We start from the raw sequence: 144,179 nt of genomic DNA, 5'->3' as shown, positions 1-144,179 counted from the left end.
CATGTTCCCATGTCTGAGCTTAATTAAGCACAGATTCTGTGAAAGTGAGAAAAAACACCAGTTGTGTACAGTTGCCAGCAGTGGAAAAACCCTGGAAGTTAACCAATAGAGATAGAAGACCAGCTGGCCAACCTTGTAGCTAAAAATTGTCTGTGAACTAGGAGCAGAGACCTTGAGAGGAGGATGTGTATATGAGCAGGGGAAATCACCGAAATGCACCTGGAATGTACCCAATGCTGTATATGCCAACCAATCACTACGGGAAGCTGTGTGTACGTGGCAGTTTGACACTATATGTACCCATTATTTTAGCACAATAAACGGATCACTTTTATCAATCATATTGATTGTGCTGGTGTTCCCTCCGTGCGCGACGACATATTGGCGCCCTGAACAGGGACCAACAGAGGAACCCGGGTACCCGTAGTGGCTGGGAGAATTGCGCACGGAGCGGGAAAGCACCGGAGAAGCAGCATCCGGGGGGCTGAAAGAAGAAAAAAAAAATGCTCGGTTTTGCTGGTCGAAGATGCCGGGCAGAGAACGAGCAGTGAAAGAAGAAAAAAGAGGCCAATCCTGAAAGAGAAGAGGAGCCTATGATAAAAAAAAAAGAATCGGACTACTAAGTAGTCCTAAGGTAAAGCCCGGAGAAGAGACAGAGGTCAATCCTGAAAGAGAATAGGAGCCTCTAAGCCTGGAGGACGAAGAGGAGCCTCCGCCGCCCGCTAAGTTGGCCTGCTTGCTGGTGAGCTGCATTGGTACCAAAACTTAAAAAAAGAGAGAGTAGTGAAAAATGGAAAGACAAGCGGCCTTTGATTTATTTAAGTGCTTCTTAGAGAAGCGGGATCTAGGAAAAGGGCTTACTGCCCTCTTTGATTATGGAAGGAGACGTGGGGTGCTATCGAGAAAGTTGTCTCCAGGAGAGGAGCGGCTGCGGGACACCGAGGCGCTGCGAGTGGAGGAGCCGCGGGTGCAGACCTTTGCGCGGGAGCTGTGGAGGAAGGTGCCCCGGGAGGCGCGGCCGGAGTCCCCGGGCCGCGCGGCCGAGAGGGCAGCCCTGGAGCTGCAGCGAGACTGCCAGAAACCGCGGCAACGGGAACAGCAACGGCAACAGCAACAACGGCAGCAGCAGGAAAACGCGAAGTGGAGTCCTGGTAACACTCCCCTTTGTGCGACAGGGCGAGGGACAGGGGGGTTCCCCACAATGAGTGACAGCAACCCTCAAAGCCTACCCTGGGGGAATCCTCCCTGCTGACGACAAATTGGCCCCTACAGAAAAGAAAAAAAAAAAAAAAAAAAAAAAAAGAAAAAGTACCCTTTTATATATAAAAATATATATAAAATAGCCTTTTGAATATGTTATATGAGTAATGTGGCAGGCTGGGGACTTGAAACCCCATATACAACTCATTTGATAGTCTCTTTGTTATCCACATGTATTAGAAGTTGGGAAATATATATCCATGTATATTTGTGTTTCTATTAGCCCTCGGAGATTTTTTAAGGATATTGCTGACCACTTCTTCCCATGTAGGCTGGCCACCTGCATCGGAATGAGTGTGCATTTTGGTCAGTGTAAAAGCCCAAGGCTCATGCGATGTGGGGAGGCAGAGCCTCTGCGGGGATGCCAGCTAAAGTTGAGCCTGCAACCTCACACTGCGATGATGCTGCTTGGAGCTGATTTTTGATTGTCTTCACAGGGTCCTTACTCCACGTTCCGTATGAGGGACTGTGTAGTGGAAATAATGATTGGGCTTTGTGTTTTGAATATTGTATGGAGTGTGCTTGTGGGATCCCATGTGTCTGTGTGTGCGTGTGTGTGTGCTGAAGGTGGACAGTGCTCTATGTATTTTTTGTTGTTGGGTTTGTGTAAAAGTTTTAATGGGTAACAGATTAACATTTTGGACAAGAAAGGGTTAATGCAAAAGTGTGGTTGCTAGCAGGTATTTATGGCTGCTGCTAAGCAGGCAGGCAGCTGTAGCTTCACATTCCTTTCCCATCAGAATGCTTTTGAATTACTCTAACCCAGCTCCTTCTCAGGAGCTGAGAGGGGGTATGTTTGTATCCTCCTACCTACAGATCCATGGTGGCTACCTGCAAAGTTTGTTAACCCTTACCATAAGCTGGACAGACAAGTGGAGAAACCTGATACCTCAGCTATAGGAGCTGACAGTAAATACCCCGAGCAGAATGAGATAGAGGAAGAGAAAAATAAATGATTGCAGGACATCAGTTGGGGGTAACTAAAAAAGTAATAACTTGAATATGTGTGCTTGTAATGTAGCTATTATTAGAGGCTGTGATTTTGTGTATAAAACCACCTGTATTTACTAGCCAGTTACTAATGAGAAACTATACCTTGTACTGTGTGGATTTGTTACTTGTAAGAGATGTTAGAGCATGCAAATTTGCAGCAGCTACTAGAAAATGCTAAGACAAAAACTAGAAAGATTGTAATACAATGGTAGTGTAGAGGGTGAAAAAAAAAAAAAAAAAAAAAAAAAAAGCCGTCTTCAACATGCTGCACAAGAAGCTGCACCAGTAGACCTGGACGAGAGCCTGAACATTTGGACTCTTATCAACCGTAAACCTTGAAAGGAGAGCCTGAACATTTGGACTCTTACCAACCACAAACCTTGAAAGAAGTGAAAGGGACAAGTTGGGAAGAACCGGAGAAAGAACATCGGGTGGAACCGAAGAGAGAACAGCAAGATAATTTCTGAGGACTGTAAATTTGGAAACAGGAGGATGCCTAAGACATGATAAAGAATGTGTAGTCAAGGGGAAGTGAAAGTTTCGATATAATGAGTAGTGATGGCAAAGAACTATGTTTAGAAATAATTGGTCAAGCAAAAGTGCATGGACAGTAATGTGATTAGCTGAGAAAGTGCATGATCAATAAGATTGTTTCGTGATGGAAAAGTACCAAAGGAACTAACCTACTACTAACCGCTAGGCAGAATACTATAAAAGCCTGTAAGCTCACTCAATAAGGGATTTTGTTTGTAGCCAGAAATGGAGTCTGTGCTTTAGTTGCCACAGGATCGGGCCTGGCAGGGGGTGCCGTCCCATATAAAGTCCCATATAATTGCCCATGTACAGTAGGTATCTTAGGCATGTTTATCCCTAATAGCACTATGATAATATACAAAAGAGGATTGTGTTCTTGAAGGTCAAAGCATGTTTTTTATTTGAGCTGTGATGACAAAGTAAATTTTTGGAACCTGGGTGAAATAATAGCTGCCTCATTTTTAGCTCCCAAAGTAGCTAGAGCTCAAGCTTTAGCAACATTAAATAAACTAGGTTGTTGGCTTGCAAGACAGACAAATGCTACTTCACTTGTTATAAGTGGACTTTTAACTGGTGTCGATAGTATTCGTCATGCCACCTTACAGAATAGAGCAGCAATAGATTTTTTGTTGTTGGCACAAGGACATGGTTGCGCAGAGTTTGAAGGGATGTGCTGTATGAACTTGTCAGATCATTCGGAGTCAATTTATAAAAGTATACAACAATTAAGAGAAGGGGTCAAACGATTAATGAAGGATGATGGTTTGGATTGGTTGACAAAACACTTTAAAGGATGGGGAATTTCTGGATGGCTTAAAGATTTGCTTATACAAGGTGTAACGATACTATGTGCAGTAGTCTTATTTGTGTTAATAGCAAGTTGTATACTGCGATGTGTGATATCAATGCTTAAGAAAAGTGTAGCGTCCATCTAACTTGCTCAAAAAGAAAAAGGGGGAATTGTGGAGGCATGGTTAGCAAGCAAAGGTCATGTTCCCATGTCTGAGCTTAATTAAGCACAGATTCTGTGAAAGTGAGAAAAAACACCAGTTGTGTACAGTTGCCAGCAGTGGAAAAACCCTGGAAGTTAACCAATAGAGATAGAAGACCAGCTGGCCAACCTTGTAGCTAAAAATTGTCTGTGAACTAGGAGCAGAGACCTTGAGAGGAGGATGTGCATATGAGCAGGGGAAAATCACCGAAATGCACCTGGAATGTACCCAATGCTGTATATGCCAACCAATCACTACGGGAAGCTGTGTGTACGTGGCAGTTTGACACTATATATACCCATTATTTGAGCACAAGAAACGGATCACTTTTATCAATCATATTGATTGTGCATGTGTTCCCTCCGTGCGCGACGACAGGACACCACTCGTTACCGGTCTCCAGCCGGACATCGAGCCATTGACCACAACTCTTTGTGTGTGGCCATCCAGCCAGTTCTTTATCCACCCAGTGGTCCACCCATCAAATTGATGTCTCTCCAATTTAGAGACAAGGATGTCATGTGGGACAGTGTCAAAGGCTTTGCACAAGTCCAGGTAGATGACATCAACTGCTCTGCCCCTGTCCATCTGTTTCGTAGCCCCATCATAGGAGGCCACCAACTTGGTCAGGCAGGATTTCCCTTTAGTGAAGCTATGCTGGCTGTCACCAACCACCTCCTTGTTTTTCATGTGCCTTAGCATGCCTTCCAGGAGGATCTGCTCCAAGAGTTTGCCAGGCACAGAGGTGAGACTGACGGGTGATACTAACCGGCTATTTGAAGAATTATGGCATAGACTTACATCTTGGCTACTAAATTAGATACAGTTAAAAAACTAGTTTGTGATCATTATAGTAATAATCTGTGTCTCTATTCTTGCCAGACCCATGATTCAATTATCTAATTGCTGGTCACTATGGTGTACTAGAATCAAATATGGGTAAAGGGTATATAATGAGACTTACAGGATATATGTATATCCAATAAGTCTCCAAGGGGGGAAATGTAACCTTAATCCTTAAAATTAACAATATTATGTGTGCCTTTAACATAGTAGAATAGACCAAACTGTTCTAAAATTAACAATATTATGTGTGCCTTTAACATAGTAGAATAGACCAAACTGTTCTAACTTACTAACACATAGAGAGAAAGAAATATTTGGCTGATGGGGAAAGGACCATCATGGGACTTATAACAACTGAGGAGATAGTAAATAAGACCAAGGATGCAAGCCTTCAAGATAGCAGAGCAGCACCCAGTGTGGAGCAGGATTGGAAGACAAGAAGCAAGAACATACCAACTGCTGACTTGGCACTAAGACCTTGCACGTGTGCACAAGCACTCAGGTCATTCAGCAGTGAGGAAGACTATCGACAACCACCAAAAACCCCTATCCAGAAAGAAAGCACATGCACAATTAGGATGCAAATATTATAATTAGTTCCTAGAAAAGCTATGAATATGCTTAAGTATGCTAAATATATAGCCGCTGACGACAAGTATTGGGTGTGCTCACCTTTCTAAAACAATTCGCGTATGTGCCCAGTGCTCCAATAAAGAATGTCTGTTTTCTAAAACTCCAAACTGAGTCTTAGAGAGTTTCTCCGACCAAATTTTACAGTAACAACAGCACATCATGCCCAGTATAAAAACTGGGGGGAGTTACCCAGAAGACCAGATTGCTGCTTGGATCGAGCTGGGTATTGGTCAGCAGGTGGTGAGCAACTGTATTGTGCATCACTAGCGTTTATTGTTTTCTTTTCCTTTTATCCTGTTAGTTTTGTATTCTCTCTCCTTGTTATTTCTCTGTACTGGGTTCAGCAGTAGCAGTCCTTTTTCTCCTTAGTAGCTGGTGCGGTGCTGTGTTTTTGACTTTCAGCCTGGGAAAAACACCGATAACACTGATGTTTTTAGTTTTTGCTAAGTAATGTTTACTCTGACCAAGGACTTTCTGAGTCATGCTCTGCCAGGGAGGAGGTGAAGTCAGGAGGAAGCAGAGACAGGACGCCTCACCCAAATTAACCAAAGGGGTATTCCATGCCACAGCACCTCATGCTCAGTATATAAATTGGGGGCAGCTACCCGGAAGGGCTAGATCACTGCTTGGGTTGGGCTGGGTATTGGCTGGCGGGTGGTGAGTGGTTGTATTCTCTTCCCTTGTTATTTCCCTTATCATTATTATTATTGGGGGCAGCAGTAGTGGTTTTGTGTTATACCTTAGTTACCGGACTGCTCTTGTCTCAGCCCATGTGAGTTACCTTCTTTCAATTCTCCTCCCCATCCCTCTGGGAGTGGAGGGGGAGTTAGCGGCTGCGTGGTTGTTGCCTGCTGAGCTTAAACCATGACATTCCCTTATCATTATTATTATTGATGGTGGTAGTAGTAGTTTTGAAATGTACCTTAGTTACTGGACTGTTCTTATCTCAACCCGTGCGAGTCACATTCTTTCAATTCTCTTCCCCATCCCTGCAGGAGCAGGTGGGGAAGAGGGAAGAAGGGAGAGAGTGAGTGAGCGGCTGCATGGTTCTGAATTACCGGCTGGGCTTAAACCACGACGTTGGGAGATATGATAAATTTTGCCACAAAAATGCAGCTTATAGGAGAGAAAAACATTATGTCCTGGCTTTTTGCACAGTGGAATAACAGTGGTACTAGTAGAAGCTTGACTGACTTAAGGCAGCAAGTTGTCCCAATAGCTCAAGCAAAATATCCTAATTTCTAGACTGAATTCCTCCTATTTAGGTTCCAAATACTGTATGCTGCTACATATGATTTCTTGGTCCATCAGAAAATTAGCTATTATCAATCTTACCCAATGTAATAAAGCGTACATGTTAATCAGCCTGTCAGACTTCCCACTGCCTTGTGCTTCTTTGTGATTCTAATCTTGAAAACCAAATTGCAGACTATGTAGGAGCAAAATAGTCCATCCTTCTTGAGCACCCTGGTAGTGACATGTAACAAATGGCTGGTATAGTTATGTAGCTAAGCGTTCTGAAAATTAAGACACTTCACTGAACTAGCTGGATTTTTCATGTTGCAGATCTGTGGGTGCTTTAAGCATAACTTAAGAACAGCTTGCTGTTGCCTACAGAACAGCCTGTTTTCTTACCTTTATTCCACGTGATCATTTTAAAAATATGCCTTGTTACTCAAATATTTTTGGATGCAGACTAGCAGAAATTATTAATTTGGTGAAGAACAGAAGAATCTTTGCTTATTGTACAAAGTATGAAACTATATCACAGCGAGACTTAAGCACCTTATTCGAAATAAGGAAATTTGTGCTACAGTTGTGAAACAGATTTAGATGCCTTTAGGTCACCAGCAACTGGCCCTGACTTCCCCCTCAGCCATCATTCCAACATTGAACCCATCACTCTGGGTGAAGTCCCTCATGTGCTGCTGTGTCTGAGCATGTGGAGTCACTGTAGCACAGAAAAAGTGCCAAGAACTACACTGAGAGCAATGGGTGGTGGGACTTTCAAACACTGGGATACACATTTACCAAAAGTCACCTGGTTGGCCAACACCAGAGGATTTGCCAACAGGGCTAGCCCAGCCCAGTCAGAACTTTTATATACTGTAGAAAGGGATAGAGTTCCTGTGGTGCACATAAAGAATTTGCGGGGGAAGACAGTCTGGGTTATTCCTGCTTCAGGTAAAGACAAACCCACTCGTGGGATTGTCTAAAATCTTAAAAACTGAAAATTTTATATTTTTTTTAGATCTGTTATCAGCAACTAGTATTTTTGGAACAATCTGCCCAGAGAACTTACGGCTACCCCATCCCTGGAATTGTTCAAGGCAGGGTTGGAACTAGAGGGTCTTAAAGTCCCCTCCACCCCAAACCATTCTATGATACTGGAGCATTTTTCAGAAATCAAAAGTTAACAAATTTGGATAACATATCCCATTATGTATTCCACTTTTTTACAAAGCATTTTTTTCCTAGTCCTAGTCATTCTAGTGGAAACAGGTACCTCTCACAAACAGTGAACATAGTACCAAAGATTTGCACTTCCTCCTATTGCACAAACTCCTCCACATGTGGAAAAGAAAGAGTCATGAAAGCCCATCTTATGAAACCAAAATAAAAATCATGTTTGTAGCATGGTCAGAGAACATGCATGCAAGCTATGGCATGAGAAACTAGCAGTGTATGTCAGGGCTAAGAAACTCCATGAAATTTATGTTTCAGACCATGATCCTGCTTAGACATCTGGAGGTGATTTGGGTTTGTTTCACCCTTTATACAGAAAGATTTGTGCCATTCTTGCTGGAACCCAAACCCAACCTTGGCTCACTGAAAGAAAACGAAGAGGATAAAGAGAAACTATCTTCCCTCAGGCAGACTACCTTTGTTTCATGCACTCAAACCTGGCCCACTTCTCATAAAGTATAGGAAGTACAGCATACCTTCTCTACACAGAAGGACTGCTTATTCACAAGGAATGGGGTAGTAGCAGAGTTCCCCAGGGCAGTAGGAAGCTAACATTCAAACATCCGAGCTCTTTGCAGTACCAAATTCTCTCCCCATAATCCTAGCTACAGTGTATCAATGCACCCAATATAGGATCAGAGTTCAGCACTGTAATTCTCTTTTTTGAGTCAGTATTTACAGAAAGACTTATCTGTCAAGTGGAACTCAGAGGGGGGGGAAAAATAGTACCATGGAAGCAACTGACTTAAGTTGTATATATTGATGGTTGAAGTAGCCTTCTGGGGTTTTTTTCCTGATACTTGATTGTCTAGTTTGTAGGTTCTCTAGGATGATATTACTCCTGGGGAGATTCTAACAGGACACAAGAGGAAAATTGTTCACAATGAGAACAATCAGCCATTGGAATACTCTCCCCAGGGAAGTGGTGTACTCCCCTGGGAGTGGTGGACTCTACTAAAGATTCATCTGGACAGGGTGCTGGGACATCTAGTCTAGGTCATGCTTTGCCTAGAAAGGTTGGACCAGATGATTCTTGAGGTACTTTCCAACTTTGTATTCTATGATTTTAAGAGTCTGATCCTAAAGAAATCATTGCTGTTGATAAGCATCGGTGTGCTGCATGCTCATACAGCAGTGGCTTTTCCTCTGGCAAAGAAATTGCATGCGTGTATGTAGTGAAGCTACATACACACAAGTGAACTATCACCTTACACGTCCCCACTCCCTCCAAAAACATGAAACCCATGTGGACCAGTAGATTCAGCACCCTTCAGGCACTCTCTGAAGACAAACAGGGTTGTGTGGGTGCTGATTGCGTTCCTACAGCTGCCTGCAAATCTGCTGGCAAGCTTTTCATCACCTGCCGCTTTTATAGCGGGCCTTCCCCTTCAGCGACTTGCAAGGGCAGCAGCACTGCTAAAGGTGTCTGATCCCACAAGGCTGACTCTCATCCCTACCAATGCATAGCCAACCGCCATTCTGAACCCGCTAGGCACTATATGAACTTGCTACTTTCAGGACAGCTGCTGTGCTCAGCAGGGCTAGGGATCATCGTGCCAGTTCGTTCAGCAGCCGCCCGCTGGGAGGCCTGCCGCTCAGCACGGCGGCGGTGCAGGCACCTCCACCCAGCCACCGCCTGCTGGGGCACAGGCCACGGCTCCCGCTGGGGAGCCACTCACTGCCCACCACAAGGCGCCTTTCCCAGAGCTGGGAGGTCCCTCGGGGACCGCCATCCCCCTCACACAACCATTTCTCCTCAGAGCGCGGCACGACCCCCACGGAAGGCAAGGGGGAGTCCGCGCCCATGACTGCTGACAACCGTTCCCCGGCCACAGAGTTTCCCGGTGCTGCCAGGTTCCACCGACCACGGCCCCAAGCCCCGTCCCCCTGCCACCGGCGCTCGGCACCGGCCCGGCCCGGCCCGGCCCGACCCCACCGCCGCAGCCAGGGCACCCCGCCTCTCCGTGACGTTGGCCACCTCACCCCGCAGCGCGCTGCCTGCCGGGAGGTTAATTGGGCCCTAGCGCGCCCCTTTCCCAGCGTGCCCCGCGGCCGCCGGCGTTACAACCGAGGCTGGCCAAGCTTTCTTTGAGGTGGTGGTCTGTTCGCTCCGCGACCCTTAGAGCCGCCGAGCGAGAGGCAGCATTGCCCTGCCAGCCGTTCCGCCATGCCCCCCAAGAAGCAGCAGCAGCCGGCGGGGGGCAGCAAGAAGGCGGACCAGAAGAAGAAGGAGAAGATAATTGAGGTAAAGCGAACAGGGCCGCGTCGGCCCATACCGGGCGGGGCGCTGTCTTGCCGCGGCCCTCTCCATGGCTGCCGGGACCTGCCGCTTCTTGGTGTTCCCCTTCGGGCGCGGGCAGCTTTTCCCCTCAGTCCTCCGCCGCTCCCTGTAGCGGTGGCGCGGGCGGTGTTGCCGGCCGCTGCCGCCCTCCCTAAAAGCTCGCCACTGGTGCTCGAGTCCAGCCCCGAAGGGTCTGTGGGGGAGGCAGGTTCCCTTGGTGGCCCCAGCGCCGCCCGCATCTGTCACAGCGACCGTCGCTGCGCTTCTTGGATTGGGGTTTGGGTTTCCTGCCTGGGCATCTGCTGGCATGAAAGATAATAGCTGCTTTGCTGTTTGGGCAGAATATCCGTTTAATGCAAGTGTTCTTTTAAATCTAGCACTGTGGATTATTGTTTCTATGTTATTTGAGAATATTAGGGTGGCTGTTCTTGCTCTCTGTTGTCTTCAGATTTTCTGATGTTCTTGCTGAATTCAGCTACATACAAAAACATGCAGCTGAAAGAAGAAAGATCTGCATTGATTAGTAACAAATATTACACAATTAAAATACACAGTGATTATATAGTCTGTGTTTCATTTGCACAGAAATGAAGTGTGTGAGCAATGTCTTTTCTAGATAGTTATTTTACGAATTACAGGCTTTTCAAATTAGCATAAAGTAACAGAGGACTAATTGCTGTTAATAGGTCATACATCTGAAAACAGAGTGACTCTGGAAAGTTGGAACTGTTTATTCTATCATTCTTTTATAATATATTTTTGGACTGTTAGAGCTTCCAAGAGTATGTATGAACAGAGGTCTTATAACTGGGTGATCATCTATTACTTTTTCCTTGAAGGAAAAAAGAGTCAGTATCAAGTTAATAGCATGGATAGGTATGTAATGTAGGCATTTCAGTTGCAGGAAATAATTTCTGGTTCAAATACTCATGTGTTAGTGGGCTATTTTTTTTCTTACAGATAGGTCGTGTAAAAACTTCTCTGACAGTAAAAATGGAGATGCAAAGGAAAAATTGTTTCAGGCAGCAAATGGAAAGTTCTTGCAGTGGAGTTTAGGAAGGACAAACATCTGTCTGGACTTGCCATAGGGGGAGGCCTTATCTTCAAGTTAATTAGAAAATGAAAAGTGTGAAATAATTGAAATTAAAAAGTATAATATGTTACATGTGGCAATACTCACCTGTATAACAAATATGTAACATTTATATATTAATACTCGAAGATAGAAGTAATAAGCTATTTCAGGTACATAGGAAAATGTAAGGCATATTTACCGTTACTCAGTCTTCATACTTTCCTCAGTTATTACTTGGGTGGCAGGGTTTAGTAGGGTCTTTTGAAAAGAAAATTTTAAAAAATTGTGTGAGAGGTCTGAATATTGTCCATACTGCTGCTTGGATTGCTTGTAGTGTTAGAGTCTGTTTAACTGAAAACTTGAGAGGAGTGTCAAGTCTTTTCCTTTTGTAACAAAGTTGTTTCAGTCAATGTGGCTGTGTCTCTTGATTTAGGACAGAACATTTGGCCTAAAGAATAAAAAAGGTGCAAAACAACAGAAATTCATCAAGGCTGTGACTCACCAGGTTAAATTTGGTCAGCAAAATCCACGTCAGGTAAGCATTTATTCTGTAATGTTTTCCCACTGCAGAGTCGAATAGTCTTTCACTAGACATCTAGATCGACATCTAATCTTGAAGTAGAAAACAGTTGAGATGTAACTTACCTAATGTGTTGTGACTGGCACAAATTTCACAAATAGTCCTCTTGCAAAACTTGTCTAGATGGGAAGGATGTACCTGTGTAAAGGTAGTACAGAGTACAGGAATTTGGTTTGTTTGGTTTTTAAAAAAACAACCCACAACAAGGGTGGGTTTTTTGTTTACATTGTGTTTTGATAGTAACATAATTAAGATGTATTATCTCAAATGAAACTGTAGAAACTGGCTATCAGCAAAGTACAGTTGTAAGTTCGTTCTCTTTTTTTCCTGTAACTCCCACCTAATCTAAGAAATGGTCAACAGTTAAAAATACGAATAGCTGTTAGTAATAATAAAACTCAAATTGGGGGAAGATTAGAAAAAGTATAAGCCTGTATGTGCTTGTTCTGCTTATGGAAGTATTTATTATTAATTAAAGTGGAAACAAGTCTGTATCTATTTGGTGAAATTGTCAAAAAACCTGAAATTCTCAGCCACTGTCTGAGAGAGCCACTGCTGTTCTGTGATGAATTAAAATGTGATGTGGCTGAGATACACTTAGATACTTAATGAGAAAGCACAGGTTTCATGAAAACAATATTATTAGGGAAGCAGGCCAGGTCTCTTACTCCTGTAGTGCTAGGGGGAGCTAGTTGCTAAGCATTTACACAGCTTCCTGCCTTATGAACAAGCTTGTGGAATATTTGCATTGGCTAAATTAATGATGTCATAATTTATGGTAAATTCCTTACATAACATAAAGGTGAAATAACATGTCAAGTGCAGGTTTAAAGTTGATATTTGGGTCATTAGATCTAATAATTTCTTGTTGTGGAGAAGAGGACTGCTTTGATGTCACTTCAGAAACATTGGTGTTACTCAAATGTTCGTTCTGAAATTTCTGTACGAAATCCCTGAATCTGTAGCATGTATAGGAATACCACTATGTAAAGTACCTCAGTAATCTTGTTTTCAAATGTTCATAGCTATTGACTGATGGAATCTAATTTTTAGACTGCATCATACTTTCTTACCTTATAAAATAGTTCTCTGTTAGGGTTGTCCCTTAGAAAAAAGAAAAAAAAATTAAAGCAATTTTTCTTGAGTTCCAAGATACAAATGGAATTGCTGTTAATGTTTTGTTGAGTTTTAATTGTGGGTTGGGGTTTTTTTGTTGGTGTTGGTTGGTTGGTTTGTTTGTGTGTTGGGTGGTTTTGTGTTTGGGGGGGTTTTTGGGTGGTGGTGTTTTGGTTTTTGGTTTTGTTTGGGGTTTTTTGTGGGTTGTTTTTTTTTCCCTCTTCTCATTTGTTTGGGGTTTTTAAAAGTCAGCCTCATGCTTTTTGAACTGCTGTAGAGTGAAACAAAAGCAATTCTTAAAGTACTCTTTTTTTTGTAGTTGACATATATGGGTCTGCATGTTACATAAAATAGGACCTTTCAGTATGGGGCACCTCCCACTAGACCAGGTTGCTCCAAGGCCCGTCCAGCCTGGCCTTGAACACTGCCAAGGATGGGGCAGCCACGGTGTCTCTGGGCAGCCTGTGCCAGGGCCTCAACAACCTCACAATAAAGAATTTCTTCCTCATATCTCATCTCAGTCTCCCCTCTGTCAGTTCAAAGCTGTTCCCCCTTGTCCTGCCCTACAGGCCCTTGTAAAAAGTCCCTCTCCAGGTTTCTTGAGGCACTGGAAGCTGTTCTAAGGTCTTCCTGAAGCCTTTTCTTCTCCAGGATGAACAAGCCCAGCTCTCTCAGCCTGTCTCCATAGCAGAAGTGCTCCATCACTCAAAGCATCTTTGTGGCTTCCTCTGGACTCATTCCAACAGGTTCACATCCCTCTTGTGTTGGAGCCCCAGAGCTGAACACAGTACAGCAGGTGGGAGTCTCATGTGAGCAGAGTACAGGGGTAGAATCACGTCCTTTAACCTGCTGGTCACGCTCCTTTTGATGCAGCCCAGCACACAGTTGGCTTTCTGGGCTGCAGGTGCATGCTGACAGCTCATAGTGAGCATGTCAACCAACCCCCTAACTGCTTCTCCTCAGTGCTGCTCTCATTGCAGTCTCTGCGTAGCCTGTATTTGTGCTTTGGATTGCCCTGATCTAGGTACAGGACCTTGCAGTTCACCTTGTTGAACTTCATAAGATTGGTCCACCTCTCAAGTGTGTCAAAGTCCCTCTCTTTGGCATCCCTTCCCTCCAGCATGTTGATTTTGCCACACAGCTTGGCATCATCAGCAAACTTGCTGAGGGTGCGCTCAATCCCACTGTCCATGTCACTGGCAACAGTGTTGAACAGGATCAGTCCCAGCAGTGACCCCCAAGGGTCACTGTCACCAGTCTCCACTTGGACATTGACCCATTGAACACAACTCTGAGTGTGACCATCTAGCCAATTTCTTATCCACTGAGTGGTCCATCTGTTAAATCTATGACTCTTCCATTTAGAGACAAGGGTATTGTGAGGGACAGTGTCAAACACCTTGCACAAGTTCAGGTATGTGATTTCAGTTGCTCTTTCCTCATCCACCAATTCAGGGGACCCATCGTAGAAGGCCACCAAATGTCAGGCACGATTTGTCCTTAGTGAAGCCATATTGGCTGTTACCTATCAGCCCCTTATTGTCCATGTGCCTTAGTATATTTTCCAAGAGGATCTGCAGCTTGATCTTGCCAGGCACCAAGATAAAACTGACCAGCTTGTAGTTCCCCAAAATCTAATTATGTTTGTCCCATGTCCTCTTTCATCTGCCTTCATCCCTCTCTGCGGCCCTGGTATAGATACAGGCCTTTTCTGGCTTATCCAAAAAGAGTAAGGCAGAGTCAAGTTTTTTTAATTTGACACAAATATTTCCTTTCCTAGGTGAACTTGTTTTTCAGTCCTTGGCTCCTAGCACCTGTAAAATAAATGTTATTGTCTTACAAACCACTGGTTTTCAATGAAGCATTGATATGTTGAATTTATACCTGTTCAGACAAATAGTGTTCTAAAAGCAGTTTCCAACTTCTGCAGAAGTTTCCTGGAATTATACTGTACATGAAAAGAAAGAGCAAAACAGCATGTAAAGGCGCTACAGATAGGCTTTTTGCACAGATCTGGAAGTAACCACGTTGGATAGTTGCATTGTTCTTTTGTGATACATTAACAACTCATTTTCCTCTCCTACTCTCAGTATCTTTCACTTGATTTCCTAGGCTGTAAAGGTGCAATAAAGATAACTTGAGTGATTTAATGGCACCTGCCAGCATTTCACATGTCTGACAAATTACCTTTGTAGTATCTTCTGTTTGAAAGGTCAGTACCACTAGATGGCACTGGCTGTTCGTGCAAGGGTATGAATTCTGAGAAACTTAGAAATCACAGGTTTTTCCCTCTTTCCTTATAAACCAATTCAGAATTATTTGCTATTTTAGTGTACAGTTCAGGTGAAGTGAGTAATGGTATTCTAATTTCATATTAATAACTTCAAATTTGGGTTCATTATAGGCTGCTCAATCAGAAAGTGAGAAGAAACTAAAAAAGGAAGATAAGAAAAAAGAATTACAAGAATTAAATGAACTCTTCAAGCCTGTGGTTGCTGCACAGAAAATTAGCAAAGGTAGGGGTAACTAAATTCTCTTCAACTATGTTCTCTTACTCATATATCTACTTCAGGTAAAAGAATCCTTTAAAAATGTCAGTTCATTTTTTTTAATGAAGTAGATATGGCTGTCTCATGTACCAAGTACTTGTTTGGTTTTTGTTTGTTTGGTTTTTGTGTGGGGTTGTTTTTTGTTGTTGTTGTTGGGTTTTTTTATTTTTTGGGGTTTTTTTAAGATCATCAAATATCAAAAGCTATGTTGATATTGACAGGACAGCTGTAGTTACTTTGCTGTATTCAGATTTATTAATTAGATTCTTCTGGATGAGTGGCATGGGTTTTTTTGTGTGTAATGGTATTTGTTTAAAGCAGCCTGTCTCTGCAGGGAAATGTGAACATCTAGATATTACAAGGAGTTTAATATAATTGTCTTCATATAAAAGTCATGTGCAAATCAGAACACTAAGTTTTCCAATTACTTCTGTCCTGCCTCATAATTAACAGTAGGACTTGATTTCAGAAGTGTGGTCTTGAACTTGGTTATTGAACAAACTCGTTTTGTGATGAAAAGTTAAGTGTTTGATAACTGAGCAACTCTACAGTTGGCTGCCATGTGGGAGGCAAAAAGTCAATACTTTTTAGGAATTAACTAAATGTTATCAAATCTTTGCTTTATTAATCTTCTGGAACTAATTATGGACAGTAATTTTTGACTAGATAGGTGTGACTTCCATGTGTGTCTTTAAAGCAAACCTGGTATTTGCTCATTGTGGCACATAGCAGCAGCAAAGGCCAGTTTTCAGTTTATGATCTGCAGTGGTCAGTCTTCTCCAAATAAAGTAGCTCTTGGTTTACAGTTATTTCAGAGGACTAGTACTGTTTTAATTAAAGCTTTGACTTTCTATTGAGATTGCAAGCAAACTTTCTTATGGATCCACTCATGTTTAAAAACTAGATTACTTTAGCTGAGAATTTAACTAGGTATTGCAATACATATTCTAACCACTAGTGACTTGCACGCAGTGTAAAAACAGCAAGTGAAAAACTCGAACTTAAAATCTTACGTAAGTATTCAATGAATATTACAAATAAAGTATTTCTGATTTAATCGTGTCTCATAAATACATTTCTACCTGCTCTCATTTCTTCTCTCGCCTCCTAATGGTCAAATCATTCCTTTAGTGGCATGATAGTTAATTAAACTGTGATTAGGTTGATTGAATAGTTCATACTGTATGAGCAGCCATTTTTTTCTATTTTTAAAGAAAGTGAATGAGTGCTGCTTAGATTATTAGAATTTGTTCTACTGTGGTGTTGATCCGTTAAGGAAAGGCTGAAATCAGGAGATGCTTTACTGTGTATTAGCAGAGAATTACCTTATTGTATAGGAAGGAAGTTGCCCAGAGTGGGATCTTGTATGTATTACATTATATGAATAAATAATTTGCTCAGGCAAACTGCTGTCCATATTTCTTTAAATAGTGCAGTGCCAGCTTTGATACTTAATGCAAGTATCATGCTATACAAACTAAATAAGACATTTTCAGAGCATGAAGTATTTACTTGTGATGAACTTCATATTAAAAAAGCTTCAGTTTTTAAAAACAGATCCTAAAGATTGTGTTCTCAGAACTTTAAATATACAGCTTTTGCTTAAAAATAATATTAAAATATATATAAAAAAAATCATTCTTCCCTCAGGTGCCGACCCCAAATCTGTAGTTTGTGCTTTCTTCAAGCAAGGACAGTGCACTAAAGGAGACAAGTGCAAGTTTTCTCATGATTTGTCTCTGGAGCGGAAGGGTGAAAAACGAAGCGTCTATATTGATGCAAGAGATGAGGATCTTGAAAAAGGTATACAACTTACACAAAATTACTAGTAAATTATTCTGATTCTGAAACTGGACTTTCAAGAGTCTTGTGTTGTGGTTGTGATCCTGAAGAGCCTGCTCAGTGACCAAAGCAACCCACACCACTATGTTCAAAATGATGAGCAACAGTGAAGCTCATTTAAAGAATACTTGTGAACATGCTTCTTAATAACTTATTCAGAAAAAAACTGACCTAGTGACACTGGATGGTATTTTTTCAATTTTGCTGTATAGCACTTTACATCATACAGGTAGCAAGTTGCATAGTGTTTGATCTTTCTGGTAGTTGCTAGTGTCTTCTGAGTTCTATAGAATGGAAGTGCAAAAGGAGGAAGTGTAAAGGGTAACCAGAGTTGCCTTGCAGAATTATTACTAGTGTTTGCCCAAATGTGCACATTTGCAGAATTTGGGATACTCTTCGGAGTTTTTTTGTCTGACTTGTCTCCTTTCCCCAAATCATTTGTTTGCTTCGTGCTCTGGATTTTCTTTTACTTAGCAGGAGTTAGAGATTTTATAGTCAAAATAATTTCTTTTGGTTTTCCTCAATTCGTGATGTCTCGGTCTTCATTTGAATTTTAGCCTGTGTCATCCTAAATAAATGTGATAGGCTCCCACAGATTCACTACTACTGTTGCCATAGGTGATCTTGCTTCTTTTGATGGAACCTTCTTTTAACTTTTAACACATGAAATTTAATATTACCTATTTCAGTCTTCAAGTTCTATTACCTGTATTTTTGGTCAATAGACTTCAACCTTTTCTTTTACTCAGTCATAACCTTTTTCTTCTCCCTTGTCTGTGCTTGCTAATGTACAGATGGGATGATGCAATTTTTTAGTCTTTCAGTGAAACACAATTTATGCCTGTCAAAATACGAATTTCTGAGGCTTTTGAGGAAACAGTCTTGTGAGCAGCATAGGAGAGTTTGAAAACTTCATTATAAAAGCTTGAATTTATTTTCCATTCGATAAACTAAAACGTAAAAATTGCATATTAAAACTGTTACTAGGGAGCAAAACGACAGCAGTGTTTAGTATTTGAAACTTTTGTGTCTATTGGAATTTTCCGTTGTCTTTTTCTAGATACAATGGATAACTGGGATGAGAAGAAGCTGGAAGAAGTGGTGAACAAGAAGCATGGTGAGGCGGAAAAGAAAAAACCCAAAACTCAAATAGTATGTCTCTTTTTTCTTTTTCCTTTTTTTTTTTTTTCCTCTGAACTGTAGTAGAGAGAATTAACTGCAGACTGGTATTAAAACTACAGTGGTGTTGGTGAGCAGGAAGAGAGAGACTGTCAGCATGCTTCATGGGTGCTGCTGACTTTAAAGCAGTATACATTTGCCAGTCTTCTGAGTCATCCAGGCTTTCTAAATTGGGATTATGATAAAGGAGAAAAGCTCTTTAGCTACATGAGTTTTACATAAGTAGTTGCACTTCTTTTGTCTACTTTTTTAGTAGCAATGCATTTCACATGTTTCTTCTATTTTGAGCACAACTGGCTTTGAGTTACTGTACTTCTGACATGTAGTAGCTATAAACTTAGTGTAAATTGCTAGGAATGAAAAAAGAATGTGGTGCTAACAACTCTTGTTTTAAACAGGTCTGCAAATATTTCCTTGATGCTATTGAAAACAACAAATATGGATGGTTTTGGGTGTGTCCGGGCGGAGGAGACAACTGCATGTATCGCCATGCTCTTCCTCCAGGTTTTGTATTAAAAAAAGATAAAAAGAAGGAGGAAAAGCAAGATGAAATTTCTTTAGAAGATCTAATAGAAAAAGAGGTAAAGTTGTCATTCAGGTACCTTTTGGTAGTATTTATTTTTATTACTTTGAAGATACAGGTGTAAATAACTTCCTAATTAATAATTTCAAAGTATAAAATGTTCCTATAGCTGTGTGAGCTAGGGTGAAGGATGTGTAGTATCTGATTCATGTTTTTGTTTAGAAACTACTACCCAGTAAATAGATTAAACTATGACTGCATACTTAGTGCAGGTGTTGCTAATCCTTTGTCTGTTACAACTGCTTCTATGGGCCTTTGTTATTCCCAGCTCGTTGACACCGTAGTTTTTGTATAACTCTGTAACAAGGAAGCAATGCCAGGAGAATGGGGCCTTCTGAAGTTTTTACGTGCTGCCCTGCTTATTTCTGTCAATATTCCCTGGCAATGTTGCTCTGAGGAGAACCTGAGCAATTATTATTGGCTTTTTTCCTCCTGCATTTTCATGTTAATTTTCATGTCTGTTCATCTCACTAAAAGGAAATCTGTGTGTTGAGTCAAACTGAGCGGATGGTGTGTGTTTAACAGTGGTGAGAGTGAAGATGGAATTAAAAAGAAATGGTTTTAATTAGTTTCTGGAAAAGAGTAATTAAATCTCTAATAGTTACAGCCTTTGGAAATAATTTCTAGCATTAATTAGTCTCTTTACTTGACAGCGTGCTGCCTTAGGACCAAATGTTACCAAAATTACTCTAGAGTGTTTTATTGCATGGAAGAGAAGAAAAAGACAAGAAAAAATTGATAAGGCTGAGCAAGATATGGAGAGGAGGAAAGCAGATTTTAAAGCTGGCAAAGCCTTAGTGGTATGTTCTCCAGTCCAATTCTTAACATAAGAAGAAAAGTTTAAGTTCTTGTAATAAGGTAGCTGGCCTGGAATTGCCTTTTCCTTTTCTTGCCCCCATACCCTCTACACCCCTCTTTTTTTTTTGTTTGTTTGTTTGTTTTGGTGTTTTGTTTGGTTTTTTTTTGGGGGGGGGGGTGTTTGGTTGGTTTTGGGTGTTTTTGTGTATAGCAGTACAAATTCTAAATTCTCTGAAGTCCTAAATTAAGAGGGGTTTTTTTTTGTTTGTTTTTTTTTTTTTTCCTGTAAATAGATCTGTGGACGTGAAGTATTTGAATTCCGCCCAGAGCTGGTTGATGCAGATGATGAAGAGGCAGATGACACCCATTATATTCAAGGAACAGGAGAAGATGATGAGGTAAAGAACTGTATTAACTTGAGTAATATTTCAAGTTGCACTCAAGTGTGAAAACTTTTTAATTTGAGAGCTCTTACGGTGCAATTAGTAAGCTTGGTTCGTAATGTAACGCCACTGCAGAGTAGATTTTTTTGTCAAATTTGTGTCAAAAGGAAGATTAAAGAATTTTGTATAAATCCTTTAGGAATGAGAATTTCTGTAGAGAAGTAAATCACACAGAGCATCTTGGTTTGTTTTTCAGATGGAAGACCCTGTGTGTATAAATGATGTAGATTTGAACCTGTATGTCCCAAAGGCTGTAGACGAGACTGGTATTACTGTGGCTAGTCCTGAGCGATTCAGCACATACAGTTCAATAGAAAAAGACGGTAAGTTCATTTATTTAGGCATCAGTAATACAAGATTATTAATATAAAGGCTTCCCAAAAGACAGATAGAAATGAATTCTTGATCTGCTTAAAAAGGGCAGGGAAGTGAAACTGTTATCAATAATACATGCAGTTATTAAAGAAAAAGCTTCTAGAAAATGCTATGTGCTTTATATATATACTATATGAACAAAAAATCTAAGGTTTTCTTTTTATTTTCTACCTAGCTTACGTTAGCTTGTAATTTCTTAGAGCAAAGTCTTGATCTTTGTGTGCTTGCAGAATGCATATGCTGATCTTAAAGATCCTGAGCCTTCTAAGTGCAGACATTCAGTAGGAGCAGCTTATTAAACTTGACTTAGTTACAAAAGTAGGAGTTTGAGGAGTTGGGTGCACCAAGGTTTGGGGGTTTTAAGCTGTTATAATAATTTGTGATCTAAACCTGCATATTAATTGGGTACATGCAATTTAACTGATATAAGTCTACATAAATTCAAATAAAGTGACTTCTTTATGGTTTCAAAACTTTAAAGCCTGTTTAGTAGGATTGTTAATTAGTGATTAAGAAACATGTGATACTGAAATGTGTAAGAATTATTTTTAATTACAGATAATAAATTAAGTGAAGCTTCTGGTGGTGATATAAACAGCAGTGAGCAAAACGACTTGGAGGAAGATAATGATGGAGATGAGGAGTTGGAAAATGGAGTAATTGATGCAGTTCCAGTTGATGAAAATCTTTTCACTGGAGAGGACTTGGATGAACTAGAAGAAGAACTAAACACTCTTGACTTGGAAGAATGAATTAAAAAGCTCAAGTGAGGAATTAAATCTATGTGACAAAATGAAAACTGACTACATTATTTTTTACTCCTTTTTGAATAGAGTTCTTAAACAGGATGTTTATGGTTACCCAGCTGATTCTGATGGGCCCATCTTACACGAAGAATATTTTCCTTCAGTCTCATCTATTCCAGTCTTGACTATGCTCACAGTAAAATATTCAGAGTAGTTGAGAATTACCTGACAAGTTGAAGTTGCAGAAAACAAGATTATAACTTTCAACTAAAAGTAGGAAGTGTAACTTCTTTGCCAGTATGAAAATGTAAGTGGGCAATTTGATACGAGGTACAGTATAAAGCATTCTTCACCAGAACTGCATTTTTATTAGTGATTGTGATGATTCAGAAACTGCCTGAAGTGTTCTTTAGTCAGCATACTCTAATGAAGCTGATGCAGATTATGCTTCAAGTGGTGATTAGCTTTATTTGATCAGCTGGATATTGAAGATTGTGAACTCATACATCATACAATACAATATGGTGCCCTTTGTTTAAAATGTTTTAAAATTTCCCACTGCCTTTTGCCAACAAAACTGTAAATAAAAACTATCAACTTTAAAATATGTGTATGGATTTTTCTCTGTTTAAGTTAGGTTATCATACCAAACTGTTAATACCTTCATTTTCTAATACAGCGATAAACACTTCTCTCTCCAGTTCTGATGCAGAAGTGATAATGGCTTCTGTTAAATTACAGTTAACTGCAATTATTTTTTTACACTTAATGCAGCATAAAATTCAGCTGCTGATTTTTTTTCTTCTTTTTTTCCCCCTGCTCTTCTCTCCTACCCATCCATTAATTGATTTAATACATGTTATACATCACTCACTGTTATTTGAGTCTCATTCTTTCCTTGCTGTGTTTTGTGTATTAGCAGAGACTTCAAGCTCTGTAGAGCAGGGATATTGCAGTCTAAAAAATGTCTTTCATATTTTTGGTGTTCTATAAATAACACCAAGTTCTGCAGTACTAAGTCGCCTCAAAGTGGAGCAGTGTTGTACTCTGCATTGTGTACCATGTAGGCAGCACTTACTGTCAGGATTAAATGGAGTCAATGTGTCCTCCAAAAATCTATTGAATCCCTGCCATAAAGATTTCTCAGTAGTGGGGCTTTTTCAAGGGTTATGCCTCCTTGCCACACAAACAGTATCTGCAATAGTATTGCTGAGGTAGTGCTATCATTTGTATAATCTTTTTTTTTTTTCCTAAAGCCTTCAAATTGCTACTTAAAAGGTCATTAAGATTTGTAGCATTGTTAGTGACCTTTCTCAAACTGCTTTTGGGTGGTAATATTAGCTTTATTGGTTATTTATGACACTACTAAATTGACTCTTGAATCTTGAATGCTGTTTTTAAAATAGCTGACTTAATTATTTTGCCCTTTTGGGGGTCTGTGGCATTTGTTTTTCCCTATAGGAACAAGGAGCAGTGTTTGGGAGAAGGAAGCCTACTGAAATTGACTTATAAATGTAAGTGTTTAAGGAAAAGCTGAAATATCAGATGTAAATATTTATTTATTGAAAGAAGAATCTATAGATTCTTCATAGAAGAATCTCTGTAAACAGCACTGACAGATTATTGTATTATACTGGCCAGCGGTAGGATACTTAGATATCAGGACACTTAAGAATGCAAGCCATTGGAATGTATGATGCATAATTTTCTGAAGTTGTATATTTGAAATGGGAATAAAAGTAATCATTATCAAGAATGAAAATGGCTTTCTATATTTTGTGTCTTAGAGGCTGGTATGTTGTATATAATGCTGATCTGTTTCACTGATCTAAACAGGTTAAATCTTTGGCCCAGTCAGTGTTGTTAATTATTTGCATTTCACAGTGGAGGAATGACAGGGTAACTCATTTCAGATAATAAAACACAAAGGTAGATGAGCAGAGAAAGGAGTGTGTGTGTGTGTGTGTTCTTTTGAGTGAGGCACTGGAATGGGTTGCCCAAGGAAGTTGTGAATGCTCCATCCCTGGCGGTGTTCAAGTCCAGGTTGGACAGAGCCTTGGGTGACATGGTTTAGTGTGAGGGGTTGGAACTTGAAGATCTTAAGGTCCTTTCCAACCCTATTCTATGATTAAAGAAACCTAAATTTGCAGCTGATTAGGCATTTCAGTCAGTTAATGCTCAATTAAAAATGAATGTCAAGGCCTGAGTTAGGCTAGGTGATGGATTAATATATTAGAAATGAAAGCTGTGATAGAATTGAGTCTACCTCAGTGTGACTTGCCACCAAGTTATTGCTGTTGATGCAAGTTTCTTGAAATTAGTCTGATATAAAAGTGAGTCATGGAAAAATGAGAGAGAATCTGAATTCTAAAATAGCAGTATCTTCACTTCAGTGGCCATCCAGTTTGTATTGGTCAAAAATAGTGTTTCACAGTTAAGCAGCAGGAAAGCTTGGTGTGAGACACTCACTGGATCAAGGTCAGACTGGAAAGGATCATAAGCCAGGGGAAGAACACCTCTGCAATACCTTTTCCTTGCAGCCTTCACCATTGCTTGCATTGTCTAGTTTTATACCTATCTTAAAAGATCACTATGTGAGAGGTATAGTAAAACTATGGCTTTAACATTCACTGAGGCAATGCACTAGTTTAGCACTTAGCTTTCACAGTACCCTTGTTACTAGACAAAAGAAATATAAAAAACATGGCAGAAAACCCATGCCTTTCATTCCTGGTGTTTGCTATTGTGGGAATAAAGTATTTGTTGGCTTTGAATTTTGCTGTATGTTAAAATTCCATTTCTGTAGCACACTTGAACTGCTTAAACTGGTTAGCTTTAAATTCTCATAGGTTGGTTTTTTGGTTTTGTTTCTTTTTGAGACCTGTGTGATTGAATTCTATGCTTGCCACTACTTTATTACTCAGAGCTCCCTGAGTTTTATAATAAACACTGCTGTTAAAGGCCTGGAAAAAATTTGAACTAGATGATCTTAAGGTCCTTTCGAACCCTAACTGTTCTATGATTCTATGAAATATCGCATTATCTATTAGTTGTTGTAACGGAAATGTTGTCATTTCTTAATGGACAATGCTTCCCAACTGCTTTTTTTTTTTTATTAAGGGGAGGTTTTGCTGTTGATAAGCTTTGGAACCACTGGTACTTTTTTTGCAATTCAACAGTCATAATAAATGATGTGTATTTAGCAGATAGGTTGTACATAAAGAAGTGACACATGCAAATTAGTATTTTTTAAAGTATTAGATTTTCTTCTACAGCTCCTTCATCAGATGTGTAGAATAACAAGTGTCAAAACAGTATGTGTCAGGCATTCTGAATCCTGAGTTCTATTTATTTTGTAATTTGTATGCCTCTTTTTAAAAATGACCTCAGCATAATAAGCAACACAGGCTTAAATATTTTATAAGCTTATATCTTGCAAATAACATACTTAGAAGTTTCATAAACAGTGTTTGTTATTCTTGTGCTATGTGGAGTGGTTTTAGTAACTTACTGAAACTGTAGCATGATGGAGTGACTAAACTGAAAATATTAACAAGGCTAGATCTCTGTCTTCCTCACAGTGAAATTATTACAGTCCTAAACTGAGAGAACAAGATTGCTTTCATACCCAAACATTTCTCATGTATATTTACCTGAAGTATCTCAGCAGAAATACTCCCTGAATAACGTAAAAAAGAATAGGACAAGAATTGGAAAAATGAGCTATGGAAAGGCCAGAGGAACTGCAAACACCCCTATAACAGCAGCTGCACTGCATCTGACCAAGAGACCATTTATCACACTCCAAAAGTCAGACACATGGGGAAGCAAAAGGTAAGAAAAGCACAAGCCTGTGCACATCTCGGAGCTTGTTGTACATTGCTTCAAACAATTCTTAAGATTTACTCTAGTAGATGTAGCCTGTGATGGCTTCCTCTTCTGAGTGTGTTCCCTGTTTCTCCCTTGAATCCTTCTGCATTTTTAGCATCCTTTGGAAAAACAACGATTCCACAGCTCTGGTACATCTTGTTTTGAATGTAACTCCTCCTACCTTGTATTATTGGACCCCTAGGGAAAAATACTTGAAGAAGTGATACCCTGTGCCTTCCTTAGCTTTGACTTGATGCCAAGTAGAGAAAATGGATATAAAAAAAGGAGCTGACGTATTTTACATGTGAAGAACACAATCCCTTGATGTACTTCAGTGCTAGAAAACTTTTTTGCAGAATTAGAAATTTTAATTAAAAATAATTTAGTTAAAAATTCTCTCTTAAGGTGCTTGATTCATTGCTGTGAATGGGACTTAATCAGTGAAATCTTTAATGAAGCAAATAGTAATTTTTCCCTCTGGTTATGTACCAGACATATTTTATGTAGCTATGAACACCTCTAAGTGCTTTTACAGCGATATCTGCAAACCACTCTTCTCTCTTTCTCTCACACTACCATTAGAGGCATAGAAGTGACCTTGGCTTAGTCTGTCACTTTCAGTTCTTGCATTTCAAGAGATTCTCTGTCTTTTTACAGAGAGTGGCTGTTGCTGCTATTGGCAATAAGGTCATTTTATTCATCTATGATGTTATACCCCTCATATGTGAGCACAGTAGGCTCTTTCATAGCACATTATTGAAATGAATGGCAAAAGTAATCACATCTTTCAATCATAAAATAGCAGCATTTCCTTTCTGTTTAGCGAGAGATCTCAGAGGGAATCTCTTTATTTTAATTTGTGATTGAAAATGGTTACAGAGTGTTGTAATACATTTAGACCTTAATTCAAGCAAGTCTGGTTTAAAACTGAAGAGAAGTTCCTGAAGTATATCTGAGATGTACCCAAAGTATACCTAATCAGACTAAGATGGACTCCTAAGTTAAAAGGAAAATAAAATGGAAAAGAAAGCATCACAGCTTTCCCTTCCAAAATAATAATAATAAAAAAGGCATGAAAAGAAGCAGAAGCAAATTATTATAGAAGGTTCACAAGGCAGAAGAGCATAATTTGTACAGTCCGACACCAGGGAAATGTGTCCTATGGATGCTGCATCCTTGGATCTGTGTTGAAATAAATCTGCCTTGTCAGTATATAACTTGGGTGTAGCACATCTTCCATAGTTGTACTAAATAGGCTTAAACCTTACATTTCTCAGGCCTCTAATATATGTTAACAGACCAGCTATTCTAGGAGATCTTTGGTCCTGTTCATGTTTCATCTCCATTCCTGATTTATTCCTTAGTTTACCTTCTGTTGCTGAGGCTGTCAGTCTTGTGCTCTAAATACTGCATGTAAAGATTGCATCGAAGACATCATGGTAGTTTGGTCTTCATAGAATAATACAAATCCATCACAAGCTTTCAGTCAGTGTTTTCTACCAGTCTTAGTAATGTCTGACATCAAGTAGTTTAGTTGTCATGACTTGGGAACAGTAGACTACTTAAGAAAAAGATTAATGGCTCTCCACTTTGAAAATCCTAAAGGAGCAACTTAATGCTTCCTTAAAAATCAGGTAACAGCAAAGCTTCTAGTCAAGTAACGTTTAATCCTTACTCTTCATTGCTTTCTTTTGGTTGTTTCTTTCTGTCTTCCAGGTGTAAACACTACCTAAGGGAGGATTTTCTGACTGACCTCTCTAATCCATATCAGCTAGTGTAGTAATGATTGTATAAAGCAGCTGGCTGCATTCTCCCTTTGGGCTACCTCCCCAGACACAGAGCAAAGCACAGCATTGCCTGGCAGTGCATGCTCTTACTATGGGCCTAAACACTCATGGGTTCTATTTATAAAATGGAGAGAAGGATTAGGAAAGCTGGTCAGAAAGGATGAAGCAAAGATCTGTCTAAAAAAGTCAAAATAAGAGGGGATAAACTACAAGGGATCAAAAGGAATGTCTTTCACTGCTGTTGTTTCACCTTTGGGAACTTTTTCACTGGATGAGAAGCTAGTAGGAACCAGAACTACACTTCATCTTGGTAGTGTTAGCCTTTTACCACAAGCTATTCAGTCTCTTACTTACCAGTACAAAATGTCTGTATTCTGTAAATAGTCATGCTAGATCTTGTCCCACACAGGGTCTTCCACAAAAATACCAAATTACAATTCTACAGAACACTTGCTTATACATAAATAACTGCCTGTTCTCTGGATGTGTGGGGAGGTAGGGAGAAGTGGAATGAGGAATTGTTGCCCAAGGCAGCAAAAAGGAAAAAGCTTTTAAATATTTTCTTTATTCAAAGCAGAAGCGTCTGCTATTTCTGACACTGATGAGTGTTGTCAGCATTAACTGGCAGACTTCTTTTTGATAGATGCAAAGAAAAGTTCTTTCACCAGCAGTACCCATGTTTAGACCCAGGAGTTTATGGGAGCAACCTCCTGGCAATTGCAGGCTAATGTGTTGGGAGCAAACAATAAAAAAGACCTCTAAGACAAAACAAACCCACAACAAACACACACCCTCCTGGCCAGACCCTCTGTTAGAAGGGTTAAAGACCTGATTCTGTAATGATCCATTTGTTTTAGTTTTATTCCCTGACATAAACATTTATTCTTTAACCCCACAAAGACACTAGTATAATGTTTTGTAGATAACAAGATGCTTTGGTTTTATATTAATTCCAGACAGGACAGTATTCTTTGGATACAGAGGATCAAAATATAATAGCTTTCGAAGTGAGGGTGAGTTGGGGTTCTTTGTTTTTGGAGAAAGGCGATGTCCTCATGGGGAAGAGAAAGGAAGCTTGTTCTGCAAGATGTCCTCTGAAGCCTAGAGCTGACAGCTGAGCTGCTTTACCAAGGCCATGGGGCTAAACACCTGAAGCACTCTTTTTGCGACAGAAAGGGAGGGAAATACCTTTCTCCATGTCAATCTGCCTTATTGCAATCTTTTAGTGCTTCTGTATTTGAGTGTAAAAGAATATTCACAGTGTCAGATGGAAAGGAGCTTGGCTCTACTTGACTCCATTGACTTTCAATCCTACTTGCTCTGCATCTTACTATTTTTCAACACATTTAAAGTCTGAATTCATTACTAAGCACAGTGCAGTCTGAAGAATTTATTTTCCTTAGTGTTAACCAGAGAATTCTTTGTAAGTTTTAAACTTGGTTTTGTTTCCTGGAGCAGGAATGTGGAAGTGTTATTGTGATACAGGAGCACTAGAGTACAGATGCTTCAAGGCAGAATGTTGCATTATGTTTCTGGAATAGTAAATTGTTAAAGCAATCATGACTGCTCTATAAGACTGAGCTTTATTTGAGTATTTAGAAAATGCATGATCAAAAAAACTAGGAAAAATCAGTGAAAAGTTCTCAAAAACGAGGGAAGAGAAAATGAATCATACATAAGCAGCCACGCTTTTACTAAATCAAAGATCATTTGCACTAAAGGCAGAATGGTAATAGCTGTATAACAGGATGCAGTGATCTCCAGTATTCCTGTATAACCAGAAGCAGGCAAGAATGGAAGAAAACTAGAAAATGCCTCTTGTCTCCTAAAATTCTCCATAAATGGAAACCTACTGGAAAGTGACCCATGTCCTCTGTGCCTATAGATCCTGGAAGTGTTCTGTTTCTCTTTGCTCCAGGCAGAATGCTGGTTTATGAGTATTTTTGCCAGGTGTTGTCACTTCCACTTTCTAAATAAAGACTGTGCGTGTGTTCTAGGAACCTGTTCTGTATGCACTTGCTATGGCTGATGGTCTCATCAGAAAATACAGAACTGTATGAAAGCAGTGACAAGCAAAAGAAAGGAAAGGTTCTCAGGAAAGAAATTTAGATGCAACTAAGAATCGGCATTAAGGCATTGGGCAAATAATGGTGTCTTTCTCAGCTTTGGGGACCTGCATAAAAGCAGTGTGCTCACGAGGACCTTTTGTGAAAGTAAAAAGTTAAATTCATGGCATACAGCAAGCGATTTACCTTCTCTCAAAAGGTAGAAAAAGGTGGAGGAGAGAGCCATGAAGAGATGGTAAGGATGGTTCTTTACTTAACCAAGCACAGTATTAGCACTTTTGTGTTGATTGTGCCTGCTGTGTATTTACTGGCTCTGCAGGATAAAAGCAGAAGGGTAGATTAGGATGTGGCAAAAGGTCTAAGCATGGTTCTGTCTGATGGTATCAGTCTTTAAAGGAGCTGGTACTGCAGTAGTAACTCAGAGGGAGCTGGAGCATTTTCATCTAGTGAGTTACATAGATGCTATGCAAAGTTAGCCATTTCGGTAGGGTAGGAGAAACAGAAATAAAGCAACACTTCTGTATACAACACGCATACTCTATGTGAGATGGAAAAGCAAAGAAAGCCTACGATGTCAATGTTTCATTTGTTTTCCTACTCTAGAGGCAGAAAGCCAACTCTATTATATTCTCTAGATTAGCAAATTCTCCCTATCCCATTCTAGACAGCTCTGCCAAGACCTTTCCCACTGGAAGACATGAGAGCCCAGGTTCTCCCTGCCTGTCTCCTGAAAACTCCTTTACCATGGTTCGGGAGGTAGGTGTGGTGACTTCCCAGGCTTTCCCCTCTGGGCTGGTGTGTTCCCACAATGGAACGGGGTGGTATTTAGCTTTTTGTGACTCTGTTGCATCTTGTATATGCATTTTTACTGAGATTTTGCAGAGAATATTGCAGAGGTCGGGATTTTTTTTTTCTGATGTTTCTTCTTTTATGGTATTTCCTGTTGATTCTTTTCTCTAGAGTAAGATGTTTAAAAATATTCAGATCTCTGGGGGTGTTACTCAGCAACATCTCGATATATTTACTAGATCTGCAGAAGTGCTCTGTGAAGCAAAACCTGACACATACACATATGATTTATAGTGACTCACCTTTTCAGCCTAGAGAAATATGAATCCTTTTGTAAATCAAGACGAGTTGTCCCTGTATTTGATGCTCTAAAGATGTAGTGTATATAAAAAAAAAAAAAAAGGACTGGTGAGTAACAAGCATTCTATAAAACACAAAAAAGAGCTTGTGGAAAGACACTGACTAAGACTGAAGTAATACAGCTATTGGTGCTGAAAAAATCAGGAAAAATCCTGATACGGTTCACTTGCTTTTGAACTGGAAGATTTCAAACACCACTGAAAGTTGCTCACCAGCTAGAACCTGATTTTAAAGGTTAGTCATTGTCCTAAAGAAAACATAGCCCTATAGCCCTGGGCTAAAGTCAGCTTTTGCAAAAAAAATGAATGAGATTTTGTTGATGTGGTGAATTGCTCATAGGGGCAATAAGGCAAATCAAGCTTACGACATTGCTGTAGTGGTTTCTTTGTGATTCTCACCCAATAATGCTTCCATATTTTTTAGATTTAATATTATAAAGAAAATTAGTATAAAAGATTAATATTAAAATAAAAAGCATCAACTAACCAAACCAAAATAGCCCGTAAAGTCTATCTTTTTGTACAGGTTAGGCTTGTTTTCTATGACCTTGTTAGAAACCAAGTCAGTTCTTGAAAAGTTTGGGGCAGCTAAGCCTCCTTAAAAGTTCAAGTGTCTGGATGTCACAAGAGCAAAATATGTACTAAAACTTTCATGTTTATAAAGGCTTTTCTGGGAGACTAATAGCAGCATTGATTAACAAATCAGTGGTAATCCTTTATTTGCTTCAGATACTAACACTACTGGTACTGTAAAGCACTGGATCCCCTAAGAGGCTGATGCTTATTGCCCATATGCTGGATGTCTCGCTGCGCCTTTGTAAGTAGGACCATGGTGGCTTGTGCATCTGCAATATCTACCAAATTATAGGATTTTGTCCATTTCTTGCTGATGAGTGTAATGTTAAAAGGAGACATAATTGTAAAGGAAAATATTCTGAAATACTACATCCATGTTACAGGCCAGAGATTTAGGAACAGCAAAAAACCTGAGTACCTGTCTACCAGAAGTGCTTTGCATCTTGCAAAGTTTTATTTGGCTGTGTTACTAACTACCTGTATGAGTAAAAACTAACAACTAACAACTTGTAAAAGGAAACTAGTTTTATCTATTGAATAGTGGAAAGCAGTTTTTTAGGCTTTAAGGAATTCCAAAATAATTTTATTCAATTATAAATGCAAAGAAAAAATTTGGTGCCTTGTTAAAAGTGCCTGCTGCCCGTTTCTTAGTGGTTAATTTTCACCACTGGATATGTTAATCAGTAGCCTGTAAATCGAAAACTTGAGATAATGGGAGAGTATTTCTAGATTTTAGAAACATACAGTTCATATGTTTACATTCTGTAATATGATCTCAGTAGCTGTTTATCTATTTTAGTCATTCTGAGAACTAAACAAGCTAGTAAAGAAAAATCATATCTTCACTGGGTGTTTCCTGCTTCACGTTAACTGCAAAGTCTGGTTTAGGCTTTCATTTCTCCATCCGTGATTCTGCTGGACATAGTAGTTCAATGCAAGCAATGGAATCAATCATTTGAACTCTTTTGCAGCAGAAAATCCTTTCCTTCTTTTACAGCAAGATTTGCTTTGGTTAGAAGTGTAATCCCAAGCTGGTGCACTTCATTGCCCCCCACCCCCATGAAAGCTGGGGAGGTATGATACCATATAGGGTATGCTATAGGGTGCCTATGCTTCCTGCTGCCTAGACTGACTCTGTGTTCTGCATTAAGGCTAGGCAGCAGCAACGGCACTGCTTCCGCTTGCGACTGATGACTAAAATCAGTGGGAATGTGGAGTAGAGTGCTGAGTCAGGAAAAAACAGGCAGCTTCACCTTGGGCTAAATGATGGAGAGAACAGATATGCACAAAACAGCTGTTGAAAAAGCAGTTATCTTCTTGAAGAGAGGAAATGGTTTGAAGATAGACTTCCCTGGGGATGAGTAACCCGACTGTATAAAATCGGTATTATTCCTCTGGCCTGTTATTTAGCAACTGCTGACAACAAGCAGTAGTGCTGCACACAGCCAATCCTTAGAAAGCCAGAAGTTATCATTTGGTAATGCAATTCTGATACCTTAAAAATTATGTATCCCTCACTGTTTGTGTAATGTTGTGAAGTTGTGCAATCAAGAAAAAAATCCTCTTTTTCCCTAAACTACTGACTTACTAATCAAAGTACCTATAAACCATTTTTTAGTTTATTGTCCTACTTGCTAGAATTTAGTAAGTTACTAACTCATCTACAGTTTCGCATTGATTGGGTCTGTAGTACAACAGTTGCAAGAAAAGTCAGTAAATAACAATAAAAATTCACCTTAATGATTTATTTATTTATTTATTTTAATCTATGAACAGGTGGCCAAGTTAGGAAAATTAGCAACAAGTATCAAATCTAGGTATAAGAACTCCTCCTTTTCTCGATAGAATAAGAACCCTTAAGATGGCTTCTTTAAGGAATTACTATTATTGCTTGATATCAAGAACAAGTGACTGGAGCACAGAATCTGGTGGTTCTTTCTGGCTCTGCCACAGATTTACTTGAACGAACCACTGTGTGCTGCTATTTGTCAAGCTCTGATACGCTTTACTGAGGACAGAGAAATTATGAGAATGAGTAAGTGGAAACATATGGGGGTTCTCCCTTTGTGTTAACCATGAGATTGCTGAAAAACCTACGTTTAAAATGTACTTTTTTTAAGCATAAATGTGAAAAATATTACTGCTTACAGTGGAGCAGCAGCACTGCAGGGTTGTGCAAGTTTTGAGGTGATGTGTGTATTTCTAGATGGGAAGAAACAATTAAGAACTAAAGCATTTTAAACATAAAAACTGAACTTGCAGTCACTTTTCAGTGAGAATAATTTATTGTGAATTCCCCTCTCTCTCTTTCCATCCTTGTTTTCTTTTTTTCCCTTGTACGGGTAATCTTTCCAAATGAACTTGTAAAAAAAAACCAAGCCTTTTAACAGTAGGTAAGTGGCTGTAGGCTTGTCAAGAATCCATGGTGTACAACCTAGTTTACATATTTTACATCTGGCTTTTAAAATATTGCCATCACTCATCCTCTTTATTATATTTTCTGTTGACTTCAAGGCTACTTAATTTATCTTGCCTGTTAACATAAAATCTGGCTGTATTAAGAAATGTGTTGAAGTTATTTTTAATTTAAGGAAACTTCCTGTATGTATTTAGAGAGAAATTGAAATAATCACCCAGTATTAATGTTCAGTTCTTCCTCTTAGGATGAATTATACATGACACATTTGTTCTTGTAAGCCTAAATACCGCGGTATCAGTGAATGTAGGCTGATCGGACATTATTAAACCAAACCCAACAGGGACTGTCGCGTCAGCCCCGGCGGAGAGCGGTACAGCCTCCCGCTGGCTGGGCAGCGCCGCTCCCTCAGCGAGACCGGGCCGCGGCTGCAGCAGGCAGTGGGGAAGGGCGGGAGGGAGCGGCGCAGGGCCGGTCCCGCCTCCGGCACCACATGATGCCGCTTCTCCTTCCTGCCGCTCCTGTCCCGCGCAGAAAAGGGAACTGGGCGTAGGGCGGGAGGAAGTGATTTCTCTCTCCGCGCCGCCGCCGACCGCGGGAAACGCGGGGCCCCTCCATATCCCCCATCACTTCGCTTCGTTCCGGCCGGGCCGGGCCGGGCCATGGCGGGGCCGTGGTTGCGGCTGCTAGCGCTGCTGGGCGGTGCGCTGGCCCCGGGCGGCGCCTTCAACCTGGACGTGGAGCGCCCGGCCGTGTACTCGGGTCCCCAGGGCAGCTACTTCGGCTTCGCCGTGGACTTCTTCGCTCCCGACCAGTCCTCGTAAGTGCCCGCTCTCTTCTGCCCACCGACGAGCTACCGGCCGGCGTCTGTCGGGGCTGCCGCTCCCTAGGAGAAGGGGGGCCTGGCCCGGCCCGGCGACTCCTTTCCTTCCTTTCCTTTCCTCTGTTCTCTCCTCTGGCGGGATGCGGGCGAGGCTGCTGTTGTCCCGACGAGGTGTGGGAGGGCGATGCGAGACCGGGAGAGCAGCCCCCGTGTCAGCGGCCGGGCTGCTCCCTTGTAGCTCACATGGCAAGAGCTGACGCCTGGGCAGTTCTCGGAAGAGATTCGGAGCGATTCGTTGATGGGAGACGTTCGGTCGGGCCCGGTGCCGAACGCAGCTGATCAGCGGGCCGGAGCACCTCTGCTATGGAGACAGGCTGAGAGAGCTGGGCTTGTTTGGCCTGGAGAAGGGAAGGCTTCGGAGAGACCTTAGAGCAGCTCCCAGTGCCTGAAGGGGCCAACAAGAAGCCCGGAGAGGGGCTTTTTACAGGGGCATGTAGTGACAGGAAAAGGGAGAATGATTTTAAATTGACAGAGAGGAGACTTAGATGATATGTGAGGTAGAAGTTCTTTCCTGTGAGGATGCTGAGGCGCTGCACAGGGTGCCCACAGAAGCTTTGGCTGCTCTGTCTTTGGCAGTGTTCAAGGCCAAGTTGGACGAGGCTTGGAGCAAGCTGGTCTAGTGGGAGGTGTCCCTGCCCATAGCAGAGGGTTGGAAGTGGATGAGCTTTAAGGTCCCTTCCAACTCAAACCCTTCTGTGATTTCATGATACAGTTGTGATGATTTCATGAACGAGCTATGCTGAGCTGTGCCTGTCCCCTCTGGGCTAGCAGCTCCAGTGGCCGTGGTGGCGCACACAAAATGGGGTCTCTGTGGCAGGATCCTGGCACTGTGTGTTGTGCACAGCCACTGGCACAGCGGGGCAGAGCCACGCCACCCCCAGCTCAGCTCCGTCTGCTCCCGATCCAGAGTGGCTCTGCCTGCTGAGGCCCTCTCACTGGGAAGCAGGCTCCCAAACGTGGCACAAACTGCACTGCTAGGTTTTCTGAATAGCCTTATCAGTCCGTGGCTTATGCAGCTAGCGGTGGTGATAAATAGAGTGTAGAAAGATGAAAGTATGGCATTTTGCTTCATTATATCTCATGGGCTTTGTCCCATTGAAATCTCAGAATTTCCACCGTTCTCTTTATTGGCTGCTCTTTGCAGAAGTGCCTCGTATGGGTTGCATTGTGTCTGTGCGGGTCACAAAGCTGTTGCTGACCCTGGAAAAGAAGTTCCATGTAAACACTCTCTGCATCTGCTTCCTGAATAGGTTCCCATTTCATATTACACGACAACTAAGCAGAGGCTGATGTATTTCAGACTTTTGAATAGTCGTGGCACTAACTTCGAAGTCATGGTGTTGCATAGTCTGCATTTCTCAAGTGTGGGCTACATTAAGATCCAGCTTTTGTCACTTTTCCCCCTCCTTTCCTATCTTAAGAAATGGCTGTAAAGCTGAAAAGGCTGCTGGCTTCTGTCATGCTGTGGGGATTTCTCTAACTCATAAAACCTTATGAACAAATTTTATAGCTATTGAGCAAGCCTTTTTGCAATGTATCAGCCTAGCTTTATTTGCATTTCTTTATTGCCTACAATATTAGAAGTCATCCTGTCTTGACTTGCATGTGTTGCAACATCTTTCTGTGCTATCTTAATCCTGTTTAAGTCTTGGTACTTAAGAAAAATATTCTATTTGTGTTGCTCCCTTTATTTTTAAGTTGGAATGTGTGGCTGCAAAAAGTTATCAGGAGACTGGTAAATGTGGGTGGTAAACTTTCTTCCTTGCTTTCTGATAAGGACCTATGTAAACTAACTGTCATTGGAATCACTGTTTGGAATCTTTCAATTATTTTTGTAATAGCTAGTGATCTCAAAGTGCGTGGCTGTAAAAGAAAACACTGATGGCTTTTTTCTTTTAGTAACTTGGAACACTAGTGGTTTTCAGGCAGCATGGAAGACTCCTTTATATCTTTACAGGAATGTTTTTCTCTTTTTTTTTTTTTTGGGTAATTAGAAGTTACTGTGTATCTGCTAAGTGAAATCCTGGTGTTGCACCCCCTGGTGCTTAAATTTAAGCTCATAATTGGAACAAAGTAGCTATGCAAATTTTACAGGAACAGGCTCTAATGGTATTAGGTTACTTTGGTGAAATTGTATTTGTCGCCTTTTCTCCATATGGGTACTAGAGATTGGGTGAATTTAGTTGAGCTAAAGCTACTTGGATTGACTAGCTTGATAGCAAAGGAGAGTTATTAGTTCCTGAATGCTCAAGCAGCTGTTTCATAGTGTATTTTGACCTGCTGGATACCAAAATAAAGCATATTTAGGAGTCCAGTATTAAAGCCCTGTTCCAGTAATCTTGTATCAGGGTGGTATGTGATGCCTGGTAGAGGGCATATAATACACAGTTGCTGAACATAACCTTATAAAAACTAGAAAAGGTTTCTCATACATGCCATGGTTTAAAAGAATTGCATTTGACAGTCTGCCTTCGAGTTTATAAGTACATGGAAATACCAGTTTCTCTTTATTGGCCCATGGCAAAGTACTGGTGAGTGGTTATTGCTGTAAGCACACTGACCAAAGCTGTCAATGCACTCGAGTTTCATCTGCAGCATTGTGCTGCATCATGTGGAGGTGGGCAGTATCAAATCATAGCTGGTGTATTCCTATGGAAAAACCAATTTTTCCGTCTGTTGCCCCTTTCACAAAGTATGTGGACTAGAGGCTTCTCTGTCTCTAATTTGTATGTTATTATAAGACCTACCACAATCTGCTCTTTTGTTCTGTGATGAGAAAAATGCTTGATTTTTTTTGCTTTGGGAGAAACAGTGTCTAAACCTTTGTGGAGTTACATAATGATTTATTTTTTGGTAACCTTTTTAATAAACCTTATAACAAAGATTATTGTAAAAAAGTGTTAAAATACATGATTAGAATAGGAATGATTTTTTTTTTTTTAACAAGTATTTAGTGTGGGGGGGCTTATCAAAAGCTAGTGACGTAAGAGTAAAGCGGAAGGCAAGCTACCACTTGTTTAATAGATTGTAATTATGACTGTGTTTTTTTCCTTGGCATTAGATGCTTATTTTTAAGCATTTCTGTTATGCCCAGAGAGAACATTTTAAGTTGATTGGTGCATTTCAGATTCTTCTTGAAATCTTGAATGGCAACTAAGGAAGACAAATGGATTGCCAGCTAGCCTGGATTTTCTCTTCAGGTTCACACCAAGAAATTTTTAAGCTTCTGAAAAATTGCATGGTTGAGAACTAGGGCTTCTGTTGGTCTGCAGATGAATTGAGCTTTGATGAGATACCACCTGTTTATACCTGGTATTTACATGTTAAGAAATATGAACTTAGCTCTGTGCTAAAGTGAAGTCTGGGAGATGACTGAAAACCAGAGCAAGGCTGGTAAGCCTGGATCTGCCTACCTGTAAACATTCTCCTCAACCAGTCTTGCAGCTTGTTCAGCGTTCAGCAGTTTCAAAACTAACTAACCATAGTGCCTCATTGTAAGACTTGTGCTTACAGGCTAGTTTCCCTCTTAAACAGTCTAAATGGAAGCAACAGAGCAGATGCTGATGAAGTGTTTAGTTTTATATCTTCTCTATGTCTTTGTACTTCAAATTTACTACCCTCAGGAAAGTGCTGATGAGTCCAGTATATTTTGGAGGTGTCACAGTCCCTAGAAGATGTTAATAGCCTGTTGGAAGATGCTAAGAACCTTGTTTGGTATGAGTTCTTTTTTCGATCTGTTGCTTACTTGGCAACTTGTGAATTTTACCACCTCACAGGCATGATCTCTTTAACAGTTTCTGCTCGAAGTGCATGTAACATATTAATATAAGCAGAGATTTATAAAAGCACAACAGATTTTAGTAAGAGGTGATTAGTGTGTACTGAATTTCAGTAAAGATGCATCATTAATGTACAAACCTGGGCTTGACCATCACTTGGGTACTTGGAGATTATTTTAAAAAGTGTTTGCCTAGTACTAGGCTGACTCACCAGTTTGTAGCTTCTGAGCTCAGACGCACTGCTGTTTTGTTTATACGTTGTTTCCATTTTTTACCAGCTTCCTTGAATTACTCTTATGCACAAAATTAACCAGAAATGATGCCAGCCAATTACTTTTTTTACATTACAGAAATACATGATTTCCTGTTCCGCTGCATACATATGTATATTTGAAAAGGAAAAAAAGAAAAACCCCAATTATAGAAGTGTTTATCTTGTTTTTAAATGTCATTTTAAGTAGGACAGAATAATTTAATTTTCTCTTGTTTTGGTAAATGTTGGTGGGGTTTGTTTTTTTGCCAGCTTTTGCTTACAGAAATAAAGGGACCCAAGTCCTGAAGCCTAATAAGAATTTCTCTGAAACTCAAAGTTGTTCTTGCCAGATTTAAATTTGAATGGGCAAGGCTTTTGATTTATTAACTCTTCAGATGTTTTAAAGTAACAACGTGTATGCCTTGGGTGCCGAAACTTTTGTTTTATTTCTTTTTACTGCAGGGTATTTCTTCTGGTGGGAGCTCCAAAAGCAAACACTACCCAGCACAACATTGTAGAAGGAGGCCAGGTGCTCAAATGTAACTGGAATTCCAACAGAAACTGCCAGCCGATTGTATTTGACTCCACAGGTAACATGTAGCTTGTTGTGAGGGGAGATGGGCTGTCTCTGCTCTATTCCTAGTGTGAGGGAGCACAAGAGATTCAGAATCACATGGGATTTCTTTGTAGTTGATGTGAATGCAGCCCTTCTTAGACTAGCAACCCATCAAGGTTTGGTGTTTGTTTTTCTTTTTCCTTTTTTCTCTCCTCTGTTTTAGAATTCTCTTGTTACGTGCTGAAAGCTTGAGTGAGCATATGTTATTTTTCTTTTGTTTTAACCTATTTGTATTTCTCCTCTGTACTTTCCAGCAGTCCTAAAACATTTAGCAGCCTAATTCAGAACAAACCCTAAGGGTGTTATTACCTATTAAGAACATGTCATGTGAGGAAAGATATTATTTAATATCAGCAAAGATGGTATAGGCAGAAGTACTCGGAAGTTTAATCTGAAACTGGGGGTATAAACTTCAAACTGGAATTTTTTTTTTTTGTTATTTTTCTCCTCATACAGCTTCATGTGATTTGTGATAGCAGCAGTCAAGGTACCTCCGGTCAGAGGCATTACTTACCGATTTCTGAAGTATACTATAGCTGATCAGCAGCAATGCAGACTTTAAACATTTCACTCGGTCTTCATGCCCTTGTACACACAGTATTTTCCACAGACTGTGGCAAGTTATATGAGAATGCATTGCATGTACTTTTCTGCTCAAGCCACTCAGTGTTGAATCCTGTTTTCCACAGCATGTGGAAGGAAAAACCTTTCTGTGTCATGGGATTGGGTTAGCAAGACCTATGTGGCAGGGCAGAGGAAACACTTGTGCTTTTAAGGTCTAGCTGGTTATAGTTCATTGTTGCCTCCATTGGAATTTTGACTTAGCAGTCTAAAGGCTGTTAGATTTATGTGACCTTCTTAAATTGTGTACAATACAGTGGAGAAGCTCTTCTTTCAATTCCATTGTCAAAATATACCGAAAAATGTTGTGATTAGATTTCTGAAATCTGCATATATTTTTCTAAAACATGTTACAGTTCTCTTGCAAAATAAAAATAGTAGTATCTAATGGTAGTACATATAGAGGCTGATAAGTCATTATCAGTCTCTGTACGTCACTCTAGAGGAATGTTTCTGCTAGATACTTAAGATCTCTAGTAAGCTGTGTCTCTGATTAATAATCACCACTAATGTAATTAATAGCCAAAAAACTTCTGGTAGGGAAAGACAAACCACATGGGTAGGTTCTAGATGCATCTTCATGTGGGAATTACAGTGCATTTGTCTGCTTATACTATATATATATATATATATATATGAACATTTACATTCCATATGCCAGGCAGAGTAAATAGATGCAGGGGACAGGCTGCTTTGCTGTTCATCTGTGCTTAGATTATATGGTACAGTGAATAACAGACTTGTTAGCTGCTTGAAATTTAACAGTAAAACCAGCAGGTCATAATGGCCTAAGAGGATTTTTCAGGCACGTTTTAACTCATTCTAGCTTTGTGGCAATGAATTGGGAAATAATGCATTTGTCAATTATTCTCTGGGTAAAAAGCGCATTGTGTTTCAGTATAATAAAATAATAAATGCACGAAGACAAAAGAAAATGTCTTTCTCTTTGTGCATAATAGAATGGTTGATTCCCTGTGTTATGATGACAGTGTCTTACTGCCAGCCCAGTGTAAACCCTCACCCCGGCCTGCCTCTACCTCATAAGGAAACAGGGGTTAGGGACAACTTGTGATTCATGTTGCAGGAAATGCAAAGCAGATTTGACTACTGATTTTTGGTGCTAATGCGAAGGTGCTTTTGGTAGATGATTAGGCACAGCCTCTAAAAGAATTCAGGTTCATCCATCACTAGTTCAACATTTGTGCAATATGATGTGGTACCTCCAGAGGTATTGCTTATCTTTGCAGTACAAGGCAGATTTTTATATCATCCCTCACTCCTTCCCTCCGATTATTTAACTGTTTTATTAATGAAAAAAGCAGCACAGGTTCTGCGCAATTAATTAGAGGGATTCTTCAGAGTTCTTTTCTAACTGTGTACAGCTAATGAGAAATCTGACCTGGGAAAATGAGGACATTTGTACCTGTGGCTTTTCTCTGTTTACCTGTTGATGCCAAACTCCCTATGTGGAGTTGCAAACTTGTAACTACTAGAAGGCATGCCCCTGTTCCTCCTCCTGCTTCCCCATGTCAGAGCATAGCTGCCAGCTCTCAGATGAGGCCAAGCCACTGCACCTTCCACACCGTGTCTGAGAGTGAGGAAAAGGCCATATTTCTGTGTGGTGAACACAACACAGTGTTCTGGCTCTGTGAGGTTGTGTTTGCTTGTCTCATGATTGTATCACAAAATAAATGCAAGAGTAGGGTTTTACAGAGGTCCATCAAGCAAGATTTTTTCTTCTTTCACAATTATTTTTTCTTCTTAAACATTACTTGTTTTTTTTTTTCAGTTAAGCTTTCCTCCAGCTTTACGGGTCATTTTCTCTTCCCCATCTGTACAAAGGCCGTGCTAAGCTCAGCTGCACGGTAGTGGCTGCACGGAATTGGGTCTTATTTTCAAACACTTGCTTTTGGCTTCAGTATCATATTAGCACAAATGCATGGTCATATATGTGAGACAAATGCAACAGCTATTATGTAGCCAAGGAGAAAAGGTACTAGCTGCTTTGTATTAATCTTTGGAAGAGTTGTTCAAGCCCTTACCTTATACCAGCATTGCTTGTTACTTGCATTTACTCTCACCTCAGCTCCTCTGGAGGAAAGCAATATTAAGCTGATAGTTCTTGTAGTACCAAATTTACTACTTTGTTTATTCTTTCCTGTGCATAACAACTCGGCTCTTTCAGGAAAGAAGCCGGGCAATAGAGGTCCATTCATGGAACTTGCAGCTTTCATGCTGGAAGTATGTATTGCCCTTCTCACCCGCCTGTAACACAAAAAAAACCCCTTGCAAGACCATATATTACAATTCTTAAACTGCTGGCTGAAAGTGTTCTTTTACTGTTCCTACACAACATATTTTCTCAATTAAAACAGCAGTATATTTGTGAAGGGGAAGAGGGATCTCCCCTTGTCCTACATCTCCCAGCACACTGGTTACGCTCATGTAAAAATACACTAGAGAATAATCTGTAGATATGTCTGTGTGCGTGTGTTTCTGTGCACATTATACTAATTGCTTTTGATATTCTAGTATGCATGGTGGCTTTGGAAGGCAAAATGTTTATATTGCACATTAACACTTCCCAACTGTAAAGATGCTTCGCTGTGGGGCTTCTGAGCATTTTAGCATTGACATCAGTTGGATTTGATTTAACACAGTTATGACTATGTGAAAATTGCCAAACAAACGTGTGATAGAAAATGCCCTCAAATTCAGGGGTGCATATAGCTGTACTAGATGTGCTTGTATGGCTATGGCCAGAAAGTTAGAATAAAAATATATTTTTTAAAGGCTTTCAGGTGTCAGTAGGCATGTATTTCAGGCTAGCTTTTGCACTTAGAAGCACATAAACTTAAAAAGGAATCAACTGCAGAGCAAGCTTGCTCACATGCACGCTTTTGTTGATCCTGTTGCAAAACTGAAATATGAAGCAGTCCTTTTATCTGTTACTGTAATGGGTTATCCTGCAACTGTAGATAGAAGTAGAGCTGAATTAAAAATGTTATGTGAGCACTGAACTCTTTTTTTTCTTATTTCTGTTTATCTTGTTAATTCAATAGCTGAACATGCCACTGTAACAAAACTAAAAGTTCTGGTATTTGACTTCTTACTACAATTGCCACAGCATCACCACAATTCCAATGGAATTGTCATGTAAAATACTTTGGATTTTTTTCCCTCTAAGTTAACTGTCAGAGTTTCAGAATGTGCAGGAGGCTTTATTTTTTTTCAGGACAAGCATGGGGAAGAATTTTTTATTCATAAGATAGTATATTCTTCAAGATTGTCATAAGCATAAACAAGATCAGTAATCCTTTCCTTTGCAAGATGTTTTACTTTTCATATTCAAACTACCAAAACCCACGAGTTATATAGGTCAAGGTGGGTAAGTATTTGTATTCACTCGTCTCCGTTCTTCACAGCAGATAATTTTGTGACTGAAAATTTACTTTTTGCTTTGTTTGTTTCTTCTTTATAAGATTCACAACATTCCCCTATTGCTATGGATTAAAACAACCTGGGAAAGCAAATGGTGGAAAAACTGCTCTTACAGCTTGCTGAGCCCTAGTACTGCTCTGTCTATGCAACTGACTGGAGAGGTGGTTCCTCCTTTTGAAAGCCTAACAGTTGGCTTCATCTGCCAGGTGCCTAGCAGCTTTTTCCAGGAAAAAGATATTTCTTGTGGGAAAAACTGTAAAAGGAATGCTTTGAATATAGCAGAATATTTTCTGTTTCTGGTCAGTTTTGAGACAAAGGTCCAAACCCATTTGTTTTAAAGACACATCTATTCTCTCTCCCTCTTCTCCTTCCACAGCCTTCACAGACTAGCACAGCAAAGCTTGCATAGATAGTACCAAATATTATTGAAAGTATTTCCCCAATCTTGCTCAGGGAATAGATTATTGAAGAGTTAAAGGTTGTTTTACGAGTTATATTTATTTTGCATAGTTGTCCATTTTTTGTATATAAAATTAAATGTGTCTTTATGTACAAGAGAAGGATCAAAAGCTCACTGAGCTAGACAAGAAAACCTGTGAGCAGAGCAGTTGTCAAATGTGCTTTTTAGGAAAATCAACAAGTCGTCGTTATGGTTTTATGTATTTTATAGTTTGGCATACATGGAATAGCAGCTAATTGTAAGACATACAGATAAATACCTTCATTATTTGGCCATGGAATTTTAGAGAGCAGGATCACTGTGAATTTTCATTCTGACAAAAACCCAAAAAATTCTTCAGAGACCTATTTAATCAGTTGGAGTTAATCAAGTGTACATATGTGAGCAATATGTAGCAAATTAATATAAACCAACTGAATTTTCTGTGTGCTTGTTTTCCAAAAGGAAACAATCTTTATCATTATTCATACTATTTTACTTTTCATCTTTGGGGTCCTAGCTCTTTATCGGTCAAGAAAAGTGGGAATTGTGTTGGTAGACATAGCATATCTTCATGCTCCCATGGCTTTTCATAAAAATGTAACAAAACCAGTTTTGTGATGATGAAGTTTCTCTTGCAAAAACCTGCCAGTTTTCCAAAGAAAACTTTGATCTAAAACCGTACCTGCTCCAGCATAGAATGCTCGAAAGCATAGCTCTTTGTTAGCATCCAAAAATGTGGTACTGAGAGTGTTTGAAGAGCTCCTGCACTTAGAATACTCTGATGAAATACTCAGCCCTATGAACTGTTACAAAGGAAAAGATGCTCATAAAACAACTTTGAATTTCTATGCTAATGAGTTGCAGATTTTGGGTTTAGCACAGGAAGATCTGCTTGGTCAGGCAATGTATTGTTTTACTCTTCTGAGACATGTAGTAAAATCAATTGATGCATTGCTCTATTATCAGTACTGCTTTTGGAAACAGCTTTCCCTACTGCTTTCATTCTCTGTTTCAGGTATCAAAATTCAGGACTGGGGAAACTTACAGAAGCTGTTGAATACTAAACACTAAAAGCATCTCAAATGTTTTCAACTCTGTGGTGTGTTTTTATTGCATTGGAAAAGAATTCGGTGTAGCCCCTTGTTGTAGAAGGTTTTATCACTTTGATAGTTGTGCTGTCCTTCCTCTCGCCACTCCATATGTTTTGAGGTACCAGAGTAATTTAAGAGAACTGTTTTGTTCTTAAATATTTTTAGATGAAATTCTAAGACTGGTTATTTTGACCTGTGCTAAAAAAAGAGAAAGAAGCTTTGAAAAGGACAATATTTGTAAAAAACTCTCCTGATTCCTCCTTATGCTTTCCCTTATGGGGGGGGTTTGTCTCCCCACCCATCCCGAAGTGGGTGGTTCTAGACAATAGGAGGCTTTGTCTGGAAGCTTAAACCACCAGTTTGGTATGGCTGTATCTATCTGTGACCTATGTAGTTTGAAGTGGGTGTTTTAACAGTCTTGCGCAGCTTTGTGCTGTAGCATTGTGCAGCATAAGGTTTGCCAATGTTGGAGATGTTATGACTGGAGTGGGTGTCACAGGCTTATATTTGTCTCCTGAAGATTTTCATCATTTATGCAAATGAGGCAGTTACTCTATCCTTTCCACTTATGGAATAAGGAGATGGATAAGGAAGTGTGGCATAGGTTGGTATTTTGTGCAAATACGCTGCTTTATTTTTAGATGATTGTTTTATTGGTATTAGGGTGCAATCTGTATGAGGATTTCAATCTCAAAGTCTATTGATTTAGTCAACAAGAAGGCAATAAATCTTGTAACGACCATTTATTCATTTGTAGTAAGATGGTTTGATATTTATCTTGCTAAATCTATCATTACCTCAGTCTCACTGTAGTTTGGTTGTTTATCATGTGTGCTGGTATAACTGAAGTCTGCTTTGGACTCTGCCTATGGCTCTGAATAAAAAAGAGGGCAGCGGAATGTATGAAACCTCCTCTGCATGTTGTTATAGCTGACAGTGGAAAAATGCTCATGCTTTTGTGATTAGGTATCCTCCTGCATGGATACTCTTGGCTCTGTGTGTATGTGTGGCTGGATCTCAACTATATGACTAGTTGGAAAAAAAATGTCTTACCTTATATTAGGCAAAAGGAAAAGATGCTTTTGTTCCAGCACCCCTCAGGGAAAAAAGCAGGATTCATACCTCCAAAGAGGGAAGGGGAATAGTGAGAAGTTCTGTATTTCTGTCCCCCTGAGTCATTAACAAAACACTGTGGCTAAACCAAGATTGCTCAACAGCATTGGGAGTTTCAAGTAAAGATAAGCTTGTACTCACTCCCTCTTGCCCCGTTAACTAAAGCTGAGATTTTGGATAGGAGATACCTTCATACCATGTAAATTTTTCATATTATGAAAACAGGGCTCTTGTATTATGTTTTTCTTTTGGCTAGCTGCATGAAGTTTTCATTTACCTAGAAGGGTCTTTTGAATTGGCAAAGTTACAGAGAGGTTTATTTTAATGGAAATTCCATGACTGTTTAAATTTTACAACCTCCTAAGTATTCACAGCATGATGACACTGAACCAGGCTTCATCAGCCTCATGACTCATGTTTATCTCAGTTAAGTGATAATAAGGCACTCAAGATTAGGGGCAAATGTTCAGGTGTTTCATTACAATGGAAACAGGCAGGAAGTTACAACTTATTCAACTGCAGTAATTTCGTAACAACACCATTGTTTCTGTGATAACATTTACATTGAAAAAAAACCCAACTGTTCAAAGCCGACAGACAAAAAAACCTAGCACTGAAAGAACTTTTGGATCTTTTTATTATACTTGGAAGATGTCTTAAACTATTTTTTCCCTTTTCTGCAATTTATCCCCAGCATCTCTCCACATTAGTTTCAATTTATAAATTTAAGTTCTTTGTAACACAGTAAAGTGATAATGTTTGTTTTTTTTTTGTCCAACAGCAACAACGCACCTATGTAATGGCTTTTTAAAGCAATTTCTGCCTTGACAACCCCATTACCCCACCTGGAAAGTACTTGGTGTGAGACAAAGCACTGTTGACTTGGCATGTCAGCCTTTTGTCCCTGATGTAAGAATTATATAAAATCATCATGTGATGTCTACTACAGTGAGAAAGAGCAAAAGAAAAACCATGGCATTAGCTGTCTTTTCAGATGTAAAATAACACCCTGTGGTCAAATGACATAATCCTGGAATTAATGATTCATCAAGTACAAGGCCCTGTAGTAGCTGCATTTTAGTCCAACACATAGCACTGTGTAAAAATTCAGAAAATTTTCTTGAATAAATATAGTCAGAACATAGTTTGTATTGCCTAGTTATATTTGTTAAAATGCCTTTTAAAAATAATAGAATCATAAAATGGTTTTTACTGTATGTAAAACATTATTTTACCAATGAAGTATCCCACATACTTGTATAGCAGTGTTAGTCTCATTAGCTTCCCTTAAGGATAAGAGTCAAGTAGTCGTAGAATCATAGAATGGTTTGTGTTGGAAGGGACTTCAAAGCTCACCTAGTTCCAGCCCTCTGCCATGGGCAAGGGCACCTCCCACTAGACCAGGTTGCTCCAAGGCCCGTCCAGCCTGGCCTTGAGCACTGCCAAGGATGGGGCAGCCACGGTGTCTCTGGGCAGCCTGTGCCAGGGTCTCAACAACCTCACAATAAAGAATTTCTTCCTCATATCTCATCTCAGTCTCCCCTCTGTCAGTTCAAAGCTGTTCCCCCTTGTCCTGCCCTACAGGCCCTTGTAAAAAGTCCCTCTCCAGGTTTCTTGAGGCACTGGAAGCTGTTCTAAGGTCTTCCTGAAGCCTTTTCTTCTCCAGGATGAACAAGCCCAGCTCTCTCAGCCTGTCTCCATAGCAGAAGTGCTCCATCACTCAAAGCATCTTTGTGGCTTCCTCTGGACTCATTCCAACAGGTTCACATCCCTCTTGTGTTGGAGCCCCAGAGCTGAACACAGTACAGCAGGTGGGAGTCTCATGTTGTCAGCGTCAGGACAAACACATAACCATTGGAATGGTTATATGAGGTGCTTTATTAAGGCGCCGAGAACCAGGGGTACGCACCCAAATCTGGTTCTAACCCCGTCACATCGCGTTCGCAATTTATACATTAGAAGTTTCGCAATAGGTATCAGGGATTGCTTCATCAGTCCTTTACGGCATCAGCCTCTCCTGCGCTTGCGCGGCCCCCTCTGGTGGTCGTCTGGTGGTCGTCCTGATGAAGTAAGGAGTCTTCCTCACTCTGTCCTCTTTTTACCTTGTTCTTTGGACAAATCCCAACCATTATGTGGATACAGCATTCTTTTATCTTCCCTTGGTATGTGGTTCAGGCTTACTTAATCTTAGGTTCTGCTAAGTTGGAGTTTCTCAGTACATTCTTTTCTACATTCCCTTTACTTTACAAGGTTATATTTGTTTCTATTCTTAAAGTCACCATTGTAGCGTTTAGTTATAAAGTAGCTAGGATACAAACCAGCACATTTGCAGTATTCAGTGTACGAAGCTTCTCTATTGATTTATGATTTCTAGACACAATCGCCTACTGGAACAGTATCTAAAATACAGAACAGCAAAGTTACAAAATTTTAACATATGTACAAAGGCTTTCTTTGCAAACTGCAAACTTTTCAAATATAATCACTACTAGAATGGTTTCAGAAATTTTCACCCTCCTGTAACAATGTGAGCAGAGTACAGGTGTAGAATCGTGTCCTTTAACCTGCTGGTCACGCTCCTTTCGATGCAGCCCAGCACAGTTGGCTTTCTGGGCTGCAGGTGCACACTTGCAGCTCATAGTGAGCTTCTTGTCAACCAACCCCCTAAGTCCTACTCCTCAGGGCTGCATCCATCATTGCTTTAAAGACGCTTCTAAGGTATTCTTGAGACACTGAAAGAATTTTAGAAATACAAGAAAACCAGCAGTGGCTGTTAGAACTGTTATAATAGCAAGGCTTACATATAATACATCAAAACATTGCTCTGCATTTATAAATCCCTATATGTTTGAATACTACCTGCATTACCGTTTGCTTCGTTTAATGTAGGTACTGTTTTTAAAGGGTAGGGGTAACATGCTTTATTTTTTTAACTACCAATGAAAAGTTATACCATGCTAAAATAATAAGTTAGGCCCTTTACTTACACTAAAACACAGATGCTGAAGTCAGTCTTGTTATCTTCATGTGACAGATCTAAAAAATAGCTAAAACGTGTTATTTAACACTAATTTGCTTCAATGAGGGCTTGCATTTAAGTGTTCTTTAAGTTTGTTTTCACCAGTCAGGAACAGAAAGCCAAATGGTTTCTCACTTAATGCAAGGGGATATTTGATGGCAAGGTGCTTTCCAGATTTCCCCATAAAATTAGTTTTTCTCCTAGATCTGGGAAAGGCTTATAGTCCATTTACACACTGTTTTCCTGGGAAGAATTTTGAATGAGTGTCAGTAAATAAAGGTTGCTTTTTTAAGAAAGAGCATTGGGTTTGGCCTGTGTTTAGCGTTTGCAATTTTTTATCCAAAAAGCCTGTTTCCAATGTATGTACTTTCTATTTTATCTAGTTTTTGTGTCTTCATGCATTTTCCTGTGCTACAACAGTTTGAAGCTGGTCAGCAACCCCCTAACTAATTTCCTTAACATCTGTGGTAAAATCAGATTGCTTATAATGTCAGACGGCTGCTTACCTGTTATTGTAGCAAAACTATTCCTTCCACTTGCTGGCTATTGTTTAAACTTGCATGGGAAGTTTACATCCTAGACATTTTTAGTGTACCTAGCACAATAGGATTCTGCTTTACGCTATAAAACCGCTATATTACCTTTCAATTTAGTCATAAATATATAGCATTGTATAAGTATCCAATAGTAGAGAAAGGTGTAAAATGCCATGCCATAACTATTATCAGGTTTTATGTTATTTAAGGGCTTTTTTGGCAAGTAAAACTGAGAGATTTCTTTATATTTGAGAGTAGCTAAACAAACAGAGGGTGTAAGCCAAATCTGTCTTTCTAGGCTGCATAACCTTGGATGTGGTTACTAGCAGAATAAACCAATTTTAAGTCCCAGATGCTGCCAAAAAAAGATACTGCTCCCACCCATATGTTTCTGTCTTCTCCCCAGGAGGTTACAGCACTACTTCCCTCCCTAGTTATCTAGGTTGGTCTCTGATTCAGCTGATTTTTGGTGGTTTTTTTTGGTTTTTTTTTTAATTGGGTTCGTTATTAGGTGGTTCATGTTGGACTATGCGAATAGAAGGCAGTAGTGCCCATACAAAGACTGCCTGCAGGAACCTATGGACAGGAGCAAATGGGAACTGCTGCCCTTTTTGGTGGCAGCTTCATCTGAAACTCAGTCATGTAACTGCATTCTTTGAGCAATACTGTCCTTCAGTGGATTTTCATGAATTAAAGGTGAGGAAGGGAAAAGATATTGATAAACCAGGCATTTTAGAAGTTTGCTAAAGACAAATCCCTATTTGGAATATATCTTGATCTGGTTTTGGTTTTCTGTATCATGAGAAGGTGACATGCAGGTCTCCAGACTACATTTCTGTCTGTGCAAGGGTGATAGTACAAATGTTCAAGCGTACATAAATCTGTGCAGATGTGCTAATCATCAGGCCTTTGTATTTAGCAGTTGTTGAATAAGAGAGTGGGGGAGGAGGGTGTGTGACAGTAGGAAGTGGGTTTTTTAATTACCTTTAATAAAATTATAAAAAAATGTGGTAGTTCTCTGTGATGCTATGCACTTGGCATTCATTTCCACATTCTAATCTAAGAGCAAAAAATAGTCTATATACTTGCTTGTCTGTCTCTACAGATTAGAATCACTTTTGTTGTCTTTTTCATGGGATTTTCCTTATGGAAGTAACATTCTTTACAGAGTGTAAGACAAGCAAGGAAGTTTTGATTCAAGTGGTCACAGGTCTGACTCACAGGGTTTGGGGATTCTCCACAGCAGTCTGTGGAAGTGATGTATGGGTGTTGGCTTCATTGACTCCTTTATCTTTAGGCACCATAAACCAGCCATTTAGGTGACTTCTTTTAAAAGAGATGTTTTCCAGAGTGTTCCATCCATTTTCTTATTCTCTCAGCTGGCAAAGTTTCCAGTGTTGGTCCAGTGGAAGTACATAAGAGACATTAAATAATTTAAAGACTTAACATTCACACTTGCAGGAATGCCACTCATTAAGTTGTTTCTACTAACCTTGATCACTAAACAGTTCACGTAAAAACATCAGGGCAAATTATCCCTTATTTAACTTATTCTACTGTATAGAAAACTCTCGAACCTTTTTGTTACTGAATACTCTTTCACTTTACTGGTAGTTTTTAAGAATGCTGGTTGCTGTTCGTTGTACACTGCAGTGACATTCAGAATAGAAGTTAACGCTTGGTAGAATAATAGAAGAATTTCTGTTCTGGTCCTAGCCCAAGGTAAACTTACATAATTATTCAGGGCAATATTTCTTCCAGAATCCTTAGTCCTAATTTAGCTCTGGCACTGATTCTTGAACAGTGCTGTAATCTGACTTGAAAGTCAAATATCTCCAGTATGAGGTATTTACTGTGTCATTGTCAAAGATGCTATAAGCTTGGCGTTCTCACAACAAATCAGTAATGTGCTACTGCTTCATATGTAAAAAGAGCTGCATTTGGCCCAAGATGTAAAAATGAGTAATAGACATTTTTAAAGCCTATTTCCATGAAAGGGTGTTTCTCCAATGTTACTGTTTTCCACTTTTCTCTGTGTGCGTCAAAACCAATGATTTAGGGTTTTTGTTTTTTTTGAGGTTGTTCTTACTGTACAGTTTCCTGTGAAATCATTCTTCTGTTTTTTTTTTTTTTTTTCTTTTTTTTTCTTTGTAGGCAACAGAGATTTTGCTCCTGATGATCCACTAGAATTTAAGTCTCATCAGTGGTTTGGAGCCTCTGTGAGATCCAAAACTGATAAAATTCTGGTAGGTTGATGCCCCTGAAATGCCCCAGTACTGTAATACTGTAGTGGAAAAAAATGTGAGAAGATCCAGATAACTCGGAATGTAACTAAAATCCCACTAATCAGCATGACTTGTCTTTTTCAGAATTTATTGGCTAGCCTTTTCTGAACGTTTTATAAACGAAGATTGTAGCAATTTTGTCTGGTTTTGAGGAAAGCAGTAGAATTAGTTTGCTGATGTTAGAATATGTTATAAATTCTTCATGAACTCTTTCCAGCTGTTGCTTTAAGAATATATTATTTCTGAAAGTCTTGTGATATATCAGCTATTTCTAAAGATACAAACTGGTGATGCTTCTGCCCCAGCGCTATTGGATGTTAGTCTGTACCCCTAGCATTTTGAAGAGGAGTTTTTCTTCACTGCCGTGTGTTCTTCCTTAGGCCTGTGCTCCACTGTACCACTGGAGAACTGAAACAAAACAAGAGAGAGAGCCCGTAGGAACTTGTTACCTGCTTGCTGGATCTAAATCTGTGGAATATGCACCTTGCAGGTCAAGTAAGTGTAGACAACTTCTGTTGCTTTTGTGTTCGAAATTTCTCTTGTCTTATATCTTGTGTGCATTTGAAGTGGGATGTTTTACAGGTATTTCCCCCTTCCATGTGCAGCCTCGTAGAAATTAGAAGAAAACCTAAGATAGATCCAGACATCTGGATTCTCCTCCAGTTGTTGCTCAGGAGACCTTGCTTTTCTACTGTAGGTCAGAGGAAAATCTTAGATCCAAGTATCATTGGGATTGAGAATTTCAGTTTTTTAAAGGACCAATTGTGTAGTAATCACTTCAGCAATATTATGTAGCAAGTGCTTATTCAAAGACCAGCTTTAGAATTTTCTGAAGCTTAATTCTTGTTATTCAAGTAACTTGAAGAGAAAGCTCATTTTAGAAGCCAAGGTTTTGCACAAGTAGGTTCTGATTCCCATGTATGCCTACATATGTAGCAATGCATTGTTTTAATTATATTCATTGTTGAACATTTGACTTTTTATTTTCCAGAAGCTTTGCATCCCTGTCATGTAGTTGAGTTGGTAGCTTATTCAGATGCTTCCAACCTTTTTTAAAATATGGAAGTCTAAAAGATAGATTTTTTTTTTTTCCTCATTTGCTGAAGATCATTTGTGAACAGCAGGAATGAAAGCCAGCGTGGTCCAACATAAAAAGAAGTTAACCAAGCATATATTAAACTAAATCATACTAGTTAAGTACACTAGCATGATACACTTCCAGATAATGGGGCCTCAACATTTCTGCTCTGCAGTTGTATATTCATAAGATTAAATCTGCCATAACAGTTCTTGCTGGAATCAGTCTTAGCATGTAGAGATGTTCAGCCAGGTATTCTTTTTGTTGTTGTTGTTGTTTCTTTTTATTTTGAGCCAATACTTGAAGCAGCTTACCGGTATGTACTGTTCAGACTTTCATTCTATACCAAAAGAAAAACTTATTCTCTATTTTCCAGATACCTTTTTTTCCTGAATAAAAATAGGAAATTTTTTCCCCCAAAACTTTTGAAAATTAAATACAAAGGAATATGGAGTTGCAGTTTACTCTGACTGTGTTAGGCTAGGACATATGTTAATGTTATATATACACCAGACCAGCCCTAAAATCGGTACAGCGTTTGGTTGTGAATTGTTGATAAAGCAAAAATATGGATTTAGGAGGAAAAAAAAAAATCCCAAGTTCAAGTTCAGGAGTGCAAGGCTACTTAGGAAGATGAACTGGAAAGTATCCACAGAATCATCTGATGTAGTACTAAAAATATTTATTCTGTTCATTTTTCTCTCCCTTTTTTCTATCCATCCTGTTTGTAGCCACTATTGATGCTGATGGACAGGGATTTTGTCAAGGTGGATTTAGTATTGACTTTACAAAGGTATGTGATTTTTTTTCGTCAATTCCTACAAGTCAGCAGACAAGTTAACAACCACATACAAGCAAAGCTATGACAAAACTAAATGTGAACTACCATTCCTGGGGGGAAAGAACCACAACCAAACTCATTCTTTTAAATAAACAAAAGAATTTCAACCCACTCAGATATTATGAACTGGTTTCTCCATACATCTTCACAGCAGCACACTTCCATTCCTTGTAGGAATCATATCCTGAACAAATAATCCCTATCAACCTTTATTGCAGCTAGTCCTCAAGTGAAATAATCTGTAATAGTCAGGCTTTTGAGACGCTTATTTTGAAGAGGTTGGTGCATAGCTAGTGTATTTCCTGAGGAAGGATAGCTTACTGCTAAAAGGGAACTACTAAACAGTGTTCTTGTGAATTTTGTTTAGTTTTTCTCATCAGGGAGCAGATACAGATTTTTTTTTTTCTTAGTTTTTTGTACTTTTATGTTCGCCCTGCCTTCTATAGATCTTTTATTTTTTCTTCTAAATTCACAATTACTTTTTAAATCCAAGCACATTAAAACTGTGCACAAATCTGAGAGCTAACTGTAGTTTTTTATATTGCATAGTTAAATTGTTTAGCATAGTCTGGACATGTTAAGACCACGCAAGTCCTATTTGTGATGTGGAAATTTTTGAGTTCTTCACACCTTATAATGTCTTATTGTGTCATATCCCTTCACTGTTAGCCCAAGGACACTCTTGTTTTCCTCTAGAGGAAAGTGTGCAAAGTGCAGTGTAGGACTGTGTCTATTTTGCATACACCACTCAAACTTACTGTGCAGACTCTAGTCCCAGTTAAAACCAGCCTTGGGCTCTAATCCAAAACTCCAGCTGAGTGGGCAAGCCTGGGTATAAGGTACCTCCAAATCTCTGACCTAGATTTTGTTAGTGGTGAATATAGGAGTTTTTAAGATTAAAACCTGAATAAGTGGCTTAATTATGCAGTAAAGCTTATGGTCCGCTTCAGTACTTAACAAATTCCCAGCACTGGGATAGCTAATCTGATTGAAGTTTCATCAAATGGTTTGTGGATTGCTGTTGTACCAAGGAATATGGACTGAGGGAAATTACATTACAGTTTTTCTGAATTAAACTTTTTTAAAGATACGTTACAGAATGTGGCAGGGGCAGAAGATGAAATTAGGTTTGTGTACTAACCTAAAAACATGTTGTTATTATCTTGTAGCATTCCTAATATTTCTCCTAATTGTATTTCTGTTGTCTTAAATATATGTTGGAGGAAGAGTCTATTGCAATATAAGCAGAATTCTGCCTAGAACTTTAAATGAGTGAAATAGAGAAGCAAGTCACTGAAGGCATTTTTTTTTTAATCTTAGTATTTTACAAGATGCATTTTCAATGAATCATTACTTAAAAAAGTAAAATGTATTGGGGTCAGTGAAGCTACACTGATACACATGCATGAGATTACTTCCCATAAACATTACTTCCCATAAGACATGTTCTCTTGTCTTTATGCTTCATGTGTGTTTTCTTTTTTCTTTTTATTTCTCCCTGCCCCTCCAAGGGAGACAGAGTGCTGCTTGGAGGACCTGGAAGTTTTTACTGGCAAGGTGAGATACATCATTTAAGTTAGATAAGTTGACTATTTGATTTTAGTCTTTACTTCTTGGTCATTTATATCTGCACTCCTCCAACCACTGTCAAAGTCTTCCTCCGTAAGAGAACTAACAGAAATAATTCTTCGTCTTTCAAAATATTTCTGAATAATCAAGGCAACTACAGATTAAAACTGAAGTAATAATTGTATAGATGTGTCTTTTTAAAATAACTCTGTGATCGTTTTAAAGGCATTTTCCAGAAATCTGAAATTTGTTTCCACCAAAAAAGAATGTGATAAGTTTCCATTAGGATATTTTGCTTGTTTCAAAATCTACATGTTTCGTAATTTTTGACACATGCATGAAGTCTGTATTTCAAAGAGAAATGTACCCTCCAAAGAGAATTATCATTATTTTTCTTTGACAGCAAAGATGTATTGCATTTGTTCATATTGATCTTTTTGTGCCATGGTGCATATTTTGCCTCTAACTGCACTGTTACACAGAACATTACCTATATATTTTGCTAATGTGGGTTTCAGTCAGTATTTGTAGGATCATTCCATGTTTTGCTATAGCTCTTTGTTCAAAAGATGGTGCTGCTACCATCAGGACATAGCTACCAAACTCTGCTGCCTGTTTTTTTTTTGTTTGTTTTGTTTTTTAACGTTAATACTAAGTTTATAAGAGATTTTCTGCGTTACGCCAGCCTACACCTAGAAACAGCAGCACAGGAAGCTTGTTTCCTGTGCTACATTTTAAATTCTGATCAAAATGAAATAATTGAAACTCAAGGTACAGTATGATATAGATTATGTTCCTGAATTTATTTTATTGCTTTTTGCAAAAAGTGACATCTCATCTGCTAAAACAACCTTATTCTCTACTACCACCAAAAACAGAAGAAAAAAATCTTGCCTCTGAATAGAAGACAATAGTATACTTCTAAAAACCTATATTTTTCATGCCAAATTTTTATTCCACATTCTGAGATGCTGGAGGATTAGCTTCTGTATACTTCATGCATGTATGAGTATGTATGTGAAGTAAGTTCTCTTCTGAAAACTTTTCGTGAGTCAAGATTTAATTTGAACTCAAAGAAAAGAACATGATGAAGTCACCACCTAGATGCTGGTGAAGTGAGAACAGAAGGCAGTAATCCACTACGCTCATCTCATTAGCTTCTTGGCTGCTGTATTAAGTTCTCATATTATAGTATTTAGACAAGGAGCAACGACTCAGGTCTGCGCTACCATAAGCATATGCTTACTGTTACCTAACTGGGCAGACCTATTTAAGTCCTGGCTTACATGCAGCTTCTGTTTTCAGTGAAAACTGTTTGTGTGCGTCTGATCAAATCTGTGCATAAATTTTTGCTGAAGTTGGATACAGATTTTCATTTATATCCTTTCTAGTGCTCCTGCTGTTGCCTATTTTCTGGTCAGTATTGGGGAAAAGTTGTTGCTTTAGAAGCAGGCGATCTGTGGATGAGTTCTGTTGCTTACTGAATGAACGCGCACACATTTTATTTGTCATTTTAAGCTGTTTCTTTCTCTTTAGGCCAACTTATTTCTGATCGAGTAACAGAGATTGTGGCTAAATATGACTCCAAAGTCTACAGTGCAAAGTATGATGACCAGTTAGCAACCAGACCTGCCAGTGCTGCTTTTGATGACAGCTACTTGGGTGCGTAGTTTGAAAATGAAGCAAACCTAGCTGTACTTGAAAAAAATCCCTTGCAGTATTCATATATAAGTCTAAATCATACTACTATTAATTCAACACTTGAGAGATAACTAAAGAGCTACATACCTGAAAATGCAGTAATTTATGCATGATGGAAGCTTAGTTATCTTGCCATAGGCTTGATTCAAAAGGTACTTGATGACAAAAGAAATGGAAATATTTCCATGATTTTTCTGTGCTCTGTGACTTGGGCTGGATATGGGAATGGCTGAGGTATGATTTTTATGTGACAAGTTATTTTTTATACCTATTTTTTAGAAAAGCAACTGTTTATAAATAATCTACCAAAACAAAATAAAAATAAAAGGTGAAAGAATCATGTTTTGGAAGAAAAATAATGGAGAGTCCCTTAGAGGAGTGGGAAGTTATCATTTACCTCCATATATGTCTAACTGGGTTCAGAAAAAAGCAAGGACAGACTAAGACAGATCCCAGGATGATAATTTTAAAATTTCCATCTTCTGATCTCAAATTCATGGATGGTGATGAATTATAGCCTACTCATGTAGCTGTTCATAGTCTAAGCTACTTAAAGGCAGTATTTATTCCATTGTGTTTAAAGGTAAAGCATAGAGCCCTATGAAGAGTGTAAAGAAATGAAAGGTTTAGTAAGGTTTTTAAAATGGTTTACTAATTTTGTCTGTTGATCAGGTTATTCGGTGACTGTTGGAGACTTCAATAGTGATGGCATAGAAGGTAAGACCTTTGCTTCAGTAAAAAAATCATGTTATTAGGCTGGGCAGGTCTTTCAAATAAATGGTGTAGAACAACTGATGCAGTGTGCAGGAAAATGCATAGAGCACTAGCAGTGAACTACTCTGTTCAAGCAAAGTCATTGCACCTTGTGACCTGATGTTATATGGGTGTCTTGCTTTATCTTTCAGACTTTGTATCAGGAGTCCCAAGAGCAGCAAGAACTCTAGGCATGGTAGGAATTTAAAATTCGAAATTTTTAAATTTTAAACTTTACCAAAAAAGCCCTCAAAAATAACTGGTGTGCTGAAATGTGTTTCTTCATGTGCAGGTGTCTATTTATAATGGGAAAAACATGTCTTCCATGTACAACTTCACTGGAGAGCAGGTATGTCGCTTCATTGAGTGTAGTGGGTGACTGGGAGGCTATTCTTATGGAAAGTTGACACGTTGAGACAGTATTTAGCGTACTAGAATATATAATATTTTGTATGTTATTAGCTTATGTGCCAAATATAAAAAAAAGTCTGTAAGAATCCTTAAACTTTGTGTTCTGTGAGTTCCCATTTTGTAGTACTACTTAGAAAACGAATCTAATTTAAATGAAGGAAATGCTGCCTGTTTTAGAATTAGGAAGGACTGGATCATGAAATGGGGAATGGGGAAAGTAACTGATCAGTTAACTTTCTAACAGAGTAACGAAGAGAAACGAAAATAAAGACAAAAATTGTGGTATATGTTATCATCTCACATCTTTTCTATACAACTTTAGGTAAACTTGTTTGTGTGTTTATATCAGTACAACTCACCAGTTTGGTTTGAATTTTGTTTTCCAGATGGCTGCTTATTTTGGGTATTCAGTTGCTGCCACAGATATCAATGGGGACAAGTAAGTGCCCTCTTCTCCCAGCTGCCACCCAACTTGTTTTCGGAAAGAAAGAAAAAAACCAACCTTTTATTAAAGTCTTTCCTAAAAAAAGTAGGAGGTCTTTCCTACTTTATTAAAGTCTTGTCCTAGATTTCTGTCTTCATTACTGGTTTAACATGTATTCGTGCAACACACTTTCTTGCTAGCACTCCACTGAACATAAGCCAGCAGTGTGTGCTTGCAGTCCATAAAGCCAATTGCATGCTAGGCTGCATCAAAAGAAGTATGACCAGCAGGTCGAAGGAGGTGATCCTGCTCCTGTACTCTGCTCTTGTGAGAACCCACTTGGAGTACTGTGTGCAGTTCTGGTGTCCCCCTCAACATAAGAAGGACATGGAGCTACTGGAGCAAGTCCAATGGAGGCCACAAGGATGATAAGGGCGCTTAAACACCTCTCATATGAAGACAGGCTGAGAAAGTTGGGGCTGTTCAGCCTGGAGAACAGAAGCTGCATGAAGCAGCCTTCCAGTATCTGAAGGGAGCCTGCAGAGATGCCTGATAGGGACTCTTCATCAGGGACTGTAGTGATAGGACAAGGGGTGATGGGTTTAAAATTAAACAGGGGAAATTTAGATTAGATAAGCTCTTTACTGTGAGGATGATGAGGCGCTGGAACAGGTTGCCCAAAGAAGTGGTAAATGTTCCATCTCTGGCAGTGTTCAAGGCCAGGTTGCACAGAGCCTTGGGTGACATGGTTTAGGGCAAGGACTCCCTGCCCTTGCAGGGGGCTTGGAACTAGATGATCTTAAGGTCCTTTCCAACCCTAACTATGATTCTATAACATTTTTTTAAAAAGTTGTAGATTTATTTTTGTATTTATTTACACAAATACATGTGTGCATTCACATGCTTTAGGTGCATTAAATTCTAGTATATTTGTGTTTACTTAGTAAATATTTGCCTTCAGTTACAATTTAAAGATGGGTAACTTTCATCTTATTGACTTCAGTGCTGAGTTAGTCCTTCTAATGGATGCTGAAGAGAAGGAAGCTGAATTTTCATGTTATTACTGAAGAAACTTATCTTTTTTTTTGTTCCAGTTATACAGATTTGTTTATTGGAGCCCCTCTTTTTATGGATCGAAGTTCTGATGGGAAACTTCAAGAGGTCGGCCAAGTTTCCATTTGCCTTCAACGAGCCTCTGGAGGGTTTCACATCACAAAGCTGAATGGTTTTGAGATATTTGCAAGATTCAGCAGTTCTATTGCACCTCTGGGGGATCTAGATCAGGATGGCTTCAATGGTAGGACATCATTTATTGATCAGTATTTTCCATTCAAACATGAAATCTAGACAGCAGACTGAATGTGGATTCTGCATGCAAACATTAGGCATTCTAACCATGACTTAATGTTGGACACTAAGGTCTAGACTCCTTTCGATGCTTGTATGCTACTCCCAAGAATGCTAACAGGAGTTACATGTATGCATCGAGCAGAGACTATACCATTTAAACTACAACATGGATTATTTTAGCTGTTATACTGATCAGTTTATTACTTTAAGTACAGTAGAAACTTCTGTGAAATATCTGATTCTCGACTGTGATTTGTTAGGACATCTCCAATATAATTTTGCTGTTTCCATTGCTTAAAGCTGATTTTCCCCTTCAGAGATGACTGAAAAGAAGGTTTTGTTTCAGAAAGCTGGTTAAAAAATTATTTGATAGAAGAGATTTTCCTGAGAAAAGTCTAGATTTTTTTAATATTTTTGGGTTGGTTTTGTTTTTTCAAAATAGAAGAGTCTGATGAAAATATCCCATAACAACTACAGCCAACTGTACCAAGAGCTGAGTGTCTAGAATCAATATGTGGATGGGAAGTCTTGAGTCCAATACAACTGAAGCTCTAGACTCTCAAACCCATTGCCAGTGCTTCTTGTTCCTTTCATTTAGCAATGAACAGCAATGAAACAGAAAATCATGTGGTTTGGGGACAGAAACTTCCAGGAATAATAGGGAGAACTTAGTTACGCAAGTCATACTCCAGATTTGTTGCCTAGAGTGGTAGGAATTTGGGTTCTGCAAGAAAATGCTCATCTTTAGTTTTTCTTTCTGCTTGCAAGCTAAATATTTTCTGAAAGATCAAAATTTATAATATGCTAATATTTCAAATTCCCAGGCAGCTCAAATTTATTTTTTAAATGAAATCATCCATTCATCGTATTACAGAATAGGTTGGATTAGACCTTTAGTTGCTAAAATTATACATTTAGTGTGAAGATGCAATGTCACTGCAACTGTTTACAGAAGACATTGGGAAGGTTACAGCTGATAGCCAGAAATGTAGTCACTTAATGAGACTACCCAAAAAAAGTTTTGATTCCATCATACTTCAATCTGAAATACAATGTAGGTGAGAAAATCATAGCAAAATTTGTCTCTTTTTTAATTACTTTGCCATTATTTAGTCTAGTTTTTAAAATCTTGTTTTTTCCTGCTCTGTTTTATTTTGGGAGTGTTAATTAAAATGCTTTCCATCGCAGTATGGTGCAAGATAAGAATTCTTACTGTTTTCACAAAGTTTGTAAAGATGAGTCAAAAATACAAAATGGTAAACTTTTGAGTCCTTGTTCTTTTCATGAATTTTTTTCAAATTTACAGAAAAAGTAACATGTAATGTAATTATTCTGTATATTTTTTCATGTTTGGTCTTTGAACCAACTGTGGAAATGTTTAATTTAGATCTTATGTACACTTGTAAAGTTGTCTTTACAGATAGTCCAGTTAGCATTTTGTTTATTACTCTTTATTAGTTCTTGATAATGAGTACTCCCAAATTTATTAAGCTTTAACAGATAGCACAATTACACTAACTGAAAGTTGTCCATAAAACACATTGCCAAGCCATGATCAGGATAGACTGGAATTTGGTCTTTTCCATTGTTATAAGCTGATTTAAATTTTCCAGAATTATTAAAATGTCACACCCTGTGGAGGAACATGAGTGTGTTAATGAAATGGGCTGATAGTCCCTCTTAGTTTTGTGATTTGGTGCCAACAATTCTGGGTGTTTAATATTCCCCAAAACATCTCAAATCCATATGATTTGGCTCTAAGTCAGTTACTGAAGTGTAGAAGTGTTTGTAGAAGTATTCCTTGCCCTTCTCTTCTTCCTCCCCAAGTCTGTGATATATGATCTTGTTAAACATTTATTTCCTCCCTACTGACACATATTGAAACTGTAATATCAAAAATTGGAAATTATTGATGTAAGCACAAATATGTTCTCTCTGGAGATGTTGGTGATTGTTGTTTTGGTTTACAGATATTGCAGTTGCTGCACCATATGGTGGAGAGGACAAGAGAGGACTTGTCTATATCTACAATGGAAGAGCAAATGGTTTGAATGCGGTTCCATCTCAAATTCTTGAAGGGCAGTGGGCTGCTCGCACTATGCCACCCAGTTTTGGGTACTCGCTGAAAGGAGCTACAGATGTGGACAAAAATGGATACCCAGGTCCTTTGCTCTAAATGTCACTTTAGAATAACTTCATAGAAGCCCACCTCTCACTGACAGCATATTTGAAAAAATGAATTGTAATGTGTAATATTTCTCCCTTATTCCTAGATTTGATTGTTGGAGCCTTTGGTGTTGACACAGCTGTTTTGTATAGGTAAGTATCCCCTTATGCTTTTACATTACATGCAAGCAAAGCTCAACGGCACTCCTGAGTTACAAAAGAAAGCATCATCAAGGGGAGTCTGTAATTGTGCAACTCCACATTCCAAACTGCTGAAGGTCAAAAAAGGTTATACTGCTATTTTCACTGAGTGAATCTACAGTCTGTCTAGTATTTATCTTTCTCAATAGTTGAGATAATATAAATAGGATGCCTTCAAGGCTTTCCAAGTGACAGTTTTCTAGATTCTGACACATTCAGGGTGCTGCTAACTGTTAAACTGCAGTCCTGATATTATCATCCATACTTGCTCATTTTGGGAAAATAATTTGTCTGTGCTAGAAAGGGATAGAACTTCCTCTTAACACAATAGCCTGTGTTCTGCCTCTGATAATAATGAAAGGACATAGAAAAGCTTTCTGCTTTTCTCTAATCTACTCAATGATTATTTGTTATTTTTGCAGTTTCACTAAATATTGTCTTTAGTGTGTATGTGTATATTTCACAATTTGAGGGGGAGGGTATTTTCTAACATGGTGTTGAAAGCTGTTCAAGAGGATGTTTTCTTTGCAGGGCTAGACCAGTTATTAGAGTAAATGCTGCCCTTGAAGTTAATCCAACCATTCTAAACCCAGAGAACAAAGCCTGTTCACTGTCAGATGTAAAGGTTTCTTGGTAAGCAGGATATCTTTGTTTTGCTTTGTGGGGAGGGATGTTTTTGGTGTTTATTTTCATAAGCTTTCAATTTTGAAAGGATTCAGGAAATCTAGTTAGCTAATTAAAAAGGGCAATTGAACATAGACATTTCTGAAAGAACAGACAATAAGAATGAAATAAGAACTTGGACAACAGTGTGAGGTCCAGCCTTCTCCTCAATGGATGCTAGCTTGATTCCCAAGTTACATCCCACCTGCGGAGATTGCCAGTTGCCTGTGTTGAGTAGAATAAGATCTTCCCAAGATGGTAATGGATTGCTCAGCTTTTGTAGTGTTTTTATCCATTAACTTACTTTTTAGATGAGCTCGTGGAAAACACATTTGGGAAATGATCTGCTCTGCAAACTGGTTTTGGTTCTTGTTCCTGTACTATATCCAAACCCACTTCTCCTTTCTAGTGCTAACTTCTTTTTTAACTTGGTATTCCAGTTCCTTATAGTTTTCAAAAAAATAGATGAGCCACATTTGATTTCAGGAATAAACACTCTGCTTCACATGCTATTCCTGCATGTATTATGATTCCAAAGCTTTGCATTGCTGTCTACTTATTAACAGGTTATAGTGTCTTCCCCACTAGTAGAAAATAGCTTTTGGGAGTGAACTAGAGTCTCAAAGGAGAATACCTTTGAACTGAGAAAAATAGTAAAGAATTTTAGAATATAATGAGACAAAAAGTGCGTGAAATTAATATTTTCTTTTCCTCCAAAACAGCTTCAAAGTAAAGTTCTGCTTAAAAGCAGATGGCAAAGGAAAGCTCCCTAATTCACTCAGTAAGTTCTGCTAATTTAAAAACTTTTAAAGTCTTTTCATATATTGTTTGCAGACATGAGCAGTGGTCACTGTTCTTCATTATTGTTGCCTACCCTTTACAGCACCATATTGCCAGTCTGGTAACCATACACATCTATATATATCTTCATTATGTCTTTTGCTGAAGCTGTGTTGAAGTCAGTGGGATTTGAGCGTACCTGAGACTTCAGACATATGTTTGACCACTTGGTGGAACTAGTCTTGGAAAATCCTTTATATTACAGAATTGAGATCAACTCTTGTTGAGGGAGTTTTAGAAAAGAATATTCAAGCATGTATATTGTTGGGCCTGAAAAATATGGACAAGCAACAAGGGACTTCTCATATTTCTGTTGAAATCATGACCTTATGATTGATATCATTAATTTTTTTCATCAGATTTTCTGGATCAGATTCGGGAAAAGATTGTTTTAAACAGGTTTTTAAGTTACCGCTAAGAGATTTTGTAGTGTGGCAGACAGCCTGATACAATCAGGTTTCGTCTACTGATTCTAAAATCGTTTCCTTATTTTCTGTATGGCATGTATAGAGGTGGTATGATCTGGGAAGATTCATATAAATGGCTGTTGCATATTTTAAATTTCATTATCTATATCAAATATTCAAAGTAATTAGATTAGCAATACAGTTACATGCTGTAATGTGTTACAGGCAAGATTGCTTTAAATTTTTTTTTGGGGGGGAAAATTTAACTTGTTCATGCACTTCTGTAGCAACTATAAATGTATCACTGCTTTTCATAGAATCATAGAATAGTTAGGGTTGTAAAGGACCTTAAGATCATCTAGTTCTAACCCCTGTGCCATGAGCAGGGATGCCTCACCCTAAACCATGTAGACTCTGCCCAACCTGGCCTTGAATGTTTCTTGTATGTTTCCAGTGTTTAAGGAAAAAGCAGAGACCAGTTTAGGACAACAACAATGCCTGTTTTGTTACTATCTTGAGAACTAATGTTGAAACAGATTCTTATATTGAAGGAAGGGGAAGTTTTAAAAGTTCCAAATACTAGGTTTTCATTGTAGCTGAAATCAGCATTCAGCTCCAGTTCTGATGGGAATCTGTAGTGTTTTTAATTGAATGAAATATCCCTAACCTAACTGCTTTGGATTGGACAGATTTCCAAGTGGAGCTGCTGTTGGATAAACTTAAGCAGAAAGGAGCTATAAGGAGAGCTCTCTTTCTTCACAGTAAACAGCCTAGCCACTCTAAGAACATGACTATTACCAAGGGGGGAAAAATGAATTGTGAAGAACTCGATGCCTTTTTGAGGGTAAGTAGCCACTTCCGTTTTAGGCAAATTATTTTTGGTGCATTGTCTGTTACAGATTCCTTGTGTTAGGTGTTAAAAACAAAAAAAAAAAAAAAAGAAAAGAAAAAAGAAGTGCTAGAGACACTTCATGCCCCACATAGAACTGAAATTACTAAAACGATATGTCTGTCCTGGGTTATCACTTCTGTCTGAGTACGAACAATAGGTATTACTGTGACTAAGGTCCTGGTCACTAAATGGATTAGAAATTCAATTCTGAGCATTGTTATGGGCTTCCTGGACAAGTCATCTAGGCACAAAATTATAACTCCCAAGGAATGTGCAAGTCAGCAAGCAGAGGTTGTGTTTTCACTTTGGAGGTAAAAGTAAAGAAAAACGTGGGTCTTCAACTAAAAGGTAAAGATAAGCAAGTACCAAAGGGGACAGAGAAGATTGAAATAGGAAGCTTGCTTTTTCTCAGTCTTTTTGTTTTAGTTCCCACAAACGTGGACAGATGCTAACACAATTAAAAAGTGTAACCCAGTAGAAGAAACACTGGCTGAAATAGCAAAGACATCTGAAAATGTAGCTATGTACATGCAGCTCAGATTTATCTCTGAGTGCTTATAAATCAAACAATACTTATTTCTTTCTTAAAAAAAAATAAATGACAAACCAAAAAACAAAACAAATCCCCAAAACTAGTGAAAATACTAGTAATCATTAAGGATTCATGGAGGATAGGTAATACCTTTGACTGGCCTTGTGAGTGGGGTATATATGGAAACACACCTCCGAGATCATTAGTAAAGTTTTAACACTTTTCCACCTGACATTCTCATACAGAAAGTAATGACACATGACCTCTATGAAACTATGTTAAATTGAACGCAGAACCATTTGAAAACTATTATTATCAATAGGTTTCTGCCCATAGAAGATAGCTTCTGAAGTAAGATCCTGCAATGAGCTCTGAGTCGGTTATTTTCATTCTTCTCATTTTTGAAAATAATGAAGCAGAGTTTACAGTGATAAAAATCTGTGACATACATAAACCAAAGAGATGGTTTGTAAGATCGTGGAAAGACAGGATCAGTATCTGATAAACGGAATGATTTGAAATGAATATGAAAGTCAGCAACTCCAAGTGCAAGGTAATAATTTTAGGAGGGGAAAAATCACACGTCCAATGGTGAATATCTGTGAGGGATCTTAAAAGCATAGTGAATTTTGTCTGACAGGGAAAAATGAGATTGTATAGCCCTTTAGGCTCCTCACTATTACAGTTCTATGACTTAATACTTCTGTATGCTCCAAGTTTGCATTTGTAAAACAGGCATGTTACTGCCAAAACTGTCCATCTTCAATGTTGGCACTGCAGATTTTCCAACAAGAGATTTTGTTGTGTGAAAAGAGCTCAGAAGTTTTAGTGTTGTTTTGGCTTCCTCATTCCTATTACAACATGAACAATAAATAAAAATACTGCTCAGTATTGTTTTTGGGATGACTATTTGTTGCCTATAGGGACTTCTGAAGGATATTTTTTGTTGCTGTTTTCTTCACATGTTCTAATTGTAATTCAAATTTTGGTTTCCTCAGGATGAATCTGAATTTAGAGACAAACTAACTCCCATTACTATCTTTATGGAATATCGTCTGGATTACAGAACAGCTGCAGATGCAACAGGATTGCAGCCTATCCTCAACCAATTCACTCCGGCTAATATGAGCAGACAGGTATAATTATTATACAGTCTGTGATGACAGAACCCAGAACACATTTTCAGCTTTCAATACTAAGGTTCATCTTAGAACTTCCGAAAAATTAAGATACCAAAATAGTGTTTGAATTATGGAAATATTGATGGTTATTGTATGTTTGTCTATTTGCTTTCCTTCTCTCTGTGTCAGGTTTCTTTGGTTTTGAGACGGGACTTCCTTTTCATGCATATAATGAACAGTTTTCTGGAGAAGAGCAGACAGAATAGTATTAAGGTTGTCAGTCTTGAAGGACTGAAGTATTTCATCCATTGCTCCTACTATGCTGCTCTTTGTATATTTATTCATATAATTCTCCTACAGTAATAAGCATAGTTTTTCTGTTTCTACCCACTATACAGATTTTTGCACTTGTTTGTAAAGAGGATAGTGGAGATGCAACTCAAATGAACAGATTATTCAGAGGAAACACAATTAATGTCTGTAGACATCAGTCCTACAGTTGCAGTGTGTCAGGATGAGGCACAATACCCCCGTATATAAAAACTCATTTGTTCTCTTCTGAAGCTGAGTTGAAGATCTCTTATAACCAGCTCTTTAGAAAATTTTTATTTGGTGGTGAAACAGCATTATTGGAAATGTATGTTAGAACAGATGCAGGAATTCTTACAACAATATGCATTTGATTTTTGCATAGGCACATATTCTGCTGGATTGTGGTGATGATAATGTCTGCAAACCAAAGCTGAAGGTTTCAGTAGAAAGGTAAATACATGAGAAAAATACTACAGGGAAAAATAACTTCCCTACTTCAATTCTAAACTTAAAGAGCTTGTAATACTTTGTTAAAATGATGTATTGAAATAAGTAGACCTCCTCAGTGTATACAATCTAAACTCATGTTTATTTGTTTTAAAGAAAACTCATTTTCTGCTTTGTAACCTAATGTTTTTAGCGGGTAATACAGGGAGAGCACATACCCCCATCCTATCCCCCATTATTAGTACACAGGATTTATGTGTATGTTTGCTAAGCTGGACATGCATGGCAAGCACAAATCAGTGTTAGCTGCAATTGTGCCACTGTTCTGTCATTTAATACTAGGCAGGCACATGAAGATGTGAACAGGTGTAATTTTATCCAGCAAGGGGTAGAGTAGAGCTGTGTTGTCATATCTATGAAAAAAATTGTTGGTATTGGTAATATCTTTTATTAAACCTGGAAAAAAGAAACAAGTTTCATAATTCTTTCATAAGTCTGTGATTTTTTGTGCTTTTTATGCCCCAAAGCCATTCTTAAGTGTATTATCTCTACTCAATAACGTTATCTGTTGGGGTTTCCCATGCCTTAGTGCAGAGCTATAGCATATGCGCGTGTATGTAGTTAGTACAGTTCACAAATATACTAATTCATGCAAATGCTTCAGAAGCATTTTATATCAGTGCAGGTACGGTTAGGTTTCCTTGTAGTTGGTGAAATTAAAATACATTGAACAGATATTCTTTTTGTGTTTGGAACAAATGTATTACAGAGGTCTTGGGTGTATTCTGTTGTTGAGCCTTCCATCAAAACATTATGAATTTTCTCCCTCTGCTAAGTAGGCATGTAATTCAGAATGTACACAGTGATTTAGCTGTTCATAATTGTTTATTCCTTGTTAAAAAAGGTGGTGGTGGTTTTGTGGTTTACTGTAAACCTTGTACAAAAGATTTTTAAAAAACAGCATGTAATATTTGGTCCATTTTTGTGATTATAGATACAGGGTTTTTTTAAACATAGTGCAGAGCTCTCCTGATATTCCTGAAGCATAGGTACTGCGTCTAGATTTCTCTAATGTCTTGTGCAATTTCAGAATGTCTCTTGTTTCTCTAAGTTCAACCAGTTCAATACAGTTGAAAACCTGAACGCAGAGTTCATTTTTTCATTTGTTGTTTTGTAGTGATCAGAAGCAGATCTATATTGGTGATGACAATCCCTTGACATTAATTGTCAGTGCTCAGAATCTAGGAGAAGGAGCCTATGAAGCAGAGCTCTTTGTCGTTGTTCCACCCCAAGCAGATTTCATAGGTGTTGTTCGTAACAACGAGGTAAAATTCCAACTGTCTTTCTTCTTTGAGTAGTCAGATTTCAGGTGCTGCTATGGAAGTTTGTGGGAGAGGGCCCGTCAGTGGTGGGTTTTATGCTTTGATCCGAAAATAAAGCACAGAAAAAATGGTAAGGCTCTTCCAAGCCTCAAGGCTGTATAACATCTGGTTGGATGGTTCCAATTTAAGAGCTTACTGCTAACAACAAAGGATATTCATCTGTGTGTTGGAGCTTGACACACCAAGTTTATCTGCTTCAACACTTTGTTTGAACAGTACCCTTAATTAAATTAGATTTAGCATCTCATGCTAGGTAAAGAGCTGGGCACCTGTGAGGCAAAAAGTGATATTGCGTATTACTATTCTGTTCACCTAAGTATATAGAAAGTCTTGGGTGTCAGTTATTCTAACTACGCAGATTATTAAAGTATGTTTCCTGATTTTCCCTTGTATTAAAAAATGTCTGAAAACTTCTCTTTCTCTGAATACATGTGGATATAGTTCAAATTTTGGTTTAGCCCGTTACAGATATACAGAAGTAATATATATTTTCAGATTTTCTTCATTATTGTTTTTATTTGATTTAATCTGTGATGACCTTCATATAGGTTTTAAAGAATCATATGGAGAAATGCTTTAGGTCACAAAAATCATCAGTGATACCCAATGTAGGAGTATTGAATTTCTCTTTTTATAATCTTGGAAAGAGCATCTATCTTGTATCAAAAATATCTGTCTCCATGGAGACTTTCATATTTTGGTTTTATTTTAGTGTTTGACTGTGTTAGGACTGAGAAATTATATTAAAACTAACACAGCATATCTAGAACTTTTCTCCAGACTTTCATCCAGGTCTCCAGATGTAAAGAATGCCATTCCTTAATACTTTTTTCTGCTTTACTGCAGGCTTTAGCAAGACTGTCTTGTGCATTTAAAATAGAGAATCAAACTCGCATGGTAGTTTGTGACCTGGGAAATCCCATGAAAGCAGGAACTAAGGTAAGGTTTGGTCCAAGAGGTGTCTGGTATCTCAAGCAGTAGAGTCAGCATTTTTCTTAATCACTGTAGTGTCTGGGCAGGATTTTTACTCGCAGGAAGTTAAGATTAGATGTAGCTGACATTTAGCTACCTACATGTTTGGTTAGTTCAGTGGTAATTTGGTTTAGCTTTTTGGTTAAATTAAAGGCTGAAAGGAGTGTTCATGAGCCATAACTCAAAAGGAGTAGTTCATTAAACAGTGGAATTAATGAACGCTGGTGCCTCTTCAGTTTGTCTTTAGATTTATTGGATATGTATTTTTAGTATGTAACAAAGAGCTAGCTCATAACACACCTTTTTTTTAGTGTAAACCCAACAATGCTTCTCTCTTCTGCCTTGTTTTGTGGTTTGAGAGAGAGTTTTGTCTAGTTGAAACCTCTGCACTTCCACCAAATGTAGCTGGAATTTGAAGAATTAAATAACTATTAGTGGGACCTAGCAGATATTAAGATGATGTGATGCAATAAGTCTTATTTTATGAGGAAATAATGCGAAAATCAGTCATGATTATAAACAGTTTGAAGGTGCTTTTCTTTCAAGAGACATTTTTAATAGATGAATAAATGTTATTCCCAAAGTCTTTCAAAGTACATCAAGCTGAACAGTACAGATGTTGAAGTAACTATCATCACTGACATAGAACAAACTTTGGGAACTGAATTTTGAGTCATTACTGTGCCCTGTTCTTCAGGCTACGGTGCTTTTTGCAACACATAGGGAGGCTCAGTTATGTGTAGAAATGGCTGAAGTAATGGGGGTGGGCATGATTGTGAACATTACATTTCTGTTTTGTGGTAGTGATGCACTGGCTGAAATCTAAAGAGGACTGTACGTTTCTAATCTTGATGAAGTGGACAAGTTTTATTTGCCAGTTCTCTGTGTGTGCTCTCTTACAACTACAAGCGTCAAGCAATTTTGTTGTAGTATATTAAGTATATATATTAAGTATATTTTGTTGTTGTATTAAGAAGCTTTTCTCATGTATTTTATCATGCTTCTTCCACTGAGCCATGGTGATTTTATTTCTAAAGCTATTAGCTGGCCTGCGTTTCAGTGTGCACCAGCAGTCTGAAATGGATACCTCTGTGAAGTTTGACTTGCAAATTCGAAGGTATGGAAACCTAGGAGTATGTACCTCACCTGATAGAAAACATGCTAAGTAAATACACTGTGAACTAAGTAGATAGTGTCACTCTGGACTAATTCTCTGGTCTTTGCTTCATCCTAGCTTAAAAAATAAACACACCCTTTAGATGGATTTTGTGTTCTAAAATAGAGGAAAAAATGTAAGAAAAGGCAGATTTCTGTTTGAATGTAATTTATTTTGCTTACATCTTTTAGACAGGCCATGGCACAAATGAGATACTAATAATGAGGAACAAAACCATTTACAGCTTTTAAAAAAACCCTGTATTTTTCTACCTGCATACCATTGTGATCTGACACTCATGCAGTGCCACAGAATGACTGTGCCTTTGGGTTTCTAGCACTGTTTTAAAATTGATGTTTGAACTCTGAGCTCCTTCTGAAGTAAAGCCAGAATTTCAAATTTTATGTATTTTGAGGATGAGAGGTATAAGCCTTTCAGAAAAGGCAATGTATGCTGTTTGTTCTCCCCCATGGTTGAAAAAGGTTTTGATGTTTGGTTGGTTTTTTTTCTTTTTTTGGGTTGGTTTGGTTTTTTTTGGTGTTTGGGATTTTTTTAACTTTTTATCATTTAAGGGCTGCTGCTTTTATTTATTTTTTTTTTTCCAGTGAATAAATTATTCTCATCCACATTTGGCTACAAGGATTAAATAAGTTTAAACTTACCATTCCATTTTAAGGATACAGTGATTCATAATGATCAAAGGCCTTGGCAGCATTAAGTATCTCTTTGATCTCACATTGCTGTGTGTTCAAATTTTTTCCCCTCTTCTCCATCAGCTAGTAAGCTGTGCCAGTGCACGCATTAGTATTAAACACAGTTGCATGTATTTGTTGATTACAGCAGCAGTGAAGAATAGATCTTCTATCTTTCTAAAGGAAACTGGTTAAATAGACATAATAATCATATGTGTCTAAGGAGATCAGGATTCTGTTCCCAGCTCCACTTTGAGGAGAACAGGTGTTCTCTGTATTTCTTTTTCTCTGTTTACGAAGAAAGTCCAAAGAAATTTTATGTATGAATGACTCTGTGTGCGTTGATATCTGTCATCTCCTGGTGTATCTCAAGTGCAGGAATAAGACGTAAACTGGTTTAAACACTGTAAAGAGAGGTAATCAAAAGTAGCCCTAGCATGCTTTTCTGTCCTGGGACTAGTCTGAGGCCAACAAGTCTCTGAGCAAAACACGTCGTAACTGCGGAATTTAGGGCTCTGCTAGCTATAGAGACGGTGTTATCTCACAGCACTGGCATTTGAATTTTCTTACATGTGGCAGGCTAAGGATGGAGTCAGCATGAGCTCTGTGTCCTTCATCGACTTCTGTCCACTCGCTGAGTGACCTCCAAGCTGTGCTGAGGGTGGGACTGTCAGGCATTTAAGTGAGAATTGCTGGAATCTGCTTCTTAGTTTTTAGTAATTGTGCTTTCCTACAGTGGCTGAAGAGTCATAGTGTTACACACAATTGTTTTAAGGTCTGGGGTTTTTAAATACTTAGCTTATTTAATTTCAGTGATTAACTTTAATTTTCTCTGCAGTTCCAACCTGTATGACAATCTAAGTCCAGTAGCATTCTATCAGGCTGACCTTGCTATTTTAGCAGCTGTTGAAATTAGAGGGTAAGCATTGATAATATTTTAATAATTGTCTCCCTCAGATAAGTTTTGTATGTTTGCATCTTTATATTTAATTAACTTTCTTTCACATCTGTGTCAGTTTTCAAGAAGCCTTAGGGAATTTATAATGGTAAAGAAATTATGTTTCTCTCCATCCACCCGTTGAACTTTCAGATCTTAAATGATTCGAAATAATTAGAAAATGAATTCCAAAAAGAAGTGTTGTGCCTCTTTTACCAGAGGTTTCTGTAAGAGAAGAAATAAAAATTGCCCCTTGTTTTCGCAATTGCACACTTTTCTCAAGGTCACTTTCCCCCTCCATGAACTGACTGGGTTTTCATCCAAAAACCTCTAAAACCCTTTTTAGAACCAAAGTTGAAAATCCTGTTGAAGATAAGTTTGCAATGCCCTCAGCTTCTTCAATCTGAAGTATAATATTAATATTGTATTAATATGTTACACATTCATTACTGTGGTCTAATTTTGTTACTTTTTGAGAGCCGTGGGTTGGCACAACTGAAAAGCATTACTGCTAGCTTCACTGTTTTCATTGTACTGATAAGTCTCTGCATCATCAATATTTCCATTATCTAAGTATTGCACACTTTGTAGTTTTTGGATGACTTGTGTGTATCTTAATTCTGTTAATGGTTTACTAGATTCTGTAGGATGAATCCAAAGTTTAGGGCAGGAAAAAAAAGATTCTGAATACAAGGCTCATGTTTTCATGGACTGAAGAAAACTGAACATTTAATATAAAGGCCACTCAATCTCTTCTTTCTGGTTTTATATGCAGAGGATGAAAAATTGGAGATGGTATTTTAAGCATGTTAATTTTCTAGTGAGATTTTCTAGTGAATTATGTTCATCATTTATACTTTATAATAATGACTTGTTTGCTCTGTTGTTTAGTGTATCGTCTCCTGATCACATATTCCTTCCTGTTGCAAATTGGCAGCTGAAAGAGAATCCAGAAACAGAAGATGATATTGGGCCTCTAGTGCAGCATATCTATGAGGTGTGCAGTTACTACTCATTTCAATTACACAGTTCTGTGGTAGATTAAATCTTTTTGATGTAGCTTTTCTCTGGAGTAAATTACAAATTTTTTTCTTCATTTTGTTCTTGCATGGAAACAAAGATTTAATTTTTTTAATGCTGGGTCAATAATTGGTGTCTGCAAGAAGGGCTGCAGTGCTTGCAACTACTGTTACAGCAGCAGCCAAATAGAAAAGGCTGATTTATTTTTTTTTACATCATTACATATCCTTTACTTCCTAGCCCTTCCTAGCCCTTTACTTCCTTTCAAAAAATCTAGATAAAACTTTTGAAGTAACTTAAACTCAGAAAATGACTCGTACTGTAAATTATTCAGTATCCTCATTGGTATTCCAACTGTTCTGAAATATTATTGTAAATTCTTTTGCCTTGAAAAAATTTAAGTATTTAAAAGTTCCTCAAAAGGATGATCACAGCCTTAATCTGGATTGTTTAATTAAGCAAAATTTACTGAGAGAGCTGTGTGAATAAGAATAGTTAAAAGTTGTTCTAGAACTTAAAAGGCCATTTATCTAATGAAATTTAAGGGTGTATGTATCTGTGCTCAGAGTATCTTGGCTGAGAGACATACAGTAGCTGAGATTTGTGCAACAGACTTCCAAAAAAACCTAATTCCATATGGCTTTTCTTCAAAGTATTTTTTATTGAATACAGAAGTCATTTTACGTTTTACCTGTTGGGGGACTGAAGTTTAGCTACCATTTTCAGGTAAAGTTGATGCTATTCCCATAAGTGGCTGGGGTAAGGGTAGTGGCAGTATCATTTAAAATAAGAACTACATGCACAAAGAAGGCAGCATTCATTTTTTAGTTTATATCTGTTACCTTTATTTTCATAATCAGCTAAGAAACAATGGTCCAAGTGCATTCAGCAAGGTGATGATGACTCTGCAGTGGCCTTACAAATACAAAAACTACACACTGTTGTATATTGTTCAGTATGAAATTGATGGTCCCATGAACTGCACTTCTGATATGGAAATCAATCCATTAAAAATTAAGGTAAGTAGGACTTTCCTTTTGAGTGGTATGAAATATACTTGTTTGTTTTGAAAACACACTCAAAATACCCAAATCCCTGAGAATATCTAACACTCTCTGGGTTAAGTTTTCATCTGTTGCTGAGGAATGAGACTGCACTTGTCAATGTATATAGCAGGTGAAATAAAAGATAGACAATAAATTGTCAACCCCAAAATAAATTTGTCTTGTTTTTTTTTTCTCTTGAGGACTGTACTGTATGAGTTCTAAATGGAAAACAGTGGAATTATATTGAATGTGGTCATGAACAAAAATATTCCAGATGCTTCTGGGCTGTTTATGTAAATATTCTGGGGTTTAATTTTTTGGAAGAAAATGGCACTGTTTTCTTTATTACTAGTTTATTTATCTAGGCCCTCATCCAAATGCCACACAGGTCAATATGGGTGTTTCACTTTTTCCAGTTCCTCCGGGACTTGTGTATGTCTGAACATGTGTACAGGGGTATATGATACATCAGTACCGTACTAGTGCTTTTTTTTCAGAGTAAAAACCAGAAATGTTGAGGAAGAATCTTTAACAGATTGCAAAGTTGAATTATTTATTGCAGTCTAGGAGTATTTGTTTTCTATGCATGGCAAAGTTTTGAGTTGAAAAATAATTAAGATACTCAAGGCTCTGTGTTCTTAATAGAAATTTGCATCAGTGATCTAATAAAAGCAGGAGTAACATTTTAATCACAGCAGTAGGTAAAGTCAGGGTCTGAAGAATGGCTAGGATAGGAAGAGAGAAACCTGATCAATTATGTATTTTCTTCACCTTAATTTACGATTCTTCAAGTGTATCTAAATGTAAGAATTATTTATTGGTTTTCCTTCATGTATCCTAGATTTCTGCTTCTAAAGATGATGATAAGAATGAAACACTTAGCAGGGAAGATAATCGCCATCATCGTATCAGTCGAAGGGATATAACTGCCATTGAAGGAGACGTGCATACTTTGGTAAACTCTCAGCATTGATATGTTGATAATACTTTTAGGGTTTTTTAAAATGAAGGTGAAGATGAAAGTTCCATGGGATGAAGAGTAATTTCAAAAAAATCCATGTTCTCCATTTAAACAGTTAACAGACAAAAACGTCATATGCTCTTGAGCTGTTGGTTGGGTTTTCCCCCAGTATGCATCAGTTTTCCTTGGGGTAGTCAGCCAGTGAGACATATGACTATGATTTTGTGCTGTTATGTTTCCAAGTCCTCAAAAACAAAGGTCAAGTTCAAGGGCACTTCATTCAAAATCAGTGACTAATTCACGGACTAATATCCAGTATTCATAATAATTTCACTGTATTGTACTTACACTGGCAAATGTACCTTCACTGTACAGTGCTTTTATCTATAATATAGCTAAAATCACAGTTATAAAATGAAGCCTTGTTTTGATCTGTTTTCTTCATAAAACTCGTGGTTAAACTCATGGTTTGACATCAGTATTATCTAATGGATTTTAATGGAAATGTGGTTGAGAAAGGCCAGTTGAACTTCTGTAGTCCTAAGTATGGCTTATAGATCAGGCCAGTCAGTCAAGTTTGAAGACTTCCATTGAATGCAACAAAGCATATTTTGTTGGCACCCAGTGCAGCTAATTGCCATAAGTTTTTCTGTCAAAAACCATACGAAGGATGGTAATGGGAACTGACCAGAAACTGTCCCCCACACCCTCCAACCTTTTTTACTATGTACGTAGATAAAGTATATACCTTAAAGCCACTTCCAGCTGTTTCATGTTTGGGATCCAAGTGGCTCACGTAATAATTTTCTGAATGCAAACTTTTGGGAGACTGTAAGTAATCATTCAATATTAGAGGTTATTAAATACACTTGATTTGTTTCTGGTGCTTTGCCAGGAAAAGAGGACAAAAAATTGTCTATACAAGTAAGGTAATGCCATTAATGACTTTTCAAATATTTTCATGTTCAGAATATCCTTCCTTATTTTTATATGCAGGGCTGTGGAACTGCTGATTGTTTAAAGATAGTCTGTCAAGTTGGCCACCTGGAAAGGGGAAAGAGTGCAATATTGTATTTAAAATCACGCCTTTGGACCCAAACTTTCATGAATGTGAGTGACTGTGAATATTCTGTCCCTGCTTCTGAAACATAAAAAGTGACTTTTTTTTTTATCCACATGTGATACTAATTTTGTATTTTCTTACACAGAAAGAAAATCAGAATCACTCCTATTCTCTCAAATCTTCTGCTTCTTTCAGTGTTATAGAATTTCCTTATAAGAACCTTTCCTTTGAAGATATCCACAATTCTACAGTAGTAAGTCATTTACATCCAGCTTGAGTTACCATACATAATTACTTTGAAATGAATACAAAACCAATGATGATTAAGTTTCTGTGGCTTGGTATAATGATAATTTTGTCAAATATTTGATTCATATATTAATTTCAGTTATACACATACAGTTGAGGGTAAGGCAAAACTTTTTGCCCTAAACCAAGAGTTAACAATAATTGTAGCTTTAAAGACTTAACTTAAAATGAAAAACATGATGAACAGTCCTAATGTTCTTGTTAATACCATTGTTGTTAGTGAAATATTTTACTTGAAAATTGTCTTCTACTGTAGTAGCATTTAGAGCTTGAATAATGGACCTTTAATATATATATGTAGTACTTTGTGAATGTGGAACAAAAGGACCATCTGAAACCCTGGAGGGTTTCATAGAGACATGAAAGAGAATATGTAATATTTAAGTATTATTAAATGCTTAATAAGTATTAAATATATTGAGGTATACCAGACTGAAACTGCATGAATGAAGTTGGCTTGTCACTGCTGTGCAAAGTGTGATTTATTGTGATTTTCCATTAGGTTACTACAAACATTACATGGGGCATTCAACCACAGCCTATGCCTGTGCCAGTGTGGGTTATAATTTTGGCTGTCCTAGCAGGATTATTGCTCTTGGCTGTTCTAGTATTTGTTATGTACAGGGTAAGTACTATATTTGGGGATTTGTATTGTTTTCTTTCCCCTACTAGTGATGTGTTCCTTCAAATAGTACCAGCAGCTTACAGAAATACCGTGGTCCCTTAATCAGCTGAATCAGTTACATTTCTTTGGGGGCCAAGAAAAATGAAAAAGAGAGTGGGGGTAGGGTGGGTGGGAAATCAAATATCTAATAAAATGTGATTATGAAAGGATGTGTGTATGTTTTGAAAAACACAGCACAGTTTTCTTTATTGTTTTCTGAATCACAGATGGGCTTTTTCAAACGTGTGAGACCACCTCAGGAAGAACAAGAAAGAGAACAACTGCAACCACATGAGAATGGGGAAGGAACATCAGAAGCTTAAGCAGAGTTTTATCTGTAAGACATTCTGAATTTTTTAAATGTCTACATCTTGGTTATGGACATTGCTTTTCCCCCTAAGGAAAAAACACTCATGACTGCAAAGTTGCTGGTCTCGGAATGTATCAGCATGTACAAAATAGGAACAATATATTTAAATTCTCCTTTTTGTATTACTTATGTTCATACATGTGACTAATGCATCTGCACTGATTTTTGTGTGAAAAAATCAAATAATATGTAGTGCTATAATTTTGCTTATTGGGACATAGGAGACATCATCTTTTTTGATTCACGGACCAACTTTACATGAATTGCTACACAGATTCTGTGGTTGCTCTTGAAGCCAACAGCTCCCATAGATACTTGCTGGATTACACACATTTTGATTGATTTTTGTTGACATATACTGCACTTCATTTCCTAGCTCTTGAAAGGTAGTTGCACAAAAAAGTGAAAATAGCTTGTTTTACAAAACTGAAGAATATTCTTTGACCATTAACTCTGCTTATGTTTTTCCTCCTGCTCAAAAAAATATTCAGTGCTTATTCCATTGAGCTTATTTGGTGGAATCATTCACATCTGCGTGCCTCTTCCCTTTCTGGCTCAGTCTTGTGGTTTCCCTCTAGATTTTACAGATAGTGTTCTCCAGGTCCTAGGTCTCTTACTGGAGGGGCTGAGCTTACAGAAACAGAAGTGAGCCATAGAAAGCTGGGGATGATGTACTTTCTATGGGATGTAGTGAAAAGATTCAGGGCAAGATACAAAGCCTGCTGTGCATTTCCACAGAGAAGGGTACAGGTGTTCCACAGAATTATTGGTAGCATGGATTAATTCAGATACTGCCAGTGACAAGATGTTGGACTGTGGCTGCCAACAGATGTGTCTGATGAGAAAACTCATAGCCTTTATATTCACAAGTCAAACCTCCACAGGGTTGAATGCTAAGTTTGTATATTACTCAGGTTGAATTTCAGTTTCTCCAAAACAATGGAAGGAATACTTTGTGACAGGTTACGTGATGCACTGTAAGAAACTTGTTATTAATTTTCACAGCCTGTGGTTGAGCATGTCCAAGTGCAGGATGGAGTAATACAGGGACTGCTTAAATTAGAGTATCTGCCAGCCAAACATAACTAGATTACATCAGTACTTCCGCTACTGTCAGGCCTGCCTTGCCACCTGCCCTGAGAGACCAGTGAGCTTGTCAAACGAAGTTTGTATGTAGCTCGCAAAGCAAGAAGGTTTGTTTGAAAAAGAGACTGTTGATTTGCCTTGTTTCATTTTGTTCATTCAGTGTTTCACTCGTATGCTTCATTGCAGAAGACACATTTCATTGCACAAGACATTTCATTATGTCAATACATTTCATTACCATAAAAGACACTAAATATTTTCTTTCATTGTTTTTTAAACCTACCAAAAATTCAGTGGTTTAAAGCATGGGTTTGTTATTCTTAGCTTGGTGTGGCAAAATGAAGCTTCTTATGTTTAGGAGAGAATACAAGAACATTGTCTTTATGCATTTCAGTAGACATGTAATTGCAAATTAGGAGGTGGTCTGGCTTGCAACCATGTGTAGCTGTGTTGCACAAACCTGAGAGTGGACATACTTAAACTATTACAAAGGTGCCTTATATGAGATTTGTTTACTCTCTATTCCAAAAAGGGAATAAATTACATTATGAACTCCCTGTATGCAGCCACATATAAAAACAAAGACTCCTATTGTAATTATACCAGTGAGATTTCTATGTAGACAAACTCGTCAAACGACAAAACCTCTGTTTTGGTTTGGGTTTTTATCTAGGCTTTTTTGTTCAAAGCTGCATCTCTCCCATAAATACTGCAATACCCACTGAATCCAGAATTATCTGAAAAGAACAGTTTGATTCAACTCCCATTTCTGCATCCTGTCCAAGATTTACAATCCACACATGGCTTTCATTGTTAAGTTCATTCTTACTGAACTGTGATGGCATTTGAGTCATTAAGAGAGACAGAACAAAGTTGGGAGCAGGGAGCAGTTACATATATCAGATACAGGCTTGAATATTTACCCTTTTACATGTTTTTGTTTTAGACAATTTGTTTAGATATAATTAGTTTATATAAGAGGATATAGGGCATAATTCTGTTTTCACTGAATTTTCAAGGTCTTCAGTGTGGGAAACATTTTATTTTTGTCTTATAAAATAACTTACTGTCACTAGTAATATAGTAAAGAATCAGGAGTCAGGCTTTGATCCTGGTCTCAAAATGTGATTATAAATCACAATTTCAGTTGTTTATGCAGGCTTTTAGTTCACACACTTTGTGAACTGATTATCTATATGCAAGGAGATTGTTTTTACCCAGTCTTAGTAGGTTAAAAGGTTTAAGAGACTGTCAGATTATAGCTCTAATTCTTACATGTGTGTTTTGATTACATGTACACACTGTGGTGACTTGAAATTCATTAGACTACTTGCATGTCTAGGCATTATAAGGAGATGAAAATAAATTTAAAAAAGCACAGTCAAGAACTCTTCGGCTTACATGGAAGGCACCCATAGCATTTTTATTCTCAGCGCTAGCTGCATCTTAATTTTACTGTGGCAACTGGAAACTCATTTTGCTGATTTTCAGCATAAAAAGGTACATTTTATTGGTACAACTGCTGTAGCTATGGAAAGATTCTTCCATTTATTGAAGCTATATAAAGTAAGAATTATTTAAATGATTTATTTCCTTGCATTCTACTGGAGAATAAAAGCAAATAGTTGCTTCTCCATGTTCTGTAATTTCCAGTTTGATTAAAAACCAACCAAACAAAACAGTACCATATGTAAAAGGTAACACGGGTTACTTAGTGAACATCAATATAACACACCAAATTCAGTTTAAAGTAACATTTCTGTCAGGAAGGTTCTGTACAGGACGTTTTCCTGAATGGGGGTGCAGGAAATATTTGATCTCATGTTCTAGATTCAGCAGTAAGATTATAGACTATATATACTTGTATCAGTATAAATTTCATACTGACATACCAACACTGATGTATTTTTACAGCAAGTATTGTAGAACGATGTTAAAACTTTTAAAGAAACTTTTAGAAATTTATTTTGAAATGAATGTCCTTGAGTCAGAAATTATGTGCATAAGATGCATACTGAAAGTATTGAAGAATTACAAGTACAGTACCAGAAAACTAGTCCTCTTGAGAGTTATGATTCAGCACCATTATTTTTTATCATACAAATTCAACAGCTATGTAATTATTTAGACAATGAAAACATTTTAAGAGATATATCTTTTGTAATGAATTATGAAGTTCTCTAAGTACTCCAGTTTGCCATTACTGTAGCATCTCAAGATCACTATTAAAAAGTTATTTCTTACAAAATGCATATTAGGTAATACTAAATTTGACTGACAATATTTAGAAAACATAAAATAAGGAACCTAATTTATAGGTTTACATTTCTTCCAATAAACTACACGTTGTTGAGCTAACGTTTGTTTAAGCATGACTGCAAAGTCAAATATAGGGTACATTTATCAGCAGAAGTTGAAATTTTTGAAGAAATGTTCACAGATATCAGTAACAAGTTTATCATTTTATTTGTCCCATTTTTTCTGTTTTTTGATTTACACATTGATCTTTGATTCACTTAATGCTTGTGAAAACTTTAACAAAATTTATTATATATGCTCTTTCTTTATAAAGAATTTTTTTCCAAGCAAAGACTTTTAATATTTTGTTGTTTCTAAACTTTGATGCTTACATAATCTTTACGGTAAACTCTCACAGGTATTTTGAAAATACGTCAACTGTAATTAGAACGTTCTTGGTGATCCTAAGGATTCGTGTTGCACTTAGCAAACCCAATTGTTGCAAAAATCTGTTGGTTACCCTGGCAAAAGCCCTGCAGTGTTTATTCCTACACTGTCACCAGTAGTCACAGAGCAGCATTACCCTGGTGGAAACCTAGGCAGTTTTTGTCTTTGGTCCAGACTAAAGACCTATTCCAGAGTCTAATGAAGTCATAGAAAACCTGACATGCAATGCAACTTGCTTTGAATGTGACCCTTTATATTCAGCGCTGCTGGCTTTTAATGGGGAAAAAATGATAGGATTTTCTAAAAGGAAAATGAAAATACAAAAAAATGAAAAGGTCGTGGCAGACCATGCAAGAGCCTTACAGCTTGTCTATTTCAGAGATGGGAAGAACCTGTTAGTTCTCTGTTGGCTGTGGCCTCCTGTCACAAACAAATCCCACAGTTCCTATCATGATTAGAAGCTGAGCTCTAATAACTCTCATTGCCTTGAGTGGGATCTTTGGTACTGAATTTTAGCTTCTAATTCCCAAGTGCAATATAACATGATCAGATCTTGTTCACTGCCTAGTAGTCTGCTTGTTTTTCTTTGCCTAAGAAGGGATGTAGCATTTGTTGATTTCCAAGCATCAGTATTTTTAAGGACACTAACAAAACCAGTGTGTTAAATTGAGTTGATAAATGAATGGTATAGCCAAGTTTTTCATCACCCACATTGGGTGAAACATGATGTATATTCTAAGGTGCATCCATTACTAACTCTTGAGTTATTGAGAATTGGTACAATATTCTTTAAGTCCACTGTGGAAAATTTGACTAGAGCCTATACAATAACGAGTTTGACTTTGTAGTACTACTACTGTTTCATGTGATTATGGTATTTAGCATTTTGGTCAGTTTTTTTTGCAGTGTGTAGAATTTTAATATGGTACAGGAAATCTAACCTTTCATGTGATGAAAATGTGCTGCATTAAGGTTAAATAACTTGACCATTGGCTTTTGCAAAGTAAGTGAAGATTAATGTAGCATTTGCATCATCAAAAAAGCTTGCAGGTTTAGGTGGCCCTTTCTAGTCCATGAAGGAAACCTGTGTGTGTTATGATACTAATATGTTAAAAATATAACACTATTTCTTTGTAATAGATTTTTTTTTTGCCTTTCTTGGTTTTGCTTACGCATTGAATCAATAGAGGATTATTTGCACAGGCAGAAAATTAACATACTAACGAGAGTGCTGTATTTTGGGTTTCTTCGTCATGTAGTAAACACTTGTAACAAATGGGAATATTTTCAGTAACTATGAACTTGTTTCAAAGGCCTTCAGTACGTTTAAGGAGAGCAATATACATTTGAAGTCACCTTATTTTTATTAAATTATAAATCTTGCAAAAAGAAGCGGCTATTGTGGCACAGTAATTTTGTACTGACATCAAATATATAGCTATTAAGCTGTGGTTTTCTTTTCAACTCATTCTTCTCATCCTAATTAAAATTTGATTTTATTAGATTGTATTTTTCTATATATGTATACAATTTCAAAATGTTATGATTGGATAAACTGAAAAATATAAGTATTGAGTTGATTCTGCTATTTAGGATTTTTGAATAAAATACCTCTTAATTAACAGGGATTCTGTTTTGGTTTGGTTGTGGGGGTTTTGTTTAATTCTGGACATATTTTTAAAATTGCATTTAATTCACTTGAAGATATTTCATAGTATATGTTTATAATCCACAGTTATCTACTAAGTACAAAAAGGTCACATTTATTCAACTTTTACATTCTCAGCTAAAGAGGCACATACTAACTTGAGTCTAAAAAAATGGGAATTGTAGGCAAGAAAGAAGATCTAGTCACAAATCATACTGTGTCACAAGAAGACTTATTTCCTACAAAAAATTCTGTATATTGAAAGTAAGTATTTCTTATTTTATAGCTGCCACATCACTGTAGAAATAGTGAATTTTTGTCCTTTGGTTAGGAAAATTCTCAGGAGGCTGGTGTTTCTTTTCTTGTTGTATTATTACATTAATTTTACTTTAGTATTGCATTCTTCTTGTTTAACAATCATACTGATCTTTGTGAGTGGGTGACAGTAAATATTTTGTCTCACAATAAAGAGAATATATTGCTAGAACGCTTACTTAGAAATAAACGTTGTGCTTGTGAGCCCTTTAGAAAAATCTCTGAACTACCGAGTTCCCTGGATTGCTAGTAGGGAATTTGTTAACCTAGAGAAAATAATAAAAAAGGACACTGCAAAGAAGAAAAACTGATATTTGTGTTTTAATTAACAGCTTTCAGTGGCCTTACAGTAGCTACACCTAATGTTCATAAGGAAACATTACAGCAGTATTGAAAACATGACTCTTACCATGTGTTCAGTATACACAGACCTAGTTTTTGTTAAATAAAACACCTTCAGTTAGTTATCAGCATAGTAATCAGCCGATTGTTGTTTAGTAGTTCCAAATTAATGTGTTATTGAGAAATTAGAGACAACAGCTGTCTCCTTACAGCAACAAGGCAAGAGTGGTTTTTTGAATTCCCATCTTATGCCATAACCTTCTTAAACAAAATGATGGTCCATGTCTTGAGGTTACTTAGAACACAACTCCACTGCTTCCACTTAAGTTATGCTGCTTTATGTTGCCTGGTTTTCTGACTCTTTGCATACACACATAATATTTTATTGTATGCTTTTAGTGAGTAAGGTAATTACTAATACATTAATACTTTGTTACATTGTTCTTTGTTAATATATTTTTAATGGCCAGTTCAAGTGACTAAGAACACTGAAAAAGTGAAAATACTTCTTTTATAAACATATTATCCAAATGTGAGAAGCAAAAAAAAAGTCAAATACCACATTACTTCTTTTTACAATTTCACATGCAGTCTGAGCCTGTTACGGTTTTTCAGACAGTTTTTCAGAATCTACCTATATTTACATTTTTGTGTCATTTGTGTACATGCTTTTCAGTCCCTGACAAAATACCAGATGCCATGTTATATCTCTTCAATGGCTGCTGCTGATGTTTGTAATTTGTTTGGAGAGCGAGCACCCTTTAAAGACTGCAGGAGTTACTGCCGGACATACTTCCTCAAGTAAATACTTGGATAGTTGATATAAGTAACTTATGAGCTTTCATTCCTTTTCACAGAAAATTTTGTTAGGAAAAAATAACACTGATTATGATTTTTTTTTTTTTTTTTTTCTGAAATGGGTGTGTCCTGGGTTCAGCAGTAGCAGTCATTTTTTTCTCCTTCTTAGTAGCGGGTGCAGTGCCGTGTTTTTGACTTTCAGCCTGGGAACAGCGCTGATAACACCGATGTTTTTAGTTGCTGCTCAGTAATGTTTACTCTGACCAAGGACTTTGTGAGTCTCATGCTCTGCCAGGGAGGAGGGGAAGCTGAGAGGAAGCAGAGACAGGACACCTGACCCAAAGTAGCCAAAGAGGTATTCCATATCACAGCACGTCATGCCGGGGGATATATAAACTGGGGGCAGTTACGCGGAAGGGCTAGATCGCTGCTCGGGTCGGGCTGGCCATCAGTTGGTGGGTGGTGAGCGGTTGTATTCTCTTCCCTTGTTATTTCCCTATAATTATTCTTGGTGGTGGTAGCAGTAGTGATTTGTGTTATCCCTTAGTTACTGGACTGTTCTTATCTCAACCCGTGGGAGTTACATTCTTCCAATTCTCCTCCCTATCCCCCTGGGACAGGGGGAGGAAGGGGGGGGAGTGAGCGGTTTTATTCTCTTCCCTTGTTATTTCCCTATAATTATTCTTGGTGGTGGTAGCAGTAGTGATTTGTGTTATCCCTTAGTTACTGGACTGTTCTTATCTCAACCCGTGGGAGTTACATTCTTCCAATTCTCCTCCCTATCCCCCTGGGACAGGGGGAGGAAGGGGGGGGAGTGAGCGAGCTGCTACATGGTTTCTGGGTTGCTAGCTGGGCTTAAAACATGACAGAGTGTTACTGTGTGATTTAATCTCTTCTCAGTAATTTATCTAAATGAAGTACAAACAATTAATTTCCACACATTATTCCCCTTTTGAAGCCATTTTCAATGAAACTCTTATCGCACATTTAACAGATGTTTCAGAACTTTATAAATTAATAATTGTGCATATTCATATCAAGAACATTAGTTTAAAATGAGGGAGCTGCCAGGTTGGTTCAACTGTTTCTCCCCAGATAAACTTGATTTACCTAAGTCTACGAACATTTGGAAATTAACATGGTGATGGGTACCAGTGCTGAGCCTGCAGCCACGGGCAGACCTGAACCCTACATGGATTGTTTCTTGAGCAGCTGTTAAAGCCAGATGAGGGTTTCAGAGTCTGTCTTCCTTAGTAACCAAGGCTTCTCTTTAAAGCACTTACTTAGAATATGTAGAGATAGGACAAGGGGGAATAGCTTTATGCTGACAGAGGGTACATTTAGATTAGATATTAAGAAAAAATTCTTCACCATGAAGGTGGCAAGACACTGACACAGGTTGCCCAGAGAAGCTGTGGCTGTCCCATCCCTGGCAGTGTTCCAGGACAGGTTGGACGGGGCTTGGAGCAAGCTGCTCTAGTGGAAGGTGTCCCTGTCTGTGGCAGGGGTGTTGGAACTGGATGAGCTTTAAGGTCCTTTCCAACCCAAACCATCCTGTGATTCTATCTACACCTCCTGTTACCACATACACATTTATCAGACAAATTCATGAACAAAGGGAGCAAATTACTCAGAGCCTTAGCTAGCTTTCTGTAGACCCCTTTCTTCCACCTGAGAAGATGCAATGTTGCAGGGATTCCAAAATGAATTCAGCTCTAACAGAGGCTGTGTGGAAGCAGCCTTTTTGCCGTGCACAGATACAAGGTTAAATGAAGAAGCTGAGTGTCCTGATGCCAAGGAGGGAGGCAGACACTGAGCTAGTTAATGTTTTCTAAACAAAAAGAGAATCTGTCTGTGAGCTTGCAGGAGGAGGGTTCCACATCAAGTAAACAAATAATTGGGGTTTTTGTCTGTTCTTTGTGCCCTTTTCTTACTTAGAAGAAAGGTGTTTTTTGTTGTTTTTTTTTTTTATTTTTGTGCTGATGAACAAAAGGGAGACTGTGATGCTATTCTAAAGAAAAGTACTGAAGATAACCTGCTGAGGAGGGTGTCCATTTCCCACTACAGTGTTATGCTGCAGGTAGTGATGGTTCATAATATATGAGTGGTGAAGTCAGTCCATTCTCTGGCAGTCCCAAAAGGTGCCAGCAGACTATCAGCAACTGCGGTAAAAGTGAACTGTATTTTCTATGCCAATCCCAAATCTATTTGAAGCCATTGTTAATGGCAATTAACTACATTATAGGATGGCTTTAAATCGTAAGAAAAAATGTATTCTGTTTTCTTTATGAGAGAACTGTTGAAAATACACACTGTAACCTAGTAGTTCTTCCTTTTAGTGTGGGAAAATTTCTACTCCTTTATAGTTTTCCCCCTACATTTGAAGAAATTTTCTCTGATCTGAAAACTAAAAAAAAATCGGCCTGATATGTCATTATGTCTAAAAGAAAGATTTTTAATAGCTAATATTTATTTTATTAAAAGGCAAATAAAGTGATTTTATAGTTTTCCAAGGTGGTCTTCCAGTGACACCAACCCACCATATGCACCCACCCGGTAAACACTACGTGCTGCCCCGGGGTTGCGTAAGGCGGTTTAACACTCTCGGCAGCAAATGTCAAAACTAATGTGACCCCAGCTCGGGGGGCCGAATGCTCGCGATCGCGGCGCGGTTTCCTTCCCTTGGTAACCTATCCGAGGGCCACAGGCCGGTTCTCCCTCTCCTCTGCCCAGCAGCAGGCCTCAACCGCCATCAGCAGGTACGAACGGCGAGGCTCCTCAGGAAAGCAGTCAGCCCGCACCTCCCCGTCCTCCGCAGGGCTTGGAGGCCGGGCCGCAACCGGCGGCGGCCTCTCTCCTCCCCGCAGCTCTCCCTCACTGCTACCGAACACGAACCGCCGCACCTCCTGCCCCTTCCCAGACCCGCGCCTCAGCGCCACCACGGCCCCTCCCGCCACTCAGGCCCCTCCTCCCGCACATCCGGGGGCCGGGCGCCTGCTGTGCCGGCTGCTGCTGCGCGCGCGGGGAGGGTCCCTCGCTGCTGCTGTCGCGCTGCCGCCGGAGCCGCCGCTGGTCCCGGCTTCCCGTCCGCGTCCTTGCCCGCAATATGCCTCCGCTGCCCTCGGGCTGCTCGCCATGCTGGGGACCTGCGGGCGCCTCTCCTCCCTGCTCCTGGGGCTGGCGGCCGCGGTGCTGATGCCGCTGCTGCTGTTGGGGCGGCCGCCTCCCGTCGACGCTGGCGGAGCCACCTACCCGCTGCAGCAGCTGGCGGCGCTGCCGAGGGGGGACCCTGCCGCTGCGGCGGCCTCAGGTACCGATACCCCCGGGCTCCCACTGCCGGGCGGATACCTCTGTTTCCTGCCTGCCTTGTGGAGATTGCTTTGGGCTGCGGCCGCCCCGCTGCGGCCCTCTTCTCCCGGGGCCGGTGTCCCCCTCACAGCTCCTGCCGAGTTGCCGAGGGGCGTGTTGCTTCGAGCCTGTGCCAGCCTGTGCATTCCGGGCGTTGCGCTGCCGTTCGAGGGCCGGGCTTTGTTTTTAATGAAGCAGGTAGCGGAGCCGTGGAGGCTGCTGCTGCGGGGAGAGCGGGATCCATCTTTAATATCGCCAGATCTGTATGCGGCTGCCGTAGAATGTCACCAGTAGTCGTGTTTGTGCCCTAGCTCTGGAGATGCTCAAGTGCCAGGCAAATGGGCTCCGGGGAAGGGGGGCTCTACCCATTCTCGATTGCTGGCAGGAGTCACCAGAGCGAGAGATGTGTATGTGTATATACATATAAAGTACAAAAATATTTATTATACACATGCATTTCTATATATCTGTTTATATCGATATAAAAATAAATGAAACCTAGCTGCTAGCATTGGCGAGTGTCATAAGCCTATCAAAGGAGAGATGGGGCTGCTGAGCTCATTAGTTTTCGCGTCTCCTCTGCAGAATGAGGAAATATGATATTCTTTCAACAGCTGAGAGTATGAAAATAATGCGCTTATTTCAGCTTTAGGCCTTGCTGTTACAGTCAAACCCCTTTGTAGAACTGGGTCAAGCGATAAGGTGTTTGTTCTGTCGTCTGGTTTAAAAAATACGTGTGCATTTTGAAGTGTTACTGAGCCAAATTAGGATAGAAGGCCAGTATTTTTCTTGACATGCTGCCTTTCACCGAAGAATTTCAAAATGGTTTCAAACATGAATTATTTAAGACCGTTCAGCACTGAGGCTCTGTTTGGGCATATCAATAGAGTGTATATTTTAAGATATATATGCATGTTTCTATTTCCATTTGACTTCAGGAAAGTATAAAATGTTCTTAGTTTTAGGCATATGGTTAGTATTTTGCTGAATTGAAGCAAATTTACAAGGCTGCTGAAGTGTGTATGTTGATTAGGAAATATAAGCAAAAGTCTTGAGTTATGTCTTGATGTAGAGCTATAAACTAGATTCAGTAGCATATCAACACATTCTTAAGATGCCTTGATTTGCCTTTTGGTTTCTTTCTTATGTGGGTTTGGGTTTTCTGGGTTTTTTTTTGTTTTCTTCGTTGTTTTGGTTTTATGGTTTGTTTTTTTTTCAAATGCTTGAACTACAGGACTTTAAAGGAAGGTATTTGTTGAACAGCTTGGTTCTTGTTTTTCCTCTTGAACTGATGATTTTTCATTATTTTAATTATTTTCATTATTCTGTTTCTAACCATGCGTGTAGCAGAATATATGATGAATCACCCGCCAGCAAACCCCACTTAGAAACTGGCAGCATTTCTAGCTTGGGCAGTGAACATTTTGCTCATTAAAACTTGAGTGCCCCCCAAAAAGGGGCAGTTTTTGTAATTTGATGATCCTCTTTGGTTTCACGTATTGCTTTGTTTTCAAGAAGCTCTAATACCTTATTGCCTTCATCCCTGACTAAAATCTTTGTTGGTACCAGTTTGATGCTGATGCTATTGGTTTGCTGCTGTTGCTGCTACAGACCCATGTGCCTCGTTGCTGTTGTTTTATTTGCTTTTTTTGCTTCTTAGGTTTTGAGGTACTAGAGTCCTGGAAGTGTTTTATAGTACGCAGCTTTCATGATCAGTCCCAATTTATGAATGTTAAAAATTATCATTTAAATTTATGTTCAGCATTTGTTTGTGTTATGTTTAAATACAAGTTAAAGCTTTATTTCATTTTTTGGTTAGATTGCTAAATGATCTTGATTAATTTTTTTCATAAAGAATTTGTAAAAGCTAGTAGTGATTAATCTTTTGAAAAGACAAGCTAATCTGGTACAGAACTTTCATTATTCTGAAGAAGCTGCTAAGCACGTTTGGGTTTTGTGTGGTATTTCCTTTCAGTAAGGCGTGTAAGCAATTTTTTGCTAAATGAACATTTCTGAAATTTTAAAAAGGAAGAACCTGGCTGCAGACATGCATTTTGGAGATACTAAATGTCTTTTTTCCATGAAATTATCTTTTGATGGTTTACAGCCGAAAGGTAGGCAGGATAAATTGCTATTGTCTTTCCAGCAGAAGACTGGTAGCAGAGTAATCCCTAGGGGGAATGCTCTGAAGAGGCCACTCCTGAAGCAGCTGCAGGTCCTATGCTGGGAACTGCCAGGCTAGCAGTAGCTTCTGAAAGTAACATGGCTTCTTAGGCAGAAAACAAGACTATCATACGGCACCAGCAGTTTTGTCAAGTAAAACACTTGCATGCTGTGAATTTCGCGAGCAATTATCAGCTCTCTGTAGATGACATGAAGAAAAATCTCCTTTTCCCATTGAACCAGCAGCCATAACCTTCCAAATGATTCTGCTTGCCCTCTGATTGTAAACATATTATGCATTCTTGTAAACAGAATACTGACAGGTCTGCAGTTTATGGTACATAGAATTGTTGAGGTGGAAGAAACTTCATGGATCATAGAGTTCAAACATTAACCTAACATCGCCAAGTCCACCACTAAACCATGTCCCTTAAATGCCACATCTACACAACTTTTACATACCTCCAGGGATGGTGATTGCACCACTTCCCTGGGTAGCCTTTTCTAGTGCTTGACAACCCTTTTGGTGAAGGAATTTTTCCTAATATCAAGTCTAAACCTCCCCTGGCACAACTTGAGGCCATTTTTCTTGTCACATTGCTTGCTGGGAGAAGAGACAGACACCCATCTCACTACAACCTCCTTTCAGGTGGTTGCAGAGAGCAATTGGGAACTTTTGTATTGTCTTTTACAGCAATAGCCAGGTTAAGTTCTAGTTGGGCTTTGGCCTTTTTAGTTTTCTCCCTGCAGAACCTCACGACATCTGAGACAACAGACCAAAGGATCTCACTAGCACACCATCCCTCAAACACTGGTGTGTTGCTCCCAGGCTTATCACCAGCAAGCCTGGTTTTCATAGAATCAGAATACTTAGGGTTAGAAAGGACCTTAAGATCATCTAGTTCCAACCCCCTGCCACAGGCAGGGACACCTCACACTAGACCATGTTGGTCAGTCTAATTTAAAGCTCTTTTAAGGAGCCCTGCAGTTGGGGGGAGAAGAATACAGGTAGCATGGGAACTTGACAGGATTCATAGTTCCACCTGGTGAGCTTTGGGGGTAAAGCATGCACAGACAAAAGGATCTTTGCACAGGAGTTGTTGGGGCAGCATATGTGTGTTCCTGTCTGATGTAGCTTCTGAGACTATCCTGTGTGACCTGCTGGCATTGACAGGGCTAGGGAATGATGTTCTTTCCTGTCTTACTTGCCTTATTTTCTTCCCCCTCATTTTCTTGTCCTTCTTCCTTGAAGTTGTGATTATGCTTCATCGTGTGTGTTCAGAAACAGTCTCCACTGATTGAAAGACCTAAGTCAGACTTCAAGGCACAGTTCTTATCCTTTACAATGTGGAAATGAGACAGTTGAAGGAAACAGATTATGAGGTCAGTTTGTGCTGCTGGACTTTCCACATGACCCTTCTTGCTTCAGCATTCTGCATTTGCTGTTGATAGCACTGGGTACCTAGGATAGTGCAATTCTACCAGTGAAAGAGGCAAGAGGTGGCATGTCATTGAGTTTACGTGGAAATAAATTGTTACTCTTGGTGGGTTAGAGAGAGGGGGGAAAAAAAAATCTCATTCCTCTACTTTCTGATTTTCCTTGTATCATTTTGAAAAATTTGGTGGTTTTGGTGTGGATCTTATGTGAACTCTGGTAGCTATAGCAGTTTAACCTGCAAATAGCTGTGGGAGGGAGCGGGGTTTTTGTGTCGAATATGATGCACTGGTTACAGGTGTGAGTGCAGGGCACATATTGAGCCATGTGCATTAGGAGGTCATGAAGCAGCAAAATACAGAGATTCTGGGAACTGCTTTGGCATGTGTGCAGCATACTCTCTTTGAAGTGCATTATTGACATGACATCACTGCACCCCAAAAGCGCCCCAAGGTCTGTAGAGTGTCGTTCGATTAATGAGTGCTTTAGCCTGTACAACTGTTTGCCTGAGTGCCTTTACTGAACACAATGCAGTTATAGCCATCAGTGACCCATTATGAGACATTTTATTTTGGAGGAAAAAGTTGAATTAGGTTATGCTTTTTTTATTTTTTCTATTTTTTTTTTTTTTTTTTTATTTATTTTCTGGGTGGTCTTTAATCTAGTTTGTTTGCCTCTCCTGAAATGTTTTCTTTTGGTTTACATCCTTTTATGTCTTTATTTCTCGTTAATCTTTTACCTGTATTCAACAATTGACCTTTCCCACTGGAGTATCCATGTAGCTTTCAGGTTTCATGTTGCAGGTTACTTCAGTTGCAGGTGTGAGTGACCCTTTCATTAGTCAAACTGATTTTACTTTCAGAATTATCAGTGTTTCTGTTTTCATTGACTGCAAATGTTACCAAGTAAGGCTGTGCAAGATAAAGTATATCTTTTCATCCCATTTCCCTAATAGAATATAGAATTTACGTCAGGTTGTGAGCCCCAGATTGGTAGGATGCTGTACTGCTACTAAAATATCCAGCCAGATTTGCTAAGTGTAATAAAATTAGCATCTGAAATAAACTGCAGTCAGGTGAAGATGATGTTTATTCTGTATGGATTTTTCTTTCAGAGTTTTCTGTGATTTTAAAGTAACTGTGAACATCTGGAATCGTGGAGATTATTTAGGCTGGAGGGGATATAAGGAGTGCTCTATGCTTTAAGCATGGTTCACACTGAATTCACACGTGGGATTTGTTTCCTATCAGGTCATGAAAGCTTCCAAGAATGGAGAATCTCTCTGGACAGCTGTTGCTCAGTAGCACTCAGCTGCTTGCACATCCTCCCCCTTCCCACCTCCACATGGTATGGGGAGGAGAATCGGAAGAATGTAAACCCTACAGGTTGAGATTAGAACAGTTTAAAAACTAAAGTACAATATAATACTACTACCAATAATAATGATAAGGGAAATAACAAAGGGAGAAAATGTAAAACTAAAAGGGGAAAGGCAAAAAAACAGTAAACCGAAGTGATGCACAGTACAATTGCTCACTACCTGCTGGGACCCAGCTGAACCAAAGCAGCGATCAGTCCCTTCTGGGTAACTCCCCCCAGTTTATATACTGGGCATGATGTGCGGTGGTATGGAATACCCCTTTGGGTAGTTCGGGTCAGGTGTCCTGTCTATGCTCCCTCCCGACTTCTTGTGCCCCTCCTCATGGCAGAGCACGAGAAAATGGAAAGACCTTGGTAAGCAGTACTGAGCAACAACTGAAACATCAGTGTGTTATCAGCATTATTCCCAGACTAAAGCCAAAGCACAGCATTGTACCAGCTACTAGAAGAAAATTAACTGTATTCCAGCCAAAACCAGGTTAGCAACCTGTTCCAATGATTGTTTACCCTGAGAAAGAAAAAAATTTACTCATGTCCAGTCAGATCCCTGCAATTTTTGACTGTTGCCTTTTGTTATCCTGCTACGCATCTTGACAGAGAACTTGGCTCTGTCTTCTTGGTAAATTTGTGGGTATTGGAAGTCCTTTTTTTTGTGAGGTTTAACAAGGCTAACTTCTTCTGTGGGTCCAAAACTGAATGCAGTTCCCAGATGGAGTCAAGCAAGTGCTAAATGGAAGGGGTTACTTGTCTTGCTCTGTTTGTTGTGCTTCTTTTGGTACCTCTGCAGCGTGCTGTTTGCCTTCATCTCTTCCAAGGTGCACTCCTGGCATGTTTAGCTTACTGCTCACCAGGACTCCTTATGTTTTCAGCAGAGCTACTACACTGTCGCTCAGTCTCCTGCAGGTATTGCTGGAAGGGGTCAGATGCATCATTTTGTATTTGTCCCTGTTGAATTTCATGAGGTACTTGTTGGCTCGTATCTCTGCATATTGATTGCATCCTCAGCTCGTTATCATCCACAGACATTTTGTCCCCTCCTCAAATGACTGAGTTTGTGCTTGTATGTGACTGGTGTGTCAGCTGCTACTGTTTCTCTTGCAATGTTTGCATTTCATTTTGGGTGGACTGTTTTCCTGTAATGCATGTAAATTAGAAGAAAGTGGAATTATATCCTCTGCTACAGATAAGGGGTTGTTTTATATATATGATGTATGCATTTGCCTCAGCCTGTTGAAATCAATACTAGCGCGTAGCATGGACTTTCGCTTCTGAAATTTGGGAAGAAACCAAATTATTTATTATGACTTATTAATAATAACTTTTATAGGCAAGCTTCTCAGATGAAACTGGAACATTCTCATGTAAGTTATTTTCTATGAGACAGCAAATCTGGTCGATAATTTGTCTGTGCTAATGTAAGCTAAAGTAGGAATGATGTCAAAATATTTCAAAGTATAGGCTATTTTGCTGGAATGAATAAGGAGATGCTTGTCCCCTCCAACTATTATAGACACTAGTGGAATTATAAAAAACTTTTTCAGGTCACTGTGGATAATAATTTTTCTTTGTTTTGAAGACTTTCATTAAGTGACTGAGCAGGAGAAATTAGTAGTTTTATATTAGGTAAATGCAGGACATCAGTAGAGCATGTGTTTGGAACAATAGAAGCTGTTAATAATATGTATTATGCCTTGTGATGAATATCACAGGAGCTTGTTTCATTGCCTGTGAGAGCAAGGAGAAAACTTACTCTCATTGGGCTGAAGGAGAGATTTTCTTTGGATTATGGACCATGGATGTTGAGAAAATCCTCTAATTAAATTGACAGGGATAGAGACCTAGCAAAACATTTGTGAAGATAGTGCATAGTTTTGATGCAGTGTGGGGCAAGAGAATCTGTCATTCCCCTCTCTTTTTTTAAACTTTGTTTATGGCATCTGTGAAATTTTACTTAGTTAAAATTAGTAGAACTCTGCAGTCATTTTAATCAGCAATCATTTTTCTGAAAATTAATGTCTTTTATTGTTGGTTTGTGATTTTTGATCGTTCACCTCATGAAACTCAACTTTAATAAAAAATTATGTATGAAAGAGATACTAGGTTGTAGGTTGCTCTTGTTTTGTTGCTGCAGTATGTATTTCCTAACTAGTGCATTAAAAAGTCCCCATCCCACGTGTACAGGACTACAGTTGGGACACGCTGACCTGCAGCGTTTCAACTGTATTTTCTCCATATTTGTCTTTACACACTGGCATTCATCCAAAGGTTTAGAGGGCCTTTTTGCATAAGTGAAAGATAAACATTGCAAATATCTTTATTTAAGCAGTACTATGAGATTTTGCAGCTTTTGGTGGGGAGGGTATTTTCAGCATAGTGATGGGCACGTTACTGAATAATGTCACTGAATGCAGCAGTAGTTTTCCTTTGTGAATGGTGAGTAGCATGCACTGACATTCGAGTTACTAGTTTGTAGGTTGTATTATGCCACTGTGAGGTTATACAGACATATCTGTCTTAAGGTTAAAACCTTCAGGTCATTGAATGTGATACTTGAAGAGGGTACTGCTTTGTTTTCCTGTGGGGTTCTTTTTGTCCACTCTGCCAAATTAAGGGGATGTTTGAACTTGAAGAGATTTTTTTCAGCTAATTCCACTGAGTAGCCACCACTAAGAATTACATGAGACAAATCCTGTACCTATCCCATTAGGTTAAAAAAAAAATATTTTTTTCGTGCTACAGGGTTACTGGAGTGTTCTTCCACTATCCAAATATAGTGACCATTAAAGGGTAAATTCGACAAATCATTAGAACTTCTCTGTAAGAAATAGAAATTCCCTATGAGAAATGGTCTCATTTTTCAGGAGATGATGCTGAATGATTTTTTTTCATTTGTTTTCTGTTTACATAATGAAGGTTTGATTGTGAAGGTGGTAAGTGGGAAATGCATGTGGTTTGCTTATCCCCTCATAGGTCTTGAGGGTATATAATACAGCGTATTTCAGGTAGCATATTTAAAATAGAATATTATGCAGATTCTAATATTTCCCTTCTGTACTTTTTCCCAGTATTCTGTAACAAAGTGTGAATTTTTAATATTCACATTTTAATTCTCTCAATACTGATGCAAGGTAGAATGCATCAGTCATTTAAAAAAATACAGGCAGACATTAAAAAAAAAAAATGAAAGAGCAGCATTACAGGTTTATTATTAGACAGTGAGAAAGCTGAGATAAAAAAAACAGTCTTATAATGGCCTCTGAAATGCCTGGGCGAAGGTGTTCTATTTTATAGGCTTCAGGAGCTCTATTACTGATATATACTTGCTTATTTAAATCTCTTTCACTTGCAAATTCATCTTTAATTTATATGTGAGTTTTACTTATTTTTGGTCTTGTGATATTAATAATTTATCTCTGATAAGATTACAGAAGATGATATTTAAAATAAATAAATCCTAAATAAAAGAAGCTGCAGATTGCGGCATTTAATTTTGTCTGCTTCATATGTCCCTTGCCACAGGAAGATGAATTTCTCAGCTTCCATCTTCCATGGTAACCAGAGTTCTGAGAACCAGGCTGGCTGATGCAACAAAATAGCAGGAAATAAAAAGGGAAAGTTGCTATGGTAATTGTAATAGTAGTTGTCAGAGCTTCACTAGCAGGTGTCAGTTCTGAATTTAGTTGAAATTTCTTATTATTTATGCCAATAGACAAGTACAGCAAGATGTGGAACACAATTCTGTACTGAAAATTCTGGTTTGTTGTGTCTTGTGAGTTCTCATGTTTTGTCTTGAGTGGTGAAACATTCCAATTTTAGTATGTGAATTGAACAAAGAAAGCATCTAATAGTGAAAACGCACCGTGAAACTAGTTACCCAGTGAGTATCTTACAGCAGTACATGATACGCACTTAAAAATACTCTAGTGGATTTTTTTTAGTGACGTATGTGTAGCACACAGCGGTAAATGGATACAGGCAAAAAAATACCATCTAAATGTCATAGCTGATTTCATGTTCAAATTTCATAGCTCTTGCTTAGGTAGCCTGGAAGAGTGTTTGAAGGGTAATGCTTGATTTCTGTCTATTTTATATGTCTTACTAGATGCACTTGGAAGTGTTCAGGGTATGTTGCCATTGGATAAGTGAGTTGTTAAGCAGCTTTATGGATTAGTCTGACGACATTCTTGCATAGTTCTTGCAAGCACGATCATTCCAGGAGGGTGTTTATTGATTGTGCAGTAGTAATCTTGAAGGGTACAGCCTATAAATGATCTGTGTTATTTTATTGATTTTGCAGACCATTGATTTCATCAATATTTGGCTTGTGTCAACATTTGTGGAATGAATGCTATGCTTACTCAGTTTTTTCTGCATTTGGTCTGAGATCTTGGTTTGGAAGTGTAACCACTTACAATGGTATTACTCAGCTGTAGAAGATGGCTGTTGTGTTTGTTGTTTTTATTTATTTACTTAAATAACTCATTAAATCAGTCCACTCTTGCATACAACAGATCTTAAAATAGAAAAAGCTGAAATGTTAATTTACCTGTGGTATAGATTTTGAAGGTTAAGGCTGTCCAGATAATAAAATGATCCAAATCCAATAATATAATTACAAGCACTAAAAAATGTGCATGTTTGTGAAGTGTGGTAATTATTTTTTTATACAGAGCTTTGGGCGATGTGGTCTGGTGTGAGGCGTCCCTTCCCACGGCAGGGGAGTTGGAACTAGATGACCTTAAGGTCCTTTCCAACCCTAACCATTCTGTGATTGTATGAACTGAAGGTAGTGCTGCAGTCTGTGTCTGTAAAAGTGTGTGACAGAGGTAGATAGATTTAATACTAGGTAATGTCTATTTGAAAAATATTAGGAGCTTCTAAACTCTCACTTCTCTGAAGAATTAGTTAGCACCAGGCAAATGCATCCTCTATCAAAATGCGATAGCTGAAGTTTGAAGCTGGCCATATTCAGTCCTGGTTAAATTTAACCTTTCTTTTAAGTTGCTTCTGAATTTGGAGGAACCAATTCAGGAACTTGTGGGGAATTCAGTTTGTTGATATACACTGACCTAATGACTGTTCACTAGTTTGGAAGTCATTACAGTGCCTAAGTACTGATGAGACATGCAGTAAACTATTATTTGAAGGCAAGATTTCTATTAAGAACATTATGTAATTTTGTTTACCTTCTCTTTAAAAAACAAACAAACCTCCCCTTTTTTGCTTAACAGTTGTGTTTATATATGCACAAACATAAGTACAAATGCATACACCTGATGGTAAGTGTTGGTATAAAAGGAAAATAATTGTTTGTCCTGGCTTCAGCAGTAGCAGTCATTTTTTTCTCCTTCTTAGTAGCTGGTGCAGTGCTGTGTTTTTGACTTTCAGCCTGGGAACACCACTGATAACACCGATGCTTTTAGTTGTTGCTAAGTAATGTTTACTCTGACCAAGGACTTTCTGAGTCTCATGCTCTGCCAGGGAGGAGGGGAAGTTGGGAGGAAGCAGAGACAGAACACCTGACCCAAACTAGCCAAAAAGGTATTCCATACTACAGCACGTCATGCCCCATATATAAACTGGGGGCAGTTACATGGAAGGGCTAGATCGCTGCTCGGCCGGGTTGAGTATTGGTTGGCAGGTAGTGAGTGGTTGTATTCTCTTCCCTTGTTATTTCCCTTATCAGTATTATTGTTGGTGGTAGCAGTAGTGGTTTTGTGTTATACCTTAGTTACTGAACTGTTCTGATCTCAGCCCATGGGAGTTACATTCTTTCGATTCTCCTCCTCATCCCTCCGGGAGCGGGGGGCAGAAGCTGGGGGAGTGAGCAAGCAGCTGCGTGGTTCTGGCTTGCCAAATGGGTTTAAACCACGACAGTTCTTTGTGGCCCCCAACATGGTGCACGAAGGGTTGAGATAATGACAGATCTGACCAGGGTGTGTCTAATCATATTTGTGAGAAGCATTTATTGTTTTGGATTAATAGTCACTTGTCACAATGCTGATCTATTGGCTCTCAGAGTTGTTGCTCATGATCATGTTCCTGAAGCATGTTGTACCTTACTTACAGCTGGTATTTGCTGTTTTAGTGTTTATCAGCTGGGGGGCTTGGGCTAAGGCTCTTGTTTCACTGTACTTTATGGTAATGACTTGTAATACAACAGACTCATTGATTATGAAACTGATCTGGTTTGCGTTCCCAGTATGGTCAGCACCTCTATACTTTGGGAGGTATGTAATAGAAGTACTTAGCAATTACACATCTTTTGTTTCCTCCTCGGGTGGTCAACCTATGAAGGAGACATTCCCTTATGTTCCCAGCTCCCCCACCAGATTATTTACAGCATCATTTGAGAGTTCTGGAGGTTTTGAATGGCCTTTGGATACCCTTGAGACCTGCCTGCTGATTGTGATGGGGATCACCATGTTGGCACGCATACAGTGTGTTTTACCCATGACCATTTAATCTGATCTCGAAAGTTAAGCAGAATTGGGTTTGGGTCATATCTAGGGTTAGACGACGATATAGGAGGACCAAGAGATATTCCCCAAGGCTGGACAGTCCTGAGTGGCAGGGTGTGTGGGATAGTATGGGCAAGTATCTAGGCCAGTGGACCCGTCCAGTGCTTTGAAAGTGTTGGAGATGGAAGGCAGCTGTATAGAGTCCCCTACAACAAGTTGCAGAAACTGCTGAGTCGAGTCAGTTTGCCGAGGTGAAAGCCATCCAGCTGGCCCTGGACATTGCTGAACGAGAAAAGCGGCCAGTACTTTATCTCTATACTGACTCATGGATGGTGGCAAATGCCCTGTGGGGGTGGTTGCAGCAATGGAAGCAGAGCAACTGGCAACGCAGAGGTAAACCCATCTGGGCTGCTGCACTGTGACAAGATATCGCTGCTCGGGTGCAGAACCTGGTGGTGAAGGTACGCCATGTGGACGCCCATGTACCCAAGAGTCGGGCCACTGAGGAACACCAGAACAACCAACAAGTGGATAAAGCTGCTAAGATTGAAGTGGCTCAGATGGACTTAGATTGGCAACGTAAAGGTGAATTATTTTTGGCCCAGTGGGCCCATGACACTTCAGGCCATCAGGGTAGAGATGCAACACATAGATGGGCCCGTGATCGAGGGGTGGACTTAACAATGGACACTATTGCCCAGGTTATTCACGAGTGTGAAACGTGCTGCAATTAAGCAAGCTAAGTGGTTAAAGCCTCTTTGGTATGAAGGACGCTGGCTGAAGTACAAATATGGGGAGGCCTGGCAAATTGATTATATCACACTCCCACCAACCCGCCAAGGCAAGCGCCATGTGCTTACCATGGTGGAAGCAACCACCGGATGGCTGGAAACATACGCTGTGCCCCATGCCACTGCCCGGAACACTATCCTGGGCCTTGAGAACCAGATTTTGTGGTGACATGGCACCCCAGAAAGAACTGAATCAGACAATGGGACTCATTTCTGGAACAAACTTACAGACACTTGGGCTAAAGAGCATGGCATTGAGTGGGTATATCACATCCCCTACCATGCACCAGCCTCTGGGAAAATCGAACGGTATAATGGGCTGTTAAAAACTATGCTGAGAGCAGTGGGTGGTGGGACTTTCAAACGTTGGGATACACATTTACCGAAAGCCACCTGCTTGGAAAACACCAGAGGATTTGCAACAGTGTGGCCCAGCCCACTCAGAACTTTTACATACTGTGGAAGAGGAGGAAGTTCCTGTGGTGCGCATGAAGAATTTGCTGGGGAAGGCAGTCTGGGTTGTTCCTGCTTCAGGTAAAGGCAAACTCACTCGTGGGATTGCTTTTGCTCAGGGACCTGGATATACTTGGTGGGTAATGCGGGAAGATGGGGAAGTCCGATGTGTACCTCAAGGGGATTTGATTTTAGGGGAAAACAGCCAATGAACTCAATTGTGTGCTGTTGCCTGCTATGTAGCACTTTTATAGCCCATCAGCTAGATGTCTTCAGGTCACCAGTGACTGGTCCTGACTTCGCGCTGACCATCATCCCAACAGAGAATGAACTTTGATGGAACCAGATGAGTTCTGAGATAAAGGAAGGATCAGCATCAGCAGGCAACGATCCAACACTGCACACAGCCTCTCCTGCCCTGAAAGACTGTTACAAGAGATGGAGCCCAACATCATGGACCGGATGGACTCAGCAGCTTTATAGGGATTGATCCATGCACTAAGGAATATGTCTCTCTTTGTGTGTGTGTGTGTATATATATATATATATTTATGAGACAAGTATATTGGATCTGAGCATGCTGTGAATAAGGGGTGGATACTGTCCTGAGTTCAGCAGCAGCAGTCATTATTCTCCTTCTTAGTAGCTGGTGCAGTGCTGTGTTTTTGACTTTCAGCCTGGGAACAGTGCTGATAACACCGATGTTTTTAGTTGTTGCTAAATAATGTTTACTCTGACCAAGGACTTTCTGAGTCTCATGCTCTGCCAGGGAGGAGGGGAAGTTGGGAGGAAGCAGAGACAGAACACCTGACCCAAACTAGCCAAAGAGGTATTCCATACTACAGCACGTCATGCCCCATATATAAACTGGGGGCAGTTACGCGGAAGGGTTAGATCGCTGCTTGGTCGGGCTGAGTATTGGTTGGCAGGTGGTGAGCGGTTGTATTCTCTTCCCTTGTTATCTCCCGTATTGTTGGTGGTAGCGGTAGTGATTTGTGTAATACCTTAGTTACTGGACTGTTTTTATCTCAACCTGTGGGAGTTACATTCTTTTGATTGTCCTCCCCATCCCTCCAGGAGAAGGGGGCGGAAGCTGGGGGAGTGAGCAAGCGGCTGCGTGGTTCTGGCTTGCCAACTGGGTTTAAATCACAACATTATTCTAAGTGAAACAAAATTGTTGTAAGTAAATAAATTCCATAAACAACTTTTTTCTTTCTTCCTTTTCTTGTGTGTGTGTAAAGGCAGCAGTAAAATTTCAGTGTTAAATCTATGTAAAGAAATGGTGCTAAGTCTATAAATTTTTTTGCTAAGAAGTAATGTACAATGTTTTAGAAATACAGTCTATTTCTAAAGTAGTGTGATTTTTTTAATTTGTTTCTCTTTGCTGCTGAAATCCCTTTTAGAAAGGAAGGAGGCCTTCTTCTTATTTGTAAAATATATAATGCTTTTAACAGTACTTCAGCAGGTGGTCATCTTCTTCATACTGCAGTTTTATTATAACGTGAAACTGGGGTTTTGGTCTGTTTTGAACTAAATGAATAATTTATTTTGACCTACTAATTTACTTAGAACCTTGAAGTTTGCTCTGGATCGTGTGCTAATTTGCCACAGGCAATCCCTTGTAGTATTTCAGTCTGATAAGATTTGAAGTCTCCTTTTAAAGCGCACATCCTGATGGGTTTTTTTCAGTGCTTTTAATTTAATGTAAAGCATTTCTCACTCTCGTCTTAGTTTATGAAGCTTCCAGAAAAACCTGATCTTTTAGACAAGTATTGATCCTTCTTCATGATCAACAATCTCACAGGCTAAAATATTACAGGGAATCATCATCAAGGATTACTCCGGGATGGGGTGAATGCTGGGAGGAGGAAGACTGGGCAGAGCTCCACCAAGAAAAGAGGATACTATGATGGGCATGGAAAAACAGGGACTGGGAAAGAGTTTTCAGAAACTAGTGAATGAGCAGAAAGCAGTAGGAGCAAGGATGACATGGGGTTTTTTTTAGCTTACCCAAGATTGTTGAATTTACATGTTCCCTACATTGCTGTTTTGTTCAGCTCTTAAAAGCAAACATATCCAGTTGTTTCAAGATTCACAGCCTAGTCTTGATTTGGAACCGAGAAATCAGAATGGTATCTGAAATGGTGAATGGTATCTGAAAAATGGAATCTGAAATTTCTGAAGTCCTGTTTTTGGTTTTCATAGTAGGTGGGAAAAAGGGCCAGCTGAAGACTGCAGTATGTGCTGGAATAATGCATGTATCAACATGAATGAACTTCTAGTAAATAATTTCCATCTTTTTCTTAACAATGTATGGATGCTTAAGGATTCTGACACACTTGTGTCTGACCATACACTGGTCTGTGTGTCCTTATCACAGCACATGCTACTGAAAAAAGAAAGTTTCTCTATATCTGAAATAATGCTTTATTTGAAGCAAATGTAAGATAAAATGTTTGAAAAGCTCTCGGAGTTCCCCAGGAAAAGCTCACCAGCATTGCCTGATGAGTAACAAATCCCCCACTTAAGTAGTGGAGTGTTCAATTTTTTCTGATTTCTAATCTGTTACAGTTTCTCTTGGATATATGAGTCAAGTGCTTGCTGGAGACATCTGGATTTTACTAGATTGGGTTAAACCGTCTCCTGTAAGATGACTGTAGCAGCCTTTCTCTGTCTAAAAGGCACTCCTTGTTCCCCTCAGGATCCAGCCTCAGCTGCTTCATAATGAGGATTCTGCTGATGGCTTCTGTGGAAATTGTTTGACCAGAAACAGAGCAATGGGAATACTGTGGTGTCCTAATTTCCCTGACCCTGTTTTGCTGCTTTGTGCCTGGAAGTCAGTAATGTATTCTGCACTGCTACAGATATTTTTGCCAAAGCTGTTCTTTTAAATATACATCTTAATGTTCAATTATGCATTCAGATATTTCAAGGGAGTGCTAAGCTGCCCAGCTGTACTGTGTAGATTGTGGTGGGTTTACCTCCACAGGATCCAAATGGAACCATATTGATTAGCTCTAGTCTCCAATTTACCTAATATTTATTTTTTCTCAGTATCTTTGCATTGCCTAGAAGCAGTTTTCTATAAGGCTCAATAGTTGAACACTGTGGAACACCACCCCTGACATACAGCAGGAGAAAGTCAGTATCTGCTTTCTCCAAAGTGCATTTCAAGGAGCAGTCCATATTTGCTTTAGAATTAATCATGCTGCCATTTTGCTTAATGAGGGCAAGTTTTGCTGTTGCTGTAACCTGGGTCCTTACGCACCTATGTTCTTTACTAGTCACTTTATGGTTTTAGTTACATGGCTGTTTGCTAACTAGATGAAAGTTGTAACTTCCAGAGTGATTCTAGAAGGGGGTAATACAATTTTTCACCTTGTGCTATGTGCAGGAATGAAGCTGTGTCAGCTAGCTGTCAGCTATGTTCTCTTTTCAGCCAGGTAGAAAGATTATATTTCTTACCTTGTGTTTATGCTGTTCTTGCCAAAAATCTAACCTCCTCTTCTTCAGAGAAATAGATTTTTACAGCTGGGTTAAGTAGTTTGCTGAATTTTCTCTGACCTTGTGTGAATTATGTGAGGTTCTTTGATTCTCTGTTCACTTACAGTATGTTGAAAATATAATGTATAGATTGTACTCTTAAGTAGTTAATAAAGTTCAAATTGCACAGGGAGAAACATTTGCAGTGTGTATTTTATTATTTTAGCAGTATTCCTGTGTCATTTTTGGGAGGAAAAAATATTTTCTGCATTTAATGTTATTATTTTAAATCAGAGGAGCAGCATATAAATATCTTTCTAAAGAATTACGTAATTAGTTTTAAAACGAGACCTTCTGTTACCAATTTGGTATACATAGAATTATTTGTGTAGAGTTAGAAATGTCTTTATACATGTACCTGCCCATTGTATTTAGGGTCTATAAATGACTGCATGGAATAAGACAGCATTAAAGAACACTGATAGCTAGCCGATGAAGACTGCATTAGGATGTAGGGGTAATTGAGATTTACAGATTATTTGATAGCTACGAGAAGCATAATTGAAAACTGATCAGAGAACTTATCCTAGTATCTGCCAATAACTGTCAGAATATAGCCATAAAATAGTCACTGGCATTTAGGGGTCACTTATAATGTCATTTTAATGCACTATGCAAGGCAGAAAAATGGTACTGTGTCAATGCGTTGTACCTAAATAAAGACTAAAAGGTAACCACAGGCTGATGGTGCACTGTGGTGAGAAGGGCTTACTTCAGCACTAAATCATCCCTGTGTCAGTTGCTGGCACAGCTCATCTTTATGTGTGTGGATTTTTAATGAGCTTTAAAGGTACAATAGGTTTTTACTTTTTATAGATAGGCAGGGATTTCAGTCTGCATTTACAACTGCACTGTTTAATTCCATCAAATATGTTTGAGTACCACTGGGATCTTTTTTCCTTTTTTTGGAAGTACATATGAATTTGCACAAGGAGATGTAGACATTTTTTCTGTAACACTGTAGAGAATCAAATGAGCATGGCTGATAAGTTTTTGCTGTGTAAACAGTAACAAATTGAGGCCAGTGTATCTTTTGTCGTGTGCAGCTCATTTTTTGCTTGAATATATGGTATCCTTTATAACAGATCTAAATAAATACTTATTTCAGAGAGGCCATACTTGCATGTCTTCAGTATATACTGGGTTATTTATTTATTTTTTTGATTGTTCTCTGCCTCTTAAGGCCTTTTCATTTAAATCAAGGTCAATAATAGAAATCTCTTGGTGTAATATCATTGTCATAATTAAACTGGATTATGGTTTTAGGTAGACAAATTTCAAATAAACTTAGCCTAACATTTGACCTAAATAGAAATGCATGTTCATTATTAATGTACTTGAAAAATCTGGGTATGAAGTAGTGCAGTGTGTTGAATAGTAGTATGTCTGTAACTGAAATACTGGAAAATTGATGTTGTTTGAAGTATTTTTAACAGGGGTTCATAGATACTTTTATGTTGTGATAATAACTTAGTTTCACACTGGATATAACATGGTATTCTGTCTGTTTTAATGTTGCCGCTGTCTATGACAAGACTCCCTAATAGTTTATTTGCAACTGTTGAGCATCTTGAGACTGTTGTTCAAGCGGAATTATTGTTTTCAATGTACTGCTCAGTCACTGTGATTATGATCTCTGTAAGACACTAGGTATCCTAAAGGAATGTCAGATCCTCTAATTAGCAGTAGACAGATACTATTTAGAAGGTGCAATACAGAAAGGTGAAAATTAGGCCAGAACTGTAAATCTGGTGTGAGGTGATTAAAACAAAGTGTCTGGATGCATTTGTTTACTTTTTACATATGTAATAATAAATGTGCCATCCCACAGTACACAGACATGAGGCACCTCTGTCTGTAGAATTCAAGGTGCATCTTTAAATGTGTGACCCAAGCCAAGGATTGCACTTGAATGACAAGACCATCTGTGTTATCTATGTGATAGTGCAGAGCACTAGCAAGGCACATCAAATCTTATGTTGTCACAGATGCATTGTTCAAGCTTAAACAAAAAGGGGAAAAATTACTTTGTAAATTTGATTTGTTTGTGGGTTGTTTTTTTTTTTTTTAACTCAGGTATTATATTTTCTGAGCTTAGTAAACAATTTTTGGCATCTTTATGCATCGTCTTTTCTTTTTTCCTTTGTGCTTCCTTAGTCTCTGGGGTATGTAATTGTATGATTACCCCTTTTTTTGGCCATAACTTACGTTTGTTGAGAGAGAGAGCCACTGTACAGTGAATTAATAGCCAAGGCATAAACTCTAGGATTTTTTTACAGATTTATGTTCCTTAGTTATGATATATTATGACCTCCTGTTCTTTCTTTTAATAGGATCTGTTTTTATGCTGAAAGTTCAAGTAAATGACATAATCAGTCATCGGTACCTGCAACAAGCGGTTGTAGAAGTGTTTGTTAACTACACAAAGACAAATTCTACTCTTACTGGAAGCAATGGAGCAGTATTAATAAAAGTTCCATACAAATTAGGAGTAAGCTTAACTGTCGTATCATACAAAGATGGCTACATGTTAACACCTTTGCCTTGGAAGACTGGGAGAATGCCAAGTATGTAAGCGTCTTATAGTCCTATTGTTAAACCCTATCTGTCAGTAATTAAATTTCTCTCTTTCTCAGCAGTCTGGGTAGTTACTGTCAACTGAAAATGACTGATGTCAGTCAAGGGAGATGGTGCCTGTCAATGCAGATATAAGGGCGAATGGTCTGTTAGACTGATCAAAATTCTCATTACTGTAAAACAGAAAATAGCCCTTTTTAACTCTCAGTAGGTTATATTGTGGTACTGTGAGTGTATTCTGAGAAATTGTTTACCTAGACTCAAATGGTAATGTGCTTTGACAAAAGTCATACAGTCTTTAGTAACTCCTGGACTTCTGGTGCTTTGAGTCCTGTGTAACGGGTATAATCTTCTTGTTACAGCTTCCTTTCAGCAGTGTTTCCTCACAAGTTTTCCTTTTAACTATTGCATGCTCTTAAAAATTATATGATTTTTTTTTTTTTAAAGAGGTGGAGTCTTAAGAATTCCAGGCACTTGTTTATCTATAGAAGGCATAAGACAGTAGCAACACACAACAACGGCCTTCCTGCCTAACCACTAAAATTCCTGCTCTGGACAGCAGGACTGATTTATTTATCTAGTCTTCATATACTCATATACTTTTCTTTTTAACCTTTCTGTTCACTCTTCCTTCAGAATCGGATATCTTGCAGGATTTTTTTCAGTTGCACAATGTAACAGATATTATTACTTTCCACAGTATACTCTTCTGTGACGCTTTCATTATTCCCACAAAGTCAAGCTAATATGTGGCTGTTTGAAGATACTGTCTTAATTACTGGAAAACTGTCTGGTAAGTTCAGGCTATGCAGACCATAATCTAAACACTTTGTGACAACCATCTTTACATATACAAAAAAAATCTAAGCATGTTCACATCCTCATGTAATGCTTATCTCAAAACCAGATTTTCAGTTAATTGTGCATCTGTACGTGTGGCTGTGACAAGTGCTAGACATACGCAAAGCATGGAGAAAATGGATGAAAACAGGTTTTTATACTAAATGGATTTCTGAACAATAATAAAAGAACTGTTTGTGTATTTTACCATTGCTGAGACAAAATTTTACTCTTTTATAGATGCCAAATCTCAACCAAGTGTTCAGTTTCCAAAATTTTTAATAAAGCTTCCAACAAATCAACATATTACAAATGTTACAGCCTATCTGACAGTGCCAGAGCAGTTTTTGAAAGTAGACAGCTTCGTCTATTCAACAGGAATTCTTCTAAGTAAATCAGGTATGTAAATAATGTTGTTTAAGAATTTTCTTTGTAAGGAAGAAATCTTCTAATTGTAATGAATGTGAGTGTTACAGAAAAACATATGCTTAAATTAAAAGGGCCTGAACTTGCTTCCGTTGCATTAAGGCTTTGTTATATAAACACATCAGGTGAGTAATTAATGTCACTTTTGCTCTTACTCCTTGCAGTATTAGAACATAGTATATCTTACTAAACTAAAATAATCCTTCAGAATCTGCTTTTTACATATACATATGTATGCATAGAAGGTGTTTACTAAACATGTATGTCTATAAATATATGTACACACACACTTACATACATATAAGGTGTTTAGTAAACACCTTAAAAATACAGTTGTGGTCAGCGTGTAAACTAGATGAACCTAAAGAAATAAGTGAAACTGCAGCAGTCAGCTTCAGCTGTGGGGTTTTCTGCATCTTCACTAAAATTGTTGCCCCTAGGAGCTTTACACCTAGCATAAAAATTGTATGGAAGCTCATGTTTAGCTCATGAGAAGTTAAATCTGCATGAGCCTGTTTGAAATGAAGTAGTCACTGTGTATACAGAGCACAGCTGTAATAATCTTTTCTGTGCATTTGTTTCACTGGAGAAGCAGTAAGTAGTTTCATGCTCATATGCAGTTGGATCTTTCAGTATTTGTCATTCTACAGATTTTTTTTATTATTTGCATAAATACAGTCTCTGGTAGATAGTACTGTGTGCAGTTTCATCTTTCTTTTGTTCTGTTCTTCTATTCCCAGTGGAACTGAAGCCATGAGGCTCTTAAATTTATAGCAGCACATGAGGAAGCCACTACATGACTTGTTTGAACTTGTCATGCTCTCTCATTTAATTTTCATCAAATTAAAATCAAAATGTATATTGATACCTTGACATACATTTTTTTAAAAAACTTTTCTTACCTTTATTTCACCTCTTTACATGTAAAGTAGAATAAACAGCATTTCTCCCCTTCAGGTTTTCTTTTTAATCTGTCTGGCATGTGTTCTAAATTATTCATATACTCCTAAAAGAATAAGCTTTCTTTTAGGGCAGGTGGAAGCTAACTGATGCACCAGGATTTTTCTCACAGCCAGCTTCTAGCAGCTGGCATCAATTTAACAGTGTTCTGGTACTTACTAATTCTGTTTCGGCTTCTTTCATCATACTGTCATATGACGCATTCTGAAGTATTTGCAAATTAGTGTTAAGGAAAACAAAGGAAACAAACTTTCAGGCTTCATTGTAAAACTCTGTATATGCAACATTTTCTTTGAGTGTTCTGACAAGCCTCATGATTAACTATTCAGTTAATTATAACTGCCAAGTTAGAAAGTTAATCCTTACAGGAAAGTTTCAACTAAGGAAAAATGCAGCAGTCATATATTTGCATATGGCTTCAATTTGATTCAGTGTTACATATATTGCAATTATACAAAAAATCTTTAACTATCTGTATTTCACCATAGGATAGCTGTTTTGCGATCAGATTATCTGAGGGCTAAAAACCTTCTTCCCTCACACCCAAGCCAGATTTTGCCTCACCATTGTTTCTGCAGTCATCATTAAACCTGTATGTCAAAAGTCTGTTTCGCTTTTACAGATTTGGTATAGAAATGACGGGTTTATTTTAATCGCCTTTTGAAAGTCCAGAAGAAAAAAATGTTGATTTTTATTTCACTGAGTTGTGATATCTACTGTGTAGCTGGATGTGAATGGGGGGCTCACTTCTAGTTACAATTAGGATATATTCTTAATTATAAATATATATTTTTTTAAATACACTATGAATGGAGAATTATAGCCAGGCTATTTCTCACATATAGGTTTCAAAAGCATGGAATTAGCTCCTCTTGCTGCAATATGTGTAAATGTTCGTTTAACTGGGAAAGAACTAAAAGTAAATGGTCCCATTCAGATTACACTTCCTCTTCCTACAAGTACTGTAAAATCAGGAGATGCTGTACCTGCATGGGCATTTGATATGAAAACTGGTAAGTGGACTAAGTTATTTGTTATTCTGCCTTTTGGCACATGTATATGGTTTTGGCCATATAGCACTGTGTGTCATGGAAGAGGGACTGCACTAATGTATGAGGTGGTGATAAATAGTTGCAATTTTTTTTTGATTGATTAGCTTGAATTGTTCAAATAAATTTCCCTGCTTTCATTAGTTCAAAAAGCTTTGATAAAATTCATTAACATGCCTATTGAACAAATTTTTAAATAAATGGATTTTTATTTTGATGGGAGGCTACGGATTCAGGGAACACACATTTTAGGTGATGTTAAATTTTAAGCCAGGTAATTTTGTGAATGCCTTTTTAAAAGTAAATCAGACTTAAAGATTTGGATGTTTTTTTCCTGCAGTATAGCTGTAAAGATCCTTTGACACTAGAACTGGAATAGATACTACTTCAGTTAACAAAGGCATTTCAGAAAATGAAATTAAGGCAAAATAAGAGTTATCAAGAGGAACAACATTGTTCTTACAGTACGTGTTGAAAGAGAAGACTGGCGATTAGACATTCTAAACCTTTTGTCAGCTGTTCACGTCTAATTTTAGTCAATAGTAAGTAATGAGCTAGATACACTTATCCCATTTAGATGTGCGTACACACCTAATACAAGACAAGTGTACTGATAGTCTTACGTTGTACCTTATACTTTCCATCACACTTTGGCTTGAAACATGCAAGCGAGTGAGATAAGTGTTGCAAGAGAAGTGTTTTACTCCTTATTAAGGCAAAAAGCTGTTATTCAACTGTTAGAAGTACAGCAGAGGACACCAACTCTAACAAGTGTTGTTTACATGTTCAAGAAACAAATCTGTCATCTTAATGAAGAAGCAAAGAACATTGAATTGAGAACATGCTAGTAAAAATGACTAGGTTGTCTCTTGGGATAAGAGTGACTAGAATAACTTTTGGAATAGATTAAATATATCTATACACCTAGAAGACTTCAAAGGGGTGACTGGTGATAAGAGATAGCATTCTTCAGCAAAGAAAGGATTTTAGTCTGACATGGTGAAATAGCACAAGGGGGTTTAATTTCTTGCTGCCACAGCCACTTTTGCCAGCTCCTTTGTTCATCTGTACCTGTGCTGAGCTGTTTTATCTCACTAAATGGATAACTAGTGTTATTACACAGTGTTATTGAAACAAAAAGTTGACAGAGTTAGAGCAGCTCAGCGCTGGGTCAGGTTAGAGTATAAACCAGTGTAAGATGTGTATGTGGGTGTTGAGGGACCTACTCAACAGGCCTATGTAGGCATGTTGGCCTTGGTACAGCAAAAGCAGGAGTGTGGCATGCTGATCCAGTACAACTGAAACAGTTGTTTTTTAGCTGTCAGATGGTGTGTTCTCTGATAGAGGTGAATTGTTTATGGTGGGTGCTCACTGAGGTGTAGTGTTTGCATGGAGCGTTCATTGATGCTTGCTGATGAGAGGACTAGGAGGACTGTGGACAAGGAGAGGGACTTTTGGGGCATAACTCTAACTTCCACTTTTTCTTCTGCTTCCTCATCTCTTCTCTGCAGTGAAAATTTACAACTGTATTTGTTGTTCTGGAGGTTTTTTCTTAAATATGTTTCTTTGATGTTTACCTTTGATTTGACATGTGCAAAATGTCTTTTTTCTAAGATAACTGAGTAATAGCAAGGTATTTCTTAGTCAAGATTTTGGTGACTGCAGACACCTCAGCTCTCCAGCAAGCATTCAAGAGAGTATGTAAGTAACAGTAGGCCCCCATCTGAGCTGAATGGAGGCCTACTGTTGCACTGAATAATGAGGATTTGGCATCCTAGGTGTAGTGTATGGGATGGTCCCCAGCAGTATCTTGAAACACTCTTTTAAAAGCTGAAGTCCTTGGATAATATGTCATAATGGTGATCAGAGCTTCCATGTCAGTATTGATAGCAGTAAGGGAGCAGGTCTGTGAAGTTGTGTAGACTAATCTATATGCATCAGAAAAAAGATAGAAACTGCTTTCACGTGTCTGCTTGTGCAGTGTTCCCTGGGGTTACTTGAAGTGTAATAGTACTAAGACTGTTCCTGGAAAATGAGGTTTTCTAATTATATTCCAGCTGCTATAAATGCAGAATTTGTTGATGTATCTTGAATGTGGCTTCCTTCTTTTTCTAAGTATTTTGCCTCATTAGTACCAGAAGTACTTTGTGGATTTTCATAGAATTGAAAAAAAAAAAAAAAGAAAAGAAAAAAAAAAGCAAGCTTGCATTGCAACATTAAATTGAGAACAATACCCCGCTGCTTGGCAGTAAATGGTAGAGAATATGTGCTTACTCATAAATCACATCTTAGTGTTTTTCTTATTATGTACTATTTTCTATGCAGTATACTGCGGAAGAGATAATCTGCTGAAGAGGACAGCAAAGATTATATAGCTTCTTATAGGTTTGTTCAGTCAAGATGGAATTTCCGGAGACCTAAAATTTTTTATTGCCTTTTGTATGTAGTGGTTTGTGTAGGTTTTATATCTGTCTGTAAGTAGCCTACCCTCAATACTTGTAAAACAGTGGATTTACAGTATAGCAGCATCTTGCCTTAGAGTTGACAGGACAGAGAATTTGGGGACCTGTTGTTGCCTCCACGTGAGAGTTAGGGATAGAAGACTTTTCCAGCTGGTCTTGCTCCTGAATCTGGAGAAGAGGATTTCCAGGTAACTGAGAAAGCACCTCTTTGAGGGCTCTAGGGGGCTGCTGCTGCTCCCCTCTGCTAGCTATCACAAGTTACCAGGAGAAGGCTGCAAGTTTTACTGCCAAATGATATTTTGGGGGTGTGCACATGCACATGGCATGTGTCACTTCTCAGATTCCTCCTGTATGGTAGATTTTTCCTTTCACTTTGCTGAAAGAAAGATCTTGGAGGAAAATCAAAATGATAGGGCTTATATGAATTATACTTTTTGTGTGCTTTGGTTAGTGTTATTTTAAAAAAGCTGGTGGTTCTCTCTCCTTCTTAGTATTTGCAGTTTAAAAATGTAAGGTTGTTTATATGAGGTTGTTTTCTGTCCTTAGAATTTCACAGATGGGCCACAATAAATGTGTTCAAATGTAGCTCTGTCTTTTCTATTACATGCTTTTTTAATTGTGGAAGCTGGCATACTGTAATACCTGTCTTTTTGCATCTGTTGATGGTGTGGAATCTGTGTCTTAACAATAGACCTTCCTTAGGTTAACTGAACTTTACTACCTTGGGGCAGGGAGGGGGGAGAGAAGTATTCAAGACAAACATTGTTTATCCTATTGTAGTTTATTAGATTAAAATGCTTTCCCTCGAAGTGCTGCTAGTTAATGTTAAACTTGTATTCATACGCATAAATTACCTGCTCCTTGATATTACTTTTTTTTTTAAGTCTTGGACCTCATACATGCTTAAGGTCATAGAACAGGATTTTATTGCATGATTTGTGTGCTTACCTATTAAAGATATTTATAGAAAATAAATTACATTAAATTAATTCTGGTAAATAATGTCGATGTTTTGTTTCAAAGTAAATGTCCACACAGGGATGCCTGCAGTGAAATTACCAAGAAAGAAAGTGTGCATGTTTAGCTAAGGTTGTGTAATAATGCATAGGTAAGAAGCTTCTGTTTTTCTTGTGACCTTGTGTATTTTTGCTAACAGCTTAATCACTAATGGTTTGATCTATAGAAGAATGCTGCATGACCTGTGCAATATTTTGTCTTTCTTTTTTTCTCCAGGTGCTTGGGTAAACCATGGGCTAGGAATGGTAAAGGAAGCAAATGGTCAATTAGTATGGACATACACTGCTCAACATTTAGGCTACTGGATAGCAGCTCCACTGCCTGGAGCAAGAGGTATTGCAACAATTGGCAAAGAGATCACTGGCTAACCCAAGTAATAATATACTGTAAGGCTGTCAGTTTGATTGCTTTATTTAACAACAGAAAGGGAAAAACAACATGCAGTTTGAACAGTTGGATAACTTCTGTTTGTATCCTGATAGTGTGCCTTTGTGCATGTAACTGTTTCCTAGAACTTCAGATACTAAAGGGGGAAAAGTCCAGACTGCATTTGAATTTACGTGTTTATACTGTCACCATCTTTTGGAAGAAGCCTGCAAGGGAGCTGTGCCTGTGGAGAGCTAGAAATCAACAGGACTGTATCCCTTACTGTAGAGGATCATGGATGACAGGAGGAAATACAGTGAAAAAATTAATCTTGGGTAGAACAGCCCCAGTGAATTCTGTTTTATGTAAACTTGTTGTATGTTTTGCAAATTCATATGAAGGGTTTCTTATCAGAGAACTAGGATGTCAAATTAAAAACATACTTTCTGACAGAAGCACTATGCAGAAAATGTGGACCATATTTCTAAATGGACACCTAACACAAGTGTAATTTGGCTGGAGTTGAGTAGATGTCATGTAAGGCTTTAATACTTGAGATGACCCTTTCAAGATGTATTACGTTGTAACCACTGTATGTTTTCAGTTTGAAATAGCAAGGTGAAAAGGAAAGGATAAACATAGTGCCATAGCAACACAAAATTACTGAAAAAGTATAGTTTAATTTATTAGCTGCAGCTCTGCATATGAAGCAGAATTGTTTTTGAGAACTAACTCTTGTCTGGTTTTGTTTGGCAATCTAGAATCCATTATTAGTGCAGTTTCCAAGGACATCACAGGCTATCACACAGTGTTTCTTACGGCCATCCTGGGAGGTACTGTTGTCATTATCATTGGATTTTTTGCTGTTCTTCTTTGTTACTGCAGGTAAGTGAAAATAAGCTCAGCATCAATGGCATTTAAGGTTGATAAAACAGTGTTCTGAAGTTGAGGCTTGTTTCCTTAGCTAAACTATAATGCATAGCCTAATATTTCTTTAAAAATCACAGTTATTACAGAACTTTAAGTCTGTGATGGCACATTACAGTTCTTAACCAAATCTCATCTTCAGCTCTGGAAGTCAACAGTATAGTATTTCTTGGTATGCTCTACAGTCACCCTGCATCTCTTTTGCTTAGGGATAAATGTGGTCGGACACAAAAGAAGGAAAAAAATACAACTAAGCTGGAGGTCATCAAAAAAGACCAGACTACATCAACGACACACATAAATCACATCAGTGCTGTCAAAGGGTCTTTAAAGTTGGAGGATAAGTCACAGCTATACACACCCAAGATTTCATACAGCCCTCAAAGAAGGCTGTCCATAGACACAGAAGATGGAAAATCACGAGACAATTTTAAAATTTACACAGAGGATGCTTCTTACCATTTATCCTGTCAGACTGGTCAGTCAAGAAATTCAGCCCATTCATTGGAGCCTAATGCTGGAGTTAGGCATTTACAGCAGCTGAAGCATAGTAGCAGTACTATTTCCCAGGCTCCCAGGAACATTCAAGACCAAAACAGGTACCTTTCACTGAAAGAGGATATGTATGGGCTTTCCCATATCCCAGAACACCTGATGCATATTTACAATCAACCTATTGCTATTCTTCAAACCTCTGACCTTTTCCACTCCCCAGAACAATTGCATCCTGCTAAATCAGCAACTTTGCCGAGAAAAGGGCAGTTAGTTTATAGCCCCATGATGGAACCCATGAATCGCGACAGTTACATGCAAACGCTACCGAAAATGCCAGTGCACTCTCATCCACAGCCTACTGTCTGCAGAGATGAAAACAGTGTGTTAGATAGTGAAGAGGGCTTACCATCTCAGACTTCAAACTGGGGACGGTACACTAATAGCTTGCTGGAATCCGTCTCTGTTCCTGGGACATTGAATGAAGCAGTTGTAATGACTCCATTTTCATCTGAACTTCAAGGTATTTCAGAACAAACATTATTGGAACTCTCTAAAGGAAAACCATGTCCACACCCTCGAGCATGGTTTGTGTCCCTGGATGGAAAGCCAATCGCTCAAGTGAGGCATTCTTTCATAGATCTGAAAAAGGGCAGAAAAACAGAGAGTAATGATACCAGTCTGGACTCTGGTGTGGACATGAATGAGCATCATCCTGGTAGAAAACTGGAGAGAGAGAAAACTTTCATTAAGACTATGCCTCATTCGAAGATCCTTTACTTGGAAGACCTGGATCTGAGTAGCAGTGAAAGTGGGACCACTGTTTGCACTCCAGAGGACCAGGCTGTGAGGTACCTTATGGATGGAGGGAATGGACCAGTCATAGAACAACATGATGAAGAAGGTCTGAAAAGAAAATCTGTATCAGGAAGTCATGAATCTGGTATCCCTTCTGCTAAAAAAAGGGATAGACCATCTATCATGAGAAGAGATAGCAAAACCAATATCTGGAAGAAAAGAGAAGAGAGGCCACTTCTTCCTATAAATTAAAACACAGTGTGCTTTGTGTTGTTGCTCTCCCTGCTGGTATTGACCTCTTGGCTGCTTCTGTATTTCTGCATTGTTGGGTTTACAAGGGAAATGTTGTTTTCTGATATCAAGAAAAGTTACTTTTTTTTTAATATACAGATTGAGTTATTAAACTTCAACTGGGCAATTGATATTCAATGTGAATTGAAAACAGGGAAATACTACTATTAAATTTTTCTAGTACCTAATTTTGCTGTCAGTACAGGGGAAAGCCCACATTTTAGTCAGCCTGTCATTCTTGGGCGTATGTTTGGGAATGCACAGTGAGAAATGTAGGCACATGTTTTAATTTTTTCATAATTGTTATTAATGGTAGACTAGTTAAAGCAGTTCCTCAGCCTTGTTCCTAATCAATGTGACCATCTCTGTAAAGTATTTTATATGTGAACTTTTCTAGGGATCTGTTACTACTTCTTTGTATAATGTAAAATGTTTCATCAGTTAGTCCCAGGACACCAGCAGATGAGCTCTCTTGGATTTATCAGTGGAGCTCTGTGGCATTCCTGCCCTCCCTGTGTGCCCATCCTCATGCAAAAGGTTTCTATTCCATATAGTAGTGGCAGAACAGGGAAATGTACAAGTTCTGTGGCCACTGCAGTTCCTGGTCCCTGGTGTTTTAAGATGTTGCCCACCTGCTCTGTTTTAATTTACTTTGTTTACATCTGCTATGAAGCATCCACATCCAGCAGAAAAGGACTGGTTCTGGCAGCATTTGAAGCTGCTGTTACTGTTTATCCCAGTGGCTTGTTTTGGCTTTGTTTTCAGTTAAAATTTCTTCTGTATGCTGTTGGGCCGTTTGTGCTCCAGGACATAGTCTTTAATCCCTGCATATTTGTAAGTCAGAGTTTGTCCCATAATGAAAAGGTAATGCAATTTTAGACAAACTATGCCTTTGAGATAGGTTTCTTTAGCAGGAAAATTTGGCACTGTTGTTCTTCTTAATGTTTTAAAAAAATGGAAGATAATCAAAGGTTTATGTGCCTACATTTTGCCAGCCTGAGCTGCTTTTGTCTAAGTTTTGCATTGCAGAGGGATTAAACAAGCTTTAAAAGTTGGGGGGGGGGGGGTTTATGAGCATGAGACAGCAGATCGCAAAATTTGGTGCAATATAAATACTACTTATGACTCAGAGTTGAATTTACCAAAAGTCATGAATGCATGAAATGTAACTAAGATATATATAGAGGAAGGAAAAGGCCATCAGAATATTCTTTATTTTTAATATTCATTTTGTCAAAATGATCACTTCAACTTTGGCTAACAGAAAAGTACATGCATTCTTTAATGTGCTTCATATAGTATATAGAATGACTTTCGGCGGCTTTGAAGCTGTTTCCCTGATAAAATAAGTTCCAGCATTTTGGCTTTGGCAGTTTGATTATAAATCATCCTAAAAAAAAGCTTTATAAATATTTCCCTTACAGCTTGATTAAGGTTCTGTCCCAAGACCCAAATATATAATGCCTGTATGTGAATTGTGGGGTGAGGTGCACTTGGTTGTCTGCCCTATAGTACTCTTAAGAGTTGGGAAATACCCTATGCAGCTGGGCTTCTGGGAATATTTACTCAGGAAACACTGTGAAATATATCTGTTATGTTGGAATTGTCAATTGTCTGGTCCTGTTGTAAAAGAGTATGTAAGGTAACCAGAATGGTGCTAGCAATACATCAGTCCAACTTACGCTGTGCAGTTGCTTCACAAACAAAATATGATGTTCCTGTTGAGTTCACAAGTATGAAAGTGTACAGTAAATTTGAGGTAGGTGTGCAAGTAAGTCCATGATTCAGTTGGCCAAAAGAATCAGCTTTAATTACACAATTTATGTATTTCAGAGGTGAAGATGGCTTGTCGTACTAGCATGCCTTTGGTACTTTTTTTAGGTAACTGATTAATTTTTCCTATACCAAATACATTTTCACAATACTTCTTTTTTTTCTGTATGCTGTTCCACTGGAATTGGTGCATGACTAACTCTCTAGCCCCAAATACTTTCATCCTTTGCTTTAGTAGGAATCAATGTATGTATTTTCTGTAGATGCACGTTTCTTCTGAAAGCTGCTTTGATTTTTTGAGGCTTAATATTTCCCTGCTCTTAAGAGTTCCATCAGTTCTGATGGCTCCCTTTTCAATAAGAAAGAATTAGATATTCTGTTGAACATAATAGAAAATCCCTGACTAAGTAATGGTTTTGATGTTACTGTTTACTTGATATGTCTCTATTTGAAATGTTCTCCTGCAGTAACTTAAATATATTGCAGATTTCTTTCAATGCATTTTTTCACTGTATATGCCAAAACCACCTAATTTTTCAGACTTACTTGTATGATTAAAAAATACAGATTACTGCAGATGGCATTATTCATTTGAGTTCAAGGGAATGAAGTTTTGCACTCCAGTGTTCTTGTTCTGCATGAGGGTAGGTATCTGATCACCAAAAAAAAAGCATTAGAAATGTTGAAAGTATCAGTTACAACTTGAAAACTTCAGAGTAGTGGTGCCAAAAGATGTACAGATATAGTGCAGATTCTCGTCTGCTCTGCTAGTTGATTTGAGTGCAAAGTGAGTTTAGCTGTATACCAGCATTCTAAAGGAGCTTTTGGCTGTCTGGATTAGTCAGAGTTGTTTTACTTTCCACATATGGCAGTGTAAAATGGCCCCTTTAAAGGCTGTGCATCAGTGAGGCATTTCAGCTTTTAGTGAACAAAGCAAGTCAAAGTGGAACAGATCTTTCAAGAAGTGTCAACCACTCCACGCAGTTGGTGTCATCAGCAGACTTGCTGGAGTTGCACTTGATCCCACTGTCCATGTTGCCAACAAAGATGTTGAACAGCACTGGTCCCAATACTGACTCCTGAGGAAAACCCTTGTCATTGATCTCCACTTGGACACTGAGCCATTAACTGCAACTTCTTGAGTACAACCATCCAACCAATTCCTTACCCATCGAGTGGTCCATCTGTTAAACCCATGCCTCTCCAGTTTGGAGACAAGGATGTCATGTGGGCCAATGTCAGATGCCTTGCACAAGTCCATGTATATGATTCCAGGTGCTCTTCCCTTATCTGCCAGTGCTGTCACCCTATTGTAGAAGACCACCAAATTTGTCAGGCGTGATTTGTCCTAACTGAAACCATGTTGGCTCTCACAGTATCACAGTATCACAGTATGTTAGAGATTGGAAGGGACCTCAAGAGATCATCTAGTCCAATCCCCCTGCCAGAGCAGGAACACCTAGATAAGGTTACACAGGAATGTGTCCAGGCGGGTTTTGAATGTCTCCAGAGAAGGAGACTCCACAACCTCCCTGGGCAGCCTGTTCCAGTGTTCTGTCACCCTCACTGAGAAGAAGTTTCTTCTCAAGTTTAAGTGGAACCTCTTGTGTTCCAGTTTATACCCATTACCCCTTGTCTTACCTCCTTATTTTGCATGTGCCTTAGTATAGTTTCCAGAAGGATTTGCTCCGTGATTGTGCTGTGCACTGAGGTGAGACTGTTCCCTGGGGTTTCCTTTTATCTCTTTTTAAAAATGGGGGTTATGTTTCCCCTTTCCAGTCAGTGAGAAGTTCACCAGACTGCCACGACTTCTCAAATATGATAGATAATGGCTCAGCAACTACATCCAGCAGTTACTTCAGGAACTGCAGATGTATCTCATCATGTCCCTTGCACCTTTAGGTTTCTTAGATGATCTTGAACCTGATCTTCTCCTACAGAGGTGGTTCTTCATCTCCCAGTTCTTGTGTTTGCCTTCTGTGACTTGGGCAGTGTGGCTGGAGCACTTGACAGTAAACACCTAAACAGGAAAGTCACTGAGTACTTCAGCTTTCTTCATGTGCCAGGTAGCCAGGTATCCCATTTCCTTTCAGAGAGGAAATTTTCCCTTTCTTCCTTTTATCACCAGTGTACCTACAGAAGCTTTTCTTGTTGCTCTTGATGTCTCTGGTCAGATTTAATTGTGTCTTATCATATATGTGTGTTTGGCTGTTGCTTCTATCCATGCCAGCTTGCTTTGTAGATTAGAACCCATATGCCATCTTTTCTCTGTGTAACTTGCTAGCATTTATCACGTAATCTCTTTATGTTGCTGTTTACGCTTGAAAAGGCTTTTCTAAAGTTGAGTTTGGTATTAAAAAATACATACATTTACTTGCTTTCTGTGTCAGAATATGAGAAAGCTATTCTATAAAGAGAAAGCATTCTGCAGTTGTATGCTACATGAAAACAGCTGATACCCCAAGCACACAATGACAGGAAATTCTTCCTTGACCCTATCGTGAGCATTAAATCTTGGATTTGAAAACCTCTCTGTAACTCTAAAATCAGTAGAATTATAGGTCATATTTATATTCAGTATTTACAGAATATATTATCAATTGTCATATTCCAGCTTTACGCTGGAATTTATGCACTGGAAATCTGTCAGTGACTAGAATTTGTTTTGTTTGTAGATCATTAAAAATAGTTTCACTACACCGAGTTCTAAAAGTTTTAATTCCCGAGGTAACGGTACATGATGTGTGCCACACGTGGAAACAACAAAATGTGATAATGAAATTTGTCTTTGTGGTCAAATTAAAGCTATTATTTCTTATATTATTATTATTAAAGCTGTTATTTCAACACATGAATTTATGGGAATCACTGAATTTATTTTTCAAGATTTTTTTCCCTGTTGGCTCAGTATTGCAGCACCAAGAGAGTGCTAAAATGCTAGTGTGAAAATCAGGCCTATACAAAAGGTAGTGAGGGTTTGTGGCACACTGCGCTTGGCAAGGCAAGGGAAACGTTCAGAGGTTTTGACTTCTTTGAATCTGGAGGTTGATTACCTTGAAAATAAGAAATGGATTATGCCTGAAGCACTTTTAAGTAAGCCCCTTCTAAGGAGAGGGGAGTGAGTGGAGAAAATGGGAAAGGAGATAGTTTCTTTCTGGATCTTGTTTTGAAACTGATCTGTATTTGTGCTTCAGTGGAATTGGTCCTTTTTGCAGAGCACAAGTGTTTGTAAAAAGTATGTCTTGGTTCTTCACAAGACATTTACTGAGCTGTCAGCTTTTGCAAAAATTCCACAAATGCGTACGTACAATATTAAGTGAAAGGTATTAGATAGATACAGACCACTCAAGACCAAGTTTTGTCATATGTTTAGGATGAAAGGCAGTTAAACTTCAGAAGAGTTTCCCTGCCATGGTTGTAATACATGATGTTGAGATTCTTCTAGCAGATGGGTATACTAGGTCCAGGTCTTTGCTTAGGTCAGTACTTTGATGTAACATAAACTAAGAGAAGTGATCAGGCTAAACAGTATGCAGCTGTATGCACATAAATCTGGGTATGTTACCTAGAATAAATTAATCAACAGTCATTTTCAGATTGTTACCAAATGCCGCATATTATAGAAATTATGGGGGGGGAGTGGGGAGGAGGAATTCACTTTAAAATTCCTTTTAAGGGAAAAATCTTTATAGTACTGTCAGAAAAGAAAAGAATTCTGTTACAAATCTGAAAGCAAAGCTGATTCAGTGATTAGGAACATAATTTACCAGTGTAGAGCTAGAGATAATGCACAAAAAATAATCCAGGATGTAGGAATGTCTAGTTGTCTGCTTTGTTTTTTATGAAATAATTTGTATCAAAGAGGATGACATGAACGGGCACCAGTCTAAACTTTTCTTGTTAGCTAAAAAGTGAAACAGGTTAAGAATATTACTGGTCTAACACTGTGTAAATTAAAAGGCAGTACGCTGCATTCGTTGTCTAGCACTGCATATTAGGAAAGTCTGAAGACAAATTAGCCTGCTGGAGTGCCTTTCTCTTTCATGAGACTTATCTTACCAGTGGGACACCTGAGGATCTGAAAAGCACATTACGGGTTTTCTTTCTGTTAGCCAAAAGCACCTCACCTCAGTTCATGCTTATGGTTATGTAGCTTTTATTATATTTTAAAAGGCAGATCTAGTGTTTATGTTGGAATACTGACTCCTGCATGTTGCTGAAGATGGTAATTGTAAACCCTGGGTTTTTTTGTATTTTATGTTTGAAAAGAAATTTTAAAAAGTTGTATCTTTAGCAATCTCAACAGTAGTATCTCTTAAAAAATGACATATGAGACCTCGTAGTTCAGCCTGGAGAAGAGAAGGCTGCATGGAGACCTCAGAGCAGTCTTCCAGTATCTGAAGGGGGCCTACAAGGATGCTGGGGATGGACTCTTCATCAGGGACTGTAGTGATAGGACAAGGGGTAACGGGTTCAAACTTAAACAGGGGAAGTTTAGATTGGATATAAGGAAGAAATTCTTTACTGTGAGGGTGGTGAGGCACTGGAATGGGTTGCCAAAGGAAGTTGTGAATGCTCCATCCTTGGCGGTGTTCAAGGCCAGGTTGGATGAGGCCTTGGGTGACATGGTTTAGTGTGGGATGTCCCTGCCCATGGCAGGGGGGTTGGAACTGGATGATCTTAAGGTCCTTTCCAACCCTAACTATTCTATGATTCTATGATCTGATTCAACTTTGTATGTCAAGAGTAAGCATCTTGAAGTCACTGGATTTACAGGTATGAAGCTGACCGGAATTTTAACTTCAAAAATGAATATATGTTTATATATAAAAACTATTGTAATGAAAAAAATATTTTGTTTCAGCTGCTAACCTTCATTGCCATTAGAAGCAGAAAGTGGATGGAGATAGGTACTTATACTTATTTTCTAGAACGAATTTTTATCTCAATTTGGAGACTGACCTTCATTATTTATGTAAAAATTTATATTGTTTTTAATTCAGTGGAATTATGCAAAAAATAGTACTATGCCTACAGAGTTAAAAATGAGCATTCTTTTATAGTAGTTTGTACAAATTTCTGCCACACTTCTAACAGTAGGCAGCTACATGTTAAAGAACTTATATGAAAGCTGCTTTAAATTACTTTAATCTGGACTCCCTTTTCGTTTAAAAGCAGTGTTCAGGGTGTTCTAATTAGAAAAAAAGGCTTCAGATTTATTTCTTAGGACCAGTAAGGGAAAACTCTGTTACTATTTTTAGTATTGGCACTATTAGCTTGAAAACTGTGATTTTTTTTTTTTTTGTGTTCAGTCGGTTCAAGACATATTGAACGTTTCTATGTTCCCCCTCCCCAAAATGTACTGCTACTTTATTCCCCAGTTAACTGATTCAGTTCCTTTGAAGCACTTGTTGCACTTCAGTCCATGCTACAACAGTAACATTTTTACATCTTATTTTGTACTTTTTAGTGCTCCTTACAACACAGAGTTCATAAAAAGCTTGTCTCTGAGATGCTGAAAGGTGGGTGAAGTGATGGCACTGACTGTGCTCAGCACCTTGCACGCTGGAGCCTTATATTCAAACTATATATAACAAATACTTCTGTACCTTGGCAGTCATTTTTAAAACCACTCTGATAAGGATATTGCTGCAAAACATTCTTCATATTTAGAATCCTGGTTTTAAGCATTTCTACCTTTTTATATTTTGTTAGAGGTGTCTTTTCATCTCTGTATTTACTATGGTATCAGTGTCTGTTGCTGAAAATGTAACTAAGATTTGTAAAATGTTATAGCTAATGCAATATAATAAAAGTTTTAAAAAGTCATCAGTGCTTTATCTTTTATTTGAATGTCTCTGGAGTCATGTGTTGTTTAGGAATATACCTCACCTAACACTTCTTTTCTAAATATTACTAAAAAATGTGTATTTGTGTCATCACCATCATTCCAATGACAAAAGAATGTTGTTATCCTTAAGTTTACCAATTCTAATTCAGTCACAGTTTCTGTTCCAGATCTACTGAAGAAATACTTCTATATCCACATTAAATCTTATTCCTGTTTCTTGGTTAGTGCATCTAAGATAATTTCTTGTGTAAACTGATTTTGTTGCAATTTGAAAGGGGTACCCAGAGAAGAATATTTTATCTGGTTTTGTTCCTATGTCTAATCTCTCTTTTCTCCATTCTCCCATTTAGAGACTTTCTGTGGCTCTAAGAACAAACAAAATATTTTTGTATGTCTGCACAGTGCTTAAGACAGAGGCATCAATTCCAGCTACGAATAAGCTCAAAGTACTTAAATCCAGGTAGAAGAACAACATAATGCTGTGATATAGAAAAGCTTATGCTAAACTTCAGAGTGTAACATCCTATTCTTAACTGTACCTAACACTAGTATTTCTCAAGCCTTTCTAAGCTTCATGAAAGCCACATTTCAGTACTTTCACTATAGTTCAGGAACCCTGCAAGACTGTAGGCAAGCACATTGCAAAGGTCTTCCTACATTGCACCTGCATGTGTTGGCTGATCACTCTTTTAATGCTCTGAGAAGCTTCATTCTGCTAGTAAACTACTGGTTCTCTTCTTACTTTAAAAGAATAACTTTCTAATTTTCAACCTGCCTGATAAATAGACTTTTTTTTTTTTTTTTAACCATTTCAAATCCATTAGCTATTTTAAAATAGATGGAATGAACTTTATAAGAAGTTAAATATATCTTAGGAATTTTATTTCCAATGCAGCAGAAGAGAATAGTATTTTCTGTCATGTTTCACTTCCATGTAAAAATTAGATATCTGGGTCATCAGCTGATCTGTAAATACAGATACGTCAAAACTGACTCAAGTTCAGCTTGTTATATGTCATAGAAAACACAAAATCCAAACTACAGATTACTCAAATAAGAATTAAAGTGTGTGTCAGTAGATTATACAGTTCTGTTTGTTGTAAGTTGTTAAGACATGCTATCACATTTTGATTTCTATTAAAATATAAGGGCAGATAATTGGAAAAAGTCACAAATCTGGCTAAACTTCAACAAAATGTTCCTATTTTTCTTAGATTATCAGAATAAAACTTCAAAAATGGTAGGTTCTTACTGCACATCTCTGTTCTGGTTAATCAGCAGCTGGCAACTGGGTTGAAATAAAAGTGTTTCTCATTCAGCAGGGCTTTACATTTATTGCAGGTATGGAGGTTTAACTCTTCATTACGCTTATTGGGAATCTAGAACTTAAAGGAAACTAATGTTTAGTTTTATTTATTATATTACCATTTAGAAAATAATTATTAGACTTAGGATTTCTTTGGCTTGGCCATCTGTACATGATTGAAAATGAGCTAAATGTGTGGTTCCTGTGTACTGTTTGGAGGCTTAGCTTCTCTTTTGAGCATTAACTACCAGGAAATTGTAGCAGGTCTTACAGAATGTACCTGATACTAGAAAAAAGGTTTTTCTTCATCTTGCTTTTCCTATTGCATGTTTGAAAGTCCAGAGAGGGCCACAAGGATAGTAAAGGGACTGGAGCACTTCTCGTATGAAGACAGGCTGAGAAAGTTGGGGCTGTTCAGCCTGGAGACCACCTAACAGCCTTTCAATATCTGAAGGGGGCCTATAAGGATGCTGGGGAGGGACACTTCATCAAGGACTGTAGCAATATGACAAGGGGTAATGGGTTCAGACTTAAATAAGGGAAGTTACAGGTTAGATATGAGGAGAAAGCTCTTTACTGTAAGGGTGGTGAGGCACTGGAATGGGTTGCCCAAAGAAGTGGTGAATGCTCCATCCCTGGCAGTGTTCAAGGACAGGTTGCACAGAGCCTTGGGTGACCCGAATCTAGTGTGAGGTGTCCCTGTAACTAGATGATCTTAAGGTCCTTTCCAACTCTAACCTTTCTATGATTCTATGAAAATAGCACATTTGATACCATTTCATTCAGCAATAATGTTAAAATTAATCTGGCTTAATTTATTATGCCTCTGAATAAGAACTGGTCTTCCAAGAAGATAAAAGCTTTTGGCATTTTATATTTGAGTAATTTTTTTGATTGAAGATTAAAAACTTGCAAATAAGAATGACAATCTTACAAGTACATGGCTGTTTTCTGAAATACATCTATACCAGCAAAATCAGTTCCTCTGATCATTTGAGAAGATTTAATGTGAACATTTCTCACAGTATTGAGCAGCATTGAGTTAATTTTTATAGAACTTGCAGTTCTTTTATAGAACTTGCAGTTCACTTCTGTCCTGGGTTCAGCAGCAGCAGTCAGTTTTTATTCCTTCTTAGTACCTGGTGCAGCACTGTGGTTTTGACTTTCGGCCTGGAAATAATACTGATAAAGCTGATGTTTTCAGTTGCTGGTCAGAATGTTTTCCCTGACCAAGGACTTTGTGAGTCTCATGCTCTGCCAGGGAGGAGGAGAAGCCGGGAGGAAGCAGGGACAGGACACCTGACCCAAACTAGCCAAAGAGGTATTCCATACCACAGCACGTCATGCCCGGGGATGTAACTGGGAGTTACCCAGAAGGGCACGGGCTGCTCGGTCAGACTTGGTTTTGGCGGGTGGTATCGTATTCTCTTCCCTTGTTATTTCCCTTATCATTATTATTATTGGTGGCAGCAGCAGTGATTTGTGTTATACCTTAGTTACTGGACTGCTCTTACCTCAACCTGTGGGAGTTACATTCTTTCGATTCTCATCCCCATTCCTTTGGGGGGGGGGCCGGGGGGGAGTAGAAACTCCGTGGCTGACCTGCTGACTGGCTTAAACCACGACAACTTCTAATTTGTTTCTTGGTGTCTTATAAATCCTCTGTGTGGCATATAAAAGTAAGAATATAGCTGCATTATCTAAATCGCGACAATCACAAATTGTTTTGCAGTGTAACTCCCTCCTGGTTTTCTTGTTTTAAAATAAATCTATTTTTCTTGTTTTAAAGTTTAGATGATTATGTTTAGGTCTTGTTAGGAACCTCTGTTGATGGCTGGCGTTTCCACATCTTTATTGTCTTTGTTGAGGAATGGCTTGCTGTGCACAAATCAATCTCAAATTCAACTCCCTGGGATATCTTAGAATTGTGGAACTATTACAGCCATTTGCTGTTTTTTCAGTCAAACTGATGCTGGCTTCTCAAAGCATTATGAACATAATTTTAAAAACCAGTACTGGACTTCCCAGAAACTGTTGTTTTCAAAAGAGCTTAGAAGGTAATCTTTGCTATGCTTGGGGAAAAATCACTAGCTTTCTACTGCTGTTCTGATCAGATTCTCCTAAATGGAGCTTGCTAAAAAATCTTAAATCCATTTAGGACTTTGGCACATCTTTGTTAGAAAGTTTTCTGAAGCTACTTTGAAACTTTTTTTATGCATGTTCAGATGATATTTGCTTGAGAAATTATCTATTTCCAGATACACAAATTTCTGGTTCCACTTGCTTTGCAGGTTTGCTAAGATTCACATGAGAACCTGGTGGGTAGTTTTCATGTTTGGCTGGTGTATCCTTCCGAGTCAGAGGATTACATACAACACATTCAAAATTGCTGCAGTAGCCAACTGTAAATACATTCCCTATGAAACTTAAGGGATAGGAAGGTGAGCCATTGCATAATATTTCTTAGCTAAATACAGACTGATCAATTGTTCTTGCTTGTAACAGTCTGAAATTCAAAGAAGCCTCTGATGTTACAAGTGCAAACTCAGAGGAGTTTCACTGATTGCTAAGGGGCTATGCTGCTTATGTATTGAATTAATAGGTTTTAAGTTTTAGGCACTGGCAAGCTAAAGAAAGTTACTTAAATTTTTACCAGCTGCTGTAAACTGGTTATTTAAATCTCATTTTTAAGGTGCTGCAGATACCAAGTTACTTATGTAACAGATGATAAAAGTATACATGTATTTGCTACTCCAAGGAATGAGTGGCGACTCTGCTAGCCTTTCAGCTTAATTCCTCTTCTGATTCTGTTTTGTGTTAATTCTGGACTTATAAGGGGAGTAACTACCAAGATTGTAATCAAGATCCTACAAGTGACCAAGGAGTTTGAATTTATATTACTACTGTCATGTCATTGGTGAAGAAATACTGCTCGTCAGGTAAGCTAGCTTGAGTTAAATAAATCTGAAAAGGTTTATCTTCTGTGAACATGATTCAGGGTGCTGGTGAGAACTACCAAAGATGAACTTCACAGGTTGGGTGAGTAATACATATTTCTAAATTATGAAACTTGCTGCAGGCTTGCAAAAGCTCACCAACTTTCAGGCAAACTGGGCTCTTTTTTGCAAAAAGTATACTGAGACAGATCAAAGCTTCACTGCTAAATGCATGAAATTATAAACTTCTTGGAGGATGTAAATGTGCCTCATACTGGGAAGGTGCTAACTGATATCGATAAAGAAGCACAGAAGGCAAATGCAATTAACCATCTTAAGTGAAATCGCTTAATTACACTTTCACAAAGCCTGGACCAAAGACTGTGTCTACTTGAAGTCTTTAGCTAGAACTTGGGAACGTTCTCATTGTTTGTAAGACCACTCTCTAAAACTTGGTATGTCTGGAAATCTAGTGTGGCAGCAAAATTAAGACATGAGTATATCCATTTATAGTGTCCTGGGTTCAGCAGTAGCAGTCATTTTTTCTCCTTCTTAGTAGCTGGTGCAGTGCTGTGGTTTTGACTTTCGGCCTGGGAACAGTGCTGATAACACCGATGCTTTTAGTTGTTGCTAAGTCATGTTTACTCTGACCAAGGACTTTGTGAATCTCATGGTCTGCCAGAGAGGAGGGGAAGCCGGGAGGAAGCAGAGACAGGACACCTGACCCAAACTAACCAAAGAGGTATTCCATACCACAGCACGTCATGCCCAGGATGCAGAACTGGGGGCAGTTACCTGGAAGGGCTAGATTACTGCTAGGATCAGGCTGGGTATCAGTCGGCGGGTGGTGAGGTGTTGTATTCTCTTCCCTTGTTATTTCCCTTATCATTATCATTATTGGTGGCAGCAGTAGTGGTTTGTGTTATACCTTAGTTACTGAACTGCTCTTATCTCAACCCGTGGGAGTTACATTCTTTCGATTCTCCTCCCCATCCCTCCAGGAATGGGGGGGATAGAAGGGGGGGAGTGAGACAGAGCCTGTGTGGTTCTGATTTACGGCTGGGCTTAAACCATGACATATAGTTACTATAGTAATCTTAATTCACTTTTTTTTTTTTTTTTTTTTTCTTTTTTCCTGGTTTGATTCAACATAGTAAATTAGTAGTAGAAAAAAAAAAAAAGGTATACTGATACAGCTATGTGTACAACTGCACATATTTATTTTTCACAGCTCCTTTGTTTTGTGGTTTCTGTGCTCTGGGTCTAGGTAGGCCTGACTCTTAGCAAATTTCATGTGGTGCTTATTTAGAAAAAAAATGTGCTGACAGAACTTCCCCCAGCCCGTGATAGTCTTAGGATACACATCTTACAGATGGTGATTGCTGTCCTGGATGATACAACTGAGCAATTAATAAGGTCCAGTTAGATTTAATTGGGGAAGATTTTGGTACTACTCATGCATCATGCGTATGCCGTGGACAAGCAGAATTCAAAGAATTTCCCAGATCATCTTATTTTATGTTGGTTACTATGTCCGTCTTTTTGCATCACACTGTTAGCTGCAAGGGCATATCTACACAAAAAAATGAGAAAGGTAGGTTAAGTAAGCCAAGTATTTGCATCTGCTGTCCCTATAAGTGTGCCACAGTGGAACATATACGGGCAGAGTATGATCAAGCTTTCTTAATTTATGGTGTTATTTTTGCTTATTTCAGTATCTTTTTGTAGCTACTTACAGCTAAGCAAGTCTAATTCGGTGCAAGGTCTGCATGATTTGTATAAGGGATATTGAGATCAATTAATATTATATAGGTCAGGGTGGGATGCAAAAAAGAAATCCTGTTTAGTATCTGTCTAAAAATAAAAATGTAGAGAATGGCAAAGGCAGTGAAGCATCCATGACATGAGTGATACTCAACACACTCAGTGCACCTAAAAGGAAAACCAGAACCGTAAGGGGGTAGGTTAATGAGCAGTTAACACTTTATCATAAAGAAGTAGCTAAATTTAGTATTTGGAAAAGGACAGTCCCAAATAGATACTACAAAATTGTATGGAGATGTCCTGCACTAAAAGCCAAGTTTCAAAATAAAAGCCAAATTTGAAAATAAAAGGCTTTGCTTATTAACCATGGATGTTTATTTGTTTACAAAGCACATAGTGTCTATTCTGCAGGTGAAATCACTTGCTTACGATAAAGGCAGAGAAATGAGCAACAAGCTGCAAGATACAGCACTGTCAAAATCTTGGTTTAAAAATACTGGTAGCACCTTCCTACAATTGGAAATACTCTGCAGTTATTACTAAGGGTTCCAAGGTGCCTATACAGTCTTGTTTTCTCTGTTGCAGTTGCAAGTTGCTTACAGAGTTTCTAAATGCTTCTAGAATGAGCCTTAGATGTGCAAATTTTTCTCTGCAAAGTGGACGCTTCACTACAAAGTCGTTCTCCAGTTAATCTTGGTGGTGAGCCCAAGTTTTCATACATGTTATGTGCATGTTGTTACTTCAGCTGTAGCTGCAGGAAGTTAATACCGATTTATGTAATTTCTCCAGAAGCATATAAGAAAAGAAACAGCAACAAAAAATCACAAAGAGGTCTAGTGATGTCTGTTCAAAAGAAACCCCAAACCAACCGAAACTAAAAGTGCTTTTTCAACAGCCAAAGAATTAAGCCTTCCACCATCTTTTGAAAAGTGGAATAATAAACATTATTTCCTTAGTAGAATTCATGACACTTGTGAATTGAATGTATTTTGCTTCTCATTCACGGTTCAGGAGGCTAATCTCATCAGCAAATGCTGTCACTTCAGTAAAACACTGAAGGGTGTTCCTTGAGGTTTCCTTATCTTCACAAGGAGAAAATGATAGAAGGTAGAAAATTCCTCTGCTAACAGCCAGCTTTGGCAAATTCATCTATTCTCTGAAACTCAGCCTGGGTACAGTTCTGATACCATGTCACTATATTCCATAGTCAGACACTAGTTACGAGTTAAGATGATGGTGTCTACTGAAGTTATTTTGCCTATACAAAATTTCAGAAAGTAAAAAGTTCCAAAATCTAGTTAAGATGGAAAAATACAAGGTAGGTTCTGACTATGTACAACATGCTTGGGTTTGTTCTGCCAAAAACAACCTAGCCTAGCAAAATTAGTAATTTTCTGTTAATTTGATGGGGTTTGATTCAGCCTATAGCATCTCAAGAGAAGTAATACAAGCACTGTAACAGTGATGTGAGAATGGGATAGCTTCTGTGGCAGCAGGGAACTGTTTCATCGACTTCTGAATGAGACTTCATGTTATGTCCGGAACAGCAGTTTGTGACTTCATTTGCAGTGCATCGGGCATTTGTGGAAGCTGCACAGGTTTGTTTTGGAGTCTGAAATGGATCTTATGTGACTGTTCTTCACAAACATGTTTATCTTTGCTCCAATATAAACACACCTGCTCTAATACATAAGTACATTTGCTTCCACCCAGCCAACAGCTCCAGTACGCTACGGAGAAGAAACTGGTGTAATTAATGTTGCCCAGCCTTCGGCCTCGATTTTCCTTTTCAGAAATCACGGCTGCGCCTCACACTAAAGCAAGACCGTGCAGCTATGGGAGAGCTGCCGCCCGCAGAGGTGCCCGGAGGCACGGTGCGCGGAGCACCGCGAAGCGGCACTGCCAGGCTGGATAAGGGCGGCCCGGCCGCGCCAGCTCCGCCAGCTGAGGAAAGGCGCCTCTGGCCAAGCTGCCCCGCAGCGTCGTCCCGCACCGTCAGTGATGGCCCGTCCCGGATCGCCTCCAGCCGCAAGAGGGTCCCCAGCTCCGGCAAGGCGCTGCCCAGCGCCCGGTTCTGCCGCCACAGCCTCAGCTCGGCGCTCTCACCCTCCGGCAGCGCGCGAGTGGCCGGTCCCTATGGCAACGGCGCGGCCGCCATTATCAGAGGCCCTGCCGCCCCGCAGGCCGGGCTGCCCGTGCCCTCGCTCCCTCAGGCGGACTCTGCCGCGGTCGCCAGGCCCAGCGTGGGCTCCTGATGGCTGCCCGCAGCGTGTCTCAGCGTTGGCCTCGTGTCGCCACGTGTCTTATTCCGTGCTTTCTGTAAAGCAAAGCAGTTGTGAAAGACGTTCACCAGAGAGCCGGTTTCTGTGCCGTGTCGCAGGCGGTAGGGGGAACTGTTGCACTCTCCATAGCCTTGCGCGAGCGCGATCATCTTCATTTCATGTTAAATATTTCTATGAGTTTTCCAAAGAATTGAGTTACGAATCTTTTCATAACATAAAAGCCGTTTGTGTAGATTTTACTGGAGCGTAAACAGATATAATGCGGTAGTGGAGGTCTAACTCCAATTTATGTTTTTTTAAGGACATAAGGAAGTCTTTCTGGCTTGTGCTGCGTTTCTCTGAAGTGGCATTTTATTTCAGAGGTGGCTAAGCCGTGCTGGGGAGCGGCAGAGATGGGGCAGAGCTCCCGGAAAGCCGGGAAGAGTCAGCAGAGGAGCCCTCGGCGGTGCTGGGGGGCTGAGGTGAGGTTATGTGAGGGAAGGCGGTGGGAGTCAGGGGCCTGGCACCGTGCCTGGTTGAAATGATGCCCGCCATGCCTCGTGGTGAAGGAAAAGTGTTGGTGAGGAAGCTCATCTAGCTGCAGGACACTGATCCGGATCAGTCCAGAGGGGAGAACAGATAGATAGAATAGATAGTCCTGGGTTAGAAAGGTTATTTTGAATACTAGGAATGTTTCCTTTCTTGTTTTCCATGCCTTGTCTGTTTAGACTGATCCTCCCTCTTAAGGAGGGAGAGTTCAGGGCTCAGTATATATTGATAGTGACACAGTGGAGTCCTGATCTTTCTGCTTTCTGCTTTGCTAATAATTATTAAGAAATGCTCATAAGTTTGGGATTTGAATTTGTTCAACGGAACAAAACTTGGATGAGATGATCCTTGAAGTCCTTTCCAACCTGGTATTCCATAACACTGACTTCTGTGAGCTTCCAGAATTGAATAGTTCTTTATGAGTAAAGCTACACTCGTGCCAATTTCGGCAAACATCTGCTAGCTGTGATTTCAGAAGCTATAAATATAAGAAAAAATATCAAAGACCCCAAATCAGAAGATCCTGCTACCTGCTACCACAGGTATGAAGCTTAGGTTCTGACAGATACCTGGAATGGAGCACAGCATTGATAAATTGGGGCAGATCTGCAGTGGAATACTGCGTGTTCAGTCTTGTCAATAATCTTGTCTGGATGTTACTTGAAAGTAATATATTTTTAAATAATATGGGGATAATATTTACTCTTGTTAACATTCTTATATTGACACAATCAACATGATCTTCAGCGGGATTTTCTGACTCCTGAATTATTTAAACATTGTTCATATACTGTTGTTTAAGAGGACTAAGGTTCTGAGTATGAGACACAAAACTGTATTATCTATTACCACGTATTAATGCTGGTATAGGGGTAACAAAACCCCCAGCAGGTTAAAATTGTTTCAATGAGAAGATTTTGAAGCACTCCAGTTGATGATGCCTCACCCAACAATTGCAGATATGTGTTTTTTTATTTCGGCTACCTAATGTGAGTATGATAGATTCCTCCCCCCCCCCCCCCCCCCCCCCCCCGCCTTGGATCCGTCTCCAGTTGAAATGACTGGAAATGTTCCCTGTTATGTCAGTGGAGATGCTGAAAAATAACCTTTTGAATTGGTGTTGTCATATCCACAAAGAGCACATCAAAAAGAAGAATTTGGTTTCCTGAATCTCTGCTCATAGTCTTTTCAACATGTCATTGTTTTGTTTTATTTTTCTAACAATCATGAAAAAGTCAGTGCCTTTTTTTCCTTTTTTTTAATATATGTAGATTTATTTAATTGTATTGGTGCTGTTTAACTGGTTTTGTAGCTACTAGTAACTAGTGCAAGGTAAATTTAAATTTTACCAATTTAAACCAGGATGATTCTTCTTAAAAGCTTAATATACTAATGCTGTCTACAATATCTGGGAGGGCAGTAAGGACATTATCCTAACATAACCTGCAAATATGTTTTTCATGAGGTATGGGGTTTTTGTGGGGGGTCAGTCCATGATCTTCCTTTACCACCATTTGTCTAGACAGCCTTGCAGGTAAACAAAACCCCCAAATGAAAAGTTTTGTATAATGTTTTATACAATACATGACCTTTAAATGTCTATTTCAGAAGTGGAACAGAGAAATAATCACTAAGAAAAATTTATTTTGGCAGTAGAAGGTGAAGTAATCTTGATACTTACTGAGTCACTTAAGTGATATGAACCTAAGTTTACTGTGTGGTATATAATTCTTCCTCTCTACTTTTACTGCAGTTCAGTATGTACAAATGACATTGTCCAGCAGGGACTCTGATTTGCAACAGTATGTTTTTAATGACATTACAAAAAGATTAGTACTGACAGGTTTTTATATATATTTCCTATGTGGAGCCAACTCTTCCAGCCCATTTCCTTCAGTGATATCTGGAGAGGATCTGATAAGCTTTACACTGCATTTCACAGGTCAGAGGGCATTGTCTTCCCCTTCACTCCAGCTGCCAACAACAAAGTCAGACATATGTTAGCACCATCACACAGGAAGCTGTGAGCCTGCTCGTGTTCAACAAAGTACAAATACAGGAAGAGTGTCAGGTTAGTTAAAAGCTGATGATGCTCTGCTAAGATAGTATATAGCTAATAGTACCATAACCCAGCAATGCTATTCTATATGCTATGTATGTCTCAGTATCAGGGAAGGCTGGTTATCTATGGTTGATTGGTTTAATACTACTACAGCATACGTACAGGTATCCATTTAAAATATATTACAGGTGGTATCATATCCTGAGGTGAGGATGCATAATGTTGAAAGAATAATTACTTACTCAGCAAAGAGCAAAGCTGCAGTGGAATTATGTGATAATGAATTGAACATAATATGTATCTGAACAGATACAATTTCACACTGCCAGTTAACAAACAGGATGTGAGTTGCCTTAAATTTTCTCTAGATTCCCTCATTTCAACATAATGTTGTATATCAAATTATAATGATGTACAATATATTAGCAAGCTCATATCATAAAATGCTGTGAGGCATGACATCTCAAGAGTTGGTAAATGTGGGTTTTGCACTTCTCTGTAGTTTTGGAATGTGAAAACAGCTTAATGTGAGCTTCATATTTTCAACACTGATAGCTAGTATTCTGGAACCAAGGTCATTAGTGCTAAATTTGGATCTATTAGCAGCTTGTCTTCTGCTTCCGGTACATTGTTTACTGCTTCAGGAAAGTCTTCCCAATACCTCATACTAGTTCCCATCCTCTGGCTTTTGCTCAACACAGAACAAATCAGGTCAGGCACACTGAGTTCCAACTTCTTTTTCTAAGGACCAGTTGAAGCTCTACTACTGTGTATTGTTGCCACCTGGAAGTGCTAGGCCACACCATTAATAACACATACAGATATCTGCAGGAGTAGAGCACTGTAGTAAGAGACTTGAGCTCACTAGTTGTTCATGACTTCATGAAAGGGAGGAGTGGGGGTCTTTTTTCTAGTGCCAGTGCCAGTGAATGCAGCAGTGCATCAGTGAACTTACTGCAGTTTGGCCCATCTCTATTCATTATATCTTTGTTTTCACACCTTCAGTGGTTATGCCAGAAAGGCCCTTAAATGGTTTGCTTCCTCTGTTGAGACCACTACATTACTTTAAATTGAAACCAGCACTTGAGCTTTAGCCATCCAGAAGTATAGCACCAGCATCCAGTGCCAGTGTCCACACTGGAGTGCTGTTTGGATGGAAATAGTAAGCAGATGTGAAAGTCTTGTGAAGACTTGCGAAGGTGTGATAGATGAGGACATAGGACTGTGTCATAACTCAGACCCACTGTTCTGAGTTCCTAGTTTGCCTGTATGTCTGGCAGGGGACACCAAGAGCAAGAAATGGTGCGTTCACAGCAGCTGAAGCTCAGAGACCATGGTAAAGCTTTTCATCTGACCCAAGGGTTCACTGTTGAAATCTAATTCCTGAGATACAAAGTCTGGGAGTAGTTTCACGTATGTATCTAGATAGATGCAGATACAGGGATACGTCAGGCCAGGTCAAATTTTATTAGGCATTTTGCCACATATGTTCCTCCATTTTTAGTCCCTTAACCTTCTGCAAATCACATTTAGGAAGAGTTTATGCTATAAGTGCTCTGATTAAAGAGAAGTTGCTAATATTATGGTGGTCATGAAAGCTATGTTTATTATGTGCCACCAGAACAAGACGTTATATGAAAACTGCTTTTTATATCCATGGGTGATTTTGATTATACTTGAGTATTTGCATGGCATGGAAAAAATCCTCTATGGCATAAAGCAGGTGGAGCTGCTTTTTGTATCCTCTGCTTGAGATGTAGTAAGACATACCAACAGTCCTGAAGTGATCAAGGTGGAAGGAATTCATACCGACTCATAAACACTTCTTGTTCTTATCTTGTGCAGTTTTATCTGATGGCTGCCTTTCTATCTAAGTTAAGACAATCATGACTAAAGAAAGTCATGATGACTTACCCAAAGTGCAAGCCGGAACAAAATAGTGTCACTGTACTGTGTTGCTTTTCTTCATGTGACATCTGTTACGATATTGGGAAAAAATCAGCCAAAAATAAATAAAAATAAGTTACTTTGTTTCAATTTCCTGATCTTTGTAAAGGTATTTTATTTGAATGGAAGCTGCTTCAAACTGTGTCTATCACATTGTGAAGCTGTACTTGTTTTCTGATCGTTTGTCACAAGAGGGGGTTGGAGTTCTTTTTAGTTCCTAAGAGCTGACGTTTGGCTTTCACTAGGAGATGGTGTTTTAGTTGGGTTTTTTCTTTTTTTTGTGAGGATAAAAGAAGTCCTCATCCTGGGCTTATTGTTGGATTGTACTGTTTTTAAATAATAGACTATAAAATTATTGAAAAGCCTAGGTCAAAACAATGGGCAGTAAGTAAGGAGTTGTTCCATACTGGTTTTTATTTTTTATTTTGATGGCAAATATAGTAAAAATTATGATGTAAAAAGCATTCTTGGGCATGGTCATACTGTTAAGCAGTGACATTTCTATGAATGGGAGCTGGGAGGAAATCTCTGTGAGAAACTTCCTATCTTTAGGGAGCCATCACAAGGTGAATCAAAGTTATCAGTTTACCAAGCTAAAGTAAATGAAGTGGGGACGCTTTGTCCGTCTGTGACACTACCCCTGTTTATGCTGGTACCTGTAGATGCCAGCATCCTGTATAAAGTTTTGTGGTAAAGTGACAAATATTATTGCCCCTATTTCAGAATCCTCACCGTGTACGTGTTTCGGAAAAAATAATGATAGACTTCTAGGTCAATTTTATTTCCTGGATAATCTCTTAAGAATCTGATAGGTTAGGGGATTCAATACATCCTTGGCTCATTCATTCACTTCTAAGCATGCAGAAGCCAGAAGGAGGAGTGCATTCTTGGAAATGCTTGGGAAAAAGCATAGACAGTGTTATGAAAATGGCTCAACCTCTACTTTTCCACAATGGAATAAGATGATGTGACTGAGGAAATGGTGTCTTTCATGTTTGGTGCAGAAAAGATTTGGAAAAGTTTATTCTCCAGGTTTAGAGAAGAGAAGAGCTGTCTCAAATGATAAATGATTGCAAAGGTTTTATTTCAATCAGTGGTGAATTATTATGCAAGAAAGATAATGCAGAAATCCTGTTTCTGTCTGCAGGGAAGTCTAAACCTCCTTGTTCTTTCTAATTCTGGGAAAAACTTAGTCATTTCTCTTTGAAGTATGTGTTTATATGCCCTTAATTCTTAGAAAAACTTTTTCACTCATATCTACATCAGCCACATTCTGTGTTTCTATTATGTTGTATAATCTATATTAACTGTCTGTGAGCTTCATGAAGGTTGAATCTTTCTCTAGAAAATCTCACCATTTAGCAATAAACTGATTTCATATCTTGCATGTCTGGCAGCAGTTCAAGTATTTTAAAACATCAGCAATGCTCCTGGAAGATCTCCGTCACAGCTGAGTGTCTTTGCAGGGCTGTGGTGTGGCTTTTTCATTTTATGCCTTTATGTTTCCAGTGTCTGAGAATATTTATTGCATGAGTTTTTTTAAAGTAGTAGAATACAAAAATTGCAGTATTTTTAGGAAAGAAATGGTTTTCAAGGTAACAGCATGTATACTTTGAGAAACACTACTTTAACGAATGTGAAATCAGGAAAAATAATTTTTAAACATTGCTAACATATATAAAAGCATATAGTCCTAAGACTGTATGTATCCCTGGTGAGGAACAGCATTTTGGAGACCTATTTTTTGTTCCTGAAAAAGACCACAGCTTTTTTCCTTTCAGCTTTGTTTAGTTTGCTTTGATATTCTGTTGAAAATCCCAACCATAAAAGGAAAAAAGAGGAGGAAAAGAAAAAAATGTCTTGGGCATTGCACTGGTGAAAAAAATAGCTTACACTTAAGTGGGTTTTGTCTTAGAATTACTGAGCAGTTAAAGGGGGATTATATCCTCACTCATTTCTGTGGTTGTTATTGAGTGCAGCCCAGTTAACAAATCAAATGTAGGGCATCATAAAACTTGCCACAATGTGAACTACGGTTTGCTTTGTATTTATTCTTGGGAACTTGGAACAAAGGTCAGCACAAGTTTCATTACTCCTCCCATTTGTATTTTCCCACACTTTTTCCCACACTTGAATGAATCTACATAGTGCTTGCTTATGACCATCATGGTGGTCTATATTTAAAATGTGACAAATGTTTTTGAACCCAAATGTGGTGTGAAGTCATATCTGGAGTTCTATGATACTGTTTTCATCAGTAAAATAAGGACTCTTCTTTTCTTTCCTCTGCTTGTTTTCAAGTCAGAAATGCTTTTTCTTACATTTGCAATTGATTCTCCACTGAAGAATTTTTTTAATTCTTTTTTTTTTCTTTCTTTACCTAGTGGAGTTTTTTCTTTCAAATGCAGGCTGAACACGCACAGTTTCTTCAGCACTCTTCCTTGTGACCAAGAATTCAAAATGTGATGTTAGGCATTGCCTGTCCACCATGAATTGTATACTGCACTCCATTTACCTCCTCCTAGCTCATTGTTTGTTCTGAGCTTGGTCCCCAGCTGAAAGATGTGAAGACCAAGAAAACATTATTTTGGCAGGGATTGTTATCTTTAAGTCATGTAGAGACAAAAGGAAAAAAAGTACTATTTTTATCTTCTTTAATTTCTGTTTGAAACCTTGGATCTTTTGCTTTACTAAATAAGAAAATCCTAATTCTTTGTTATATGTGACAGTTTCAAATTTAGCAGGTTTTAAAAACAGCTGAGAGCAGACAAGATTCTTGTAGGTCATGGGCTTCCCACCATAAATGCTTTGCACTGTTCTTCAGCTGTTCAAATAAACATACTTTCGGTTCTTGTCTTCTTGCTGAGAAATCAGTACATAAGCTCAAAGAAACAGGTGTCATGCTAGACTACCAAGCAGACTCGCATTTTGTTTGGAAGACCTTTCTACTGATGCTGTTAGTTTTGCTTATTGTCTTTAATAGTAAAGATGCCAAGTTTTATAGAATCTACAAGGATGAAAGCTAGCGGGGAAATTTACTATATTTGTATATGTTGTAAGACAAATGTATATTTGACTGATACAACTATTTCTCCATTGATCCTGCTTTGCGCAGGAGTTTGGCCTACACAACAGCTGTGAATTCCTTCCAGCCTGAGTGACAATTATTCTGTGATGGTGACAGTTACTCTATGATATGAGTGATCCATTTATCTTAGAAAGGTAAGCCTGACAAAAGACCAGATGGGCCCATCAGTTGTTGCTCCTGCTATGTAGTTGTGTTCATGTTGCCTTTTGGTGGTTTGCATATAGGCAGAGCTCTTGCATCGTGCAATACTGCTAATCTCAGGTGAAACTTGTGTACAATCTGAGCGATGAACAAAGTAGAGTGTGGTGGCACAACAAAAAGTTTTCAGCTCTGGAATGACACAGCCCAATGAATTTGCATTGACACCAAAGCAAGGTTATCCCGCAATCCTAAATATGCTGTGCTAAGGGCAATCTGGACTGTTTTGGAATATAATATGAATAGCACATACAATATGAATTGCACAGACTATACTATGTATTTGAGAAAGCTCATTTAAAGACTGCACAGAGAAAGGTTTCGTTTTCTGAGATGTGCTGAGCTAGAAGCTACCTCAATTTATTGCTGAACTCACTGTTGACCCATTGTCATTGATGGGTATTTTCTCATACACAACACGTCAGACAAAACAAAGCAAGTTTTATTGTATCCTGTTCTGTTAAATAAAGTTCTTTACTCATTTTCAGCACAGCTGAGATGCCATTGTGATAGCTATAATTGTTTTCCTAAGTAAAAATACATTCAGAAGGAAGGGTGAAAATAATCTCTGTAATATAATTTAGTTCTAAACTTAGTAAAGAGAAATCAGCAATCAAAGCTTGTTATTGTTAGCATAAAGCTTTTTAAAGTTCTAATCTTCTGAAATCAAAAAGTGATGAAAAAAGGGGTTAATTTTCTCTGTGAAAAGTGTCAGAGAAATTGGACAGTTCAGAAATTTTTTTTTTGGGGGGGAAATCAGTGAAGGCTTCTCTGCCAAATATTCGGTATTAAAGGTAATAAAAATTAGAAGAGCAATTCTGTTTTGCAAATGTAATTCCAATAGTGTAAAGGTTGGAAGCTCTGTGGTTTCTATAATGTGCCTTAACTTGCTCTTTTTTTTGAATTAGTTTTATTTTCTTATTATATGGGTGTTATTGCCAGTATTCTGTTTCCATTGGAAGTTTTATTTATCAGTTTCAGATACTTTGTTATAAAAATGTATACCCTACTCTTCTCTAAGTTAGCTGATTATTGTGTATCAAATATCACCATCTGTTCTTATTATCTGACAAAAATACAGATGATCAGGCTAGAGGTGCCTTAACATTGATTTGAGTTTAAAGTTCAGATGTTAGATACGCTGGCATAAGCCCTATTTTCCTTCCTACCATAGAATTTTGAGTGCGAAAAGGATTAGAGGTGCTGCGTCTGTAGTTTGTTTCTTTTCATTGCGAAGGCAAACCCTCAGAATGTAGGAAGCAAATGGCTTTCTCTTGACTGCAGACTTGAGTGCTGTGATCTTTATTTGATCTATAGAGCAGTTTGCTTTCTGAAAACATTTGCTATATCGACACTGAGGGGCATAGTGAGAATGGAGTTAAAATCTGGAGAAGGAGCCTCTGATGCTGCTGACATACACTTAAGTTAGCAGCTTAGCTTTCTATGGTGCCATAAATCAGGTAGGGATAAAAAGAGAAGCTGTTACACAATTCAGAAGGCAGCAGAGTATGATAAACTCCTGTTTATAGCCTGAGTGACTTCCTTTCAAGCCCTCCTCTTTCTTTAGGAAATAGAAAAATCACCCTAAGCTATTTGACAAATTAATGTCTATTGAATATATTCAATCTTTATTCCTGTTGTGATGGAGCATAGACATTTTATAACTGGGGACTCCAGGGCTCATTGTGCTGTGCAGTGTCCACATGCATATTATAGAGGCTGAGCTGGCTTTAACTTTTTAATTACCAGACAGAGAAAGGAAAGTGCTTTCTCATTCATGCCTACTCCTCCAGCTGTAGGATATTTGGTGCTCATCTGTAATTCTGGCTAAGCAAGCTTCTTAAAGATGCTTTTCTTAATGGGGAACCATACGATTACATATGGCTACTCAGTCTGTAAATGGATTTTCAGTATGAGCGAAGCTGTGAAAACCTGTATATAGTTGCACTGCTTCATTAAAATGCTAGAACCTGACAGATTTTAATCAAGGCCTAAAGCACTACACTGAAGGTGGAATGTAATCTTCAGTTTGACTGTTTTCTGTTATTCTTTAGAAGATAAATTAATATAGTGTGTTCATCAGTGAGAAGCAGCTTAACTGGTGACTGTCAATGGTTTTATTGCAGTGTTTGGAAACACTTGTTCCTGGGCCCTACATCTGTTGTGCCCTGCAGGGGAGCATACATTAGAAGTGTTACATACATTAGAAGTGTTACATACATTAGAAGTGTTACATACATTAGAAGTGTTACATACATTAGAAGTGGCCCTGTGTTACAAAACTTGTAATCTACATGTAAGAGAAGAGATAACAGACAGAATCAGACAGATGAGGAATTAATTAAATGGTTAAGATGACATGAAAAAAATCCTGTAAGAAGGACATGTAAAGAAACTTGCTCTTGAACCGGAGAGTACCTTTTATCCCACTTTCCCAGGAACAGGAAACAGAAAACTGTTAAGCTTCAGCATTTTGGTGAAAGAAAGAACTTATTTTAAAATCAAATCACTTACCTAGTTTCTCATGGCTAGCCAACAGTAAGCTAGATGACTTCATGTGATTTCTTACCAGTTTAGTGTTCTCTGTTTAACTACAGCATGAGGGAATATGAAGGACTGAGCAGTTTGCTGCTTAGTCTTCTGAAGATAGAACTTTGCCTAATACTATGAAAGGTTGTAAGAAGTGTTCAGTGTTTTAGTCTGTGTACTGTCTACAGAGAATAGTTTTTCAGTCAACCCAAACTGCCTCTTTGGATTATGTGATTCTGACTAATACAAGCGCATCAAGTTTTCCTTTATTAATAATGCCCAGTGTTAGATGTGATCATAAAATACCTGTCTTAATTTGTAGCTTGGATTTTAGAAATCTCCATAGACCAATTGAGGAAATGTAAAGAGACCAACCCGAAATGTTCTGGGAGAATTTCCAAAAAAATCAACGCAGCAAGAAGTAGAAATCAAAATAACATCTTTAATCATCTCTGGCCTAAATTCTTAGAACACAACTACTGTTTCAACTTTCTCTCAAAGTCACACTGTTACCGTTTTGATATTTTTCATCTACTGTAGACTGAGACATATTTAAGGGTGTAGTTAGCGGCTCTCTCAGTTCATGCCTCTGCCCTGTCCACAGCTATTTTTGACTGCGTGTGTTGAACTTACCTGGCAAGCCTGGCAACTGAGCAAAGAAATACATGCAGCCAGGAGTAAGTGGCCACTTTCCTTACTTTCCTTCCCAATTCTAATGAGGATTGTGACCTGTGCAGGCTGGACTGGATAGGGATTGATGGTTTTCTGTCTGTTGCTCCTGTAAGTTTTGCCCTTGCTTCTTCAGTGCCCACTCGGTCTTCAGATCAATTCATGATGCTGGTCCTGCTTAGAACAAGACACTGCTGAAAAAGCTTGCTTATAAATTTTGGGAATGAGTTCCTTAATTCTTATCTTGATATTTTAAATAAATCTTCTACAGTTATGAGACTTCTGAGACATCAAAGTATAGCATCACAGACCATAGTAGCATGAGATACTTGGGATAATAAAAGTAATAGGTTGTACTCTACTGGGTAGGGTTCATTTTTTTTTACTGACAGAAAGGCAGGCCTGTGGTGGAATTTTGTGATGTCACTGTTACTATTCCATGGTACTGGTGATTTTTTTTTTCTTGATTATTCAAAACATTAAAAAGTTATAATTTAAGATCTGACATCAAAACTTCACGATAAGCAAAACTTCCTAATGCTGCACCTATTGAGATAAGTAATTCTATTGCATTTAGTGGATTAGTCATGTTATTTACAACTTGATGTGCATTTAAATGATTTTCTGAAGACTACCCAATGACGACTGGAAAAAGGGAAATATAACCCCCATTTTCAAGAAGGGGAAAATGGATGACCCGGAGAATTACAGACCAGTCAGTGTCACCTCTGTGCCTGACAAAATCTTGGAGCAGATCCTCCTGGAAGGCATGCTAAGGCACATGAAAAACAAGGAGGTGGTTGGTGACAGCCAGCATGGCTTCACTAAGGGGAAATCCTGCCTGACCAATCTGGTGGTCTTCTATGATGGGGCTACGGAACTGATGGTCAGGGACAGAGCAGTTGACGTCATCTACCTGGACTTGTGCAAAGCGTTCGACACTGTCCCACATGACATCTTTGTATCTAAATTGGAGAGATGTCAATTTGATGGCTGGACCACTTGGTGAATAAAGAACTGGCTGGATGGCCACACACAAAGAGTTGTGGTCAATGGCTCGATGTCCGGCTGGAGACCAGT

At 38.6% G+C, this 144,179-nt stretch overlaps 3 protein-coding genes across 3 annotated transcripts; all 3 read left to right on the top strand.

The window, feature by feature from the left end:
- Positions 1–9,776: 9,776 nt before the first annotated feature.
- Positions 9,777–23,302, top strand: ZC3H15 (zinc finger CCCH-type containing 15). Its single transcript, XM_080632144.1, has 10 exons — positions 9,777–9,969; positions 11,514–11,615; positions 15,181–15,292; positions 16,976–17,128; positions 18,228–18,319; positions 18,745–18,927; positions 19,583–19,729; positions 20,021–20,125; positions 20,367–20,493; positions 21,104–23,302. Exons 1-10 carry the CDS (start codon positions 9,892–9,894, stop codon positions 21,295–21,297), a joined length of 1,293 nt encoding a protein of 430 aa, XP_080488270.1. The 5' UTR covers positions 9,777–9,891; the 3' UTR covers positions 21,298–23,302.
- A 10,514-nt stretch (positions 23,303–33,816) lies between these two features.
- On the top strand, positions 33,817–78,556 carry ITGAV (integrin subunit alpha V; the record flags this gene model as incomplete). The annotated part of the gene is made up of 30 exons (XM_080632146.1): positions 33,817–33,974; positions 38,532–38,666; positions 51,110–51,194; positions 51,614–51,728; positions 53,043–53,104; positions 54,664–54,709; positions 56,258–56,383; positions 57,095–57,139; positions 57,328–57,371; positions 57,468–57,524; positions 57,973–58,025; positions 59,105–59,307; positions 61,331–61,522; positions 61,634–61,679; positions 62,259–62,360; positions 63,113–63,171; positions 64,327–64,481; positions 66,060–66,197; positions 66,877–66,944; positions 68,119–68,266; positions 69,170–69,262; positions 70,333–70,412; positions 71,982–72,062; positions 72,972–73,077; positions 73,961–74,119; positions 74,988–75,101; positions 76,104–76,217; positions 76,316–76,423; positions 76,982–77,104; positions 77,371–78,556. 30 exons carry the CDS (start codon positions 33,817–33,819, stop codon positions 77,464–77,466), a joined length of 3,111 nt encoding a protein of 1,036 aa, XP_080488272.1. The 3' UTR covers positions 77,467–78,556.
- Positions 78,557–87,522: 8,966 nt separating this feature from the next.
- Positions 87,523–116,127, top strand: FAM171B (family with sequence similarity 171 member B; the record flags this gene model as incomplete). The annotated part of the gene is made up of 8 exons (XM_080632036.1): positions 87,523–87,697; positions 106,295–106,528; positions 107,239–107,331; positions 107,619–107,777; positions 109,610–109,777; positions 113,509–113,625; positions 114,420–114,543; positions 114,795–116,127. 8 exons carry the CDS (start codon positions 87,523–87,525, stop codon positions 116,125–116,127), a joined length of 2,403 nt encoding a protein of 800 aa, XP_080488162.1.
- Positions 116,128–144,179: the final 28,052 nt, after the last annotated feature.

The sequence above is a fragment of the Psittacula echo genome, assembly GCF_963264785.1.
Source record: "Psittacula echo genome assembly, chromosome: 20".
Lineage (NCBI taxonomy): Eukaryota > Metazoa > Chordata > Aves > Psittaciformes > Psittacidae > Psittacula > Psittacula echo.
The sequence above is the reverse complement of the archived record's forward strand: the minus strand, read 5'-3'. Positions and strand labels throughout refer to the sequence as shown.

Coding starts and splice junctions, on each gene's coding strand:
- ZC3H15 (XM_080632144.1), top strand. CDS start 9,892: ATGCCCCCCAAGAAGCAGCAGCAGCCGGCGGGGGGCAGCAAGAAGGCG. Junction 9,970..11,513: donor AGAAGGAGAAGATAATTGAG/GTAAAGCGAACA, acceptor CTCTTGATTTAG/GACAGAACATTTGGCCTAAA. Junction 18,928..19,582: donor AAGATCTAATAGAAAAAGAG/GTAAAGTTGTCA, acceptor TTTACTTGACAG/CGTGCTGCCTTAGGACCAAA.